We start from the raw sequence: 144,179 nt of genomic DNA on the forward strand, positions 1-144,179 counted from the left end.
GTGTGTGTATGTGTGTGTGTACGTGTGTGTGTGTGTGTGCGCGCGCGTGTGTGTGTGTGTGTGTGTATGTGCGCGTGTGTGTGTGTGTATGTGTGTGTGTGTGTGTGTGCGTGTGTGTGTGTGTGCACGCAAGGAGGAGAGGGAGGGGTTTCTACTTTTCGCCCGCTTACCGCTATCAACAGAAAGAGAAACTCCATCAGTGTGAGTTAGGGCGAAGGGTTCAATAGACCGGGGAATCAATAAACAATTCATTAACTTACACGGACGGCAACACGCTCCACCGAGATGCCGGGAAGAGGTGCTTATTCTGGGGCGTCTCATTTTGACTGATGTCTTTATGGATCCTGGGAAAATGATGTTTCATGACTATTTTTATCCAGCAAGCAGTACTGACAGTAACGCAACTGAATGCTTTCATCTAATACATCTTTCACTTCTGAAGTAATTCAGTTAGGCTGAAGCTTCACTGATATTTCTATACTCGGATTCGATAATTTCCACCCCTCAAGTATTGGAGATTAAAGAGATTAAAGGCCAGGGAATCTTTTAGTGTAGAACTCATCCCGGGGCTTTCTGACACCCTACAAGTAGACCTAGTCGCTGGGCCTCGCCATCACTCTCCACTTGAGAATTTAACAGAAATCGATACACTTTTGACACAACAGGATTTTTGTTTTCCCGTTACATGTACTCAACGTGCGATCTCCCCCGTACCCCGGCCAACAATCATCCTTTCTTCATGACCAAAATAAAGATGAACTAACTAGTTATTCGTTCGTTTACGGCCTGTCTGGGCCCTCGTGTTAATTGACTGCATTCTTCGCCCGGTAACCGTGACGGCAGTTCCAGGGAAACCATGGAAGGACTGTGGGACGTTCTTGCGATTATATTGGGTTTTCTCTCTCTTTTAAACTATTTCTTTAGAATCAAGTAGAATGTCGGGCAGATACCCGGCCAAATCAAATGAGCACCAAGCAAGCAAGGCTGCATGAAATCTAAGATTGTGCGGGAGCAGAGGCGTGTAATTGACTGCAAGACCAGAACCCTCGATCATACCTTAGCAATAGCACTTTTGATTCGACTTTGCCTGGGGCTCAGCACCACGCATAGTAATCGCCCCTGTGCGATTTGCAGCTGCCTGGTAACACGTCAATGGCATATTTGTGAATTTGTATTCCATGAGCTTCAGCGAGCTGGACGGAACGCAGTTCCGTGCCATAACAAACAGAAAATAGCCGACAGTGTTCGATGTGACGCCACCATCGCACAAACTTTAGTAACGACTGCCCTTTCGCCATACTTTCGTGACAAAAATAAAATAGAATCGGGAAACATGAGTTACTGAAGTTATCCACGGCTCTCCGACCATCATGTACCCTGCTGAGAATTTTATCAGTCGTAAACCTGGTGACCACGTTGACCTCCGCAATTGTCAATAACCCCATAGATTCTGGGCCATTTCACCTTGTTCAGAAGAGCCGCGGGTACGAATATATTAGACGTGACTCAACGTATTTAGGTGTGAACTGAGCGCATTTGACGTATTTCAAAAATTCTAACGTCTTTGCACCGGAAGCTGCTTACCATCAATCTGTAGAAGAAAATTAAATGTTAGGGACATGCAGATGTTGGGCATGGGTCGCAGCCAAACTTTCCCCAAGTCTTAATCCGTAGATTCTAAGGAGATTCTGGAATTAATTATATGGGGGTGATTTGGGCTTTGATGGTGGTGGAAAAAAAGCGACTGAATGGGGGTGATTGAACTAAAAAGGACAAAGATATATCCGCGTTTTAATAGTAGATTAAGCATCTCTATCTCTGCCCACAATTGTACGCATATGGAAACGCACATACTGTATATTTCGGGCTTTTGCAACAGGAGGGACGGAGATTCATCTCGCTTTCTATCAGCTCCACAGTGTGATGTAACGAATTATAAAACTGGCCAAAACAGCGCCAATGATTAATGTACAGATCCTTCAGATCCAGGACACCAACGCGATCATATTACCAGATTTTTGTTCGGATTATTACATCAGCGCCAAGCTCTCTAATCACTACAATAATCAATTCCACGTTTTTTAAAAGATATTTGGTTGCGTTCTGATGGTATCATGTTTTGATAGTACTGTCGAATATGCCCGTTTCTCCGATTTCTTTTTATGTGAGAAGGCACAGATCCTGAAAGATGTAACAGTACTATAATTTCTAAATTGTCTTTAATAGTTCGTGTGACGGAGGTAGAAAATGCGAGAGAGGGTGAAGCAGTTGAAGTATTTATTCCTCCGATTTTGGTAATTATTTTGAAAATTATACCCAAGTGACAGGCGCAAACCAGAATAAAACCCGAACTCCTGTCATCAAAATCAAAGCTCTTCAACTTTCAGAAGTAGTATGGGGCATGTTTTAACTTAAACTTCAATAGTAAAGTGCAAGGCAAACAAAAATTAAAATGGATATCCTCGTTATCATTGAAGACAACTTTGTAAAAATAAACTAGGTGAGCAGAAAGCCACTCTCTTAATTAAAATATTGATGGGAGACTATTTCCCTTCGGTTCAAACTTTCCTAAACTTTTATTTAATCTTCAGTTCTTTCAGTATTTTCTGTGTGTTTCTGACTGGGGTAATTTCTTTTTTAGCGGGTTGCAGCAGGACTAGGAGGATCTCCTTGGAACGGGAAGAGTAAAATTGTTGTTGCTCTGGTCCAATCTACTGGGGAGCAGAGGAAAAATATTTTAAAAATTGTGTTGGTTTACAGTGATTTCAAGAATTCCAGATATTATCCTTTAACTGCGAAAGACCCACGGAAAGCTGATGGTACTAACTAGAGTAATGTTACATCATAGGCGCAGTCTTTTCTATATCGTATATCCAATTTCCCACCAACTCTACAGTTACCTGTATGCTTAGTCACTACTAACAATTATGTGTTATTTCCTTTGTCTTTGGTTTCCAATGATTATTTAAAGGGCGAGTTTAAATAATTACGGTAATTTGTGAAAGGGATCTGAGTTATTATCCAATAACGATTTTAAGGAAGCAAGATGGAATACAAAAACAACTAATATCATTTAACTTAACTGATGAAAATATTTAAAGTGTCATAAGCTAATAAAGGGTCAACAGGGTCACTGCGTTTTTTAATTCAATAACAGGAACATGTAAAATCGATCGCAAAATGCACGGCCTGTGTTTGTGTGTGGGCAGGTGGGGGTGGGGGGAATGTTGGGAGGAGAGGGCGCTGGTGGAGAGAGCGGGTGCAGCCTCTACAAGTCCATGCCCGGACTAATAACCTGCCCCAGTATAGAATCTGATAGAGCAATTTTGTATTTCCAGCGTTTTCTATTTTATTTCGTTCTTCCTCTGCGTCAGCGCGCTACCAGCTTGAGCATTCTGCGACAGATTCTGATCAAGGTTTGGCTTAAGAATTTATTTTTCAAATTACTTGCTTGAAATCGGATGTGCATCTTTATTCCTGTTAGTACCTGTACCCCGCAGACTAAAGTGTATTATTCCCACAAAGTAACGCCGTGATCCAAAACCAAAGTGGATTTCATTAATGGATGCAAAGTTTAAAACACAGACTGGTACATCAAATGTGGCCAACGAATGCAATTTTCCAGGAAGTCAATCTAACATAATTTTTTTGGCAGTACGGAACTCTAAAATGAGGCACGAAACAGCGGTACAGATCGATTTATTTGCTGGTGTAATTTTATAGTTTTGCATTTTTGTTTATTTTCTGTGACAATTATCTAACTCGCCTGGATTCGAACAAAACTCCCGCTGGGGAAGTCCAGCACATTCCCAGTGCTTTTTGATTTGCATAATGCAGGGCCACAGAGGATAGCGTGAAGTTATTCCTGAAACATTAAATTGTTTCTGCTTTATTTCTCAAACGCTGCAAGTTCGTTTTTCTGCTCCACCTCAATGTAGCAAGGGGACATAGAAGCAAATATGGAAACTGACCACGGAGGAGCAGGAGAACATAATGTGCAGAAAATTGATGTTTCTTCACAAGTGGTGCGAGCGAGAAAATAGTTGCTAAACTATTTGTTGTCAACCATCATCAATGTCAGATATGGGCGAGGAAATTTAACAAAATGTTTATTTAATGTGTTTCGAATTCAATTTCAGGCCGATGTGGCAGTAGGTGCCAAACGGTTAATCCGAAACACTTTAGCTCCATGTTAAACAGAGCGCGGAATAGACGGGTGACCGAAGAAAAGCGCTTCTAATTTAGTTGCCCAGAAACGTTTCGAACCTGTAATTCTCCGGTAGATAAATCGGGGCAATGTTTAGTCGCCGTCCATCAAGGTGTTTAGTGGAGACAAAATGTCCAAAATGTACGTTTTTTCCTCTCTCTCTCTTGGAATTCTGCTGGCATTGGATCCCGGTTTGTCATGGGATTTTTGTCTGTCATTGGATCCCGGTTGCTAGCTGCGATTCTATTGGACGGCGAGGTTTGACAGACACCCAGACCTCACCCCTGCAGTAAAATGCTGCAGAAGTTTGCATCAATCAGCCTGGGGGGGGAGATGACAGAGTGGAGGCTGAAAGTGGACTAAATTCAATAACTGCTCTCCTTTCGCCAGCAACATGCTGACTGGGACTGCGAGAGATGTAACGAGCTCTGGACCTCTGTAACCCTTGTGTCTTTCAGGCGCTCAATTTGCAACCATTATTTTAATTATTTTTTTCAGTTGGAAACTGCTGCAGTGGTCACTGCCGCCTCTCAACCGCTCATATTGGTGTCTTTGAAGGGAACTTTAGGGTTTGCTTGTTTCTGGACGATCCCCGTTCGGGCGATGAGTGAAAGGAGGCGATCGGCAGCTGCCCTCAGTACGAGGGCGCACGCCTTCTCGGTGGAAGCGCTGATCGGGACAAATAAAAAGCGGAAAATCCAAGAATGGGGCGAGAAGACCATGGAGCTGAGTGTGGACAGTATAAACCCGGATTCGGAGCTTGGCGACAGCGTGGATTCAAGCCAGTGTATGGAGATCAACTCCGGTTAGTGTACAAATAAAAACAGGCATCTTCAACGGCACTTTCCAAGCGCCAGAACTCACCAGCACAAGCGTGGCTGTAGATCATTTCTCTGAATCAGAGAACGATCAATCGGAAGTATTCCTTTCTAAAAAAAAATCAGCTCCCCTTCCCAGCCTTTTATTTTCCCTGTAATCGTTTCGCAAAAAAATACTTCTCCCGTTTTTCAGGGGCACAGGTTCTTAATTGGATGGGGAAGAACAATTGGTTCTCTATTTGAAAAAGGAAATATACTGTTCTGTTTTAAAAAAAATCAAACTCTGCCACCAGCCTCTGCTTTAAGACTTTAGGATCAGAGGCCGTGCACGTGTTGCCCGTTTTCACTCATTTTAATCTGCTGTTTCAAAATTGCATTGGAAAACTGTTTCAAGGCGGGTAGAACCGGGCCACATTGGGGCCGGGAGCTGCCAATTTAGATTGCCATTAGGTTGGCCCTTCCGTAGAGTCGGAGTTAAAAATATTGCTCACACAAGAGTTCAAAACGATCCCGCATTCCCTAGTATTGTTACTAGTTTCACTACACTCTGGCCAGAGTCTCGCTACTTAGCGGATTGTTTACCGAGCCGCGAATCCAACTCTGTGCCTGTTCCTGAATGTTGAAGAGACCAACTACTTTTTCTTCCGCGCCCAGTCTGAATGACATAAACCCGGGAAAAGCCCGAGTAATGCCGAGCCTGAGCGAGCCGCAGTCTCTCACCCAGTCTTCACACACTCGTTTTAACTGTCCTCCCTAGGTTTTGTGATGGTCCCAATGTAATAATCGAACTCTGCCCAAAAAAAGGTTTATGGGAACTAAATCACCGAATCTACGAAAGATATTTGAACACTAGTCCCAAGAAGATTGAATCACCGTGTTGCTTTCATAGAATGACAAAAATAGTTTGCAATTAGATTTGGTTCTATTTTAGAGTTGCAGTCCTGCAACATGTTTTCATTCTATTTTATATTTTGTTGCTAAAAAGAATTATCAATGCTTTCTGTGTTACATTCGGGATCGTCCAGGAACAAAAAAAGCAGCCACCGCTCTATTTAAACGTAAGGCTCTCTGGCCAGGAGTTCACACTACCCACGGGGGATGAAGTACCATGTCCGTTTTAGCGCGCTGGTCCCACCGCTAGCAATTCACACAATCCACTAGAAATAACAAAACTCTGTTCCTTCCCTATAACACGAGAGTCACAGCACGGATGGGTATTAAAACATTTAGGATTTAGATGAAAATAATGATTTGAAAGAATGCGGCATGCAATCCCAATCGAAATAGTGTAGGTCAGAAAGCCAGCACGGCTGACCTGCACATGATTAAAGTGATGATACCGCGCCTCCATCGGCTACTTCCTATAGATCGTTACATTGAATTGTAAATGTGAAATCAATAGCTCCAACTCGGCTTATCTTGGTGCTTCACAAAACAGTGACGTCTCCATTGGTCCTTGTAATGCTTGCAAGGGATATGAAGACGAGCGGAGATAGCTGATAGTGTGCGGGATACAGGTAACCGCAATGAAGCGACAGGTGCTTTTGGGCGGCCGACTGTACCAGCCGTTGCTAGTTCGCGATGGCGATGGATTAATGCTGGACCCCACTTTAAAACGAAAACGGCGTTGTAACTTTTATAATTAAATCCGAGTATAACTATACAAAGCGCTGACGGGGAAGTTTTGGGAGTGCGTTGGAATCATCCCTGCTCCTGGAAGATTGGGATTTTCGTGGCGCTGCTCCTCCTATCTTTTCTCTTCAAACTTGGTGGGAACGGGTGTCGCTCCTTACAAATGTTGTAGTGCTATTATACCCTGTTCAATTAATTAGAAGAATACACCTCGCTGTTTCATCAGTCGATTAATTCAGATCCGAAATTTTAAAAATACCAAATATATTTCAAAGTATTGGGAGAGCTTTATCATTGCCCGAAATTGGGAAGACATTGCTTTTCAGCAAAAGGCTCTTCTGACTGTTTTTCGCCGGGGATATTTCGTAAAGAAACACCGAACATTTCTATTTCAGTTTGCTGTTAGGATTAGATTGATCTTGTTTTTTTAAAAAAAATACTGCTATTAACATTCCATTTCGAGTTTCTCTTTATATTGGCAAATCGGTCCCCTATTCCCACCACCCACACAAACACACATTCGTACAATGAATAAACTGGGGTTTGATATCCGAAAAGTCACCTTTTGACGTTATTTTCGAGTTGTGAAAACGGGCAGCACGAAACAAACACTAAATTAAGCGAACTGTTAGGTCGAGCGTCTGCTGTTCAATACAAAAATCTTTTAATTTTGAAATCCCTTGTTCATCCCTCGGTGGACTATTTTTTTCGGCCGTTTAATCCAGGTATGCTTCTGTGTGCATTTTCTTTATAAATATAAGCCTTTAAGAGTTATTCATATATTGATACTGGAGCCTCGGTCACCTGTGAATCGAGAATGATCCACGAATCGCAGTTGCAGAATCGTTTTGTCCTTTCAGTATTCAAGTCCTACCGTTGGCATCAGCAATAATTTTGAACATACCTGAGATTTATCCTAATCTGATATATCCATTTTTTTTTGGTAATGCGAGGTTATGAAATTCAAGCATTAGAATCCACTAATAATTCAAAAAAGGTGGGAAAGTATTCAAAGATTCAAAATGTACGTGGGAAGGTATTTGTAAAATATACTTCATAGAGCACGTTGTTTGTATTCTTCCTCCTTCACTGGAACGGACAGCGTTTAAAGCTTTCATTAGAAAATGCACTTTACATTTTCGATCTAGTTAGTATCCGAAGAAGGGCAAGTTTGGGACGGCGTTTTGTACTTTACATATTGGAGGTTGCGATCAATGCTTTATTTGGAATGTTTCTGAACCTAGTGAATGTTTTATTGAGCATCTCCAATTATAGCGAATATCGTTTCACTCTCAAGCCCAAGCAGGAGTTTAAACTTGATGATTCAAAGACAATTTATTTTAAATATTTTAGCAGGCACCGCATTTCAATTTCATTTTTATACTTAGAGGGAACAATGTCGATGATGCTATTTAGTTCTTTTTAAATCTGCTAATATCTGGATTAGGTTTGTGCTTAATCGCTCAAAGGAGACTTGCGTGTGGTCAATCTGATAAATTTGCAAAGTTGCTTTAAGTACTTGGAACCGGACAGTTTTATACTGCAGTTCTTAAAATGATTTAAATGGACTAAAATAATATAATTTATACTTTCAATATAATCTTTGTAGAACATTTCCCACTTCCAAGTAGAGATGCGTTTGTGTAAAGTCTCCTTTCCATGGATATATTCATTTATGTTATGTTAGAACCGCCAGTGTTAGAACTATTTTTGATAAGCATTAGAAACCATTAGACGTCGTGAACCAATGCGATATTTTAGAAGCTGCTGCATGAAGTTTCAGTATAATTCGGTCATGTTGACTTGTTTCCAAAGTGTATTAACTTAAGAGGTATCCCGTTAGATAGAGCTTTGCGATTTGAATTATTTTGAATGTAGTGTTTAGACGAGAAAAGCGTTGCAGTTTGTAAATAGATTGTTAGAATTTATCAGAATTACTTCCAAGGGTTGCTGATAAAAATTCTCACAGATTGCTATCATTGTGTTTCTTGTAGTGGCGAGCTAGGGGTAGTATTTCAGAAAATGTTGTAATATGAGTTTAAAATACGACATCTTTGTACTTAATTCAAATAATTTTAGATGAGGATGTAACTTGGGCGAAACTCTTTCGCAATGCAGGAGGATCATCTCTGCATAATTTGGTAGAGAGAGCAGAGCACTAACAGCTATTTAACACATTGACACAATATTGTAATTTAGATTCTGAAGTTTTATAGTTCCTCTGAAACTTATCTTTAATGTTTTACAAGCGCTGTTCTGTAAGAGGCAAAATAGTGAAGTGAATGTAACGCAGCAGAAGAATTTCAATGTAATACTTCAGAACAAGCTGAAATTTAATTTCTTTGCTTTTGAAAACAATATTATATTGTTACAATAATGTAGAAAAGGTAATCTTTTACTTCCACTTGTTAACGTCGACATGGATATATTTTATTCTAGAAACATGTTTCAACAGAGACAGACTTCAATAATTTAATTAAAGATGCAGTTCATACTTTCAGTGCAAAGCATTAAAACAGCGAATATTTTAATTGGAGTGAGGTATTGAAGAATTTTTGCTCCCAGTCACTGTGACATTTAGCTATTGCAGAAAAATCTGTGTGGGACAGGGCGAATCCAGAAAATATGGGAATAACGGAGGGTGCAATTGTTGGATTTGAAACCCTTAGAGCTTTGATACTATTGACTATATCGCTTTCTCTTTGAACGCTAACTTCTGTACCTTCTGACATTTGCAAAAGTCTCCCAACAAAACTCCATCAGGTGCACAAGGCAAGACCGCCCACTGTCTTTTCACACACACATCAACACAAATTCTGTTTGAACAAAATGCTTAATTGAAAATTTACCCCAACAATATTTTAACAACTTTTGATTGTTGTCGATTTTCAAATGATTTGAAGAGAAATAATGAGCGGATGTGCAGCTGATGTTTCTTGAAGAGTTAGAACCATATGCTTACACTACAGAATCAACATTTAGCTCATAGCATTTTGGCTTTTGGAAAGGCAATTCAAGTACAAATCATGGGAAAAGTGTTTTAATCAAGGACATTTATCACATAGGCATTAAAAGGTACAGACAATAATTTCTGGGCAATATATTATATTTAGTTCTAAGCTGTTTTCATTTTCAGTTAATCCAGAGATTGGACATCAGATATTTCAGGATAAAAGTATAAAATATAAAAACAATAACTTGTAGTAATTTGTATTTCTGTAAGGCTGCAAGTAAATTTATATATATATATTTAGACATTTTGTTACATTTTATTCTTTAGTCATTGGGAAAATCCTGTCTGTCTGATTGCAATAGATATTACAGGACAGTTAATCATCCCTTAAGCAGAATTTTATCTATAATAGCCCTGAAATATTGCCATTGTACTTATTTATTCTAAAAAAGGAAACATCTTTGTTATAAATGTTTATCATTAAAAAGGCAACAGTAAATTATGAAAATAATCAATATAATATTTTTAAAACATTTTAAAGAATTATATATTTGAGGAGGCAGTAGCTTACTTTGATGTCTTATATTAGTTGGTGTTTTATTCAGTTTGATGTTCTAGTGAGAAAATGATTATAATTTTACCACAATAATTTGGTGAGAGCAGCATTGTTTGGCAAACCACAGAGATTAAAGTAGTTTTAATCAAATACTTTACAAGATGTTCACTGCCCTCTCTATGGTTATAGCTATATTGTACACCAAACCACCTATAATTTACCTACAACCTTAATTATTTCTGAATACCTGCAAAAAGCTTCCTTCAGACTTTAGCATCAGAAGATCCCACAAACCATCACAAGATGATAAGACATTTTTGATTGTTGGTTGAAAGATGAAGAGGAAAAGCAGGCATCAGTATTATGAGCAACATATGCAAAATTCTGGAGGAACTCAGCAGGCCAGGCAGCATCTTTGGAAAAGAGCAGGCAGTCAGCGTTTCAGCCGAGACCCTTCATCATGACTGCACCCAAATGTGGACTGTTTAATCTTCTTCATAGATGCATCCTGACCTGCTGAGTTCCTCCAGCATTTTGTGTGGTGCGTGCCAGCATCTGCAGATTTTCTCATATCAGTATTATGAATCATTTGGAAGATGGTACCTCCAAAGCATACAGTTTGTACTTGATTGCTAGCTTTGCTTATGATCTTTATTTCATAGTTTTAGATTCAGCTAATGATTAAATGAGCCACACAGAGTTTAATTTTGTAATTGTATTGTCACATTCTGGAATTTATGTTATTCTGATTCCTTTCTATACATATAAATATAAGATCCAATTAATCTTCCCTACATCAGTCATAACTCTACTCTCCACTTCCACCAATATTTTGAAATTATCTTGTGTTGTTTCTTGTGTCCTTCAATGGCATCATTACCATATGTATATCCTTGAAAAATGGTATATTCTAGTCATCATCCCATCTTTCCAACTTATTTAGAAATGTTTCTGTTTGGTCTGATTGTTTCAGGTTATTTAAATCCCACCAGAGCCACTGCTTTTTATTTAATTATGACCTGAAAAGGTCGAATAGATTTATTTCTGACCCCAACATTTTTAAAAAGCAGCTTTTGCACCTCCCTGTGGCTTTCTGGTTGCAATCCATGTTAGCACTATTCTTTTTAGACCATGCCAATTATGACTCAGTTGAATTATACTTATCTCTGACTCAGAACATTGTGGGTTAAAGTTCCATTTCAAACTTTAACCTAATGCTTCAATCCATTACTAAAAGTACTGGAACATATTCTGTTCGGGTGCTTTCCTTGAAATCAGATATCATGTATCTACCCTCTGGTGAACAAGCAGATATCAGCTCCTCAGTCAACATCACTGAGGACAGATTAATCATTGTCTCATTTATAGTTGTGGAACTAAAAATTGGTTGCATGAATTGCTTGCCTGCATTTTAACAATAATAACACTTTAAAAAAATCATTCTTCAATTGGCTGCATCGCAGTTTGGTATCCCTAAGGCCATGGAATATTCTTTATCAGTACATCTCTCTTCATGTGCTTCATTATCCTCCTTTCCAGGGTATCCTCTGACATCACTGTTAGTCTATTTCCTGTATCATTCTTTCAACAAAAATATGCAAGTTTGTCTGTCCTTCTGCCAAGTCAGAGTATGATGATATTTCTGTTCACTTTTAATAAAATTCTGCAGCATTTAATGAGCAGGAGGTAGGCCAGGTCACTCAATTCAACAGATGTACTTTGTTCAAATTCGATTTTGAATGCAGTAATTGATTAAGTTCTGTTAGCTTTCAGTCTGAAGTAACTTAATGACCTGTCTTTTTGAAATAGATTAGTTTGCCTGGAGTCTCATTAGTGAATTTGTCTGAAACTTCCAGAGGCTTAATGAGGTTAATGAAAGTTAATGAGCTAAATGCAGTAAAAATGCTACATAAATATGGAGGGAATATTAATTTAGCATGGTACTAGTAAACTATAAACTATTTTGCACTGCTAAAGGAATGTTAAGCTTACCAACTATTGTAAAAATAAATATATTAGTATTACTGCATGTGCCATTGCTGTTTCATATGCATATTTGTCAATTAAAGTTTAAAAAGCAGGTAGACTGCCCCTTTCTATATCATAGGGGTCCCTAGAATATAGCCAGCAGCTGAAATATATATTTTCTGAGCTTTGCTTTGATGGTATCCCGACTTCATTCAAACTTTTAGCTCAAGTAAATGAAAATAATCACTGGAATATAGCAGACAACAGCTCATGAACAAGAGTAATCTAGAGTACGAATCTAAAAATATCTTGAGTAAAAAAAGGATGAAAGAAACCCTAAATGTGGTTGTCCCAATGCACCTTCTTAAAAATGTGTTTCACATTTGTTACTTTCGAAACTTCAGGCTTTAATCCTGTTTCTAATAATCTTTTGAAGCAATGACATGACCAATTTCCCTAACCATTTTTTAAGTATACTTGTATTGGTCAATCCAGCTTTTGTACTTTGATTTCCTTTTGCTCTCTTGGCCTATCAAAGACTGCCCTATCTGTAATTTTCTTTATGGTTTCCTCTTTCTTCCTCCAATGCTAATGCTTTAACTCAGCAAGTCTCAAAGTGCTTTAGTCGGTGAAATAATCTTGAAGGGTAGTAATGGAAAAACAAAACAAAGCAGACAATCTAAGCACATCAAGGTTATTCTGAAAATTAGATAAATAGTCAGATACTGCGGTTGGTGTCAACATGATGCCATTTGCAGGATGAATACTCAGTGAGCCATTAGTAAATCAGCTGGGTTTTCACAAATGCTTAACATTTCTCTTACTAGTCCTTATCATTGAACCTTATTCTGCAGTCTCATCTTTACTTTGATGTAATATAATTAGAAACATACAATTTTAGAAGGAAAATTAATTTATGTGAGAATTCTTTTACCCTTCCATAATAATTTTAGTGAAAGACCCGCGAACTCGGGAAAACTTTATAAAAGATTGTTCCATTTCACTAGCAGTTTTGCTGTTCTTTTGCCACACTATATTGAAGACTACAATAGCTATTAACCACCACAATAATAAAGCACTTCTTCTGAACCATATTCACTGTTTTGTTTAGGTTGCATCCAGCTTAAAGTTTTTTCTTGTGTTATGCATGTATTATTCATTTGTAACCTTTCCTTTAGTTCCAACTGTTTCCTTAATTTACCTTACAAAATTCTGGAGGAACTCAGCAGGCCGGGTAGCACCTATGGAAAAAAGGACAGTTGAAGTTTTGGGCCGAAACCCTTCTGCAGGACTGCCTGGTCTGCTGAGTTCTTTCAGCATTTTATGTGCTTTGCTCAATTTCCAGCATCTGCAGATTTTCTCTTGTTTGCCTTTAACTTACCTTTCCATTTTCCAAATCTGCCTGTTTGCATCAACGTGTGCTTCTCAAATACAGTAGAAATGATCTTCCATTGTGTTCATTTCCTTTGCCGTGTATTGAGCTTCAGTTTTCAACTTTGAGATTTAGCACAAATTATCTGATAAATGCATCGGTGAATTTCTTAAACACTGAACCCATGTAACAGTTCAATACCACATCTAGCATTAAGCTTTATTTCTTCTTTCCCTGGCAGACTGAAGTCACTGCAAACAGTTTGTTCATATTCCTTATTTGTCCAGAATCTCTAGGCCCTTTCCTTCTCCTACCTTCCTATGAAAGAAGCCCATTGTTTATTTTCTTCCTATAATGGCTTTTATGTTTTTAAAAGGTGAACATACAAACTCTATAGCCCCATCACCATGGTAATCAAGTTATTTTTCTCCAGAAGTAAACCAACATGCTAATTAACAGTGTCCATGTTAGACTAGTCATTCTTTTACTTCTCAGTCTGTCTGCCACGGGTTTATATGAAACTGGTAACAGTCCTAGAAAATTGCAGGGTGCTTTAGCAAAGTTCCTGATCTTTTGTTTTTGAAGGCCACATAATGTCCCTCCACTTGCTCTCTCTCCCTCTCTCTCTCTCTCTCTCTCTCTCTCTCTCGCATCAGATGGATTCACTTGGTTCAGTTCCTATCTATCTAGTAATAGCCAGAGAATGAATTGTGATGGAATCTGTTCCCCTGCCCGCACCTTTATCTTGCCGGGTCTCCCTATGACTTGTAACTGTCAAGTTGTATTTCCCATGCAGCATCATTCAAAAGCAGAATGTTAGCTTTTATAAAAATTATTGGACATTTGTCTGAGCTTCCCTACCACATTGCTTACCCCTGCTTCCTCTGATTTGCTGCACAGCTTGTTGAATATTGTGTACTGTATAAGCATAAATGCCTCTGGTTAAACGGACCACTGGTATTGTCTTGGATGTGCCACAAGCTCTATGCCATAATAGTTGGCTCCCTCTCATCTCACTGTCTGAGGTTGAACCAGGTTGCTCACACCTTTTGAATTTAGTTTGACTTTGATCCAAGCTTCGAGCACATATCCTTTCCAGCACCAATCCTGCCTTCTTTCACACATGTGGAAATGCTCATCTCCATACTTACTTCTGATTACAGCTGCTGAGTCATCCATGGCTATTCTAGTCTCCTTCTGGCTTGTTTGCCCAGGAATATTTTAGTCTAAGCTCATTTAAAAGTCTAGGATTTCTGCTATACTATCCTGTCCGGCTATTGTGCTTAAGCTTACTGGCTACATTGGACCTCAGGCCAGCAACATCTCAAGCTGAAAACTGCCATCATTGTGTTCAAATCTTTTCATGCTCTTGCCTTTCCCTATCTTGACTAACCCATGGAAGCCTCCAAGATTTCTGTGCTCTTTCAATTCTGACTTTTGAAGATTCACAGCTTTATTTCTTTGAGCTGTTTATTTTTCAGAATGTGGACATCATCAGTAAAGGTTGTCCATCCTTAGTTATCCTTGAGAATATGGCAGAGTGATTGTAGCCAAATTTATTAACAGCAGAAAATGGAAAAATAAATTTTGAGGAGGACATTAAATACCTGCAAACCAAGATTGATGAATTGCATCAGTGGGCACAAATTTCCCAAATGGAGTATAATATGAAGAGATCTGGTCAGGATGAAGACCAGGAACATCACCAGCTCTTCAGAATGTGGGGAGGTTTGGGGTTAATCCACCTTGATACAAGAACCAGAAAAGGGAAATTGAAAAAGACCACAAAGTCCAATTGAAGAGACGATCCGGGTGTCCTTATACATAAAATACAGTAAGTTAGTAACAAGGGACAGCTAGTAATCAGGAAGACAAATGGGATGCTGTTTTATATTGCAATGGGATGGTGTATAGAAGTAGTAAACTCTTGTTACAACTTTACAAGGTCTAGGGCATCCACCTTTGGAATTTTGCAAACAATGTTTTTGTCCTTATTTAAGGAAGGACATACTTGCTTTTGAGGTGGTGCACAGAATATTCACTCAGATCCATGGGATGAACTTATTGCCTTAAGAGGAGTTGGAGCCTAATCTCATTGGAGTTTATAAGAATGAGAGATGATCTTATAGGAAGCTAGAATTCTGGCTTGCAGGGTAAATGCTACACTTTAGAATAGTGCTGCTGTTACATTCTACTCTCTCTGTTAATAAAACATACACCCGCTATTACTAGCTTCGAGCCATTCTTTATTCTTTGTAAATCCTTTGCATCTTTCTCATTATTATCTTTCCCAGTCATCCTGTTTTGTCAGCAAACTGCTGTTCACATTACAGTCTATCCTTAAATCAATATTAATTCCTACAGATACCAATTAGAAAAGGGCCCATTACTGATCCTATTGTCCATGAACCCAGATAATAACTTTCTTTCTATGGTCCTATGAAGTCTCATTGCCTCTCCATAGTTTTTCTAGATTTTTATAGTTTTGTTCAGGATTTCCAGCATCTTTGCTTTAATGCATTCCTTTGCTTATTTCCTGTTGTTCTGATGAAGTACCAGTCTAGAGATGGGACTAGGTAGTGACACATAGAAACATAGAAAACCTACAGTGCAATATAGGCCCTTTGGCCCAAAATGCTGTGCCAAACACGTACTTACTTTAGAAATTACCTAGGGTTACCATAGCTCTCTATCTTTCTAAGCTCCCCATACCTATCCAAGGGTCTCTCCAAACACTCTATCATATCCGCCTCCACCACAATCGCCAGCAGCCCATTCCACACACTCACCACCCTCTGCGTAAAACACTTACTCCTGACATCTCCTCTGTACCTACTTCCAAGCACCTTAAAACTGTGCCCTCTCATGCCAGCCATTTCAGCCCTGACTATCCACACAATCAATGCCTCTCATCACCTTGTACACATCAATCAGGTCACCTCTCAGCCTCCATCACTCCAAGGAGAAAAGGCCGAGTTCACTCAACCTATTCTCCTAAGGCATTCTCCCCAATCCAGGCAACATCCTCATGGATCTCCTCTGCACCCTTTCCATAGTTTTCACATCCTTCCTGTAGCGAGGTGACCAGTACTGGGCACTGGGCTCTGACCAGGGTCCTTTGCAGTTGTTACATTACCTCTAGGCTCTTAAACCCAATCCCTAAGTCGATGAAGGTTCTTAACCTGCACAACAGCTTTCAGTGTCCTGTGGAATTGGACCCCAAGAAATCTAAGCAAAGTTTTGTGGATTCCTCTCAACTATTTCTACATATTGACGGATAACCAGATAACTAGCTGTTTGGAAAGGAGCAGATCACGATGTTTTTCAATCATGGTGAAATATGAGGCAGAATTAAAGTGCTAAAGTCACATTCAATCGAAAGTTCGGAGTAGATAGGGCCATTTAGTTTACAAAAACCCATACCTACCTTGTCCTGCTCGCTGGAGATCATGGGTGGCCAACCACAGCGCAATCAAGTGACTGCCTTTCTTCAAACGCGTTGCCCCGGGGAATTAAAGAATTACAGTCAGCGCAGGGGAGTTAAAATGGAGAAACGCAACGACTTGAGACGTATTTGGACCAGATGCCCGAGGAACATTGCGTCTGCACGGGTATTTGAAAATGTATATGTCTCTGTTGAACACTGCTGACACTTTATTTCTGATTCTCATCTCGGGCATTTTAAAGATCTGGCCGTTCCTTTTTTTAACAGCTAAAACATCTTTGTTTTGCTATCCTTCAATATAATCTTACAAGATCAAAAGAAACTGCACAAAGGAGTGGAAACTTCGTCAGCTGATATCAAACAAAGAAATATAACATTTGTGTTTCTCTGTTGGCTCTGGGGAGCCGGTTGTATTTCCTCCGGGCGCTGAAGACTATTCTAGTGTGTTGCAGACCTAATGAAACCCGGGAAAGGACAGATGAAATGGACTTGGGAACTGTTTGATACCTCGAGACAAACACTTTGTAGAGCCTTCTAGAATACTAGGTGAAAATAATAAAATCATTTTGCGCTGATTTTAATCATCGCGTTAAACTTTGCTTGGTAAATTTTGGAAGTGAAGAGATTCCTGAAATCTTTCAAATAGATTCAATTCAGTAAGAAAGTGAATTTCCACAGAACTGTGTGGGTGCTGTCAGGAACTGTAACCCTCGCGGGAGCCTAACATTAGATTCTATTCATAGGAGTGTTTAATTAGAAGGGTGACTATAAACCGGAAAGGATATCATCTCTGAAGAAGAAGGCAGAGTTTGTAATCGAAATGTCGGTTTTAATCGACACCTGTACCCGGCAGGAAGTCCGAGATGAATTTATTCGTCATTTACCCAGGGAAAGCACTAGATCCTTTTTCAGAAAAGGTAATATTTCACGTATGGGTGGTTTTATTAAACTGAAAGCCAGTTTTCTTGTTATTTTGCTTGTGTATTTCAGGAAGTTTATATATTTCGGGAAGTTTATTAGTTAAACAGGATAGACTATTTAAGTATCGATGCAGACTACAAAGATCTCGAACAAAATATAGCAGTATTGGCCTCTGTGACGTAAACCAGTGGTACATCGATTCCGGAACGCTTTGGGTCACTTTTAACCGCCTGTCAATTTCACCATTGGACAAACTAGGAAAACAGGGCACCGCAGTACGCGTTAAATAAAAATCGTGCCTGAAGTTTTGGGTGCATTAAATGCTGGGAAACCACATTAAACAATGTGAAATAGAAAACGACTGGAACAACGAATCTATCCATTCATCGTACGGTTACTTTGAAAACTCAAACAGCAATAGAGTAGATTTTAGTGGCTCGTCCTGCACCATTTCTGTACTGCTTACTAATTCCCATGTCATAAAACAGAAGGCGGAACTCCGACAAGATGTTTATGAAAATGCAACGAATAATTCATAGTTCATCATCAGGACGAAGATGTGAAACCTCTCGTAAGGCTTTCTTTGTACACAATGTACTAAAGACGAGTATGCAAATTGAAGGCCACACCTGTGCATTAGTAAATGTCGATGACTGATTCCATGTAATAGAGGTTGCAAGTGGTATTCGAAATTGAATTAAATATATTTGTTAATATATGGCCATATCGCGACCGAATTAGTCAATTCCAATGCATACTGGACACATCTCCTCCACAATCTCTATTAGCGCAGGTGCTAACACGGCTGTGTTCTTGGCCCCCTGGTCTACTCGTCTTACACCCATGACTGTGTGGCTAAGCGCAGCTCCAATGTCTATTTCAGTTTCCTGTTGACAGCATTATAAAAAGTGGTGTCCGATCAGCATCTTGAAAATCTGGCTGAGTGGTGCCATAACAACCTCTTACTTGATGTCAGCAAGACCAAGGAGATGATCAGGAGGGGGAAACCAGTGGTCCATGAGCCTGTGCTCAGCAGAGTATCAGCGGTGGAGAGGGTCAGCAATTTTAAATTCCTCGTTGTTATTATTTCAGAGGATCTGTCCCGGGCCCCGCGCGTAAGTGCAATTACCAAGAAAGCACGGATTCCTTACGAGTCTACGTAGATTCGGCATGATACTTAAAACTTTGTCTAACTTCTATAGATGTGTGGTGGAGAGTATATTGACAGGTTGCCTTACCGCCTAGCATGGACACATCAATGCCCTTGAACGGGAAATCCTACAAGAAGTAATGGCATTCCTTCACGGGTAGAGCCGTCCTGCCATTGAGCACGTCTACACTAAGCGTTCTCGTAGGATCCATCATCAGGGTCCCCACCACCCGGGACAGCTTTCTTCTTGCTAACTTTTTGGAGCCAATGTGGGAACATGGGCCTCAGGACTCACTCCACCAGGTTCAGGAGCAGTTACTATCCCTCGACCATATGGTTCTTAGACCAAAGGGGATAACTTCACTCAACTTCACTTACCCCATCATTGAGATGTTCCCACAACTATATGGACTCACTTTCAGGGGCTTTTCATCGAATGTTCTTCATACTTATTACTTAGTTATTCATTACAATTATTTCTTTCTTTCTGTATTTGCAAAGATTGTTGACTTTTGCACACTGGTTGAACGCCCAAGTTTGTGCGATCTTTCAATGATTCTATGATCGTTATTATTCTATTATGGATTTACTGAATCTGCCCGCAAGAAAATTAATCTCAGAGTTGCATATGGTAACACATATCTACTTTGATAATAAATTTACTTTCAGCTTTGAATTAATTTTTAAAGACTTCAAGGTGAGAATACTCTTCCTTGTATTTTTACTGCTGTTCCTGTGTGGTAGTCAGTTGAGACTCGTGTGTACCTGTATGCATGAGCGGCCAACCTGCCGAGCTCAAATCCAGTTTAGCTGGCAGAGTCAGCTTTTGAGAAGGCTCGAATGAGGAAGTGGTTGGGTGTGAATGGACTGTGTCAATGTGAGATTACGGCTACAATGTAACAACACTACCAGAGTAAAATAGGACTGATACAGGAAGGTGTTGGATATGGTAGAGCCCTGTGGGTGTTGTAAAACAACACAGCTTTTTTTTCTCTCTCTGGCAATGAATTCTGAGAACATAGACTGCATTACGTAATATTGTAGTGAATAAAAGCGAAAATCAAAATTCACACTTAATTTTTTTAAACTGCTGGCTAAAAGCTGTGAAATTCCAGATTTTAAATCATTCTCTGCTGTCACGAATTTATTACAGTACATATGTGTATAAACTCTTGCGGCATGGATTTTTAATATCCTTGTTGGAGTGTTACAAATTTCCTTCTGTTCTCAAAGGTGTTTTAGATTCTCAGCATTGTGTGGATGGGCGTTCATTTAAAATGAATCCCCCCCTTGGTTTGGCTGAATTCCTGTTGGTAAAATGGAGACATCAGCATTTAGGGGCTAGTCCAGTCTGCCCCTGGAAGTCCATATGTCAAGTACTTCCTCTGGGGAAGCGGTCTAAATGGTCCCTAAGGTCAATTTGAGGTTAATTATTGTTGTTGTTGGAAGTTTTCAGAAAATAGCAGCTGCTTGGCCCAGCTACTAGTTCTCAACCGCCATCACAGGGTGGGGTGGGGGGACAACAGAGAATAATTAGATTTCTATTGTAGAAATGCTCACCTGACCTGTTCACGTATGATACAAAATATAATTCCACAGGCGTGATTCCCATGCAAAATACGATTCTGGACAAAGCTCACAGGCAGTTCAAAAATGTTCATTTGCACAATGAACATTGAGTTTTAACGTTTATCGGTATACTTGGTTCCTCACCGCGCCATGTGGCGCATCGGGCGGCAAGTGCCGTTTCTTCAGCATTTGTCTGTATTTTACGAGGCCGAGTCGCTAGCTTGGCGCTCACCCGGCAAGGATGGAAAGCGCACAAGCCGGCTCTGGTTCGAAGTCCAGTGAGAATGCCATTACAGCACCGACCGGCACTGCACTTGGATTGAACAAGTTGAATGAGGTGAAAATGAATTTATGGAATACATGGTTTCAGGCAGGATGCTTGCCTTTGGAGTCTAGAACAGAGATCACACGCACAAGTAGGCAATTCTTCACAAAGAGGGTAGTAAATCTTCGGTTATTCAAAACAGAGGTCAAACAACTTATGGATATTGAAGGAATTAAGGAAAGCATAAGAAAATGGCATCAAAAAATGAAGTCAACCCATGATGAAGGGGGAGCAGACTGGAGGACCAACTCTTGTAACTATTTCTAATAGTTTTCTCTTAGTTACTAGGATGTCAGTAAATAGAAAGCATTTGTGTGTATTTCCTTCACATTATATAACCTATGTGTCAGCATTGGTGTAATCCATCTTTCACGTGAAGTGATCGTTTTCATATATTTATTTATACCTTTCCTTGCGACATATAACAAAGTAATTTAGCACGTCAAATCATTGCATTCCCCAATTATTTTCCCGTGACTATTCCTTATCACATGACCTTTGACACGGCATTGTTCTACCCCCCCCCCCCCCCCCCCACTGATACTAGGAGCAATTGTGGTAGCCAATTAACTCGAGGACTAATACTTCCTCAGGATGCGAGGGAAGACTTCTGAGGGGAAGGGGAGAGCATCCAAACTCCACACAGGCAACGTGACACCCAGGTGTCTAGAAATGTAACTGTCCACGCTACTTGCAATACCACTGTGCCATTTTTTTTGTGTGTAGTACAAACGTAACCATATAGGCATCGTTAGTCTCGTGAGATCATGGGTTTGCGCCTTGGAAGGTTTCCAGGGCGCAGACCTGGGCAGGGTTGTATGGGAGACCGGCAGTTGCCCAGGCTGCAAGCCTTCCCCTCTCCACGCCACTGATGTTATACGAACGGTGGGCACTAGGACCCATGCAGCTTGGCGCCGGTGTCGTCGCAGAGCAATGTGTGGTTAGGTGTCTTGCGCAAGGACAGTTGTTACTGCCCGTTCTCACCGAGAACACATGCAGTGTCTGGAAACATATTGAAATAATCGATCCCGCAATAAAACGCAAGTAGGAGGCCAGGCGGATTCAGCTCATGAGGGCAGCAGTTTCTTCATCAATTCACTTTCAGACTGTGTCTCAGCCTGTTCCATAACTCTAAACTTGGAGAAGGCATTTTCTAAACTTTCTTTATGATTTTTCTTTCTTAAATCTTGCATGGACATTGAATTTCTCTTCATCCGTTAACCAATTTTATTAGTATGATTGTGCCTGCATAGATTAAATAGATTTTAATTCAGTGCACATTTAGCTTTTCAAGTCTGATAACATGACACTCAAGCTTGAGTTGCTTGCCAGCTCAGCGAGTCACTCAACAACAACAGCCTTGGGTAACCACTTAATACCAAGTTGGCTTGTTATTTAAGATGATTTACTAATGTCTCTCAGATAACTAAATTTACTGGCCTTCTCAGTTTGACTGATACAGTACCATGATGTATATACCAAACTGAAGCTTCTTTATCACATGAACATCAAACCCTACAGTGTAATGTGTCATTTGTGTTAACAACCAACACACCGGAGGGTGTGCTTGGCGGCAGTCCCCAACCTTTGCCGGATATTCCAGCACCATCACAGCATGCCCGCAATGCACCGCAGAACAACAGAACAACACAATAACAGGAGAACGAGCCCCATCCTCCCTCCCATCCATGTAGATACTGTCCCTACTAGCATACTAGTGTCCACCACTAGGGGTCCTCACCATTTGGGAGATGCACTCTTCTCATTATTCCATTGGGGAGGAGGTACAGGAGCCTGAGGGCCTCCATTCAACATTTTGGGAAGAGCTTCTTCCCCTCCACTATCAGATTTCTGAACAGTTCATGAACACGACCTCACTATTCCTCTTTTGCACGGTTTGTTGATTTGTTTATTTACTGCAGCTTATAGCATGGTACTACTATGTCAAAACAGCAATATTCTTGACATATAGTATGTCAGTGATAATAAACCTGACTCTGAAATAAAATCCTGGTTTTGATTGACATGTAGGGATGAATATGAGAGCCATATTGATAATATTCTGTGCATTCTCTGAAGTAAAATCTAAATATTTTCTCCTAGCCTTATAATTTACTTGGTTCTCAGTTGCAACTAAATTGATTTTGTGAAATAAATGATGAAATAATGATTCCATCTATATGTTCCATGTGTACAATTAAAAATTGCCATACATGTCAGCAAAAGAACGAAACTGGGATGCTTACTTTAGAAAAACAAATTGCTCGGGGATTAATATCAAATGGAGGTTCTGGGATGGCAAGAGGAAAATCAGTAAAATTTTCTGCTACTAATCATTATCCATAAATGTGCACATATGTGTGGATTTCAAAAACATGGGCTTGACTGCAACATTAAAGCTTGATTCAGTTATGAGATTCACTTGTTAAATATGTCCATGGAAGATAGGAACAGTGGAACTATTCCAAAATTAACATGATATATTTAGGGAGGAACAAGAGGAAAGTATAAAAAAAGGAGGGAAACCCCCATGATAGAATGACATAGTTTGACTTCAAAGGTTTTCTGCTCAAACAAATTTGAACATATAAAATTTGATTCAGATGTTTAGAACTACTTTGTTTTCATCATAGTTCCCTTCTGTGCAGTACACCATGGATTCTAAGAGAGAATGTTATAACACAAATATAAAATTGAGGCCAGAGCAACAAACTAACTTGGACTTGGTTAATTTAGTCGACTTTTGCTCCATGTCCTAGGGCAGAGTATTGTTCACATTGGAAATTGCTTCCATGACATCCTGAGGTCACATTGTTGTTCAACCCAAGGATGATTTTTAAATAAATGTAATGTGAACAGGACTTCCAGCAGCTTTTTTTTTGGCCCTAAGGCTGTGTCCCACCTGGCAGCTGGAAAGAAAACTGATGAAATTGTGAAAGTATTTTTCAGTGTCAGAGACATTTGGGCAAGGATGCCATATGTCGTAGGAATCTGTGACTCAAACCAGTTGCTCCATTCAACTTTACATATTCTAACAACTAACTTAAATTTTACTTGGCTTATGAAACTGGTGGTTTTGTATAGTTTCGGACTTTTCATATTTGTTGTATTTTGTCGGATTGCCGAACATCCAGGAATCACTGAGAAATCTGACAACATTAAATGTCGGCACAGTTATTTTTAATACTTTTTTTTGAAGGGAGCAGCTTTCTTTGATTATTTTCCTCATATTCAATTGAACATTCCTACCCGATGAGCAATTCACAACCAAGAAAGCAAGTTTCCACCAAAACTACAATATGCCTAGAGGCACATAATAGTGTCAGGCTTGGAAATGTCTTCCAGCTTAATTTTCCCTGCCTTTTCCATATGGGAAAAGTACAGTCTCTTATTTTATACCTTGCAGAATGATAAACATTTCAACTCTATGTTGCAAAAAGTCTTTGGAATTAATCCAGACCCCTCCATTCTGTGATGTCCCAAAAAACTCTTCACATACCAATACACTACACCTTCTTTCAGAATCAGAATTAGAATCATGCTTAGTATTATTGGTATATGTCATGTAATTTGTCATTCTGCAGCAGCAGTACAGTGCAATACATAAAAAACTATAAATTACTATGCAAAAGACTGGGCACCCTGGATTTTTATATAAATTTTCTTTTAGATGTTTATTTTTTGTTTTATTTATTTTTAATTTTTTATTAATATACAGCGTGGACTAGACTCTTCCGGCTTTACAAACCGCGACGCCCAGCAACACTTTGAGTTAATCCTAGCCTAATGCCAGGACAATTTATAATGACCAATTAACCCACCAACGAGTACATCTTTGGATTGTGGGAGGAAGCTGGAGCACCCGGAGGAAACTCATGCAGTCACGGGAAGAACGTACAAAGAGCTAGCGGCGGGAACTGAACCTACCTGTACTGTAAAGGCTTATGCTAACTACTATGCCACTGTGTCAGTAGAAAAGAGCAAATTTTAGATTTCCAAACACTCATTTTCAAAAAAATTTAAATGTTACAAATAACTTTTTGTGTTTTGTTGAAGTAACATATTAAGTAATAGACCACTTTTCAAATAAAAACTTGATTACTTTGTAGGTATATAGCCCTGTGCATGATTAAATACAGAAAACAAACAGCTGCTAATGATCAATGATATAATGAGTTGAATGAATTAACTGCTTAACTGAAACAGAAACGGGTGTAGAAGGAATGAACCAGGGCAAAGGACAACCAAACTAGAAGGTGAGGGTGTGGAAGATGTGAAAGTTTAACCTTCAAATCATCTATTCTTACACCAAGGGAAGAGTGAGCATAGCAATATGACACAAGGTGGTCATCCTGCATCAGCAAGGTCTCTCCCAACAGGCAAGGTTGAGGACCAGAAACACAGTGTCATTCACAGACACTGCATGCAGCAGACAAGAGATACAACAAACTGATGTCTCCTCTAAACTGGAAGAAGTCTAGTATTGCTATCAGCTCTGAGTTCATAGAAACCACTGGAACCCAAGTACACCCTTCTACATTTCAGAGAAGACTTGTCAGAGTAGTCTTCATGGGAGAGTTGCTGCCAAAAAGCCATTTCCCCAAAGTGGAAACAATGCCAAGAGGCTTAACTATGCACAAAAGTCCAAGGACTGGGGCGATGAACAATGACAGAAAATGCTTTAGACTGATGAGATAAATTTTGAAATTTTTGTCTCAGACAAGGGGCAGTTTGTAGAAGGGCCGGAGAGCACTTAACGGATGAGTGCCTGCAGCCAACAGTGAAGCACATCAGAGGCTCTGTGTGAGTTTGGGGCTGTGTTTTTGCAAATGGAGTTGGTGATCTGGATGAATGAATGGAATCCTCAATGCTGAGAAATACAAGCAGATACTAATCATCATGCAATACCATCAGAGAAGTCTTTGATTGGTCCCAACTTCACTTTGCAGCAGGACAACAACTCCAACACATGGCCAAGGTTATAAAGAACCATCCTTGGTGGCAAAAAAGAACAAGGGATTCTGCAACAGATGGTGTGGTCTCCAGAGAGCCCTGGTCTCAACGTCATCAAGGTTTACCTAGAGAGACAGAAGCAAGCATGGCAGCCAATCTCTGCAGAAGGACTATGGCAACTTCTCCAAAATGGTTGGACAACCTACCAGCGATTTTCTTAGATGAATGGTGATTGATAAGTTTGTGGCCTAAGGTAGAAGGAATCAACTTTAGAAAACCTAGCACATTTATTTTTCAACATAGTCCCCTCCTACATGTACACTCTTAGTCCAGTGGTCTTGGAGCCTGGAATTCTCTGATTGTGATATCACTGCTTCCCTACAGGCTCAGTAGTTCTACAGCCTTCTTCTCCAAAATCAAGGGAAACCTGTGAATTGGCAGTAATATTTCTGCACCTTTCCTGCTTAAAAGTACATTGTAACTGTTACACTCACTTTCATGATAGGCCTGAAGCCATAATTCCTGCGTAGAAAACTTCAAATTTTCCTAGACTTGTGCCTGTGTTCACTATTTTCACTAATAAATAAAAAAATTCACTAATAACCAGACACTTGTTCTGTTCTTGGTTTGTGTTTAGCTGTCATTTTGCCATTGAACACAAAAATCAAGACCAATATTTTTCAAATTTGTACATTTCAAGTGGATGTTAGATGCAGTGACAGCTTAAGTAGAGGGATGTAATGTATGTCGAGCAATATGTAAATGTAAGTGAATCACTGGATTGTAATTCAGTTGAATGCCTCTGAAAATATCATTAGCAATGAAAGAGCCTCAGGTGCAATGTAAATCTCAAAAGGATTTTATAGTTCATTTACTACATTCCAGTGTGCCAGATGTTTGATACTTTATATATTATTTAGTCTAGGAATATAATGCACCCATTAAATGGTTGCTACATAGCTGATTGATAAAGTTTTCCTTCTCATTTGCCCACTGGCCCTGGCTGACACAACCATAATCTCAGTGACAGTTTCCATATGCACACAGGCAACACTCAGCACTCCGTCACTGCCACTTCCTTCAAAGCCTTTGATGTTCCTACTTTGTCACAATGTTTGACACCCAGAGTGGGATGAACAGAATTCCCTTCCAACGGAGTCTCGGGGAGGTTAAACTCATTGTTTTCTGACTCAGATACAAACATTTCTCCCTTGCAACCTAAGCTATTTTAATCTGGCAACTGCCCAAAGTGAATAAAGTATTCATAAACTTCTTGACTTAAAGGAGGAGCTACAGACCATACATTATGTCAAACTAAAGACTGGTTATTTCCATCTCACCAACATCCCCATGACCTAGGCCTTGCCTGAGCCTGCCCCTTGTACTTTGAGTGGTATAAAAGATGTTATCCTAGGATAAGTTCTCATTCACCCTCTTCCCAACACTTACTGCTCCCCAATTTTAAAATTCCCCCATGTTTTCAAATCTCTTTCAAGGTGTCAACACACCTTATCTTTGCAATCACTTCAAACTCTAGAAGTGGCTCCCACCTCTATCCTCACTATCAAAAATAACTGTTCTTGAATTCTCTTGATTATCCTAGAACTTAATTGCCCTATTTCCATTCCATAATTCTAAGTTTTAAAAACCCCTGTTCCTCACTTTCCTTTATTAAAGCCAACCACTCGGACCTATAATCTCTGGTATGGCCTATTATAAAGATTGATAATGTATCTATGAATTACCCAGGAATTTTTCACTATATAAAAAGTAAATGCATAATTGCAGGATGCTGCATTTATAATTGCATAGTAATATATTAACATAAAAACATAATAATACTGCAAAATCTGATTGCATGTTAAGTGTTATGAACTCACAGGAAAGAGGATAGAAGACTACATAATATAGTGTGATCTAATATACCGAGATGTGATACATACCTTAAAGTTACATTTTTTTATCAATACATCACAACAGCTTAACTTCCATTTCTAAAATTTGCTTTGCTAAGTCAAATTAAGGTAATTTTCTTTAACTTTGGTTGCTATGTAGCTCCTCTTTCTCATCTATCTCAGCTCTTTACTAATGTCATTGCCTGCACTTTCTATTTCTAATGGTATGCAAGCAGCAGCTCTCCCTCGCTACCATTTCCCTCACTCCCTCACTATCATCTCCTCACTACCATTTCCCTCACTCCCTCACTATCATCTCCTCGCTACCATTTCCCTCACTCCCTCACTATCATCTCCCTCACTACCATTTCCCTCACTCCCTCACTATCATCTCCCTCACTACCATTTCCCTCACTCCCTCACTATCATCTCCCTCACTACCATTTCCCTCACTCCCTCACTATCATCTCCTCACTACCATTTCCCTCACTCCCTCACTATCATCTCCCTCACTACCATTTCCTTTGAGATCTTTACAATCTCTGTATTGTTACACTGTCCAACATGCAGTACTAATCTGACTGGTAAATATATCCAAGTTTGATGAGCTGCTGGTTAGGCTATTAATTGTGGTTGGAACAGTAAACTGCACATAAGTCAAATTAACTTCCACAAACGTTGAACCCATGTTCTGTGGTACTAATTTTCTATTGCTTTACAAGCAAGTTCTGTCATTTTTGTCTCAGGCTAGGTTGTCTGATGACCTATAATGCATAACATTTTGTTTGGATTTGTGACACTAACCCTGTTTATTACTTTTTTTCATTCTTTTGGCAACAAGTAGTCCGTATAATTCTTTCCATCTCCTAACCTCTGTACTTTAATAAAACTCTGGATAATTAAATGCAACTTTATCTATAATTTGAATGCAGCAGAGGGTCTGTTTATGGATTCCTAAACCTTGGTTAGTTCAATTCTATGGTACTCCAATAAACCATTTCCCATTCACCTTGTCAAACTGCTGTTCTACAAATTCATTACCCAGTAGTGGAATTTTTTTTTTTGAATTTTCTATTTTGCTTGAAAATATGTGAATACTTTGCTCAAGTCCTCTATTTCTTCAGTTATAATCTGCTAAATTGATTTCTGACATCTGTATTATCCATTCCTCTAAGCATTTTGAAATGTTGAATCATGTTCTATTTCATTTTGTTTTGCATTGAAAACAAATCAACTTCGTAATGCTCTTGTCATAACTTGGAGCCATAACTCTTTGAATTATTCCTTCTCAATCCTCTCATCAATTTAGTAATGTTTCTTTGGTGATACAAACATGGCATTTCCCCACGGCTTTTCCCTCGATCTGTTGCCAGAATTTTGCTTAGCAGTGCCACTTGTTATGGCAGCAGATATAGGAAAACCAGGCATTGTAAGCAGATTAAGAAAATCTCATAGGATAATCTAGATTATTTTTGCCATGAATTAAATCTTTTATATTTTTTCTTCTCAAGATCCAAATTAATCCAATATTCAAATTATAGATTTACGTATTGTAATCAGTTTAATTTGTGTTCAAATATTTTAACAATGTGTCTCAGTTCCTGACAATCTCATTGGTATACAGTACTTTGATTTCATGTGAATGTCACATCAGTTCAAAATGAATTCATGCTGCTGTTCTCTGTTCCATAACAAATCCCTCCTGTTCTATGGTATAGCCACACTATTCTATAATATACCCTTTCTGTTCTGACATACCCATTCTGTTCAATATCCATTCTACAGATGTTGTGCACATCTGCACACAAAACACTGCTGCCATATCAATGTTTTATAGAAAGCAAAATTACTTTTGCTCAATGTGTATAAAAAGCAGTGTTCATTCCTAATGACCATGGGTCAAAAATACTTTGCAGGAAATTATTACTTAGTATTTAAAGCTCAGGTATTTGATATTCATTTCCTACAAAATGTTGTCTACTCGGTATATCAGGGTTACTATTTCATTCAAATAAAACACTAGATTGAATAATTCCATATCATTCCCATGATATAATAGAACTTACTGAAGCCAGTTTTCTCTCCCTTTGGGGTGACTGTGGTCTCAAGTACTTGGGCAATATAAACTAGGGTGAAAAATAACTAATGACTGCTATATTATTGGAAGTGCAACTTTTCAGATGATGGAATAATGAGATAAAATCTCCTATTTCAAAGGGATATAAAAATAATTGAGAAATATTTTAGAGAAGAGATTAGCTTTAGTTGTCACATGTATGCCACAAAAGGTGTTGTTTGCATCACACCTAATCAGATAGGATTGTGCTGGGTAACCCACAAGTCACCATAATTTCAGCACCAACATAACATGCCCACAGCTCACTAACCCTAGCCCATACATTTTTGGAATGTGGAGAGAACGCAGAGCACCTGGAGGAAACCCACAATTCATGGGCAGAACGTATAAACTCCTTACAGACAGCAACGGGAATTGAACTCTGATCTTATGTTGTAACATGCTGCGTTGCCCTGTCTGTTATCTATGGTGCCCTGGATTTGCATAATAAAATTCACTGATTACAGCAATAGGAAAGACAAACCACAACACAGCATCAACATACTTCAGAAATGTTTTTATCCCAATAGTGAAACTGATGTTTTCGTTAAGTACATTCTCCTTGTGCTGTTTATTCAAACTGAGTTATTTGTAAAGCGGTGGTGCAACTATCTGGCTGTCAACGTACAATTTATAAGAATTCAGACTACACATAGTTTTTAGCAGAAGCATAAATATTTGTAGCTGTATTTCAGTTATATCAGAATTTTAATTTTTTTTACTCTGTCTGCATCTGAAGATATTTCAATTCACAAATAACCAAAAAGCTAAATAAATTTTGTAAATATTGATCTCTTGTTAACTAAAACAAAATTATAGATGCCACTTAACTAGCTGACTCTGATCAATTCTGCTCTTCAACAATCCTGATGTGATTGGCTCGCACAGTGATTCATAGGGATTTAGAGCAGATAATTTTTTTTCACAGAGGCCTTTGCTTTCAATCAGAATAAACAGAAATAAGAATACGTCACACTTTAGGATTCAGACAAATTTTTCTGTTTTTTTTTGTGCAAAAATAGTTACTGTTCAAATACTTTATTTCGAAGCATGATATATTTGCATAAGGAAACAGGGCACCAAGAAGTAGACAGCTCTTTCTCTCTCTCTAAAGAGTGTGAACAATAATCCCAGAAAATACTGGGAACATTCAGCAGCTGATGCAGCACATTGCAAAGAGAAATAAAGTTAGCATTTCAGGTCATTGACTAGGCATCAGAATTAGATGTTAAAAATCAAACATACAGTATTTTAAATTGCAGAGACTTTGGAGATATAGAAGAATTGCCGGTGTAGGCCAGAGTCCAGATGAGAAGGGATTACAAAAGAGGCAGTGATGCCAGCTGGAGGAGAGCATCATAGGTAATTTGTCTGGAGAAAATGTGCAAAGAAACAGATGAATGAGAATGAAGGCGAGAGACAAAATAAAATTATCCAACTGTAATATACTCAGCACTATGAAATCTGAAGCACAAGAAAATGCTGGAGTCAGGAAGCATCTGGTCGAGAAACAAAAACAGAGTTAACTTGTTAGTTCGGTTATAACTGGAAAAAGTGGTTTTCTGCAATGATTGTCAAGTTCTAAGAGCTGTAATGTATCCGGGCTCAAGAGGAGATGCTGTTATTTGAGGCCACATCAGGCTTTAGTTGAGCAGTGTAAGGCAATAGTGACAGAGAAGTCAGTGTGAAAATGAGGTGGAGAATTATAATGAAAGTTAAGTGGAGGCTCAGAGTCACCCTCATAGAATAAACAGAGGTGTTCTCCAAAGTGGAATGCATGGAACATAGAAGAGTACCAGACAGGATCAGGCACTTTGGCCCATGATGTCTAAGCTAACCTTTATGCCAATTAAACTGACTCCATTTGCTGCATATTGGTCTATGTCCATGCATTTCCTGCATCATATGCCTGTCTGAATGTCTCTTAAAATTTGCTATCGTATCTGGCCCCACCACCTCCCCCAGTAGCTTGTTCCTTGACAGTCTGTATTAAAGAAAAGCATGTCTCAAATCTCCTTTTAAACACCTCTCCCCATACACACACACATTTACCTTAAAGGTATGACCTCTAATGTTTGAATCCAGAATTTGATTGTTTTTAAATTTCAGATTTTCAAGATCTGTAATTTTTGTTTAAAATTAATAATTAACCATTTTAGTAATTGCTGAACATCTCAGAATTGATTATGCTATCATCCTGGTTCCTGAAGTATTCCTCCATTAAATGATGAAGAAACATTGAATGTGAGATTTTCCTAAATGGTGGTAACTTAGTATTGTTGACAACCATAATTGTATTGCTCATTCAATCCTATGCTTAATCACTTAAACAAAACTTCATATATTTCTACTTAACTTGCTCTAGCAATTAAGTTCCTGTCAAATTTTCTATCCAGAAAAAAAACCCAGCCAAATGAAATATGCTGTTAGATTCTGGAAGAAAAGAAATTTCACAACATGAATAAGAGCAAATTGGTAGAGATGTTTGTACTTGACTATTGTTCAGAAAAATTAAACAGTGCACATCCTGGATCCAAATAAATGAGTTAATATTAAAGCCATTTCTATTGGTAATGAACCTAGGAGTACAGTTAAATAATTCTAAGGCCACTGTCATAAAGCTTATTTGAAGCTCTTTTTTCTACAGCTTGGTACATAATTTGGCAATATTAGTAGTTTAAAAGGAAAATCTCTCTTGATATCTTCATATTGATAAGATAAATACAGATTACATTTGGAAACACAAATTCACGCTTTTGCTCAGCTGTGGGGGAGAAAAGCAAATGCAGAAAATATAATTGTAATAAGATACTACTGGCTTAAATTTCAGAACTATCTATAACATGTAGCAGTATTCAAAATGTTGCCGTATTCAAAGTAGCAGTATTCAAAGTTTTGTTTGTTGTGAAGTTATATAATAAAGTGGCTGCTGTTAAATAATCTCTAGTAGAAAAAAGGCTTCGTGACTTTAAGGAATGTTATGTGATAACGAACATCAGTTACACCATTAACTTAACTGGACATACAAAAGTTAAGAAATGGGCAAGGGTAGTAAGCAAAGTATAGATTCTTTAAAAATACCTTTCACAGTGATAAGCAAGCCCCAAAGTTTGGGATAGGAAGTTTGTCTCAACAAACTATACTGAAGAAATTGACAGAGGAATACTTTGGGACTCTTTCAAGGCTTTTATCCGTGGACAAATTATTTCGTATTCCGCTGGTAAAAGGAAACAAAGATATTTAGATATTGCTTTATTAGTGGATAAAATTAAGGAAATTGATAAGATTTATTCCGTGACTCCTACCATAGAACTTTATAAGAAGAGAGTTGAGCTTCAAATGGAACATAGCTTATTATTATCTTCTTCAATTGAAAATCAATTAATTAGGACCAGAGCTCAATTCTATATTCACAGTGATCAAACTGGTAAACTGTTAGCTAATCAAATAAAAGCTATTTCGACCAAGCGACAAATTATTAAAATTCGTAAACAAGACGGTAATTTAACTACTGATCATAAAGAAATCAATAATACTTTTCAAGATTTTTATAAATCTTTATATCAATCAGAATTTGATGGTGACCTGTTCATGATGGATAATTTTTTTAACAATTTGAATATTCCTAAACTGATTGGTGAAGATCGTAGCCTGTTAGATGCTCCTATCTCTATGGCCGAAATAGGTGAGGCTGTCTCATCAATGAATTCAGGGAAAGCTCCTGGCCCTGATGGTTATATTGTAGAATTTTTCAAAACTTTTTCTTCTTTGCTTTCCCCTTGGTTATGTGAAATCTTTAACGATGCATTTGCTAAGAAGAGATTACCTCAATCTTTTTATGAAGCTACTATCTCTCTAATTCTTAAAAAAGATAAAGATCCTACTTTATGTACATCTTATCGCCCTATATCATTATTAAATGTAGATTCTAAGATTCTTACAAAAATTTTAGCCACTAGATTAGAAAAGGTACTACCACAGATTATTTCAGAAGATCAAACTGGTTTCATTAAGAATCGGTATTCTTTTTTTAATGTTAGGAAATTGATTAATATAATTCATACTTCATCACCCAGTCCCAGAATGTGTTATTTCATTAGATGCTGAAAAAGCCTTTGATAGAGTTGAATGGACATATTTATTTAATGCATTGAGAAATTTTAATTTTAGTCCTAATTTTATATCATGGATTAAACTAATATACTATAAACCTGTTGCTTCTGTTCTTACAAATAATTATAGATCCTCCTTTTTTCAATTATCTCGTGGTACGAGACAAGGTTGTCCTTTAAGTCCTTTATTATTTAATATTGCATTAGAACCTTTAGCCATTGCTATTCGTGAATCTCTTAATATTTTTGGTATTACCCGTAATGAGAAATCATATAAATTATCACTTTATGCTGATGATTTGCTGTTATATATTTCTGATCTTGATAGATCTATTCCCACTATTTTATCCTTGTTGGCTCAATTTGGTAGTTTTTCTGGTTATAAATTAAACTTAGATAAGAGTGAATTATTCCCTTTAAATGCGCAAACTTTATTGAATGACAGGATTCCATTTAAAGTTGTTACTGATAATTTTATCTATTTAGGTATAAAAATTACCAAGAAATATAAAGATTTATTTAGATTGAATTTTTTACCTATGCTTCTTCAAATACAACATCTTACTACAAGATGGTCTCCCTTATTCCTATCATTAGTTGGTCGGATTAATGCTATTAAAATGATGATTTTACCGAAATTTTTATATTTATTTCAAGCCTTACCAATTTTTATTCCTAAATCCTTTTTTGACAACATTGATTCAAAAATTTCCTCATTTGTGTGGCAAAATAAAAACCCCAGGTTAAGTAAAAGGCAATTACAAAAATCTAAAAAAGATGGTGGTTTAGCTTTGCCTAACTTTAGATTTTATTATTGGGCGAATAATATTCATAATCTAACGTATTGGAAATTAGATTTGGACTCATTATTGTGTCCGCAGTGGGTAAATTTGGAATGCAATGAGGTAAAGGGATATTCTTTATTCTCTGTTCTTGGTTCTTCTCTTCCTGCTGATTTAGTTAAATTCAATAAACAGATATCTAATCCTGTTATTAAACACACATTACGAATTTGGTTTCAATTTCGGAAATTTTTTACTCTGAAAAACTTTGTGCTTGATAGCCCTATTTTATTTAATTTTTTCTTTAAACCTTCCTTGACAGATCAAGCCTTTAGCATATGGAAAAGGAAAGGTATAAAATGTTTTCATGACCTTTTTTTTGAAGGTACTTTGATGTCTTTTGACCAACTTTCCAATAAATTTAAATTACCTAAATCTAATTTCTTCAGATATTTACAAATCAGAAATTTTTTACATAAAGTTTTACCATCTTTTCCCAACTCAACTTCAACGGATTTCTCAGATTTGATTTTTACCTTAAATCCTTGTCAGAAGGGATTAGTTGCTTTTATTTACAACATGATTATGAAGATACAACCAGAGATGTCTGATAGAATTAAACAACAATGGGAAAAAGAACTTCGATACAATATACCAACAGATAAATGGGAAAAAATTTTACAAATGGTTAATTCTTCTTCTATATGTGCTAAACATGCTTTAATACAATTTAAAATTGCACATAGAGCTTATATGTCTAAAGATAAACTTGCTCGATTTTATTCTCATATTAACCCTCAATGTGACAGATGTCATTCAGAAGTGGCTTCACTGACCCACATGTTTTGGTCATGTCCCACTTTACATAACTATTGGAAGGACATATTCGTTACCATTTCCTCAATTTGGAACATCGATTTACAACCTAACTTTATTACTGCAATCTTTGGTATACCAAATGAGAATGGTAATCAGTTTTCTCCTTCAATCAGACGAATGATTGCTTTTGTAACATTAATGGCCAGAAGGTCTATATTACAAAATTGGAAAGAAGTAAACCCTCCTACCACGTCTCAGTGGCTTTTTCAAACTATTTCTTATCTGAGTTTGGAAAAAATTAGAAGCACTATTTTTGACTCATCAATTAAATTTGAAGAAACTTGGGGACCGTTCATTCGACATTTTCATATGAATTAATTTGGCCTTTTCCAGACCTTCTCTCTGTTTATTCTTGTTCAGGTATGGAGTTCCGGAGTTCTTTGACACTATCATATACTTATAAACTGTTATTATTGCCCATGTTAGTTTTAGTTTAGTGTTTGTTTCATATATATATTTTCTTTCACACATCTCTAATTTTTTTTTCTTTTTCTTTTGATGATTATTTTTGTTTTTTTCATATATAATTATATAGACTCGATTGATTAATGTACTTTTTTGTTGTTGATGTTTAATAGGATATTATTATCCTATTATCAATGTAATCCTAAGTCTATTGTATTCATAACCTATTCATTATTATGTTATTTTTTTATATTTATATGAAACTCAATAAAAAGATTGAAAAAGAAAGAAAAGAAAAAGGAAGTTTGAGGGGTTTTCCACTGGCATAATGATAGAAGAACTTGGCCATCAGAAAGAGATAATAATTAACATAATAGTTAAGAAAATTAAGGATTATTGACTTGGTCTTCCGCCTTTTTCTGCAAGAGAAGTCCAGAGCCCTTCACAGACAATTCCTAGCTGCTTTTACGTGAGATACTGAGGGGTTCTACATGAAGTGCTAATCTATGTTTTTTTTCTAGTGCTGGTGGAAGTACTCCAATTTTCAAAGTTCTGTAATTATTCTCTATTTCTCAGGTTCTTATTGCTTTTATCCTACATAGCTTATAATGTGATTTCCTCTGTGTCTTTCAGAGTCTCAGCTGAGCTCAGATCAGGAGCAGAGCCCGGCAGCAGAGGGGGAGAGCCCAGCCCAACATACAGCCTGTTCCTATAGCTCTCCCACAGAACTCACTGCCGACACTTCCTCATCTCTCCCAACCTCCTCCATGGATGAGATTCAGATGGAACTTCAATGTGCCGACCTTTGGAAGCGATTTCATGACATCGGCACTGAAATGATTATCACCAAAGCTGGAAGGTACCAGTCGTGAATTTTAAAGAGCATTTAAATCTGTGCTATTTTATATAGGAATGTGTGAAAGCTCACTCACAGCTTTCTGTATAACGTCAAGTCTCCAACCTAAAGAACTATGATTTTGAAATTTGTTTTTGAGTTGGTCTGTGGCCTCTGTCTGAACATCTTCATCAATCTGCAACAGCACTATGTTTGAACATGGAACGTTTGCCTGACGCTTCTTTAGATATTCATTCCTTAGCTCCATTATCGTTAGCAGAATCTTTAGTCACCATATCCTTCAGCTCTGAAATTCACACCCTAAACACCAATTCTCTCTTTTCTTGCAAAGTCATTTTTATATGCTGCTTGCTCTCTCCAGTTTTCTGTAAAGCAGAATGAAATGTCCATGAAGCTGTTCTATAAACGTGTATGTTGTTGAGATAATTTGCCAAGCAGTTGCTTTTAATAACTAGTCAATAGTCCCAGTTGTCAGAGCACATTCTGGAGACAGGGAACAAGAGCAAAATTAGGCTCCAGTCACCTGCAAGCACTGGACAGGATGGTAGAAAAGTCCCCAGTACTTGCTGGGCAACGCCTCAGCAAATAATACATGGTGTCATGACAAATAAACAATTAAAAGAAAATGAATATGAACCAGTTTAAATAAAATATGTAAATGGTCACCATTTGTTTCAATAAAGACAATCTTAAATCTACTGTAAATTATATATGTCAAGAAACACTATTGGTTCCTCCCACCTTTGCTGCATGGAAGACTTCCTGCGAGTTTAGCAACTTCGCCAAGAATTAACAAAACTTGGATTCATGAGTCTTGAAGCTGCCAACATCTGGCTAGTTATACAGACATTGAAAAGGAAACTATTTAAATCATGGTTCCTATGCATTAAAAAGTTAAAATAATATACTTAACCTTTTCCCCCAATATTTACATTTTTAGATTAGATTTATTAATAGGAATGTTGACCTGAACTTTATGGATTAATTTTTGGCTGAAACATTTGAGGTCATTCTTCTGAAGACTTCCACCTGCAACCCTGCCAGTTACTCTTGGGCAGTGCCTGCCTGCACTGATAGCAAGGTCTTTGTAGTCTTCAGGATGATGTGCCATTTAAATGGGGTCAACGGATGCCCAGGTATCTATAGACATAGTTGTCCCCTGAAATTCTGGTCAGTCATATTGGCCAGAGCCAGCACTATTGGAACCCCTGGGCTCCAGGATGGGCCCACTCTCACCATAATTCATCTCAATGAGTGCTCATGTCCAGGACCATAATGAGCTCTGGAGAAACAGCAACTCTTATGTCTCTCTTATCTATTCCCTGTCCCAAGGCTGCCTCCCAACACTCATACCTTACAAAGGCCCCTGTTCCATTCCTTTTAAAACTGACCAAAAAACTTTATAGATTTACGAAATACCAATGCACAATTGCACGCTTTATACATTTTGGGTTATAACTCGTTCCCAAGTTATACTCAACTGTTTGTTACCTACCAAAGTTTAAATCTACTGCGTCAGGAAGTTTACTCTGTGGCACACGAACTCTCATATAAATCTGTCATCAGTTTTAACATTACATCCCAGTTCCAATATTAAGTTATATTGATGTCCTTTTAATTTTGAGATTTGTTTTTCTTATAAATTGAGCTCTCTTTCAATGTTCATTTATTTTATCCTCTTCTGTGGAATTCATTGCCCACCAATGTGATGAGTCACTTCCAGGACAGAATGGTTTGATGGATGGATCTGCTGCCAGACCTCTGTTTGTGGAGCTTCTAAGCAGGTGGAACAATTATTAGGGAACTTTGAGCTGGCTTGGCTGCTAACTTTACTGCCCTGCCCAGAGTGCTCAGCTGAAATGAAGAATAAATAAGAAATACTGACAGCAGACAAATTTACCGTTCTGTGTTACCGTGTTGATGCTTCAGCATGTACTGCCAGACATCACTCACTTCCCATCCAAAACCAACCTCCAAGGAACTTTCACCTTGCAAGCAAACAAGGCATTAGTCTGAAAATGGTTTCAAACAAGTCAGTGAAACTTTAACTGGGAACGGATTGCGAAATAATCACACAGATGTTGCTCACCATTTCAAGGAATAATTTTCAGAATCTTGCCCTGCTCTGATTTCATTCTGAACTAAATATAAGTGTATAACACTGAAAAGTTTAAAAGGAAAGGAAATCCCTGGGGCAGTCAGTGTTAATAAAAATAGGCCTTTAATTCCTCTCCCTAAACTGTTTCTGCCATATAATTTCACTTTTACTTATTCCCTTGTTGATTTTTTTTGTCTGAGGCCAAAGGTGAAAATGCAAACTGGCATTGAATTTCAGTGCAATGAATTCTGAGCACACAACTCTCTTGCATTATGCATCCATGTCACCACTTATTCTGTGCTGGATAGACCATATGTAAAATGACTGGAACTCAAAATCCCTTTGAAAGCAAATTTGAAGCTGGACAAGAATAGACAGCTTGCAAATCAGGTTCAAACAGAATTAACCCTCCTTGGATTGATCAACCTTCAATTACATAGAAACAAGTTTCTCTTTGTATTTAGCTCCAGCATACAGAAGCAAATTATCAGCTATCACTAAACACAAGGAATTTAGCTGCAGCTTCCTGCTTATATACTTCGAAACAAATGTGAACCATTTCTCTTTGTTTTTCCTATTGAAACCTATACATGTTCCAATTCTTTCCCGGGATTTGCTTGTTACAAAACACTTCTATCACTGGGTATATGCTGAATGTTGTCATTTCTAAAGACTAAATGATAGGCAGAGATTCATGCCAGATAGTAGACCCATTTACACTTGCCCAATCATTCAGAATGTAGGAGCTCATGATGATTGAAGGAAAAATCCTGCAGATCCTGGAAATCTAAAATGAAGTGAAAAGCACTAGAATTACTCTGCAGGGCAAATGTCACCAGGACCCAGCTTAAACTCTGGATTAGCAAACCATGGCTCAAGCCTCTTTCTGGAGTCTTGTTACTTCAGAAGTAAATCATGCCTTGGGTTTTGAATAATGCAAGAACAAAAAAGCATCTTGTATTAAAGGCACTTAATTACAATTTATGTTGAATTTTGTATATTAGGCTTTACTTAATAACCAAATTCTGTAACTGATTTGAGGAGATTATGAATGAATCTAGGTGTTGCCCTCCTTCTGCAGGGAAACCCTGATGCAGGGTCGGTTAGAATGGGTGGTGTGTACGTGTATAAATGACGGAATTTATTCTTTAAAAGGTTGGTGGTGAGCGGTTGGCTGTCTTTTCCTTACAGCATGGTTCACATGCCTGAGGAAAAAGAAACACATAGAGGAGGAACACTCAGCCCTGCTCTGACAATTAGTAACCTGTTTGTAATCCCAGTCAGGGAATGGTAATAGTATTCGAGAGATTTCAAGGGAAAAGAGGAAATGTATAACCTTTGAACTAATTGATTATAATTTTATTCTTAGGCGAATGTTCCCTGCAATGAGAGTGAAGATCACAGGGCTTGATCCACATCAGCAATATTACATAGCAATGGACATCATCCCTGTTGACAACAAACGATATCGGTAGGTTTCCAGAGCTTTTCGGCTGACGGTATGGATATTCTAATTTTTAGCAATGAGAGCTTTATTTTTGAAGAAATTCTACACAGGAAATTTGGCTCATAGGATGGGTTTTCATTGTTGCTCTTCAAGGATCGACTATCAAGCAATCATGCCCAGTATCTGAAAAGTCACTGAGGAATATGCTGTAATAGTCAAAATCAAGTATTTTATCAAACTTGAAAGAATTGAAATGATATTTAAACTGGTTTACTAACACAATACCATGTTTTGTTTCACTTATTTTAATTTGTTTCCCAGTGAGATACTTGATATTCCCTAAAACACGATGCCGTAATTTACTATGTCACTCCACATCTCTATTTTGCATTTGGCAGAAGAAAACAAGAGTGAAGCTTCTCCTTTTGTAATTTGAACTAAAATGTTCAAGGGCTGGGCATCAGCATCAGCATTTTGTCGACAATTAACTTGCGGATTCTCAGCTTAATTTTGTATATATTAAAAAATGCAAACAGGCGTTTTCCACTGAGGTTGGGTGAGACTACAGGTCATAGGTTAAGGGTGAAAGGAGAAATATTTAAGGGAACATGAAGGGGAAGCTTCTTCATTCAGAGGGTGATGCAAGGGTGAAACGATCTGCCTGCAGAGGTGTTGGATGTGGGTTCGATTGCAACATTCAAGAGAAGTTTGGGTAAGTACATGGATGGGAGGGGCATGGAGGGCTATGGTCCAGGTGCAGGTTGATGGGACTAGGCAGAATAAGAATTTGGTACACACTAGATGGGCCAAAGAGCCTGTTCTGTGCTCCATTTTGCTATATGGTTCTATGTTAGTTTACAAATGTCTGCTTAAAGCACAGAAGTTTGTTAATGCCATGCACATTTCACAGCAACAAAGCTGATGCATAGTCAATTTTGCATCTTGGTAAGTTTGGGGACAGAATTCAGTTTGCACTACCAGCAATACTAGGTTACATTACCTCCCACGCTGAATTTTACAACAGTGGGGAAACTGGTCGAGCAATCCTATAAAAGGAGCTCTTCTGTTTGACTTATTTTGACCTCCGTCTGAGTACAAGACTTCCGTTGTTTCACTTGGTGTTGTGGCACTCTTAGTCGTAAATGTTTGGCAGACACTCATGTGCATGTTGTAATATTGGAAATACCATTTACAGACTTCTTATGTATTTTGGATCTTTTTGTTAAAAGCTTAATGTGGTTGAGCAAAGGTCTGCTAAATATTGACAATTGTAGTACCAATTCTAACGAGCAACTCTGCAAGAAGTAATTTTGGAAGACAGCAAAGTCATGAGAAAAAAAGTCTTTAGGACAAATACTTCCAACTGCCATAAATATGCAATGGCATATCCTTATGTAACACATCACTACTGTCTGGATTTTTCTGAGCAGCAATTAAGACAAAACTTGCAGAAGTGACAAACATAGAAGACAGAACAGTATAACACATTACTATGCCCATGATGTTGAGATGACCAATACATACCTACTCCCAAGAACTATCTAGCCTTCCCTCATACCTAGCCCCAAACGCTCCATTTTTCTTTCATACATGCACCTATCTAAGAGTCTCTTATTGCATCTACCTCTACCACCACTCCCGGAAGTGCCCATATGGGCGACCCAGTAGTGTGGTGGTTAATCTAACACTATTACAGCACCAGCAGCCTTGGTTCAATTCTGCTGCTGTCTATAAGGAGTTTGTACATTCTCCCCGTGATCACGTGGGTTTCCTCCCACATTCCACAGATGCTTGCGTTTGGGTTACTAAGTCATGGGCGTGCTAAGTTGGCACCGGAAGCAGGGTGTCGCTCATGAGCGACCCCAGCACATCCTCAGACTGTGCTGGTTGTAGACACAAATGATGCATTTCACTCTGTTTCAATGTATCTGTACACGTGACAAATGAAACTAATCTTTTATCTTTACCATTCTCTGTGTGGAGAAAACTGCCTTTGACATCTTCCTAAACTTCCCTCCGTTCAACTTCAATGGATGTCCATTGCTATTGGCCCTTGCTACACTGGGAAAAAGGTGGTGGCTGTCAGCTCGATCTATGCCGCTCATGATCTTATACTTCTCTAACAAGTTGCCTCTCATCCTCCACGGTTCTACAGAGCAATGCCCCAGCTTGCTCAACCTATCCCCATAAGACACATTCTTTAGATACCTCTGTTCCACCATGCTGCTAAGAATCAGGCTAATAACCTTCCACTGGGCCTTGAAGTTCGAAACAAATCTGAAACAATAAAGGATGGGGATACTCTGCAGGTCATGCTGGTATAATCTGACCTTCTAAGTGTTTCTGACATTTGACTTTTTATTTTATCTAAATATGAAGGTTTTCAACAAATCTGTCACTTTGAGAGGTTGCACCATATACAATGTTCTCGTAAAAAATTTTGTGGGAGATATTTGGAGAGACAGCTCAACTGTTAATGTCCATGGTTCATGCGTTAATTTGATACTCCCCCAGCACAGGTATGCAAAGATTCAAGGCATCACCAGGTTACTGACAACTACAACATGGGGATTTCTAGTATTAATCACTAAATCTGAAAGTTTTGTCTTCCCCAGCCTTTCATCTCTCAACCTCTGAAACCATCCAGACCATTTACAAATGAGAACTTGGCACTTTCCAATCTCACTGCTTTTGATGTGTCAGTCCCGTCAATCACCATTGTAATACCCCTTCAGTTTGGAAGCCCATTTTCTTTACAAACATCTTCATCATTCTCTACCCCTTTTTAACATCCTCCTTGAAATCATCTCTTTGAACAAGCTGTTATTCCCCTCTCCTAATACAAGACCACAAGATCAGAAGAAATAGAGCAGAATTAGGCCATTCAGCCCACTCAGTCTGCTCTGCCATCCCATCATGGTTGATCCTGGAATGTACTCACCCTATATACCTGTTTTCTCATCATATTCTTTGATGCTTCGACTGATCAGGAAACTATTAGCTTCTGCCTTAACTTAGACTCCACTGCGGTCAGTGGCAGAGCATTCCACAGATTCACTACTCTCTGGCTAAAAAAATTCCCCCATACCTCTCTTCTGAAAGGTCACCCTTCAATTTTGAGGCTATGCCATCTAGTTTGGGATACCCCCACCATAGGAAACATCCTCTCCACATTCACCCTATCTAATCTTTCAACATGAGAATCAGAATCGGAATCAGGTTTATTAACACGGGCATGTGACACGAAATTTGTTAACTTAGCAGCAGCAATTCAATGCAATACATAATCTAGCAGAGAGCGAGAAAAAAACCCCATAATAAATAAACAAGTAAATCAATTACATATATTGAATAGATTTAAATAAAAATGTGCAAAAAAAGAAATACTGTATATTAAAACAAGTGAGGTAGTGTCCAAAGCTTCTATGTCCATTTAGGAATTAGGTAGCAGAGGGGAAGAAGTTGTTGAGGAATTGCTGAGTGTGTGCCCTCAGGTTTATGTACCTCCTACCTGATGGTAACAGTGAGAAAAGGGCATGCCCTGGGTGCTGGACGTACTTAATAATGAATGCTGCCTTTCTGAGACACTGCTCCCCAAAGATGTCCTGGGTAGTGCCCAAGATGGAGCTGACTAGATTTTCAACCTTCTGCAGCTTCTTTTGGTCCTGTGCAGTAGCCCTTCCATACCAGACAGTGATGCAGCCTGTCAGAATGCTCTCCATAGTACAGCTATAGAAGTTCTTGAGTGTATTTGTTGACGTGCCAAATCTCTTCAAACTCTCTATCAAATATAGCCACTGTCTTGCCTTCTTTATGACTACATCAGTATGTTGGGATCAGGTTAGGTAGTTTTCAATGAAATCCTCTCGCAGTCTTCTAAATTCCAGTGAGTTCAGGCCCAAAGCTGCCAAACGCTCCTCATATGTTAACCCCCTCATTCCCAGAATCATCCTTGTGAAACTCCTCTGGACTCTCTCCAATGACAACACTTCCTTTCTGAGATATAGGGCCCTAAACTGTTGATAATACACCAACTGCAGCCTGACTGGTGTCTTATTAAGCCTTAGCATTATCTCCTTGTTTTTATATCCTATTCCCCTTGAAATAAATTCCAACATTGCATTTGCCTTCTTTACCACAGACCCAACCTGTAAATTAACCTTCTGGGAGTCTTGCATGAAGGCTCCTAAGTCCCTCTGCACTTCTGATGTTTGAACCTTCTCCCCATTTAGATAATAGTCCACACTATTGTTCCTTTTACCAAAGTGCATTATCGTACATTTCCCAACACTGTATTCCATCTGCCACTGTTTTGCCTATTTTTCCAATTTGTCTAAGTCCTGTTGTAATCACATTGCTTCCTTGGCACTACCTACCCCTCCACCTATCTTCATATCATCCACAAACTTTGCCACAAAACCATCAATTCCATTATCCAACTCATTGACTAACAACATGAGAAGTAATAGTCCCAATACTGACACCAACAGCCAACCAGAGGTCTCCCTTTATTCCACCTCACTGCCTCCTGCCTGTCAACCATTCCATTATCCATGCCAGTATCTTTCCTGTAACTCTGTAGGATTTTACCTTGCTAAGCAGCCTCATGTGTGGCACTTTTTCATATGCCTTCTGAAAATCCAAGTAAATGACATCCACTGGCTCTCCTTTGTCCACCCTGCTTGTTACTTCCTCAAAGAACTCTAACAGATTTGCCAGGCAAGATATCCCTTTATTAGAAACCATGCTCGCTTTGACTTATTTTATCATTAGTCTCCAAGTACCTTGAAACCTCATCCTTAATAAAGGACTCCAGCACTTTTCCAAGTTCTAAGGTTAAGCTAATTGTCCTATCATTTCTTTTGCCTTCCTCCCTTCTTAAAGAGTGGAGAGACATTTGCAATCTTCCAGTCCTCCAGGACCATGCCAGAGTCAAATGATTCTTAAAAGTCCATGACCGATGCATCTGTTATCTCTTCAGCAACCTCTCTCATGACTCTGGGATGTAGTCCATCTGGTCCAGATGACTTATCCTCCTTAAGACCTTCAGTTTGCCTGGCACTTTTTCATTTGAAATACCAATGGCACTCACTCCTGCTCCCTGACACTCACGGACCTCTGGCCCACTGCTAGTGTCCTCCACAGTGAAGACTGATGCAAAATACCATTAAGTTCATCTGCCATTTCTTTGTTCCCCATTACTACCTCACCAGCATCATTTTCCAATATCTCCTTCTTTGTTTGGTTCTACTTTTGTTAAATAATTTTGGACACCATAAACGAGCACATCAATATAGCTGTACACAAGAATAGATGCTTGTGTCTGCTCCATCAGTCAATAAGTTTATGGCTAATATTTTACCTCAGTACCATTTTCTTCAACTAACCCAAATTTCCATAATATCTAAGGGTCTTTGTCTTTGAGTCAGTGACTGAATCTTTACAGCCTTCATTAACATGATGAGCATAATTCCTAAACATTATGACCCTCTGGCTGAAGAAATTTCTTTTCATCTCTATCATGAATGCCCTACTCTGTGTTTTGAGATTGTAACCCTTGGTTTCAGTCACCTCAGCCTGGAGAAACATCATCTCTACATCGATCCTTTAAAGCCTTTAAAAGAATTTTTACCTATCAATGAGATTGCTGTTCAATCTTCAAAATTCCAGAGTTAAAGTTCCATCTGCTTAAGAATTAGAAGCAAGTTTAGGTCATCTGACCATTCAATAAGATCATGGCTGATCTGGCCGTGGACTTAGCTCCACCTCCCTGCCTTTTCCCATAACCCTTAATTCCCCTGCTATATAAAAATCTAACAGTGACTTAAATTTATTTAATTAAGTAGCTGCTACTGCTTCCCTGGACACAGAATTCCACGATTCACTACTCTCCGTGAAGAGCAGTTTCTCCTCATCTACATCCTAAATTGATTCCTCTGAATCTTGATGCTACGTCTTCTAGTTCTAGACTCATTTATAGACAATAGACAATAGGTGCAGAAGTAGACCATTCGGCCCCTCGAGTCTGCACCGCCATTCTGAGATCATGGCTGATCATTCACTATCAATACCCAGTCCCTGCCTTGTCCCCATATCCCTTGATTCCCCTATCCATCAGATATCTATCCAGCTCCTTCTTGAAAGCATCCAGAGAATTGGCCTCCACCGTCTTCCAAGGCAGTGCATTCCACACCTCCACAACTCTCTGGGAGAAGAAGCTCTTCCTCAACTCTGTTTTAAATAACTGACCTCTTATTCTCAATCCATGCCCTCTGGTACTGGACTCTCCCAACATCTGGAACATATTTCCTGCTTCAATCCTATCAAATCCTTTAATTATCTTAAACGTTTCAATCAGATCCCCTCTCAATCTCCTCAATTCCAGCGTGTACAAGCCCAATCTCTCCAATCTCTCTGCGTAAGACAGCCCTGCCATCCCAGGAATCAACCTAGTGAATCTACGCTGCACTTCCTCAATTGCCAGAATGTCCTTCCTTAAACCTGGAGACCAAAACTGTACACAATATTCCAGGTGTGGTCTCACCAGGGCCCTGTACAAATGCAAAAGGACATCCTTGCTCTTGTACTCAATTCCCCTTGTAACAAAGGCCAACATTCCATTTGCCCTCTTCACTGCCTGTTGCACTTGCTCATTCACCTTCATTGGCTGGTGAACTAGGACTCCTAGGTCTCTTTGCATTTCTCCCTTACCTAACTCAACACCCTTCAGACAATACTCTGCCCTCTTGTTCCTGCTTCCAAAGTGGATAACTTCACATTTATTCACATTGAATGACATCTGCCAAGTATCTGCCCACTCACTCAGTCTATCCAAGTCTCCCTGTATTCTCCTAACATCCTCTTCGCATGTCACACTGCCACCCATTTTAGTATCATCAGCAAACTTGCTGATATAGTTTTCAATGCCCTCATCTAAATCATTGACATAAATCGTAAAGAGCTGTGGTCCCAATACAGAGCCCTGTGGTACCCCACTAGTCACCTCCAGCCAGTCTGAGAAACACCCATTCACTGCTACCCTTTGCTTTCTATCTGCCAACCAGTTTTCTATCCATGTTGAAACCCTGCCCCCAATGCCATGAGCTCTGATTTTACTCACCAATCTCCTATGTGGCACCTTATCGAATGCCTTCTGAAAATCTAGGTACACAACATCTACTGGCTTACCCTCATCTAACATCCTTGTTACACCCTCAAAAAACTCCAACAGATTAGTCAAGCATGATTTGCCCTTGGTAAATCCATGCTGGCTCGGCCTAATCCTATTTCTGCCATCTAGATGTGCCACTATTTCGTCCTTAATAATGGACTCAAGCATCTTCCCCACGACTGACGTTAGGCTAACAGGGCGATAGTTCTCCGTTTTCTCCTTCCCTCCCTTCTTGAAAAGTGGGACAACATTAGCCACTCTCCAATCTTCATGAACTGATCCTGAATCTAAGGAACATTGGAAAATGATTACCAATGCATCCGCAATTTCCTGAGCCACCTCTTTTAGAACCCTCGGATGCAGACCATCTGGACCCGGGGATTTATTAGCCTTCAGTCCTACCAGTCTACTCATCACAGTTTCTTTCCTAATGTCAATCTGTCTCAATTCCTCTGATATCTTATGACCCTGGCCCATCCATACATCTGGGAGATTGCTTGTGTCCTCCCTGGTGAAGACAGATCTAAAGTATGCATTAAATTCTGTTGCCATTTCCCTGATTCCCATAACAATTTCTCCCAATTCATTCTTCAAGGGGCCAACATTGTTCTTAACTATCTTCTTTCTCTTCACATAGCTAAAAAAGCTTTTGCTATCCCCTTTTATATTCCTGGCTAGACTGAGCTCATACCTGATTTTTTCTCTCCGTATTGCTTTTTTAGTTAAGATCTGCTGCTCCTTAAAACTTTCCCAATCATCTGTATCCCCACTCATCTTAGCCCTGTCATACTTCTTTTTCTTTAATGCTATACAATCTCTGACTTCCTTTGTCAACCACTGTGGCCCCTTCCCCCTCTTTGAATCCTTCCTTCTCATTAGAATTTACCAGTGGAAACAACTTCCCTGTTTCTCTCTTCACAATCCCTTTTATAATTTTATATGTTTCTATAAGATCCCCTCTCATTCTTTCGAATTCCGGTCAGTATAGTCCCAGGTGACTCAATTTTTCCTCATAGGTTAACCTTCCCACTTCCAGAATCAACTTCATGAACCTCTTCCACACCTCATCCAATTTCAGTATGATTTTCCTCAAGTAAGGAGATCAGAACTGTAGTATTCCAGGTGCGGCCTCACCAATACCCTGTACAATATCATTACATTGTAATCAAAATATATGCTGTGAGAGATACTGCTACTTTAAATACTGTGTTAATTTTGTTCATTATCCATTATACCATCTGGATTAAGAAATGGAGAATGAGATGTAAAATACTGACTAGTGAGAGATGTATAATCCAAGCTGAACTAAAATTTTCTAGTTGGAATTCTGGTCCTAGAGAACAATGGAGATATGAAATTGAATTAGTGCAAGAAAATTAATCAATGCTGGATATTTGCAAGTTATTATGCCTCCAAACTCATCCTAGCTAATCCTCTCAGAGCACCCAAGGGTGAAATGGGCCTTCACCATTTTTAAAGGTGAGTAGCTTCAGCCTAATCACTTCATGGTCTAGCCTGTGTCTCCTTCAGCAGCCGAGTACTGCTTTGATCAGTCAGAGCACATTTCAAATGACTTCAGAAACTGCATGATTGCTTTAAACAACACTACCTGCTTACCAGCGTCGGGCCATTACAAGTTAAACTTGATGTGTCTGCTAGCATTGATTATGTGCAGTATGTGACTATGATGTTGTGTGAGGAAATGCTGCAGTAAGGAATAAGTATTCTCTGCATGAATTCTGCATAGGTTTGCTGGGCCTGAACATTCATATTGGATTCAGTTTCTTATCAAATGAAGCCGCCTGCCTTGACATTCTGTTGCCATTGGCATTCTCAATGCCTCAAAAATTGTATTTCTCATGTCCCAAATTTATCAGCTGGCTGGCCTTTGGTGTCAATAAATGTCCCATAATTCTTTCTTTGTTTACAGCAGCATCTCGAATGACAGGGACTCTAATCTCATTATTTATATCTCTCTGAATTTCTGTGCTTTACCATCAACTTTTCTATGAATGTAAAATAAATAAAGTTCTCTTAAAAGTGGACATGGGATAATTCCTTTGAAATACATTAAATTGATTTTGATTTCATACAAATATATGAATTAGGAGAATGCCGGCCTGTCGAATCTGCTTTATAATTTAACAATGTGGCTGATCTAATCATAACTTTAGCAACAAACAATCTGTTGGAAGAACTCAATGGGCCAAGCAGCCTCTGTTAGAGGTATTGTTGATGTTTCTGCATCAGATCGCTATCCTTTCACCCCTCAGATGCTAAGCCTCAGATTATCTGTTGCTCCAGATCTCAGCATCTGCTGTCTCTTGAGTCTCCTGACCATAACCTCAACTCCACACTTCTATATTAACTGTGGTAACTTTACACTCCCTTTCTCATTGATGATTTAACTCCACTTAAAGGTATTCAAAGTCTCTGCTTCCATCAGCCTCATGAGAGGAGAATTCCAAAGATGTGACACTAAGAGAAAAGTTGTTGCCTCATCTCTGATTAAAATGGCAAACAGTTATATTTAAAGAGACAGCTGGTAGTAGCTTCCTCCACAAGAAATAATATCCTATCCATATCCCTTCTGTAAAGACTCTTATGGACCTTCCAAGTTTCAATCAAATCCTCTTTCTTTCTCCTAAACTCCAGGTCATATAATACTGTCTAGTCTTTCCTCATAAGGAGGCCAACGTACTCCAACCATCTATCAAGCAAACTTTCTCTAATCATACTTCCTCACACAAGGAGCATGATACAGTACTGTGAGCTTTCCTTATAACTTGTTGTACCAGCTCACTAATCTTTCGTGCATTAGGAAACCTGGATCATCCTGCACCCTCTCACCATTTAGTAATGCACTGTTTTAAAATTTACTGACCAGAAAGCACAATTCCACAACACAGTTGCCACTCACTAATCCACAGCTCTTTGTCCTCCTCACAACTTATTTCCAACCTGCCTTTCGTGTTATTGGCAAGTTTAACCTGCAGTGCCTCCATTCAAGCCTTTCACATGTTGAAGTTCTTGCACTGGTCCCTGTGGTACATCACTACTAAACAGCAAAAGATTATTTATCCCTGCCCCTTGTTACCTGTTCCACCCGTGCCAAAATGTTACCTCCCACACCATTTCTTAGTCATTCAATCTGTCTGAAGGCAAGTGCTTGATGGTTGGGGAATCTGAGGTAGAAGGGGGTGGTAAGTGTCAATGAGAGGGCAATATTACAATAAACCTACTGTATATCTGTAAAGGTCACAGAGAACTCTGATGACATGGTCTTAGTAGTAAAATCTCAGTATGACCGTCCTCTGAGACCTCATAGAACATGCATAAATAAGTTTAACCATTGTTTTCAATAATCAACATAAACGGTTTGTCCACATTCCTAACTAAGCAATTTACGTGTTCTCATGATCAAGCCATCACTGCTCATCTGAGAGACAGTTTGAAGCCTCGATTACCAAGCAGGGGAAGTGAAATGGAATGGGAGTGCATTATTTTAGGCTCTGCTGAGGTTTTCTGATCTCTTGTTTCCTCTCCATCTGCAGGTACGTCTATCACAGTTCAAAATGGATGGTTGCAGGGAATGCAGATTCACCAGTCCCTCCTCGAGTCTACATCCATCCAGACTCTCTAGCATCTGGGGACACGTGGATGCGACAAGTCATCAGCTTTGATAAGCTCAAACTTACAAACAATGAACTGGATGATCAAGGACATGTATGTAGATAGCAATTTATACTCTAAAAGACTACTGTTTATTTCACAGTGATGTTTATGTTGCAACACTGGGCAAATGTTAATCAACAGTCAAGTCAGGATACTCAAGGTAATGGCTTACAGCATTAGTTAATTAGACATGAATATAGCACCTGCAGGACAGCAGCACATCCCAGAGCACCTTACAGGACAAGAACAGAGGATTAGCAAAAAACAGAGTTGGGGTAAATGTAAACACTGTGTATGCTGGAAATCTGAAATACAATGAATTGCTGGAAATACTCAGCACGTCAGGCATAGATGGAGAATGTTTCATGTTAATGATCAATTGGGATCACGTTGACACACTCAGCTGAGTGGGACGACAGTGGGATCAGTAGGGGAGCTTCTTCTTACTAGAACGAGAAATCGGTATTCATGCCATCAGGTTGGAGGCTACCCAGACGCGATATATGCTCCTCCATCCTGAAGGTGGCCTCATCTTGGCAGCAAAGGAGGCCATGGACTGACATACCAGAATGGGAATGGGAATCGGAATCGGTATTAAATTGTTTGGCCACCAGAAAGTTCCTCTTGCGACAGATGGAGCAGAGTGCTCAACGAAGTGGTCCCCCTATTTAAGATGGGTCTCTCCAATGGCTACATTGGGAGCACAGGAGATGATAGACGGCCCCAGCAGATTCGCAGGTGAAGTGTTGCCTCACCTGTTTGGAGGCACGAATGGGAGGAGGTGTGTGGGCATTTGCAATCCACACTAGTCACTCAGATGAAGGGACTGACTGAGAAGGAAATTTCCTGACCCTAAGGGGAAAGAGGAGGACAGAAACAGTTGCAATGTAAGTAGGTTAACGGAGTGGGAGAAAAGGCATCACATAAATGTCAGCAAATGTGAGATTATACATTTTGGTAGCAAGGAAAGACTATCAGAATATTGTTTAAATGAGAAGAAGGCTGTCAGTACCTTGGAAGCTGGGTTCTTGAAGAGTGTTAGTATGCCCTCACAGCTAACAATTAGGAAGGCAAATTGAAAGTTGGTCTTTATTGGAAAGGGTATGGAGCACAAATGCTTCCGATTCGGTCTTATTATTTAGTAAAGGGATGATTGCATTGGAAGCTCTTCAGAGGAGGCCCACTAGGATAACTCTTGGGGTGACGAGGTTGTCGTATGAGAAATAATTGAATATATTCAATTTGAATGAGCTGAGGTATAAATGAAATACGTAAAATTCTGGGAGAGTTTGGCAGGATAGGCTCTGGAGGTATATTTCCCCTAGTGAGCAAATCTAGACCTCAGGGGCAAGGCTTTTAAATAAGGAGTCAGCCATTTAAGATGGATTCCTTCTCTAAGAAGGGTGTGAATCTTTGGAATTCTCTACCCATGCTTGTGAGAGCTAAATCAGTAAATATTATCAAGAAGTGTGGACAATAGGGAAATGAATGGTTATGGGTTTGGACAGGAAAGTGGAGTAATGATTAAGTCAATCATAATCCTACTGATTTTCAGTGTGGATTTAATGGGACTTCAGCATCTGGTTGATAAAATCTCACTGGGTCATGTAACAACATATAAGGGCAGGTGAACATTAGTCTGATGAAAGAAATAGTTTGTAAAGAACATCTTCAATAAGAGCAGTGTGAAAGCAAATTAGGTAGATTTAAACAGGGAATTCCAGTAGAAGTGGTAGAGGCAGGTTCGGTATTGTCATTTAAAGTGAAATTGGATAGGTATATGGACAGGAAAGGAATGGAGGGTTATGGGCTGAGGGCAGACCAGTGGGACTAGGTGAGTGTAAGAGTCAGCACGGACTAGAAGGGCTGAGATGGCTCGTTTCCGTGCTGTAATTGTTATATGGTTAATTCCAGAGCTTATGGAGTTAGCAGCTGATGGCACACTCATTGATGGTGGTAATTAAATCAGGAGATGATATAAACTTGAACAACACTGGTATCAGGAGAGTTGGAGAGTTTTATTTACTTAGAGATTTATTTATGGAGAAGGAGAAGCTCTGCTGCCTTGTGGCCATTCCCACCCATGGGAAAGGCTTTGGGAGTAAACCCTGAAGAAGGATCCCGAAGTTCCTGAAGGCAGATTGATGTTGTTTACAACTTCACTCTGGCAACCTCTGCGCTGACACTGGTGCCAAGCTGTATTGGCGCTTGTCCTTCTCTTGGACTACATCAGAAACGTCGAGAGGGGGATCCCGCTGCATGGGCAACAGCCAGTTCTTCAAATCTTCCCACCCAGGTTTACGCCACCCGAGGCGCAAACCCATGATCACCTGGGATCGATGGCTGCCTACTACTATTTAGGGATACTGCACAGAGAAGGCCCTTTTGGCCCTTCTGGCCATGCTGCCCAGCAACCTCCAACAACCTTGATTTGACTTTAACCTAATCATGGGACGATTTACAATGACTGATTAACCTACCCTGGTACGTATTTGGACTGTGGATGGAAACCGGAACACCCGAAGGAGACTCACACATTCCACAGGGAGGACCTACTGACTCCTTACAGAGGATGCTGGGATTGAACTCTGATGCCCTGTGCTGTAACAGTGCTGGGCTAACTACTATGCTACCGTGGTGCCCAAGTTGGAGAGCATTACAGTGATGTGAAAGGAATTTTAAAATCGAAGCATTGTTTAATTGGGAGCCAACATAGTTCAGTGAGTACTGGTGAGTTGGGTGAATGGAACTTGTGCAAGCTGGGAGACAGACAGCAGATTTTTTGAATGAGTTCAGGTTTAGGGAGGGTAGAATGAGGAGACGAAATGCAAAGAAAAGCTGAATATCGATGTCCACCGTGAGTTCTAGCAAAGAGGAGCGCCAGTAGAGGAACAGTCCACAAATAAACACAATAGCAAACTCTTCATTGGATTATTTCTCCAACTTTCACCATAGAATTGAAAGTTTCATTGATATTTCATTTCCAGACTTCTCATCGAGTAATCCTGTAGAGAATATTATTTTACTGATTTATTCTGCAGACATAGTTCTCTCTTGCCTGTTTCCAGGTCAAAATGTTCAAATACAGTTTGTGAAAGACTCAGACACAGACTCAATTTAAACATGAATTCATACAAATATGATAAACATTTTAAAATATAACATTCATTTGCATATTATCATTATTTGATACATTTCTCATTTCAATATATTTTTCCAATTCGATTACATGCAAATTAAAATATAAGCAACTCCCAGTCATTTCTACCTACCTAATCAATATTTATGGTACAATTTGTGGGATAGTCTTGGTAAGCCTGTGATAAATAGTGAAGTATTTATACATTTCTGAAATAGATTGCTGCTATTCTTTTCAAAAAGCTATTTTTAAAATGGAACCGACAGCCAGTGAATGATTGCAAACTTAAACTGCTTTGTGATTGGTGATGGCAAAAATAGCATGGACCAGATATGATTCAGATCTTCCACTCCCAAAATGTGCCTGGGTTATAACTTCTGAGGAACACTCTGTACCAGTCCTTGATGCTTTCCATTCTCCGCACCTTCTCTGCATCTGTTTTCATTACTGCCAATTTATGCCAACTCTGGGATTTACCACTTGTGAACTTATTTCCGCTGGGGATTGCAGTGAAATCCAATCCTATTTACCATAACAGGAATTAGAAATGAGATACATAAAGTCAGACAATTTCAACCTAGGTAAAATGTAAAATACTTGACTTACTCAACATGAAAAGTACAGGAAAAGTACAACTCAGAAACAAGCCCACAACCCATTCTCTCCACACTGTCAGAGAGCACTGTAGAGAGAAAAACTAAGTTAACATTTCTGATCAATGATCTTTTGACAGAATTTCTGATGCACAGCCATCGGCTTGAAACATTAACTCTGTTTCTCTCTCAGTAGAGAGAAACCCAGCCTGCTGTGTCTTCCCAGCATTTTCCATTTTATATTGGGTTTTTGCTGGAATTGGGCTTTGACATCATGAACAACATCTTGATGATGGCTACAGATAACCTTGACAGAAGAGTTCTGTGTTTGAGTTCCCATATTCTGTGTAGAACACAGAAAAGTACAGCACAGGATCAGGGCCATCTGTGCCGACTATGATGTTATTGCAAGCTAAGCTCATCTGCTTGTATATAGTCCAAATCTCCCCATCCCCTGCCCATTCATGTGTCTGTCCAAATGCCTATTTAATGTTGTTAACATATCTGTTTCCACCATTTTCCCTGGCAACACATTCCAGGCATCTACCACTCTCTGTATAATAAACCTGCTTAGTAAATCTCCTTTAATCTTTGCCCCTGTCACCTTAAAGCTATGCTCTCTAGTATTCGATGTTTCTTTCCACCCTGGGGAAAACAGACTCAAGACTATCCGCCCTCTCTTTGCCTCTCATTATATTATATGCTTATTTCTGGTCACTCTGAACCTGTGACGTTGCAGTGAAAAGAATCCAAATCTGTCAGACCTCTGCTTATAGCTAATGCTCACTAAACCAGAGTATGTCCTGATGAACCTCTTCTGAACTCTCTCCATGGCCTCCACACTCTTCCTATAAATTAGCGACCAGAACTGTGCACAATACTCCAAATGCGGCCAAAGTAAAATTTCTTACAACTGAAGTTTGAATGTACACAGATACATCCTACTCCCCAGCCTAACGTAATGGTTGAGATCTTCCTGAGAAATGTTGCCACCTCCTTGTGGAGCTTCTGGCATTTCCTATTACACTTGTCAGGAAAGCCGGGAATCCGTAAAATGCAGGAATGCAGGAACTCCAAAATTCACCAAGACGCATTTGTTGGTAATTTTGCCGCTATACTTTGAAGTTATATTGTATTTAGATCTAGTAATAGAGTCGAGTCACAGTTTGAAAATAGTGATTAATTTTGGACTTTTTGGATGGTCCTAAATATCAGAAACTTTCAGAGATACTTATGTTGTTTGACAGACGGTTAAGCCTGGGGGCTCAACTTGGGATGTCAGAGCAATTTGCGTGGGACTTGCACTAGCCTTTCATGTGATGGTATTTACTGCTAGAACCCACTGTGGTGCACAGGTCTTTGCCAGTCAGGTTGGAGTTGGCTTTGTTCAGTAAGTTGCCATTTGTTGATGTGCTCAGAGTAAACACTGACCGAACAGATAAGCAAATGTGGGTGGTGCTAAAGTGAATAAGGTAGAGTTTATAAAGGTACTAGGAGATGCTTACAATTTGAAAACTGTTTTATGCCAGAATAGAGTTGTATCAAATCCAAGAATGCTTGGAGCAAATTCATTTTATTTTATTAGAATTCATTAAAATATTTTTTCATTAATGGCTATTTTAACTCCAATGTGAAACTAAAATGAAATAATGTGAATAGCAACATTCAATTTTTACCACAATTGTGCTTCACATTTCAGTTACTCAAAACCAAAGCTTCAATATAAAAAATGTAACAATATATTCAGAAAATTATTTAAAAAGTATAAAATGCAAATTATCTTTCAATTTTCCCAATTTTATTCTTTCTAAATGATTGCTCTGGACATAATCCAAGCTGGAATTGGATTAAGAACTACTGACCTTGTTTCACAGGAGTTTGATTAAACCCATCAGGGAAAGTATTTTGTTTTTCTTCCAGAGAAAGGAAACTTTCATTCTCTGTTTGGACTGGATTGCATCCCAGTTTCTGAAAATGAGGAGGCAGTGTTAAAAAACATGGTGCCATCACACCTTTCATCATGGAAACAGAACATTTTTTCATCTGCCATGGTTAGATGTGAAACCAAGCTTAGATTATACTGTACTATCATGCATCTTACACAGACAGGTGCTTATCTGCCTTTGAACTGCACGACACCTGGGTTCCTGAAGTAAAAGTAATGATTCTGAGATACATCCTGTGGATGCACTGGGACACATCATCAGTGATGTAACCTGGGGTTGTTGGGTGTTTCGGGTCTTTCAACATCATATACTCTCGCCGAGGTGACCCAGCTTGGGTTGATCAGACCCCAGCTAGGGGCCCATGGATCACCCCTCCTGGAGCCTCTCTCAGTGGCCTCTGTGATGATCCTGATTGCTTTCCTCTTGCCAGCCCCACTGATGCCAAGTAGAGTGTAGACTCTGCAGAGTGAGTGGCCGGTAAAACCCCTGCACCCTACTTCGATGGGCTCGCAGTGAGGCTTCCAGCCTTGCCTCTGACACTGCTCCACCAGCTCCTGGTACTTGGCCCGCTTCCGCTCATTTGCCTCCTCAGTGTGGTCCTCCCAGGGAACTGTCAACTCGATGAGGACAACCTGCTTCGAGGACACTGAAGAAAGGACCACATCCGGCCTCAGTGAAGTTGTTGCTATTTGGGCGGGAAACTTCAGCTGCCTCCCCAGGTCAGCTTGAAGCAGCCGATCTGCTGCGGCGCTAAGCAGGTCCGATGACGATGCTGGTCTGGGCTGACGTGGGGGCTGTGCTCCAGCTCTGACAAAGGAGATGATCTTCCTCTGACCACTCTGTGGTCATGGCCATCGCGATGCTCTCCGCCACTGCCTTCAGCACCTGGTCACGATGCCACCGGTAGCAACCTTCCCCAAGGCCTTAGGGCAGCTGCTAAGGATGCGCTCCAGTGATCCTCTTCCTGGACAGAGAGGACATGCCGGTGTATCACTCTTGCTGCAGACATGGCGGTTTGCAGGGCTTGGCAAGACATCATAGACAGCCTGGATCATAAATATAACGCGGTGGGGTTCTGCCTGCCAGATGTCAGACCAGGAGATTATCTGCACCAGCGCACCTTCCCACCTTGTCCATGCTCCCTGCTGCCGCATGCCCACCATCCTGCTATTCCTCTCCTCTACAACGCCAGCCCTCTCTTCCTCCAGGACTAGTTGGCATCTGTCCTCACCTTTGGCCTTGTCATAGCCAGGTTGTGAGATGAAGCCCAGCCCCACTCGCCCAGTTGACACTGTCCCCACCAGAGCCCTGTGTCTCAGCCGGGACTCTGCTACCACCGGCCCTTCCTGTGCCTTCCATTTCCCGCCCGTCCGTACCTGGTTGCCAGCTGCTGCCACTTGGAATCCCTGTACTGCAGCACCTCTCCCTGAACTCCTCGTCCAGGCTGCTGCAGCTTACTGCACCTTCCGTACAGTGCTGCGCCGCTCAGGCTACGAGGTGGGCCCAGCCTCCTTCGAAGGTAGTTACTGATCGTTCTCTCCAGCAACTCTACAGTCGTCACAGGCACCTCGTATACCAGAAGCGGCCATAGGATTCGGGGTAGGATGCCATGCTGGGAAATCCAGGCTATGAACCTTCCAGGTAAGCCTGACTTGTCCACCATGGTGAGCCAGCTCTCAAGCTCCTTGGAAGTTGATCGGACAGCAGCTGCATCTCTGAGGCTACAGTTGAAGGCCTACCCCAAGCTCTTGACTGGCTTCCCAGTGATATATGGAACTGTAGTGCCATCCAAGGTAAAACAAAACTTGTCCACCACTCTGCCCTTTTTCAACACCATCATGGAGTTGGATTTAGCTGGCTTGAAGCTCATCCCTGTCCATGTGATGAGTTTTTCCAGGCCCTGCTGCCAGGAACTGAGGTTGTCGTGACAATGAGGTCATCCATAGAGGCTCTGATCGGGGGCTGCTGAACACCAGACTTGGTCAGCAGGCCTCTACACTCTGCCTTAGCTGCCTTGACTATCGTATTCATGGCAAGGGCAAAGAGAATAACGGAAATTGTGCACCCAGTTATAATCCCCTTCTCCAGCCTATGCCAGCCTGATGTCATAGATCCAGCAGTGACTCTCAGTCTGAAATTCCCATTGTAGTTCATGACGAGGTCCTTGATCTGTCTGGGAACGTGGTGATGGTCCAGTGTAAACTCCACCAGTTCATGGGCTATTGACCCATAGGTGTTAGTGAGTTCTAGCCAAAGCATGACCAGGTCTCCCTTCCCCATGTGCACCTCCCTGATCAGCTGGGTGACTACTCCAGTGTATTCCAGGCACTCAGACACTCCGGGAATTCCACCCTTCTGCACTGAAGTGTCAATGAAAGCGTTCTTGAGGAGAAACTCTGTCATCTGGCGGGACAAGACACTGAAGAAGATTTTCCCTTCCACACTAAGCAGCGAAATGGATCTGAACTGCTCCAGATTCGATGAATCTTCCCCCTTGGGGATCCAGACCCCCTCTGTGTATCTCCACCAGTGGAGTCTGCCACTGTCCCCCTGCACCAGATCACTCGCAGGATCTTCCAAAGAATCTTGAGAAGCTCCGGGCAGTGCTTGTACACCTTGTAGGGTACTCCGCTGGGTCCTGGTGCAGAGCTGGCTCTGGCTGAAGACACAACCTCCTGGACTTCCTTCCAGGTTGGCTCCCTCACATCGAACTCCACTATGGTTGGCTTTTAAGGGCTCTGTGGAGGCCCAGCTCTTGCTCCCTTGCAGGGTTGCTCAGGATGGTATGGAGGAAATGGTCCACCTCTTCTTTAGAGCACACAAGCTGGCCACTGCGTTTCTGCCCGAGGAGCTATTTTGTAAAACCAAATGGATTTGCTATGAAGGCAGTTTGCTTGCTGGCTCTTTCTCTCCCTTGCCTCCTGTGTCATTCTGCTCTGCGCTGGGTCATTAGCTTCTTCCTGCAGATGTTCTGGAGCTCAGCCAGGGGAGGTTTCTACTCCGTTACAACCCTGAACGGCCGTGCCAGGGACCAGAGCTCTAGGCGCAGTCGGTGGATCTGGGCTGCCCTGCGGCTCATGATGTATTGGAATCTGGTGATCTTTCGCTCCTCTATTCCAAACCTCTCTGTGGCAAAGCTGACAATGATGGTGGTCACTGACTGGAGCCATCTGTCAACATCCCCCTTGGCTGTCAGCTCTGTGATTCTTGCTCCATTCCCCAGCAGACTGGAGCCACTCTTTCTTGTCGCTGGCTGGGGGCCATTTGATCTGGCCTGTTGCACTATGTTGCTTGGGACAGAACCTTCTGGCGCTTTGAGGTTCTGGGCTCTGTGGGGTGACTCCTCCTGCTCTCACCAGGCGTAAACCCTGTGCGCAGCATTCTCCTGCTCCAAGCACTTCTTTCAGGCCTGATGGAGCTTTAGGACCCGCTTGTTCTTACAAGCCTTGCTGCAAGTGCATCTATCTCCGTCCCGTCATCGATAATCCATTTGCCTTGGTCGTTGTTATTGGGTCCGTCCTACTGGGATGCTCATTCTCCCCCCCCCCCACCCTCTCGGGCTCCCCTGGGGGTGTCTTTCATTGGGTTTATCTGTAGCTTTCTTGGGTCCTTCTTCACAGAAGATGCAGGTTGGGCTGCTACCCCTCCCTGCCCCGCTTGCCGTCTTTCCAAGCTGCCCGCTGTCTCTCCCGTCGCCACCAATCTGTTCTTGGCGGACACCCAGCCTGTTCCCGGGAGTCACAGTACTCCGTCCATCGACTGCCTCAAACAAGGAGTTTCCCCCTCCAGTGCGGTTCAGTAATAAGCACCCACTAAACCCGTCAAGATAGCGAGTTATATCTTCTCACAATTACAACTCGGGGCGTCGGCGCTCATTTCCGGTGTCCTCCGTAAGAAAGCTTCTTCCCTGATGCGTGTGGCTTTCCTCCCAAAGACCTACCGGTTCGTAGGTTAACTGGTCATTGTAAATTGTCCTGTGATTAGGCTGAGGTAAAATCGGTGGGTTGCTGGGCGGCGCGGTTCGGTGGGCCCAAGGGCCTTTCTGCGCTGCATCTCTAAATAAAATATAAAATAATTAATCAATGCATTATTAAAGTTGACGATCGAAGACACAAGTAGATTACACGCCCGGATTTCTTCTCTAATTTTTTCCGGATTCTAACCAGAAATATGAGAATTCTGTCAAAAAACATTTATAATAAACGATTACATGCACATTTATTTTATTGGATCACTTTATTAATTTGAAAGAAACTGAAGCTTTATACGACATTCACTTCGTTTTCTGTTATCCAAATCTGGAAATCATTTAGTTTGAACGAAATGCAGCGCACGTCATTCAGCGAAGTTTTGATCGGCGTGGCCTTTGTTCGAATTTTGATCTGGCTGATTTTTTTTTTAACGTAGCTAACGCAAAAATAATTATCTTTACTCCTCGTTTTTCTAACAGATAATTCTTCATTCCATGCACAAATATCAGCCCCGGGTGCATGTGATCCGAAAGGATTTCAGCAGCGAGCTGTGCCCAACCAAACCAGTGCCTGCGGGCGAAGGGGTGAAAACTTTTACTTTCCCGGAGACTGTCTTCACCACTGTAACAGCGTATCAAAACCAGCAGGTAGGTCTTCCGCCATTCTCCGTTCTCTGTAGAAAAGCAACTGCGAATTCTCTCCAGCTCTTAGATGCTAGCCGGGGGGTGGGAGATTCTCAACGCCGCTCTGCTGTAGTGCAGTGTCTTGATGTTTGAGACATCACAATACAAGACGAAAACTCGCCCCCAAACACGCACAAAATATACTTAAATAATCCATAAAGGCGAGTCGAAGCCAACAAGTGGATTCCACAATTCTTCACAAGAATCGCCGTGAAGCACAATCTTATTTTGAGATTATATTTCCTCATGTAGGAAATAATTCTACATAGTACGTGGAGTACAGCTTGGATGGGTGGGGGAGATATGTTGTGAAGAATATGTTGCTGAAGTAGACTCAAAATTCTAAAGCTGTCTCTTCCCGCCACCGCCGCTGTATATTTTCATTACCTTTGATTTATCTCTACTTCTTTTAGGAACAACTTAAGCATTTCTCTGGAAATTGAATACAATTACAGTAATGAACAGTTCGGTGGATTCATTTTTATGCATTGGATGTCATGTTTAGTTTACTTACACGCTATTTGCGCGTTTAATTTTAATTAGATCGTGTTTCACGCCCTTTCAATAACTTGGACCGTACAAGAATTGCTTTACGGAACTAGCAGCTAGTTAATGATTCTAAGTTTAACACTAGTGCAGTGTGCCCCATAAACACAAATAAATGTACGTAATTGGTACAGATCTATCAGAGAGGACCTTGTCTGTGCGATTTGACCAACGGGAATGTCATTAACATTGCTGTGGAAAATTCGTCTAAAATCTGTAAAATAGTCACAGTCTTTACTAAAACTACGGCGCTATAGATTAAAAAAGAGCGAATGAACGACTGAACCACGATTAGGTGTCTTGTTTTTAAAGTTCACGAACACGTCAACAACCTGAGCCAATGCTTAAGGACACCCGGCTCTGGACTATTTTAAAACAAAAGATTCCCACACCAGGGAAGTACTGTGCTCGACAACTGGGCTTCTGCTCCAATCCTTGTTCCATGCTATCTGTCGATTTTACAGCCTTGTTTACCTGCATAAAGCAGTAGCACAGATGCCTACGCTTTTAGATCTACTGCGTGTCGTATCACAGCATTAAAACTAGCGTGAGCCTCCTTTTTTTGTAACGTAAGCTAACGTGAAGCATGCAATTAAAAAGAAGCCTGCTATTAAAATCCCACCAGTTTCTCGGCCATATATTTCATATTGGCTGCTAATTAATTACTTCAAATCACTTTCGATTAATCAGATTCAAATAGCTAACGAAAATTCCTAATGACCAAAAGAAGTAACAGCTCCAGCAAGTCGACTGGTCGTTCGTTGTACACGAGAACGTCGGAGTGTTCTGTCTGAGATCGTTACCGCTGCTGTTTGTGTTTTCACAATGCTCACGCGAGTTTAGTGAATTCAGCCGTAAATTCGTACAGTATCTTTCTGGGGAAAATCCTCGGTGAAATATTTTAAACGAAAATTTCCATCCAATTCAAAAGCCTACGTTGACGTGTTGTATAATCTTACTTTAAAAATCTCCTGAATTATTTTATCCAAATAAACTCCACATACTTTATTTATTTCTACCTAAACTCGTGTCTCTGATTGCACCATACATCCTCCAAAAGGGACCATTTCCCCCCTTCAAACAATAGTTCGGAATAAACAACATCGGAGGGCCTTGGTGTAAAAAGCGCGGGCCGGAGTCTTCCGGATCGATCGGCGGGCTGATTAAGATAATGTTAATACACTGCGCGTTATTAAACTTCAGTCCAGTTATTCGAACCTGGTAACGGCCAGTGTCCAAAATCCATCCCTTCAGCCGGGGAGAGAATTCTGTACGTCTTTACCAGTGCCCGGAGCCTCAATCCTTGATAATGGTTTAGAAGTTTTCGGAGCAACCAATGCAACGTTTAAGTTCTCAAAAGATTTAAACATTTACATATGTTGATTCAGTGTCCGGGAGATCAAAGAGGGAGCTGAGCAGTATTGAAACCAAATTCGACACCCCACTTCAATTAAACCCAACAGCAGGCGTGAGTTCCTCCCTCTAGGCTGTTTCAGCATCGCTGGACTGTCGACCAGATTTGGGAGTTGCTCTATCATTCTGCGAACACATCCCTCACTTGTAACGCATTTCAGGATGGCACCGTACATCTTCTTTAACCGGCGTGTTCCCAGTCGTCCCCCGATACGAAGGTTTAATTTCTCAGAAGAGTCGGGTGTCTCGTACCTGATGGTGGTGGTGTGGTGAGCTGGAAGTGGACACAAATTGTTTCCGGTAGACGGAAGGTTATTCGAAACGATTGGGAGGCTTATTTGCAGCATTCTCTTTTTTAAAAAAAAGATGCCTCCTGATCACTCTCCAACGACCATTTTCAAAAGTGAACCTTTCCCGTGGTGAATATTCTTAATACCCGTTTCCTTTAAAAAAATACAATTAACCGACGCAAACCTGACCCTTCCAAAGCTGAACAAATTCGAATTTTAGTTAAAGGTATCAATGTAATTCAAAATAATTTGGTGTGTAGGAATAAGATAATTTTTTTACTGCAATCACTTTATCGAAGACAGTTTCATTTTAATGAGAATTTAATGTTTTCTGGATTATAACGCACAGCAATACTCCGTTTTCAAGAAGTAATAAAGACTTCTATTTTCGTTACTTTATTACTGAACTGATGTTTGATTTTGGAAGAATTAGGTTTCCCGGTCGGATCTCCCTAAGGCCCCTTTTCTCTTCGCCCTTACGTGTTCACTTTTCCACAAACCATTATCATCTCGCCGCTCTTTGAATTTCTCTTTTCATTCTCCAGATTACAAGGCTGAAGATCGACAGAAATCCTTTCGCGAAAGGGTTCCGGGACTCGGGAAGAAACAGGTGAGGAGTCAAAGCTCAACAAATGAGTTCAAATGAAGAATTCCGACTTGACAATAGAGGAATGCGCGTTTTCTTCGCGTTCATTCCGAACTGCCTGGGTAGGCGGCCAGAACAGACAACGCTGTGCTGTTTAACAGCAAAAGTTTGCTGTCTAACAGTTTAGAAAAATACTGGGAGTGCTGAGGACGCCTGCTTACCTTTTTTTTTAAAACAAAATAAACGAGTTTATATTTATATTCGGGTTCAGGACTCGGTTCTGCCCACGGAGAAGCGGCGGTGATGTGACTGCCGATTGATTCTTCGCACTTCCTGCCGTGATGTTTGAGACAACTCGCCTGTTGTCATTTACTTTGAGTTTGGAGAAGGTGCCGCGTGTAAGCTATTATTAATAATTTTTGAATTTAAGCTCTACGATCTTTCACATTTTGCCGATAAATAAGTAGCTATTTTAACCCGCCCTGATAATAAACTGCCTTTACAGGGCATTTGTGTAAAATGGTTAAAGGCCCATATTAAAGTGGAAATGGCAGAATATAATTGGAAACAAAACCCAGTCTTAGACATAGCCTGTTGCACTCAGTTACCTCTAAGTGCAGTGGATGGTTAGATACGAGATATAACGCAGCGCTCCGAATGTTGAGGCTCCTGACAGCACCTGGAGAGAGTTTAACAAATGTTAATGTTAGGATAAAGTTGGCCCATCGCGGCTGCAAATACTTATCGTTAGGCGGAAATAACACCGCTTCCACTAAAGTATAAACAGAGATTCGGCAATGCCGACATCGGTGCAATCAGCAGCTAACGCCTGTCAACACTCAACCATTCACACTTGACTGAGGGGCTTCAATCTCATTCACCAGTCAGGATTACACCCTAACTGCTGAATGCCGTGATTCCGGTTATAGTGCATTGGCGCACGCCCAAAGCACCCTCCTGAGGCTGGACAATTGGCTTTCTCCGAAAACCAATTGTAAAAGGTGGCAGCGGTTAACTCAGGGTTCAGGAATGCACCATTTTATATCAAAACGTGGTAGAGAGGATTAAGTTGCATTTTGCAACTCGGTACCCGATCCCTCACTTTTCTTAATTATGTCCCTCATCATTTGAAAATGCATCAAATCACACGCATACAGCTCTATCTACCGCCCCACCACCTCTCCCATCTCCCACTCCGAGTCTAAGTGCTCAATCTGCGTGTCGGACTTCCAGTGAACAGTAAATTCGTCCAAATCAACTCCAGTTTCTAACCACTCCTCGTCCTAACAACTATCTGATCCTCAAACTCTGCCACTTTTGTTAAATTTGTCTTTCCACTTCTTTTCCATCTTGAAACCACCCATATCTCCTCCTTTCTGTCCCCATTTGTCTAAAACTTGGCTGTTTCCCACCCTAGCCAGTCTCTATTTCCTCTCACGACCTCAACCCTACTCACTGTCATATGGCCTATTACCCTCATTTCTGCTCATCCTCATTTGCTCTCATATAAACAAATTTTCACCTTTGAAAATTGCATTTTTGTTTTTAAAGTCCCTCAATTGTTAATCTCTCAATCCATCCTTGTCCTAAAACATTTGATAAGGTCAACCAGCTTCTCTACATTGGCTTCTGGCTCATCTGTGACTTTAATGGTGTCACTGTTGGTGGACACGTTCTTCAGCTGCTTGAGGCAGAAAGACCTGGATTTTTTCCCTAAATCTCTTTTCCTCCTGACCTTAATCTTTTTTCAAATGCACCCGAATGAGTGTATCTTTAACCAAGTTTTGGGTGACCCATCCCCGTATCTCCTCAGTGGCATATTTTGTTTAATCATATTTCTGGGATATTTCAGTACAGTAAAGATGATATATAATGCAACTTCATAAACACAAGAGATTCTGAAGATGCTGAAAACTCTGCACAAAACAAAAAAAAACATTTGAAGGGACCCAATCCAAAATATCGACTGCTTAGGTTATAATACATAGGAGTAGAATTAGGCCATTCAGCCCATTTATTACTCTCCATTTAAATACTTTCTGTCTTGTTGACTTCCTTCAGCATATAATGCAGCTTGTTATTTATCATATGATGCTCCTTTGCAAGATGCTCACATAGTATTACATTGCATTGAAATGATAATGCATTTTTTTCCCCAAAAAATCCTCAGCTTAAAAATCTGATTTGGTTGCATTTTCAAACTTGATATTGCAATTTTTGCGGGGGGGGGGAGTGGTACCTCACCTATTTTCTATATTAAAATATCTCTCCATACCTCCACATTGCCATAAAGTGCTGAAGAAATTTGGCTTGCATTGGCCATGAGGTTTTAACTCATATTAAATTGCTAGTTATATTGAATTCAGTGTCTGCTATAAAACAGTAAATCTCCCTAACTTATAATGTTATAGAATAATCCTAAATGGAAACAAAATCAGTGAACGCAAAGCAGGAAATATTTGAGTAGTAGCCAGAAAGTGAAATGGAGACCACAAAATGTATAGGTGTTAATTAGCACAAGGAAAGAGATGCTGTTTAAAAAAAAATAATTATTTTCACTTGAAACAAATTCTAAGCAAACCTTACACCATATGTATAAAATTAATCTTAGAGCAGATGATGTTCAGAACTGACTCTCATTTAAAAAAAAATTCATTCACTGCTGAACGCCCTAACTTTAAGACATCCTTAATGCGGAACGAGTGAGCAAGTTCAAGTAGATGGCGTTGCATTCATTTCAAAGCTTTATCTGTTGGTGGGCACTGCAATAGCATAACCAGGGAAGCACCAGGATAATTTTGGCAGTACCCTCGGATTTCCATACTTCTGTATGCATTGGCAGAAACCAGAAGTTGCTGAGTAATTCACCTTGTAATAACAGGAAGTGTTGATAGTCTCATTGCCTTTATTGCAATGTTAATGATAGCTTGATTACAGGAACAAACTTAGCAGATGATGGAATAATTGTTTTTTTTTCTCTCTGTGTATTTAAATGAGTGCTAATTTGGTTTCTCCCCAAAAAACATTTCTCATAAACTGGTCAATTGAAAAGACTGAATCTGCAGTTCAGTTATAAAATAGTTATTGCATACTTCAGTGCATCAATTATAATTTGCATAGTCTGGTATACCCTCCAATCAGCAATGTAAAACAATTGTATTTTTACAGCACCACGCACTTATATGAAGGCTGGTGTAAACTTTTAAACTGAAGGGATAATGTAAATAGCCTGGCATTAAAAAACCCAGTAAATCCAAAGAAAAAGGATGAACAATGTATAAAGAGCTTTTAGAGCAAAAGGAAGGCACAGCTTCAAATGTTAATAATACACATAAGCAAGGTGACATTGTTGGTCAGGATGTGAGTGAGTCGAGAGGATATCGAGAACAAGTAGCAGAACTCAGTAACCAATTGTTCAGAAAATCAGAATACAGGAAGGGTGGGGACTCAGCTGACCGACTGGCAGGAGGGATTCTTGTGAACTGGGAGATTAGCGCAGCAGTAACAGTCTGAGTTTCAAGAATATTTGTTCTGGGGATGTGGGTAATAAGATCGAGAGAATATTACACATTGTGAATTACACTTGTGTGATAGAACAGGAAGAAGTGGCAGATTAACTCATTCAAAGAATATTAGTCAGTCTTAATTATAATCTAGCAATCTTTTTGACTGTTCCCAGGTAAGTAAATTACCAAATTCTATTTCACAGCTTATTAGTTAATCTCTCAGTTTCTGGGTTACTAGCCTAGCATTATAACTCTTACAATACTACATCTAATCGCAGCTGATCCCTGAGCACAGTAAGCACCTTGAAGCAACAATTCGTCTGCTTGGTAACATGTGGAGGTGCATTCCATTGCAACCCTAAAGATTCGACAATGTGTAATTGCTTGTGTCATTTTCTACAACCCGGCGCTAATGTGGTTGCCAAAGTCTGAGTGACAGGAAAGGGGAAAGGAGGACGAGCAGGAAGGCTGAAAATCAGGTCAGAGACGCCTCTGCCATCAATTAGGAATCAAATGATTCTCTTGAATATTCTAGTCTAGAAAAGCGCAGTCATTGCAGCTCCCACTTGATTCTCCTTCTGTCTCTTCTCATTAGTGTACCTTAATCAAAAACACTGAAGCACACCACACAACCCACTTTCCACGGCATTTTTCTTCTTGTACCATTAAATAAACCAAACAATGAGCAACAGATGTACTTACTATTCACCTCTTTTTCTGCCAGCTGCCTTCCTCGTGTCTCTATCTATTCCTGCGCCCTACACCAAGGGCTGCGCAGTCTCTGATCTGGACTGGAGGAGGCAGAAAATGGCCTCAAAGCATAACTTCCATTATGTTTGGGCCTGGAGCAATGCCCTCTGGACTCAAGAGCCTGGCTGACAAACACGGGTAGTACCTGTGGTAGAATTTTAGTGAAGCCATACTGAGAGCAGCAAATCTGCACTCCATGGAACAGATGCTGCTCACTTCCGTTGGTACGTAAGAACCTCCTGAGATGTTGCAGGAGAGGTTCTTGGCTGTTGGTTGTGGGCAGAGCCCTGTTCATCACTGGTGCCTGAGGCCATGATAGCAGTGTGAGTAGCGACTGCAGTGCTAGCTTTGGTTGGCCTCTACTCTTGGTGTAACAGAAGCTGAAACAATGGCCATTAAGCTATACCTGACTTTTGGTCCATAAAACAAGTTTACCTCCTTCCTGCAGGAAAGTATAGCCTCCAAGCTTCCTTCAAAGCCAGCTGCCAGGTTGGAATTGGGTTGCCCGAACTTCATTTAGAGGTTTGGACAACTCTGCCAACAGATCGACTATTTCTTTGGCCTACACATCAGAATCAAAATCAGGTTTATTATTGCGAACAAATGTCATGAAATTTGTTGTTTTGTGACAGCAATATAGTGCAATACATAAAAATGACGAAGTTACAATAAGAAATATATTTAAAAAGTAACTAAATTGCAAAAAATGAGCAAAATAGTGAGGTAGAGTTCATGGGTTAATGGACCATTCAGAAATCAGACAGTGGAGAGGAAGAAGCTGCTCCTAGAATATTGAATGAGTGTCCTCAGGCTCCTGTACATTCTCCCTGATGGAAGCAATGAGAAGAGGACGTTTCCTGGATGGTGAGGGCCCTCCAAGATGGATGCTGTTGATTTGAGGCATCGCCGTTGGAAGATCAAGTCAACGTTATAGGCAGCTTTGTTTCAGTCTTCAGCTGGGACTTCTGCAGCAGAACTAATGTGTCATCTCACCCTCAGTGTTGCAGTGTTTTCCCAGCTGTGTAGAAATTCATCCTCGTTTGCAGATGTAGCCTATTTTTCCTTTAAAAGGTCTGGGACAGCTCTACTTGATGCTGATCACTGGAGATTTTCAGGAGCCTGAATTAGTGCTGCCAGTATTAGAGCATTTAGTACCAGCTGTTTACTCCAGCCTTAGGACAGAGATTCAGACATACACTTCCAGGTGAGCTCTACTCGATAGTCTAATCACACAGCATACTGGGAATACTGAGTCCATCTTACAGCATGGCCTACGTACTCTCTAGTTATCTCAGCTGTCATCTCCTTGTGTTATAACTATTGAATTTGGTTCAGAGCAACACTTGGTTGTAGAGCATTTTCGGATAGAGTGTGTTTATTAAACAAAATTCTTCCTGATTTCAAGTCCTTTCTTTGTGGACAGTCTGGTAACATGCTTCAGAAAATGTCTTTGGCTTATTCATAAGGTGACAATTGATTTGAGACTAAAACGTATGCAGAATAATTAGAAGCCCAAAGGCTGAGTTTCTATTGCCAGTCCTCAGCATCTTTAGTGGAGGTGAAGGATGTGGGCAGGGTCCTGAATGAATACTAATGCTTGTGTTCAACAAGGCAAGGGAAGCAAGGATAAGCTTGTAACTATAGGCTGGTGAGCCTTACATCAGTAGTAAGAGAATTGCTAGAGAAAATTATAAGGCAGGGGATCTCATGTTCATTTGGAAAAGCAGAGGCTGATTAGGGAGAGTTAGCGTGGATAATTTGAGCTTTGAGGAGGTAACAAACTGGTATAAGGTGTTGTCCTGCACTGTGGTCAGGCAGGGCAGCAGTTGTTTGCATGGACTTTAGTAAGGCATTTGATGAGGTCCCACATGGTAGACTGATCCTGAAGTTCAGGGTACATGTGATCCAATGCAAGGATCTGAAACTAACTTGCCGACAGGAGGCAGCGAAGTGAATGGATGTTTTTCTGATTGGAAGTCTGTGACTAGTAGTGTACACCAGGGAACAGTGTTGGGGCCTCGGGTATTTCTGGTATATGTGAACACATTGGTTGTAAGTGTAGGAGGCATGATTAGTAATTTTGCAGATGACACACAAATTGGTGGTATAGATAGAGAGTAAGATAGTCCAAGCATACAGCTGAATACAGGTCAGTTAACAGATGGAATTTAATCCCAACAAGTGCAAGGTGATCCATTTTGAGAAGCCAAATAGGGGTAGGACATGGTAGGGAACAGAGAGACCCTGGGGTCCAAATTCATATTTCTCTGAAAGAGGCAATATGGGTGAATCGATGAAGTTGTAGAGCATGGTTATGGGGTACAGAGTATAAGAGTTAGGATGTTATGTTGCAAATTTACAAAATGTTGGGTGGCCCACACTTAAAAAGAACCATCTGTATTTCTGGTAGATACGCTGTAGGAAGGACCTGCTTGTGCTGGGGAGCGAAGGAGGCTGAGTGATAACATGTTAGAGATTATGAAAGAGATTGATAGGGTAGATGGTCAAATCTTCTTTCTCCCCATGGCTTTGGTATCAAAATCATACATTTAAGATGAGAGGTAAGCTTGGAAGCGTAGTGCAGTTGCTTTAGAGCACCGATGATCACTGATCAGGATTTAATTCACTCTGCTGTCTGAAACGAGTTTGTATGTTCTTCCCGTGACCGTGTAGGCTTCCTCTGGGTGCTCCGGTTTCCTCCCACATTCCAAAGATATAGTTAGGGTTAGTCAGTTGTGGGCATGCTAGGCTGGCTTTGGAAGCACAGCAGTACCTGCAGTCTGCCCCAGTACAATCCTCAGACCGTTGGTTGTTAATGCAAATCAATGTTTTGATGTACATGTGACAAATAATCTTTAATATCTTTAGGATCTTTGCAGAGGAACTGAGGAGTAAGATTTTTAAACAATGATGTCTGGAATGCACTACAAGAGGAGGTGGTTAAATCAGATATAATTACTATGTTTAGGAGGCTTTTAGACAAATACTTCAATAGGTGAGGCATAGAAGGGATTAATGTAGAGTCAGCATGGAGGTGTTTGCTAAAAAGCCTGTTTCTGTGCAGTATAGATCTTTGACCACATTGCAATTACTGGCAGTGACTGTTCAGATTCTGGTACCTGGGTTGCTAACAGGCTGAGCTCCAGTTACCTTGCCAGGCTGGAATGCTGGTGGTCTTGTCTATAGAAAGTGGTACGCAGGAATACAGAGAAGTACTCCCTCCCAGTGGCTTAAGTTATTAAAGCTAATTTTAGGTACTTTTGCAAATTACCTGGAAGGATCATATGAACGTTTTGTAAATCAAGTCTGGTTCCTCATTGGATTAACATTTCAAGTGGGGTTAAAACCAAAAGTGGTGTCAGACTTACTCCTTCAACTTCCTATGCCATTTAGTTTGTTGTTATTAAGGACCTGGATTTGGTTTGAAAATATTACATTGGTAGATTTTCAGAGTAAGGGCAGCAGATCACCTGAGATCCCAAGTTTCTCAATAAAGTTATGAAATAAATGCCTATATCGCAGGGTGGCTTCATACTGCAGCCAGTGTAAAGCCGAGCAGTATGAGATTAGTTCCTTGGAAAGGTGGTGCAAGTTTACATAATTAGATGCGATGCCAGGTTAATGGCAATTTTAGGACCATGTGTGTTTATGTATTAAATCTATTTCACTGCACTTTTGGATACATCAACTCTACCTCATGTCCTTGTTGATATCATTACATGTTTGAATAAATATGCTGATCATAATAGCAAAAAACAGACACAGTTCCACTGTTGAGCTTAGTTTTAAAGTTCATTGTGAAAATGAAAGAAGTTAATCTTGTGAAATTATGATCCTTGTTTTTATAAACAAGGGACACAATGATTAAACTCTATGAGGAATGTACTGCAGAAGATGGCTGCCCGAAACAAAAACAGAAAATGCTGGGAATACTTATGAGATCAGGTAGGGGAAAGTTAACATTCCAGGTTTATGACCTTTCATCAGAGTTCAGCATCATTTTCAAGTTCATATCTCAAACCCAGTGTGATGGAAAAGTCTTCCACTGACTTCACTTTCATGTCTATTTATTTGCTCAAACTGGATTCTGCCTGAAAGCATGCACCTCCAGTCTCAAGGTCAGCTTCAATACTGCTGTTATAAGATTATTGAAGGATTCCCTAGTGTGACAAGATGAACTCTTGACCTCACAATCTACTTCGATGTGACTTCGCGGTTTACCGTCTGCCTGCACCTTCTCTGTTCAGTAATACATTGTTCCACACTCTGCTATTGTTTTACCTTATGCTACCTTAATGAACCATTGTGATGAATGCATCATGGTTTACTAGACAAGCTTTTGTACTGTGCCTCAGTCCATGTGACAATAACCAACCAATTTAAAATTTACCAGTTTATAATCCACCTGTCTACCTCTTCCTTGCCTCTTAACCACCCTCTTTATTCATTATTAAATCTCATTCCTTCTCATCTAACGTCCTCTAAGTATTCTGCCCACTGCTCATTAAGGACCAGTACCACCAGCGTCATCAAACCTGTTGACAAGGGTGGATGCCTTTGGTGTTGTCTACTTTTCAGGGAACATGTCAACATTCTGATACCTCATATCTCTGTCCCATCACATCAGATTATTATTGCTCAGAAAGTCATGTCCTCCAGATATTTCTCCCTGCGCTATCCAGCCTCTGTCCCCCAAACGCACACAGCCTATTTCTATCTACTTCTTCAGATTTATATGCAGTATTGCCACATATGCTCTCACTTCTACTTAGTCCAGGATGTTAATTTTATCCTACCTTGACTATATCTTCTCCTCTCAGTCCACATCCAACCACAGTTATGGAGTAACTGCACAAATGGAGATATGTACAGTTTCCTTCACCACATCCTCTTTCATCTCCTGCCTGATCTCATTCTTGCACTGAATAATTTCTCTCCTAACTCAGACTCCTATGAGTGGAAGCTGTGCTCTCAGCTTGTGAGCCATGTGGAACATACGATGCTTTGCATTGGACTCCTCTCTCATCTCTTTTTCCTGCCAGGAGGCGGATCTCTGATGAAAGATCACCAACCTGAAATGTGAATGAATTGTTTCTTTTTGGTGGATGCTGCCTGACCTGTTGAGCGCTTCCAATATTTGAGTTTGATTTCACGATGATTGAACTTTGAAATTGAATTTCCAGCTCCATGTTGTAATTTTGAATTTTCTGATGGGCTAAATAAAATTCCCATCTTTTTAAAATTACTAGTATATTGAAAATACTATGAAGTTCATGTTGGACTGAAACTAGTTTCTAATATAGTTACAAAATATAGAGCCAGATGTCCCAGGGGATTACAAGTGTATGAGAAGATTGTACAAACTGTCCTAAAAGAAAATTGAGCAGCAGTTTTTAATGATTCCTATGAATTTGAAAATGTCCTGCCCATAGTGCAGTCATGACAGATTGTGATAAAAGTTGTTTCTAATCTGTTGTTCCGAAATGGATTTTAATGTGCTGAAAGCTATTTGAAATAATCAGTACCGACTGTACCGGAATGTTTTTCTAGCCATAGACAGACATCTGAAGGAATGACTTAACTGCTTCATAACTTTAAATGTTGAGTAATTGATATGTACAGTATGTTTCTGCTGTACAAGCTAGTATTAATCTGGTAGCAATCAGGTGTTCCTTACACCTGATGGTATCCCACGTTTCAAGTGACCACATTCACATTTGTTTAAAATAATATTTTCTTTGACACTACAGGAATTAAAATGAAAACTTGAATTTCTTTCTCTGTCATCATTAAAATCTATGCTCTATTGGCTGATCACCTGGTTGGAACATAAGAGATCAATATTAGTCCCTGGTTTGGGTGAGAGAGCAGGATGTCACTACATTTCTGTTCTTACAAAGTCGTAGGCCCACACTCAGACATTTACGAGTTATTCAGGGGACTATATGGACATAACTACGCCATCCAGGAAAAAGAGGATGTAGCAAGTTGATATTCAATAAACTTTGGAGAAATAGTACCAGTGTAAAATATGTCATGCCTAAAGCAGATAAATAAAGATTTTCAGGTTTTGGATAATTTGCAATATCTACCATATTAATTTGAAACATTTTGAAAATATTTCAGTTTTTAATTTCCTTTTTAGAAGAGAAAATTTTTGACAATACATAAATCAAAGTTTAATACTTTTAACTTGTTTTCCATTCAGAATCCAACTTTTTTTTAGGATTCTGGTCCCAGTTGTTACTGTGTATATTTTCAATAAGCACTGACGCCAGAACTGTTGTCAGTACTAATTTATTTGCATTTTTTCCATCATTGGATAAACGTTTGTTGTTTACAGTTTTCACTATGATATCAAATAGTACTGGGTACTTGACTAAACTAGGAAACATGATGCATGAAAAGAGGAAATCCTTAATGTAATATTATGAATAAGCTAACATTTCCAAAGTAAAATGCAATTACTGTTGAATAAGTTACCAGGCCCGCTTTGACATTTAAACCCATTCTGTAACACCGATTAAACTGATCAGATTTTTTAGCCTTCTCTCCGTGGTCTGCGAGGTTTTCCTCCTTTCAAGTTAATAATTGTAGTCTCTTAAGGATGCTTAAACCCGTTGTTAAGAATGACTTGACCAAATTTTCCAGTGGTTGTTCTTTTGTGACTATCTTTCCATTTGAATAGTTGTGCTGTGTCCATCTCTTAAACGTAGAATTTATTTTCCATTCAGATCTTGAAAGATAGATTCTGAGAACTAGTTCTCATTGTCATTAATGAATTCTGTCAGCTTTTGAGGGTTTATTCGATGGACAGCTACCATCCATTTAGATGGAAGAAGTTAACTGGGTCTCTAGAAATGTACTTGCACCAAATGGAATTAATTTATATTGTTGCAATTCACTGACAACCTGATAAGCAGCCCATGATGGAAAGCCCACAATAAATACTTAATTGAATTATAATTCATCAATTATGTTTTGATGTTAATGCCTTTGGCAATATGAGTTGATTGTGAGGTAGGATATATTGTTAGTTCGTTCTTCATCCTGCCATTCTCCAACAAGAAAGGAATAAGGTATTCTCAGTCCCTTCTCCTTTGGAGTGACTGTAACTTTATTTTACTTGAAATGGCTTGGCAGATTTGTGATGAACCAGAAATTACTGCCCAGTCAGTCTCCTCTCATCAGCTGCAAGCTATAGAAGGAACGTTTGACAGTAAAATCATGCCACACGTATTCACTGATGTGCAGTTAGTATGTGGATAAGTACAGCATAGGAGCAGGCCCTTCAGCCCACAATGTCTGTGCCAAACATGCTAATTTTAACTAAAGCAGTCTGCCTGCACATGGTCTAAATCCCTCCATTCTCTGCCTCTTCATGCTGTTGTTGTTATATCTACTTCCACACTGTTCTGGGCAAATGAGGAGAGCATTCATAGCATTCAAGAGGACATGGGCAGCTGAAATGTGTGTATGGAAATACAGAGTGCTGCGTTTTGAGAGGAAGAATGATGAAGGATAAAATAAAATACTTGAAGGAAAGAAGATTGCCGGGCAATGTGGGAGGGGAGTAGAGGCTTGGGAGGCAAGGTGTGATTTCCTGACAAGAAATCAAATTCAAAGTTAGTAAACCAAATTTGACAGCAGAAATGCATTACTTTTCTAACTGACATTAAATTAGTTAGAAAAGCAAAGTGTTTCTGCTTTAAAATTTGAAGACATCAAATATATTAAAACATGAAGTGTTCATTAGCCTAGGTCAGGATCAAATCGACCATGCTTATCTCAAAGAAGGATTTAGTGGTTTCCTTAGTGCAGGCTTCACATTTTCTGATGTTAATCAGTATCAGACAGAAACTTAATGGATCGCTGGACTCTGGTGGTCATGATGTTGTCAAGCTATCAATCATATTGAAAGCTTTCTATGACAGCAAATCAGGATGGAGATAGTCAAACCTGAGCTGATGTTTTAAGTTCTTGACAAAGGCTAAAACAAAATGGTTGAAACAGGGTTAAACATGATATTTATATTTAATGATTATTTTAAATACTGTATTCCAATAATGAAATTACAATTCAGGTACAAAAATATTTTAGGTAGATTTTTGCTAAGTATTAATATAGGATTCAATAACATATTAACCCAACTCTCAACTTGGGGAACAAAGCTAATATTTGCGGTTTGTTTTAAAACACAGCAGGACCAGTTTTCAAAGAGGTGAAATATTTGTCAGTTCACTGGGTTCATTTCATTATGACATGGAAAACAATCAAAGAATAAAATCTTTGGAGGATCATTTCCCGATGACACCTTCACGATTTCTGAGATTAAACAATGTATGCATGGAGATCTGATTGTTGTTGTCAGTTCTACTACAATATAAGCAAAACCTTAAATAATGCATTTAAAAATTATAACAAATTATTTGGTTGACTCAGAGAACTAAACACTAAAAAAGTTATGCAAGAGTTCCCCAGATATGTAGTAGTTGATTTGACATTAAACAGGAAATGACATTGCAGTCGAGTAAAGATCCAGCTCATTGTTTTAGTTACAGCTTCTTCCCCTCTGCCATCAGATTTCTGAGTGGACAATGAACCCATGTATACTACCTCACTATTTTTCCCTTTTCTCCCCTCTGCCGCATCACAACAAATTTCACGACATTTGCCAGTGATATTAAACCTGATTCTGATGATCAATAGTTTAAGGAGTTTGGGAATTGAAACCTTGCTATGTGACTGACTTTCCTGAATATGTGTTTCACTGACTTAATTACATCAACATACCTGGGGGAGAAAAAACAGGCTTGTGTCGTAGAATTGAACTGAATCTTCCAACCCACATTGTTTCAGGCTTGTACTGGGTTCCTCCCTAGAGCCCTGCTCATTTGTACCAATCCCAGCACGACAGTTGATGCACAGACAGAAATAACATACCACATGCAGAAAGCAAACACAAATTGAGAATGCCTGGGTTGGAATGAATGACATTAAAACACATTTAATAAAAAAAACTCTAGCTCTTCTCAAATCCAAAATATTTGAGGATGGAAGCGGAAAGAGAATTCCCTAATATACAGGATGCATGTGGAAGCGATTAAACTGCCAAAATTGCCAAAATCTTTTGTTGTTCTTCTACAACATATGAAACGATTTACACCAAGTAGGGAAAAAAAAGTAGACTTCATGCAGAAAGAGGTAAAAAAAACTAACGAAAAGAAGCAAAGTTGTGACAAAAGTGAGGATGGGATTTTGAGGCACTGCTTGTCTGAGTTGATTATGCTGCTTCAGTTTCGAGCTGGAATTTCTACACACTGCACTTCTGGATTGCAAATTGAAGTTGGGTTTAAGTTTTAGAGTTGGAAGATGAACACACTACTCAAACATGCAGCAGATTAGCAGGTTAGTGGTTCTGCATGTTCATTTGTGCCCATCCAGAGTCTCAACTGCATTGAACTAACAAACCACAGATACCAAATAAGTCTTCTCAGGAATCCCATCAGTTTGGAGGTTGTCAATTTGTGCTGATTGTGATGCCAGTTGATCCTTGATGGTAAGGCTGGGGTATAAATGCATTCAAAATTATATTTAGTTGTAGTGCTAAAGCAAGGAGGAAGAACTCCCATTTTCCGTTCCTCCACACCTTTGTTTCTGATTAGGAGTCTGATTATTTCATGGGAGATACACAGAAAAGGCATTACACCGATAGTGTTGCTAAACATGGGTTTAACACTGACTTGAAGAGTCATTAATGTGGAGCCTTTGCAATTCTGACAAAAGGAATAAGCAAATAGAAACAGTATGGCTCATTAAATTAATGACTTCGGTTCTGAGCTCACTGGCAGCTTAACTAGTACTGGAGAACTGTCATCTAAAATCAATGCTGTCTATCAGTTTAATTTTATGGTTATTCCTTTCAATAGGGACTAGTTAATATCCTGCCATTCTTTAACTGGAAAATGACATTGAAGAGGTAGTAATGTGGGACAAAGAAATGGCAGAAAACCTTAAGTATTTTGTGTCAGTCTTCACCATGGAAGACACTAGCAGTATGCCAGAACTTCGGGAGTGTCAGGGGGCAGAAGTAAGTACAGTTGCTATTACTGAGGAGAAAAGGCTTGGGAAGCTGAAAAGTTTGAAGGTCAGTATGTCACTTGGACCAAATGGACTAAACGCCAGGGTTCTGAAAAAGTTGGCTGAAGATATTGTGGAGGCATTAGTAATGATATTTAATAAATCAGTAGATTCTGCAATAGTTCTGAAGGGCTGGAAATTTGTAAATGTCACTTCACACTTTGAGAAGGGAGGGAGGCAGAAGAAAGGAAATTATAGGCTAGTTAGCCTGACTTAATTGGTTGGGAAGGTGTTGGAGTCCATTATCAAGGATGAGAATTCGAGGTGGAGGCGTTTGATAAAGCAGACCAAGGTCTGCATGGTTTCCTTAAGGGGAAATCTTGTTTGACAAATCTGCTGGAATTCTTTGATGAAATTACAGGCAGTATACACAAAGGAGAGTTAGTGGATGTTGCCTTCTAGGATTTTTAGAAGGCCTTTGACAAGGTGCTGCACATGAGGCTGTTTAAAAAGTTAAGAGCTGATGGTATTATAGGAAAGTTACTAGCATGGATAGGAGATTGACTGACTTTCAGAAGGCAAAGACTGGGAATAAAGGGGCCTTTAGTGGTTAGCTGCCAGTTACTAGTGGTATTCCGCAATGATTGGCATTGGGATTGCTTCTTTTCATGTTATACGTATGATGTGGATGATGAAATCGATTGCTTGGTGGCCAAGGTTGTGGATGATACGAGGATAGGTGGAGGGGCAGGTAGTGTTGAGAAATCCGGGAGTCTGCAGAAGGATTTAGACATGTTGGGAGAATGTACAAAAAGGTGGGAGATGGAATATAGTATAGGGAAGTGTATGGTCATGCACATTGGTAGAAGGAATAAAGGCATGGACTACTTTCTAAATAGTTGTGAAGATTCAAAAATCAGAAATGCAAAGGGACTTGAGAGCCCTTGTGCAGGATTCCCTAAAGGTTAACTCGCAGGTTGAGTCAGTGGTAAGGAAGGCAAATGCATTGGTGGCATTTATTTCAAAAGAACTAGAATATAAAAGCAAAGATGTAATGCCAAGGCTTAATAAGGCATTGGTCAGACCACATTTGAGGTATTGTGAGCAGTTTTAGTTTTAGTGCTTGTTTTATTATGTTTAAAAAAATTAAAATGTTATTATTTCTACTGTATTGTTCAGCACCTGATTATTTTTTCATCTAACTAATTAGTCACTTGTTGTATGTCTTTATGTATGAAAACGTGCTAGTATTAGAGAAGGTCCAGAGGATGTTTACCAGAATTATCCCAGAAATGAAAGGGTTAACATATGAGGAACATTTGTTGACTCTGTGCACAGTGGAGTTTAGAAGAATGAGTGGGGTCTCGTTGAAACTTATTGAATATTGAAAGTCCCGGATAGAGAGTGGATGTTTCCTGTAGTGGGAGAGTCTAGGACCAGAGGGCACAGCCTCAGAATCAAGGGATGTCCATTTAGAACAGAGATGAGGAGGAATTTATTTAGCCAGAGTGGAACTCATTATAATAAATCGGCAGTGACGGAACGACACAGGCCTAATTCTGCTCCCGTGTCTTATGATAAATCACAAAATATGATTTTTAAAAATCAAAAATTTTACTAATATTTGTGGATTATGCTAGTTTCATCAATTTAGTAATATTTTTAAAATCTTATAAAGGGCTTAATGCTCGTTTGTGTCAATTCACAGCAGTTCAGTTTTTGGGATCCTAAAACCCTGACGGGGAAAAAAACCAGGAACTTGCCATTTTCTTTATTTCTGGAGGAAGATCAATTTCTAGCACAATGTTTTTGAAGCTACAATTACAGATTACAGAAACTTAATTTATTATCAGCATATTTTATGCTTAAATTCCTTGACATTATATGTTGATTTCCCCTATTTTCATTGAAAGCAACATAAGCCAATGGAAATTCTAAGTCAATGTATTTCTGAATATTAATGAAATTGCTGTTTATTGAAATATTTGATCTGTGCATAATTTAATAAAGAATTGCTTGATTTATTATGTTTAAAATAATTAAATTATTCTTATTTCTATTATATTGTTCAGCACCTGATTATTTTTTCCATCTAACTAATTAGTCACTTGTTATATGTCTTTGTATGGTATTTCATTTCTTTCTACTTTACCCTCACGTTGAAGAATGATGCTTAACAATCATGAATACTTTTCAAAAAAACTTAAGAATTTTATGTAAATTTGTTGTACAGTATGTAAATTTGTTTTTCTCTCTTGTGCAATGTGATATACATTTTCCATTATGATTATGAGTATTTATTTAACTCTGTCAAATGACATTTCTTCAAAATACCTGTAGCACATGGAAATCAATTATGCTGATCTAAATTGCTGTCTATATTATACCTTCCAGTAGTTAAAACAAAGTCAGCAGAAATATTGAATTCAAAGTACACGAGCAGCCAGCACAGCCATCTAATCAAACCCAACTACAATTCCATATGGTTCGTAGTGTTTGCCTTAACAACATACACACACTGGATAACGGTACTGATAGATGGCTTCTCTAATTGGATAGAGCTTCCGTAGAATAGATTAAATGGAAGTGAAACTACCTGCTGAATGAAAGCTAGCAAATGTGCAGGCTGCACAGAGAAGACAGAAACCCTTTGAAACTTATCTGGCAAAATGCAAAAATTAGGCTGAGTTTGATTACACACAGATTTGCTTTAAGATTCTGAGTATGGGTATTATGAATGTGATGTGTTATCTTTGAAACAACTTTGTGGAAGTTCAGTTCTTCGGTTAGCAGTTGATGTTTTTGGGAGGAAAAAAAATTGTGAATGATGGTTAAGTCCTCCACTATCACCTATAATTTTGCTTCTGTAATCACCTGGCATTTCAGTTAGAATTCACATTAAATATTTGTTACTCTTGCTATTAATCTTGGCTGCTTGGAATTTGCTCTGCCTCTCTGTCTCCATGGTGAAAATTATGATCAAAATATGATGTACTATTCCAGGAAGGATTACAGATGTAACCTACACTGCCTAGCTTCAATTGTTTTGTAGGGTACACACGAAACAGATGTAACTGAGTAATTGGATTACTGTTGGCAAGTTATTTCCTTGCCAGTACTAGGAATCCCCATGATGTGAAACACTTACCCCTGCACTGATGGATAGATATATTGATATAGGTTCACATGGAAATCCTGCTCTTCCCCAATGTAAAATGAATCAAATTAAGCACTACAGAATAAATATCGTCCTGGATTTTGTGGACTGACATCATCACTGGCCACAATAAAAAAAAATACTGACCGTAAATATGTAACGAGGTTGTGCTGTATTCTGATCTGACCTGTATGAGGCTGCTACAGGTATTGTCACTTTTAAACAAACAGTCTGGCTGTTGCCACAACCATGTGCTGCTTTTCAGCTATCTTTCATACTTCTCTGCATTCCCCTTTCAACCTTATTTGCATTGCCGCAGTGAATTGTATATGCCTTGAACCTGACTCCCACATTAGAATATTCTTTGTGTTCTCCCATTGGCTTTTGCGTCCTGCTGCTTCTTCCTCTGCCTTTCCTCTTGTCTCTCCAATAGTTTGCCCTCGTATCACCTCTTACACCTTCTAGTTTTAAAGAATATCCACTATGCATTCTTATTCTTTTCTTGTTTTAATATTGTCCTGAAACCAATCGTTTCTCATTTAGCATTTAGACTATGCAGTGAAACAGTACAACGCAGAAACAGGCACTTCAGCCCATTGTATTGTGCCATTTTTCATTACAGTGTACTTACCCAAACCTTCAGGAAAACAAAAAGACAAATTCAATGTCATCCCTACCCTCCTACTACCTCCTCAACCTAGTTGGGCAGGTCAGATATACTATACATTTAGGTAAATTGAAAGTTAAATAGCTGTAGTTTCAGACACGCCAAGATCTTCGGACTACTTAACCTATCGCTCTTGGACAATTTATAACATCCTAGATAGTTGCTATTGAAGTTTATTAGGTTTTCTTCTGCTATTGCCTGCACCTTGTTTCACAAGCACAGTTTGCACTTATTAAAAAAAAATCTTTCCTTCATTTAATGGCCCAGATGTTCTGGCTGTAATAAAAGTGACACTGTCAGTTTTTGCTGTTGTAACTTATGGAATATTCACACGACTAGTATGTCAGTATATCAGATCATTGACGCATATTGCATGAGGCCTACCTAGGTGATTTTCTTATGTATGTCAAGATATGATTTATGGATTAGCAAACTCTGTTATCTTAGGAACTGTAAAAATGTTAAACGTGTCCTTTTAATAGTTCCTAGTTTATTGTCTGTGAGAATTGTTGAGTGCTCAGCCTGAATGATGGGATCATTTGCAACTGACTGCTGGAAGTGAGGAAAAAGTAAGAAGCATGATAGATTTTTATTAGATGTCTCTGACTGTGGCAGTTCGTCGCATTCCTCCAGAGCCAGGCATTGTTTTCACTGACTTGAGACCCAATGTACATCAATATCATTATTGAGAATTAATACATAGTAAATAAAAGCATTAATTTTTGAATACTTAATATGCTGATTGGCAGCATATTGTATCCATTGTATCTGCTGATGACAGAAAACCTGCGTGACCATTAAACAGCATCCTCTCCATAGTTCCACCTCTGAATTGCACACCACGAGAAACGTCTTCATAAAACTTAGTGATTGTGATTTAAGTGGAGAGAAAAATATGTAAGAATTATGGAATACCAATTGTACATTATTTTAATTTTGAATCTATTATAAAGGAAAACTTGTAACATTAAGTAACCTCCCTTCACAATTTAAGAATTTAGAAGAATAAACACCAGAATAAGGGATTTCATCCTAGAAAATAGACTGGTTAAGAGGTTAAGAATGGATTTTGTGGGAAATGTTGAAACATAAATCTAACAGGAACAGTGTGAGAAAAAAATGCACCAGCTGGAAACAGGACAGTGTGGAGATTGATGTGTGTGTTAAAGCTATACACAGTTATATTTCCTCTTTGCTTTCTTTTGATCAGAACTGGCTTAGAAGCCATCATGGAGACATATGCCTTCTGGAGACCTCCTGTCCGGACTCTCACATTTGAAGATTTTACCAACATGCAAAAACAGCAAGGTAAATGAGCCAGACAATTTAATCCATTTAGTTTTCCTTCCTGTTAGACTACAGAATTTGTAATAGCCATTTTCATTACTGCTGTAACTGGTCCTTAACATGCTTCTTGTTAGATTGTGTATCCAATTGCTTCTCTAGAGAAATCATATTGCATATGAAATTCTTTACTGGTCTGCTGACAGAAAAAGGATATCATAACAGAGACTGAAGTTTCAAGTATTTTGTACAGTAAATTCAGAATTGCTGAGGTTGACACTTGTCAAATGAACATTATAACTGTTGTGCAATGAAACATAATTGACCTTCTGAGTAAATAGTTTGCTCTAGATTGCAAGATACCAAATTCTTCTCGAAGTACAGAGTGGTAATAAACATTCTGTTTCATTAACTTGCATCATTTAACAAATTATTTCAATCTGTCCATGCACTGAGTTGATAGCACCCTTTCATGTTGGGGCTATGTTCTGCTACTCTCTAAACACTCTCAAATTCTGTCCAATTGGAAGCTAATTAAAGCTGAGCAAACATCTTTGAAGAGATGAATGAGGATACGTCTTCCCTAATTTTTTGTTGTTTTGTCAGAAATGTAGAAGTGTTGTCAGCTAATCTGAGACTTGAGAAAATTTTGGCCATTGAGTTTGAGAGGCAGATTGAATAACCAAACCTCAGGCTCATCTGACTCTGGTATCAAAATCTCAATGGCAAGGTTACAGGCAATAATAATATGGAGTGCATAATTACATTCCATCTTGGTGGTATACATCAGCAGGTGTCACCTCAAATTAAAAAAATAGTTTCAGGTTTTTGATATAATGACATAGATATCAGAAATCTCCAAGTAGATACCAAATATGTTCCAAATTATATATTCAGCACAGGCCTATTAGAAAAAACATTTCTAAATTTATTTCATTTTAAATGGAGACATTTTCCCCTTTCTTCTTTTAAACTATTTGTCACACTGGCCTTTGCAATTCTCAAGTTGAGAGGAAATATGTAAATCAGTTTCAAGAACAAGACTGCATTCAGTTCCTGTTTTCCTTATCTCCAGAAAAGTGCATCGTCCAAACAACAGCACACGAGGAATAATGGTGGAAGAATTTCTATCTTTCTCTTAAATGATGTAATAAATTGATAACATTTTCTATATGATATTTGCAAACATGGAAGTATGCTTGATTGTTTTGTATGGAGCCTAAGATTCACAATTGATTATAGTATATTAAAAAGCAATTTAATCTCCAAATTATCAAAATTGATTCAAATATTGTATTGGTATTCATAAGTAAGTTGCATTTTATTAATGTTCTACTTTGTCCTTTGGCCTATTTGGCACAAAATCTGGCTTTTGCTTTTGTCCTGTTTAAAGCCAATTGAGTGACTTATGTGTGCCAATTTCATACTGCCCAGAGCAATGCATGGTTTTACTTCTCTCACACTTCCCCATTGTTTTCAATTGCAGACACATTCTATTCATGTAATAAATCCTTGTTGCTTAAGACAGTCTTTTATGATGTCATAGAAAAAAAACTGAAAAATATCATTGGGAAAATATTGTACAAATGCCAAAAGTTGAATAAAATGCTGTGATCTCAACCATGGATTGGAATTAATCCAAGGTTGGCAGATTGATTTATTTTCATATTTAGATTCATCTTACATAGTTACTTTATTCTGTTAGATGCTGTATTTTATTAACAATCCATAATATTTGGTCTGGCTAATAGTATTCTGTCTTTTCCCAGTCTGGTCTCCTAGGACAAACCTTGGGTTCATTGCACAAAGCTGCATTGAAAATCATCCCTATTAGTATGTTATTTCATGAGATTTCTGAGAGATGATACAAGGAAGGAAATGTCATTTCTCCCAGCTTGTGAATTGAACCCAGTTTTTATTTAGAGTATAGGGTAAAGGATTTGATTTTGCATCGACCCTCTGAATATGTGATAATACTGTCTATTAGTTCTCCTTTGCTCACCTAGATAATTATCACCTTTCCATCCCAGCCTCTTAGTGGATTGTTCAAACTAATTGTTTAGTTTTTAATCATTAAATCTTAAAATAATCTAACACAACTTTATTGCACTATTTGCCATAAAAATACCTTTGAGCATGATAGTCATTTTGCAAGTCTCTTTGTAATTTGTAGATTGAAAACAGGAATTGGAAAATGCAGTTGCGTATAGCTTGAGGAAATGTTTGCCATTTATCTCAGAAGTATGTAGTATTTGTACAGAAGGGGGCTAAGGATTGTGAAGATTAGGAGGAAGTGCTTGCAGATGTTATAGAAATCAACAAATCTGGAAGCATGCACCAGGTCAGGCAGCATCTGCGGAAAGGGTAAGAGTTAACTTTTCAGGCTAAAGTGTCTGTTTGTCTTTCTACTGATGCTGCCTTCAGAATGTCTCCTGCATTTTCAGATTTCTAGCATTTAAAAATGTTTCTACATTTAGACATGGTTTGTCTGTAAAGCCACGAGATGACTAAGCGATTTTGATTATATATGTTTATACGGAAGACTGGAGAACATTGACATCAGAGGTGGCATTGAAAACAAAAGAGTGAGTTGTGCCAAAGAGGGCTGGGGTGCAGAAACCAGGAGCCAGCATTTAAAAAGAGATTGACTTCCTTGCTGGGTGGATTGCAGGGGTCTTCCACAATGTGACAGATTATACGGGAAAAAGGTCTACTGACCTCATGTAACTCAAATCTCATACAGGAGATCGCCTGCAGGAAACTATCTACATTCATTTTCAGATAGCCTCCATTTCTGGAGAACTAGTGAAGCCTCATGGATAGCACACACTTGGCTCCTCACATTTTTATTGCAGGTGGGTTTTAGTGAGGGGCCATAGACATTAGCCCTTCAGATATGAGTGGAACAGACCCAGTGACTGTTTTACATGGCTGCATTACAAATTCAGCGGAGCCTGGTTGATTTTGTTACATGCCAGTAAAATAGGCACACAAAGCAGACCAAGTTCCATCCCACAATTTTCTGCTGTTTCTTCCAGGATGGAAATAAGACTTCACAGAACCAAATGACTCATTCTTTGGGGATGGCGCAGTAGTGGTTAGTTTAATGCCATTTCAGCACCAACTGCCTGGGTTCAATTCTGCTGCTGTCTGTAAAGAGTTGTGTGTTCCCCCTGTGACTGTGTGGGTTCCCTCTGGATGTTCCCAGTTTTCTCCTACGTTGACCGATTAGTAGGTTAATTGGCCACACGGGTCTAACTGGATGGTGCAAGCCCAGTCCAATTTATCTCTAAATAGAAAACAAATAAGTCAGCTTTGATGTTATAAATATAAAGCTGCTGTGGATTGGTCAGAGGAGAATGGTTTTAAAATATGAAGTTCAAATGAGGTAAGAGAAACAAAAGTGTTTTCTCTGCAGTGTGAATCTCTGGGGCAATCTAAGGAAAAGCATTTAATAGTTCATTGATTAAATGCAGCATTAAAAAAATGTAAGAGGGTTCAATTGAAAAGGAGAGTGGATATTTATAGGTGTGAGATGGAATGATAAATTGCCTTTGGAGAAAATGGTCCTTCTGAGAGGATTTTGGGGGAAGGGATCAAAATAGGAAGAGGTGTAAATTATGTGGTTTCTCAAAAGTACCATTTTCATATTTGGATAGAGAAAAATGCTGGAATTTTATCTGATTGCCTTTGAAAATTCAGGAACCACTTACTGAGAACTGTCTCTTGGGAGATTAGATAGCTTAAGCAAATGTCTATGAGTCTATTCAGCCAAGAGCACTGATATATCAAATAACAAGATCATTCCATGCTGTCTTATGTTTTTACGTTTTTACTTTATCTTAACATAAAGTAAGTTCCTTTTATTGATGAACAAAGTTTTAGTTTAAAACGGTAACCTTTCCCCATAGAGTTAAGACATCATAACATGTAGAACTGGAAATTATTTTGACACCTTCTCAATTTTTCTACACTTCTGTTTTGGTTTCAGGAGGTAGTACAGGAACATCTCCAACAACTTCTAGCCCAGGAACTCCATCCCCTTCAGCATCTTCCCATCTGCTGTCTCCATCTTGCTCCCCACCAGCATTCCACCTCACCCCCAATACCTTCAATGTTGGCTGCAGGGAGAGTCAGCTCTGCAACCTCAATCTCTCTGAATATCCAGCTTGTGCTCGAGGCAACATGGCCACCTTGCAGAGTTACCCAGCTCTAGCTGAGGGTGGATACAACCGGTTACAAGGTCCCAGTGCATCTTCTCAACCACCAGCAGAAACATTCGTTCCGCAGAGGACTTCTTCATTGATTTCTGCAGTACCCACACCTTCTTCATTACAAGGCAACAACAAGATGGATGCTTACAGCAGTCAGCTGCCATCATTTACTGCTTCCCAGTTTCAGTACGTCATGCAGACAGGAAGTCCTGCCTCTAACACCTCTTCATCTCACATGTTTAGTGGTAGTCATGTCCAACAGAGCTCCTACAATGCCTTCTCATTACACAACCCGTATAATATTTATGGCTACAACTTCTCTGCCTCACCCAGACTGGCGGGCAGCCCTGAGAAACTTAATGCATCCCAAAGCACTTTACTCTGTTCCTCTTCACCCAACGGGGCCTTCAGCGAGAGACAGTTCTTGTCCACAGGAATAGATGGGATGCATGTGATTGCCTCCACTCCTACCCAGCAGCCACAGAACGCTTGTGACGCCAGACAGTATGGGACTGTCCCAGGGAGTTCTTCACAAATGTCGGTTCATATGGTATAAAGGCAATATTTAAAAATAAAATCTTTACCTGCGCTGTCCATACACCTGCAGCACTATGCACTAGGGCCTCCATAGTGGATTGATGTCAGTATCAGTTAAGTAGAAGTATTGACTACAGAGCACATTAAATGTAATCTTCCCACTTTAAGTGCCCTACAACACCCATGACACAATGATCTTTGAAGCTGTAGTGTATTGGGATAATAATCCTTAGCTAACCTATCTATACACTACACAGAAATAAATGTAATTGGGTCTCTATCATTGTCTAGAACTTGTGGATATTTGCCCTTTTACATATGTTACATAGCATATAAATGAATCTGTTGCTGGAACAGCATAACCTCCAGAAAATGAATAATGCCTATCCCTTGCAGAGGCAAATGTGATTTGCATTGATAATGAACGGTGTATCTTGTCTTGTTTTCAGTAAAAGAAGCTTGAATTTCTTTAAAGTATTATATCCTATTTTTGAACTTTTATTGTGCCAAGCTCATAATTGTGTTCAGAATTATCTCCATTTGGCCTCTACAGCAACTGTAGTGTTTCACAAACAACCCATTCCAAAGTAACCTTGTTAGGCCCTGAAGAGAAGAATATTGTTTTTGGTTTCTAAGAAACAAACTATTTTTCCCTTTTTGCAATTTTACAAACATGTATTATTCGTTAAGTAAAATGCCTAACTTGATCATAGAGAATTCAGATAATGGATGGATTTGGGCACTCCTGGAAAGAAAATGGAAACATTCTAATCAGTGCTGGAAAAGCCTATTGACGTTGAAACTTTGTTTTTTCTTCCTTTCTACTTCTAACCAACTGTTTGAACTAAATGAACATTTTGCAAATATTGCACTGATCCAGATGGGCACAGTATTGCGCGAATAACAAAGCACAAATGCCTTGGATTAAAGCTTTGAGTGATAAAGTGTACTCGGCTGCCCTATTGAATCCCTTAGTTTGGACGTGACTTACACAATAGCTGGAAGGCACACGGAATCTTCTCATCTCTGGATGGCATGACAACATATGTTCATCCAAAGAAGAATCAGCACTTACTAAAGTAGTCTCGGAACTTGGTGAATTACATGTAAGGAGAGCCGTGACTCTTTTGTGCTAAGTGTTTGGATCTGCTAATCTAACAATGGAACCTTTCCCTAACTTGTATAATTTTGCCTGTATTGAAGCAACTCCCTGTAAACTGCTCCTGTAAATCAAATTAAAATGTGTGGGGAATAAAACTGTGCTTGTGAAAATGTTCCTTTAAAACAAAGGCTCTCATTATTGAATAAGCAAACTAATTGGAAATAGGGACCACTGACGAGTTATTTATCCAAGGCGCACATTACTTGGGGCTTGGCTGCAGTAGAAAGGAAGAAGTAATTTATTTTAGCAAAGAGACATAGTGACAAATATTAAAGATGAAGGAGCGTTAAGGAAAATTAAATCTCCAGGATCTTGGCGTCTGATGAGGAAGTGGAGTCAGATAAGATTACTGAATGCACACTTGAAATGTCATAAGCTAAAAGGTTACAAGACAGAAGCCAAAGGAGAGATCAGGTTGGACTGTTGCCCTTTTAGCTTGGAGAGACACAATATATCCTGAAAGAGTACTTTCTGTGCGATGCAGTTCTTTGGTCCTATGGATTCTGTTACACTGAAAACCAAAAGGGTTAATTTGAGTTGGAAATAGTGAAATATCCAGGATAGTTCCATTAACTGCTAGGCAACTGGCATGGTGGTCTGTGTTCAGACTGTATTTAGCATGCTTGTTAATTGGAACGAGGGAGATTTATCACAGTGTAATACACAGCTCCCTGTATGCAGACTGATGACAGGATAATGCTCTGACCCATGCAGCACCAAGCTGATGCTGCACAACCTTTCCCTATTTGGATCAAAACCAAAATGATTAGATCTATAGAGCATTTCCAAATGATTATTTTGTAAATCTGGATATTTTTAAAATCTTGTTTTAGGCCTCTGAATTTTTTTCAAGGAATTAATGACTTCCTAGAACATTTCCAGTCATAGCTGGATTGAACAGATTTGCTGAACTTACCAGGACACTGCCTGGTTTAGAGGGCATGTGCTATCACACGAGGCTGGTTAAACTTGGGTTATTTTCTCTGGAGCGAGAGACACTGAGGAAAGATCTGATAGAGGTTTATAGGATTATAAGAGACATAGATGGAGTGGACAGGGAGTATCAGTTTCCCAGGGTTGAAATGTCTAATACCAGATGGCATGCATTGAGGCTAGGTTCAAGAGGGATGTGAGGGTTAAGTTTTTTACTCAGAGAGTGGTAGCTGTCTGGAATGCGCTGCCTGGTATGATGGTAGAGCCAAATATATTAGAGATGTTTGGCTTTTAAGAGATGTTTGGTTAAACACATGATGTAAGGAGGATGGAGGGATATGAACATTGTGTAGGTAGGAATGATTTGCTTTTCAGCTGGTTCAGCAAAACATTGTGGGCCAGATGGCCTGTTACTGTGCTGTATGTTCTTTCTCCATTATGTTATACTGTATAATATGAGCCATTGCATTCACCGCCTCTTTATCACTCTACAAAATGCCTATACCAGCATTAACATTGCTGCACTTAACTCTTACTTAAATAATGACCTTTCTCTAGCATCAGAACATTTTGGAAGTTCTCCTTACACAAGAACAATACTTTTGTGAAGGTTCTGGGAGAAGACAAACTTCTGAAGAGCCAACTGTATCCTGTATCCATCGAAATGAGCTCAGCAATGCTTTGGATTAATGCTTACAAGTACTTGGAAAGACAATGTTTTCATTTTGCCAAATAACTAACATTATAGTTCTTAAAAAACCACAAAGCCTCAATTTCAAAGAAAAAACACCACCTTAAATAGTCTCAGGGGCTGGTTCCTGAGTTCCCAAGGCAAGGGAACTTCAAGAAGCACAGCCGATTTATAGATGAATCCTCATCAAAAAGCTTTTGAATTAGTTGAGGGCAATCACTATTTGCTGATAATTTACACTCAATATATAATGTTTCTTAGTATTTTCCTATAAATTATTTGAAAAGAGAAACACTTATTTTACAAATTTGGTTTTTCAGAATAAGCATGTAGATATAAGCAAGGTCAGGATTGACTTTTCATGTGCTTATGTGTTTTAGCATCAGGTGTTTGTAATTCAACACCTGAAAAGACCATAATCTTCCTGCAGCTTTACATGATGGGGATGAACCGGTGGCTAACGTTAATTGGAATCCAAGAATTCTACGTGAAATTGGGGAATGTAATAAGGGTACTATACTGTAGGATGAGATAAAATAGAGATCTCCATAGGTTAAGTAGCATTTTACATGTGATCTCTTTAAATTAATAGTGTGTTATGCTGGGAAGATCTATGGATATGCAGGTAAGAGGATTATAAAAAGCTAATTTTTATCTGGAAATCAGGAGCTGAACTGTTAAATTCTAGATTCTAACTACCATCTGAGGGCAAAAATAATTAGTAAAAGTGGAATAGTGTCAGCCTAGTGTATTCTCAGAATTGCAAAGCAAATAATAACGTGTAAAATATCAATAAATTATTAATGACTTCTCATAGATGTTATATGAATTTATTATTATTCAAGTTCCCAACTATAATTGTTTATTTCTTGCCTATTGTAGGCTTACTAGTTACAGCTATTTTAATACGGCAATAACTAATTGTTCAAACATCTTTCAGTCCACACTGAGCAAGATTAAACATTTGTGTTTAGTAGGCCAGTGATATAGGACAAGGTTTAATGCAAGTCCTTGCAGAGCTTTCTACAAAAAGCTAATGATTGCAGCAATGGACTGCTCAAATCAATGGCCCGATTCAGGGTAAGTTACACAGTTATATGCACAGATTTAGGGTCGACTTGCACAAAGCCAGTTCTGGTAAGAACTTAGTACAGACTGAGGTTTTACTGATATTTTTCTTTAAAGAAAAATTCTAATTTCTGTAGCTATGTTAGCTAATAAACTTTTATTAGTTACATTACATTCTGCTTAGAGATATTTGATTAACTGTGGTCAACATTTTAAACTATGCTTGCTTAAACTGAAATGCTACTGGTTAAGAATTTACTGAAAAAACATTGTTGGAAACTTATTAAATAATGAATAATTTAAAGATCTATCTTAAATATTGGACACAAGCTGAGAGATATTAATACTCTATTACTATCTAGTGTTGTTTCTGGAGTTAGCTATAAATGTAAATACATATCAATTATTTATTATATTTCCTACATTGGTCAATTTTGTAAGTTTAATATGGCACCTTTTTCTATTTTTTGACGATATTGTCTTTATTATCAGCTAGCAGTAACTTTAGAACTGAACAGCAGAGGAAAGTAAGATGCTTGAAAATGTCATTGTTATTTTTTTAGAGGTGACACTCAGTTCCCACAATCTTCAGGGATACTCTAGGTGAAGACTTGTAATAACCACTGATAACCATTCAATGCAGTGAGTTTTTATTCAATGAGAGCTGTGTCTTACTGCATCAATTGGTCCTTCAAATTTAACCATGTAATACACCTGCTGGGATTCATGAATTGAGTGACTCTTTACGTGAAAAGTAAACCACACTGATTATTAATCACTACTTAGGGCATGATAGTCATAATTTAAAATCTCATTGCTGGAATTGACTCGAGTGTAGGACACACCCATCTTGGATATAAGACCATAAGACTTAGGAGCAGAATTAGGCCATTCAGCCCTTCAAGTCTGCTCCACCATTCCATTATGGCTGATCCCAGATCCCATTCAACCCCATACACCTGCCTTCTCACCATATCCTTTGATGCTCTGACTGATCAGAAAACGATCAACTTCCGCCTTAAATATATACATGGACTCGGCCTCCACCGCAGTCTGTGGCAGAGCATTCCATAGATTTACTACTCTCTGGCTATACCTTTTACCTCTGTTCTAAAGGGTTGCCCCTCAATATTGAGGCTGTGCCCTTTAGTTCTGGATAATTCCACCATGGGAAACATCTTCTCCATATTCACCCTATCTAGTCCTTTCAATGTGAATGAAACGGCAATGGTGTTGCACCCAGATTATTATGCACTGCTTCATTGAAAGAAAGAATGTTTCCCTCCCTAAACAATCGTTTAATTTCGGTATAATTTATTAAAACAATCTAGAACATAAAATCCAATGTTGGTTGGCTATACTTGAAACAAACTGGGATGTAGAACAACATGGCTGAATGTGAAAGAAATTGGTAATGGAATTTTCTTGAGTGCAAACTGTTAATTAAGCTTCTTCAATGAGTCAACTCCAGTAGTTTGTAATGAAGCATAACAGTAAGATTCCTCGTACCTGAGTCCTATCAGGTGTATTCAAGCACCTTTGGAAGTCATATAAATGGTACAATTCATCCAAACATAAGTAACAAAATCACATTTGGTAGATGGAAGAATTAATAAATATACTTTAGTGATATGTTGTATACAATGGCATATTTATATGCTTATGGTAAATCATAAATATAGATGATGAAACAGACAGGTCAGATAAAGTCAAATGTAAAAGTTAAAATGCCTATACACAAAACTGTGTACATAATGAATATGAGTATAAATAAAGAAATGTTTCAATAAATTGCTTAACTTGTTTGTGAATATTCATTTATTTTTTGAGGTACAACATGGAGTCGGTCCTCTTGCCCCTTTGAGCTGCACTGCCCAGCAACCTTGGATTTAATCCCAGCCTAATCATGGGAGAATTTGCAATAACCAACCAGTACATCTTTGGACTGTGGGAGGAAACCCACACGGTCATGGGGAGAACATACAAACCCTTCAAAGGCCACAGCGAAAGTTGAACCCATGTCACTGGTACTGTAAAGCGTTGTGCTCACCACTGCGCTACTGTGCTGCCCAATATTGAGGGAATACAATTAATTCATATTTTTAACACACGTGTACATCATTCTCTGTGAATAAACCATGGAATATTGTTCCTTCTCACTGACTTAATGTTTCCAATTTCCTTGTAGGGTGCAGTAAATCACAAACAAAAATTCATTTCAGCATTTGGAATCTCCTAAAGTTGTGCACATTTTATATGCTGTAATAAATCAAATACAAAAAGAGTTTAAATCTGTTGCAGATGCAATACCAAAACTGTCACATTTCCATGATAGGTGTCCCAGATGTGGCAAGGATGAGCACACTGTCCGAGGATGCTTTGCATGATTTGGTTTGATCTTTATGTGAGCCAAATCTGTCCTGTTGACTTGAAAGTTATTTCTGAATCAGTGCTCAGAAATCGCAAGGGAGGGATTGGCCCATGCTATTCTGGCTTCCATTTGTGAGCTTGAATCTGGTTCAAATCAATAATATTCCCTATTTTGCATTTTATTGAATCTTTGACCGAGATAAAGGATTACCTACAATTATAGCATAGATAATAGGCATATTAAAACTTCCAACAGGGTTCAGATTAGATGAATATACGTATTTCTAACGGGCTTTAATAGCTACTTGTTCATTCCAGGTGTGTTACTTTATATCACCATCGCATTAATAAATTCTGTTAGAATTTCTCCTTAATTAATGAAGTAAATATAGGTTACAATGATACAGTAAACCTCGTAAAAACCTGAACAAATTCTGTATATTGTGCTTTTAAAAAACATTTAATTAAAGTTTGATATTTGGTCATATATCATACAAATGTCAGTTAACTTGAATGATTTTGCAAACACCATAAGTATTATCTTTCCAGTACCTTCAGATGCCTGTTATGGTTTGAGGTCTTGATCATAAAATTGCCTTTTCTTCAATCAAAAAAGCTTTCTAGTGAATTGAAATTGGTAGTGAATTTCATTATTGACATCAGCCTTCACTGAAAGGAGGCTTCTGAGTTATGCAAAGTCAGTCATGTTCTTCAAGTTCTTGCCATGGTACTGAAACAAGACCTTTCATTTGAAAGACCCTGCTGGAGTATTGTGGGTTCAAGGTGAAGGATATTTTCTGCGTCCAAGACTTCACCAGCAATGGCTTCTTTGACACTACCTTCAAGCAAAAGCTGCTGTGGATTTTCAGGAGAAGAGGCACCACAGTCACTGCTGAAGGCACAGCCACTCTTCATAGGCCCCCAACCAGAAGGAGCAAGTGATCACAGTGCACATGTTCACTGTTGTGGACATTCTCACCTTGCTGGCTCATTTCATCTAGGGAGCAGGAAATGGTGTGGACATCAAGGACATTTTTTCGACTTAGACAGGTGAGGGCCAGGTGAAGCTCAAGCTGAGGACTGATGCAAATAACGCTATCAACCATCCTCCCCTCCCCCAGTCTCAGGTGCAACGACGGTGGACAGGTGGCAGTCCAATGCAGTGTTATCATTGACAAGAACTGCGTGCAGAAAGGCCACCAGTTCAAGGACTGTAGAAAAAGCAAATGGTGCAACGTGTGGGGAGGTAGGCCACTTCTACAAGTCCTGCCCAAACTGTGCTGGTACCTATGCCCAGCGGTAAGAGGGGGAGCTGGCACTGATAATGTCCAGATGAATGCTGACACTCTGATTAGAGGCCAAGACCGGGGCTGAGGAAAGGCTGACAGTCTGGAAATCGCACACACCGGGTGAAAAACCGCAGCCCCCCCCCCACCCATGAGGAGGACCAGTTAATGAAGGAAGGGAGGGCAGAGGGACAAGAATGGTGGATAGCAGAAAGGAAAACGTCCTGGAAAACGTCATTCAAGGGAAAATGGATAAAATTAATGGGATGTAAAGGGCAGAGCAGCAAACAGACCCAGCAACCCTTCTTCGTCGGGGATGAAGCATACGCGAGACACCAACCGCGCATGCAGAGGAAGCGCTTGACCGGAGTGAACAGTGGAAGGAAGCTAACAGCCGGCCACCCCCTAGCCCCGGGAGACCGGGAGCAGCACAGAAGCCATCATTCACCCCCAGCTCCGGGAGTCTGGGGGCAGAACAACATCCTGCTCACCCCAGCTCGGAGAGATGCTGGGCGTGGGTTGAGGAGACTAACCTTCCCCAGACACGCCATCATCATTGTCACCGTCAGAACCTGAGCCCACAGTGTGGCAGTTCATCACCGCCGTGGGCATGAGGCTCTGAGTGAGCCCAGAACTCAAACGTGTGCCGTGTGATGTATCCGTGCCTTGCAATACTTGGCCAAAGTGAAGGCGGATGGGCCTCCGCAACTATCGGAGGTGAGCACGATGGTGGTCCCGCCGTTTGTCTGTGGAGTCGGGGTGCAATGTCTGCCCCGCTTCCGACTCGGGGATTCTGCTGCGGGGGAAACAACTTCTCAGTCACCCAATGTACCGAAACACTCTGCTCCGGCTCATTGATGTGATCGGCTGGCCGTCCTCCGGGCAGCACCTCCAGGTTCCTGATGGAAACAATTATTGCGCGACGTCTTCAGCACCCTGTATCCGTGAGCCAGGACCCCAAATTTGGGCCACCGGTACCATCTGGGGGAATAATTCTTACAGTGATTTTTGGCAAGACATACACCCCTAGTGCTAGAAAATATGTGATAGCATTGCCGCAGTGGTAGCTTTCTGTGTGATCCTGGGTTTGGCTCTGAGGGAAAGCACTCAGTAGCAGAGTAGATGTTCTGTTCGACACATACAAGGAGAACTCTGTCAAGAATAGTGAAAGGCCTGTACGGGCTGAAGAGACTGGTCATGAGTTGCAAGGTATCACAGACACACAGGTGGTGGGGCAGTGGAGGGGCTTCCTGACCAAAGTCAGTAACAACAATGATCTCATTAGCTTCATAGGCCATGAATGGAGGAAAGTGGAGTATAGGGCAAAGCTACAGGAGAAGATTCTGTATGCAACTGTGAATGACAAATATTACAGAATCACATCTCAAGACGGTGAAGAGGTGTCAGCTCTTCAGTGACAACAAGAAGAAGCTGATGGCTGCCTACTTCTCCATGCTGCCCACTCCACAAGAGAGGGATATCAATCTGTAGTGATCTTCTCAGAAGACACAAATGTCTTTATCATGTCTTCAGCATTTTGTGACAAGATTGCAGCTCCATTGTTCCAGAAGTGTGGCACTAGAACCCGTACAAGGCTTGTAGACATCAGGAAGGTTGCTGCCACTGCTGGCATAGAGGTTTGTAGGGCTTCATTGGGTTGCACGCATATACAGGATGTGACACTGTAAGCGTTTTTGCAGGCAAAGGGAAGACAAGTGCCCTAAAACTACTGACCAGCAGCAGGGAAACTCAGGACACATTTTTAGAGTTGGGTCAGAAATGGGACTTCTCCCTAGAACTGATGGACAAACTGGAGGCATTTACATGTCTCCTGTATGCCCCAAAAGCATTGACCACCAAGGTCAATGAGCTCAGGTACAAAAAAGGTGAAATCAAAAATCATCAACTCCCACCATGCAAGAACTGCTTAACAAAACATGCAGAGCGAGCCAACTACCAGGCTGGTATATGGAGATGCTGTTTGGAGAAGGACCCACAAGTGCCAAGCCCAGTTGGCAGAGGATGGAAGATGGAGAGAGAAGAGGAACCTGAACAGTCGGTGGTCCACTGGATGGAAGGTCAGTCAGCACCGGATGCCATCCTGGATCTACTGGCCTGTAACTGTCCAAAAACAAATGTTACCTCCCGAGATGTATGTCTGTTGCAAATGGCCTCAGGTGTACTGACATGTGTAGACTGGCAAACTGTGAGAACCAGGCATCCACCTCAGAGAGTGAGGAAAGTTCAGATGAAGATGTGGAAGAATTGGAAAATTATTATGATTATTAATAGGTTATGAAAGTATAGAATACAGTGTATGGAAAGCAGTCTTTGATTAAATATATTCATTTTACAACCAAATGGGGCCTAACCCCACATTTGAACTATTGTACTGTAATGCTATATGCTATGACAAAAGCTTAAGATTGTTTTGATTTGAGGCAACAATTTGAAAAATATCATGACATTGATAAAACTCCAGAAATCTCTCCAAATTAGGATTTTTACCTTTTTGGGGTGGGGGGGGGGTGGTAACATTTTCTGCTGTACTAATGTTAATATGGAATATACAAAAAGTGATTACTTATTTGATTTCCTGAATTAATTCTCTACAAATCCATGTGATTATATGTGTCCTAGGGTTTTAATTGAGTTTTCCAAAATAAACAACAGACAAATATTTTTCTAAAAATGAAATGATTCACTCTACTGAAATTGGGCACTGTACTGCGAGTGCCACCAATGACATAGTTTTCAACGTAGAAGTTTATAACAACATTTGATGAAAGATGCTTGAACTCAGCTATCGTAACAAATTTCAATGCTGAGGGATCACTGATGACAAAATATCACTAGATTGAATATATATGTTGTACTTTATATTAGCCACTTTTCAGAAATGCTTATTTTAGGGTAGTGTTATAAAATGCATGATAACACACATAAAGCTGCCACTGGTGCAATGCTATCACATATTTTCTAACTCTAGAGATATATACCTTGCCAAAAATCACTATGAGCATTATTCCTTTTAGATGGTACCGACCAACCCTCCTGGCTCACGGACTATTGGCAGAACACAGCCGCAACGCATCTGGTCGAGATTGTACTGCTCATTCTGCTCCCGGATTGACTCCCTCTTTCTGTTGTCATGATCAGGGTCACCGACGGTGTTTTCTGATTTCTGCCTCCCCTGGGTCTCCTGTCACCTGCAGAAGGCAGGTAAGGGGACGTGAACTCTGAACGTCAAGCTGCTGATTCCAGAGAAGTAAAGAGCGAGTACACATGTGGGGGAACCTTGAAGCCCCTGTCTAGAGAGCATTGAGAAAATAAAGAGGGAGTACACATGTGGGAGACCTTGAAACCTGTTTGATACCCCTGTGCACTGGTGGGAGGAGACCAAGGAGAACGTCAAGAGGTTCTCCATTCACAAGTCGGAACAGAAAATAAGGCAGGGTCAGAGGGAACTGTGCAAACTCCTGACAGAGTTGCAGCAGCTTTCACTTTTGCAGTCAAGGGGGAGGGGTGGATGTGAGGGAGGAGTTGCGAGAGGAGAAGAGTGAACTCTTTTCCTCTGAATCCTCAAGGTATCTTGTGATTGAGAGTTCGCACTGTAGGGCAGGATGAGACATGCTTATGCTCCTTCTTCCAAAAGATTCACAGGGGGGACTGTGATCCCCAGTCTTCATGAAGCAGACAGCTTGGTAACATACTCGCAGACAGACATACTGATGATCTGCAGATCCTTGCACGCTCGTCTGTATGACAGAAAGTGCGGCGGATGCCTGTCTGATCAGTTTGTACCAGAAGAAGGCCTTCGGCAGGATATCACACATGCACATGATGCATGTGCTCTCCAAATGGGCTTTGGGAAGGGAATCAGGAACTGGGTCCAACTGCTCTACATGGATAACTGAAGTGCAGTCCAAATCAACAGGTGGAAATAATCAATTCTACAATCAACTCTGGAGTCAGGCAGGGTTATCCACTCTCCCCTGTCCTGTTTGTGTGCTGTATAGAATCCTTTGCCGAATCTATCAGGAAAGACGAGAGCATAAAAGGAGTGATAAAACCAGGTAGTGGAGGGATGTAGGTGAAAACCTCCCTAGACAAGGACAATGCCACTATCTTCTGCTTGGATTGAAGGTCAGTTCACAGATTTTTCAGCATCTGTGACCAGTTTGTATTGGCATCAGAGTTAACCATGCAAAGAGTGAGGCCAAGCTTGTTGGCAACTGGCCCAACTGATCCAGTGCCTCTTCATGTGAGGCCTGGTTACCTGAAGGTGTATGGGCTTTGGTTAGGAGGGACCAAGATGTGTAACAGGAATTGTCTGCAGTGGATTGGGAAGGTAAAACAGGAATTGTGGCTGTGGGGAAAAAGTTCCCTCTCAATAACTGGCTATCAGATGTGAGGTGCTCTCAGGGGTGCTGTACTTGGTACAACTAGGAAATCACCTGGTTCATCTGGGGATCCATGATGGAGTGAGTCAGATGGGTCACAATGCATAAATCCCCAGACAATGGGAGCAAAAGTGTTCCCTATACTGCCCTCATTCTGATCACCACTTTCATGTGTAGCTGCATCCGGCTGTGTCTGGAATCTAGGTATGTGGACACCAAGAACCACTTCTATCTGTCCCAGGTGTCAAGAGGAATGGGTCCCAGTCGTGGAAACATTCTTCCAGTCCAACACCTTTGACCACAAGTCTGTCAGGCAGTGTTCAGCGCAGTACATCATGCAGCCACTGCAAGAGAAGGACTCAACAGATAAAGTGGGTTGGTTCCTTGAGCAAACTATCCAGACCATGTGGCAGATTGCCACTTTTCTAAATCTCACCAGCAGGCACCAAGACCTTGCCTGGCTGGCAATGAAAGGAGCCTCCCAGTCAGATCCTTTCTGTGTGCTTGGAACATTGCTCCCACAACATGATGCCCCTGAGAGGACTGTAGAGGAGACAAGATAATTGCTTACCTCATTTCAGGCAGTGATTTTGCAAAGAAGGTGTGGAGAAAGATGCAAGCACTTGTGTCACGTTTCATCCCATGCAGCTGCATGACAGAGGATTCTCCTGTTTTATGATGGTTTTTCACATCCTGCACCAACAGGCCTCTTCTTTTATTGCCAAGCATGATTTTCTAATCACAATAGCTGACACTTCTGAGATTAAAGGGTTGTTTTTGCATAAGATAAACTTCTAACCAAATATTCATTGCTCAGATTCTGGTCATAGATGGGAACCAGTCTTTAGTTCTTAATGTATATGGAAAGCAATAATCAGCTTGAAGTTTGAACGCACAGCTTTGTGAACAAGCACTTAATACAGACTTTCAGGTTCATAGCATGAGGATAATTGCTAAAGAGGTACATTAAAAGACAAGGGTTATTTAATTAAACTTGTTTCAAGGCAGATAGTGCTGGCTTAGTTGTTTAGTTCAGACCAGATGGAGACAGTTACTTAGCACGTCACTAACTGATCTATTAATAAGTTGGAAGGTTTATGTACTCAGGGAAGTTAGTGCGGCAGCACGATTTGTGGGTACCTAGGATCTATGTCTCAAAGACGTTTTTAGACCATTTGTATTAAAAAGTATCTGAAAGAATATCTCGTGTGTGAACTCAGCTAAATGGCAAAGAAACTGTGTAAATGAAGAGAGCAGTTCAGTTATACTAGGAATGGGGTAAGGAACATCAAGAAGAATGGGATGGACTAGAGTCCATTCCTCTGCCTATGTTTTCTGCAACAGATAACTGGTTCATCTGCAATTTATAGACTTGCATCTGTGTTTTGGAAATTCTTTGTATTGTAGCCATACGAGTGGAGTTGGTGCTATTGGTTGAAAATGTAATTTAACACTAAATCCATTGTTTATGAATGTAAGAATGAAGGGCATTGCATGATTTATTTGAATATACGAATAAAGGTTATTTTGATTAAAGAAAAACAACAGGTTTTTAGAGGGATTTTGTCTAGTGAGTGTTGACTATATAACCCATTCCCTCATTGGCTTCAGTGAAAGCATTGATGGCTGGTGCGTGATCTCTAAACATGCACGTCATAAGCATCATCAGCAAATTGCTGTTCAAGGTTATCTAGGTTAACCTTGCATATAGAATGATAAGCTGACCAAACAGCTTCAAGTTTGCTTTAAGGATTAGCTCTACTCCTGCTTGAAGTCTGTTGGTGGTCAGATGCAACATTGTGGCAAGAAAGCCTGTTTGGTGGACCTGACAACTGTTCTGTTGTAATACCATGGCTTTCATCCTGTTATGGAGTAGGCCAAAGATGGATACTGCTTTTAGTGCTAAATCTGAAGAGAGTACATCCCATTAATGAAGTTAAAGGCCTTGAGGAGATCAAAAGAGCTGCGTATTAGAACTTCTGCAGCTCTTTGTTGGTGAAGGTTATGTCCCTTGTGCTGCTAGATGGAGGGAGGCCACACATATAGTCACCACGTGCATTGATAGATAAATGGCTTCTGATTGTGTTTTTTCACTTGCTCCTGTGTCATTTTGACCATGCTTAAATCAGGTTTATTATCACTGATTTATATGACATGAAGTGCATTGTGTTGCAGCAGCAGTAGAGAGCAAAGATATAAAATTATTATAAATTATAAAAAATATATAAATAATGCAAAATAAAGGAGAACATTGAGCTTATGTTCTTGGACCTTTCAGAAATCTGATGATGGAGGGAATGAAGCTGTTCCTGAATTGTTGAGTGTAAGCCTCCTTATACTCAACAACTCCTGCGCCACCTCTCTGATGGTAGTAATGAGAAGAGGGCATGTTCTCGCTGGTGGGGTTCCTTAGTGATGGATACCACCTTCTTGAGGCACTGCCTCTTGAAGATGCCCTCAATGATGAGATTACATACTTGGTACATGATTTAATGTAGGACTTGTGAGTGTATATTTAATCAATCTCAATATCACTGTCAACAGGTCTCCACCTTTGACCTACTATAAACTTGATGTACATATAAGGCAAATGGCCGAGAAAATTTGTTATTGAAAAAAGTCATTGTCACATTAGGATGTTCCACACAAACCTGATGTATTTTCGATAGTTTGGCTATTCTGTTCATGAGATTTCAAAGTTTTCCCAATGAATGGGTTATTATAGATCAATGTTTCAACTCACACCTGCTTTTAGAAACTAGGCCGAGTCACATATAAAAGATATAATTTGTTAGTGTGGTTAACGTTCTATTTTAACAATTCAGTTTCTGCTCTGCCTATGTAACTTTAGTGTTTCTGCTTAATATTTAGCTTAGTTTTTCATACCAGAACTATAACTTCTGTGCCTCTCAGTGACTTACACATACGGCTAGCGGCATTGCATTCAAATCAATAAATTGCTGAACTTCATCAGGTCACCACAGGAACATGGAGATACAAGAGACTACAGATGCTGCAGATCTCAAAAGGCCAAGCAGCATCTGTGGGTTGGTAGTCCTGATGCAGGGTTCAACCAGAAACCATCCCCACAGGAGCTGCTTCACCTACTGAATTCCTCCAGCATATTGCTTGTTGTAACTCAAAAATATGTCCAACTGGCTAAATAATGAACACCAATTTCAAAACAAGTTGCAGCACTGACTCTTGAAAATTTTACTGCTTGAAAAGATTCCTTGATAGATGATCTGAATATTTATGGTCTGTCTGTGATTCTCTTAATGAAGAATTAATTTAAATCCATATCAGTCAGAGTGAACAGCTATTATATGTCAGTACTACAAAATATTTGAATAGCTTGTTGAAATTGAGTAAACATTTTAAAAAAAATACTATTCCTACCTAGTTCTCTTAATCAAAACTAGAAGACATTTAACCTCGATTAGTCAGAATCAGAATTGTTTTTTTTTATCATCAGCATATGTCATGAAATTTGTTGTTTTCTGGCAGCAGTCACAAAAATAATAAATGGTACAAAAAAGGAATATTGAGGTTATAAGACAGAAGTTCCCACCGAGGTTCACCGATCCCTCAGTTATTAGTTGGGGTCCATGGCATAAAAATGATTGGGAACCCTTGTAAGAGGATGCGGTGGCTTTTATATATATTGTTCATTCACCAGTTCCTGCATTTTAAAATTGATAATGTATGCCTCTCGTAACCCCAGTCTTGCTACGTTAAAATTACATATTTTTACTTTAAAGGGATTCAGTCTGCTTATGGACGCTTTGGTCCAATGAGGAAATGTGGATAATATTTGGAAAAGCATGAAAGGTGAAAAAAAGAGAAAGCAAAGCTGAGACACCTTTGGCAGAATCAACTGAAAATCCATACGTTTTTGGGTAACATTTGTGTAACTGTTCAACTCTCTGGATGAGGTGCATTAATTGTCCACACCTTGCTTTTGTACTTGTAAATTTTTGATGTTCTCAATTATGGCACATCTGGATGTAGATGAAATTATTTCACTCAGCCATTAAACCTATGCTGTAACATAGAGTAGGAACACTTTGCTAAATACACAAACAGTTTTCTACATGTACTTTGACGTGATAATATCATAACACACGGAAAAGTTAGAGAAATGCACAAAGTTGTCAAATTGTTATTTGGGAATTGACTCTTGAAGAATGGTCAACAGTTTCAGATTTTGGTAATATCTAATCGGAAGTGATAGTCCATTTATTATTTCTAATTATTTTTTCGGTAAAGGCAAATAGTATTTTTTCCCTGACACACATTCCTTTTATCTTTCACTTGTTGATATCTCTTAAGAGAAGAGCTTAAAGAATTACACACTTTAACCTGGTCTGTAACCATAGGCCACTTCAGTCTGGACGGTGGATTTGACAAATGCTTTCCACCTGTTAATGAAAGGAATGTTGAGTTAAATTTATGACAGCACTGTCTCAACTAACAAAGCTATACAAAGTATTTAATATATGTTTCTTTGACTTAAAACAAATCAAAGCTTTATTAGAGAAAAGTTACAAACTTTTGAACTACTGCTGATAAAGTCAAAGATCAAACTGTTAAATAAAGTTTAACATCTGAGTTTTTAGGGCTCTCGGTATCTTTTATAAATATAGAAAAATTAATAGGTGTGCTGTGAGGTATAGTTTTATGACTTCATTGAGTCTGACTCCCCCAATATCATTCTTTCCAACCCCATTTGATCTTTGTCATGCCATATTGAATTAATACTAACAGTATGGTTTTTCTGACATATAGTACTTAATTAAAATTCTCTTTTAACTTTGCTACCAGATTTCATAACTGAACCATACGAATGTGATCAACTCTTGTCGCTGTAAGGGTGCTTTGAGGCTGGACGATCTCAATCCACTGCTATTAGTCAGTTTCACAAAAGTGTGAGCATGGCATAATGTTGCATGGTGTTGAAATCTGAATGAAATGACTGCTGAAATCAAGATTCAGATGACTTTAATTAATGACTTCTACTTATTAAATGGATATTAGTTGACAAAACTCAAATAAGAATTCCTGAAACATGAGGAGAGAAGTCAAAAAAAGAAACTTTCAAGTGCTTGAAACTTAAAGAAGAGACAAAATGCTGGAAGAACTCAATGTCTCAGGCAAGGATCTTGGCCAACAAAATGGGGCAGAGGCAAGTCAGTAGAGAACAATTCAACATCCTATCAGGCTCAGAATTCATTAATGATACAAAGTTAGAGCCTCTGCTGCGGACTGATTGCTCAGAGTCAGAGAAGAGGAGATTAAAGGCAATGATGAAAACTAGGTGATATGCATCAGCTGCCCATTTGCTTCTTCCCTTTCTAAACAGCCATTCCATGTGAAGCAAAGATTCACTTACCCTTCTTCCAATCTTGGGCACTGCATTTGGTGTTCATAATGTGGACTCTCCTCAGCACTGGAGAAACTAAATGCACATTGGGTGATCACGTTTTGTGCACCAGTGCTCAGTTCCACCCCCATCCTGACCTACCTATCTCTGGTTTCATCTTCTGTTATAAGATCTGACATAAACTAAAAGAGCACCAGCCTCTCCCACTTAGGTACTTTGCATCTTTCTGGAATGAGCATTAAATTCCCAACTTTAGGTAAACTGCTCTCATCTTTTCCCATGATCATACTTACGTCCCTCACTCAGCGTTGACCTAAAATGCTCTGCTAACTGCCCTTACACATCTTCCTGATCAGTATTAATCAATGCCAATTTTTTTTGCCTTATCCGTTCCCCTCCCACCACACTCCACCCTCTTCCCTCCCTCCCCCACCAATCCGATGTAAAGTTATTGACCTGAAATGCTTCTCTTCCACAGATGCTGTTTGACTAGCTGACTTCTGTTCTGACTCCAACATTTATTTAATTGAGGCATCCTTGGAGAGATCTCTGCATGTCAATTGAAATGACCATGCTTCAGGTTTCCTTATCCCATCGCAGAAAACATACTTTAAAATTCTCACTGAAGCAAGGCAGTCCCGTTGCTACACTCTACTAACTATTTACAATTCAAGTGTTGAAAGGTAGATTGATGCTGCTTCTTAAAGCAATGAATTAAAGGGCATTATCTACAAGTTGTCACAATGCTTGCTTAACTTTTGTTAAGAAGTCAGGTGTCATTTCAATTTTCACTCTGCCATAGCATTAAGCATCCATGGGACATGTATCAGGACTTAAGCCTCCACTTACCCAAGAAATTACTTCAAAGTTACTCTGTGAATCTTCTGTCTTAAATGCGATTCTAGCCTTGATAGTCATAATTCTATGTTTATATCCTGCTCACTTATTATTTCATATCCAACATTCTTCCAGCTATGACTTCAAATTCAACTTCTTCTAGCTATTATTCCAAACACAATCCTTTCCCTTCATGACTCCATCCGCAATTCTTTTCTTGGTGTACCATATACATTTTGTAGTTTTCCATTATTCTGTGTGAAATTACCAAATCAGTCTCATAATAAATTTAAGAATTTTAAGTTATTTTCTCACAGTTTGCATAATTCTTGTATGGCTGTGAAATTCTGAGGAGGTAAATTATGAAGCAGGTGGAAGAAAGGACACAGTCAGGAATGAAGGATATGCATAACGATATCATTTCATGTGTAAGCTGTAAAATCTAATATGGCTACCATATGCGCACAGGTGCAGCATACAATTTTAATGTGGGAAAACAAAATAAAATATAGAAAAGGGCCTAAGCTTTAACGTCAACACGGCTTAATGTTGGTGAAATGGGCTTTAACCTTTTTGACCTCCTAAATCTTGAGACTTAACTTTTTAAAAACTGCAGCAAGAAATTGTGACTTCAGTAATCGTCCTGCAGCTGGTATAAAGCACCCTAACAGTGCTCAGCTTTTCTTACGCATGGGCTCAATAAAGGACACCGGCTGAAGGGACAATATTGGAGGCCTCTGCTAACACTCTGCAGCTCCCTCCAATAACACCAAGGTCACAGTCCCACCAGAAACAAAACTACACCCCCTCAGCACAAGCCCAGATTGGTTGTCTTTGAAAATATTAAAGTAGACCAGCAGTTATATATACCTTATTCAATGGATGCCTTGAGTATTTATAGTGCAACAGAGGATTAATATCTGGTGCATGAGTCTTTAGGTACTGTGTTCTGGCATTGACCCATAATAGAGACAAAGACATTTGACAGCCAGCATCAAGCATGATATTTATTCAGTGCCACAATTGGTATTTTAAAATATGCCAGGCATGGCTTCATTTTGAACAAAGGTAAATGAATTTGGATTTATTCAAAGACCTTTCTTGCATCACAAGATCAGAAATTACGATGAGGCATCATCAGCGAGCAATGCTTAGAACAGTTCGATTTGCAACTCATTTAAATGGTGGAGTTCACATTTGAATACAAAACGACTGAGATAATATTTAGGCCTAGGCTGAGGAACTGCAATAACATTCATGCCACACAGTGCCAGGAAATGACCAATAAGAGAAAGTCTAACCACCTATAGTTGGTTGGCCATTGCATCCAACAATGAGCTGTGTGGAGGGTTGTTAAAGTGGAAAACCCATTGCACTGGGACAGTTCCAGTGGTACAAGTAGTTGTCACAAACTGGGGTCTTCCTTGGTTGCAATGGATGACCACGACTTCTTCTGTGCCTTATCACGGCTTTCGCTCTCCACGAAGCCTTCCTGGCCATTGGATTTTATTGTTGATCTCATCTGCCCAGTCCACCGGAGCTGAGCTCACTTGCTAGGACAGGCATGTCCCTATGTCACTAGGGTACGAGGCCCGCCTGCTACCCTCACCCGGTTTAGCCCGCTTGTCAAAGCGGTGTACCAGGATGTGGCCACTGTCAAATTCAAACGGCTACTTCAAGTGACAGGCAAGAGCTGAGTGTCCAATGGGGCCCCAAAGGTGAGTGAGCTGCCCTGGCTCCTCACCAGAGAGAGAACCTCATACACCCGTAACTACCTACTCTGAATATTTAAAAGTATCACTATTGCTGAGCCCACCACCATCAATATGCACACAATCACGATTGATCAAAATATGTAAGAGCTGCTCGGTAATATAGCAGTTAAAGTAACTCTACTACAGCGCCATCAATCCGAGTTCAATTTTGTCACTGTCTGTACAGAGTTTACCATGTGGGTTTCCTCCAGGTGTCCTGGTTTCCTCCCACATTCCAAAGATGTATATGTTCGTTGGTTCATTATTAATTAGGTGGCATGGGCTTACTGGGCCTGTTACAGTGCAGTATCTCTAAAAAAAAGTGAACATATTCATTCTGTGTATATAAGAATAGATTGAAGACTGAATTTCCTGCGGCAAGATACTGCAAAGTTTCTGCACCATCTAAGATGTGAAAGACAAGAGTGTGATAGAATAATCTGCACTTGGTTCAATGAACGTTGTTCCAATAACTGTTCACAACAAAACAGCCACTTGACTGGCACTAGATTCTTCATACTTCCGCCATCAATCGAAAGTGTGTATTGAGTAAACAAACAAAAGATTTACACTATTATTGGGAAGAAGGCCAGCTACATTGCCACGGGAAGAGAGCCACTATAGAGAGGTTTAGGATCTAAAGATAAGGATGCTGATCTTTACAGGATGTGTGTATAATTTGGAGTTGGGAGAGAAACAAAATTGTCAGTACTTGGTGAGAATTAGGAAGAGAGTTTCAAATAGCTGAAGGACGTAATGCATCAAAAAAGAGATCAGGTATGCGGGGACTCAACAAGCCATCCACCTTTTGTCTGCCTTTAGGCTGCAATGCATTGCTCTGAGCTACATTGGCATTCCCCATTTTAGTGACCATCGTGTATCCAAAGTGTATTTACGGAGTTCTCTCCACATCTGTATGTGTTAAGATTTTGATCCTATTAATGTTCTTGCCAACAGGTTGGGGTACTGCTTCGTCGAGCCCTTCTGCTTCATCCATCAAAAGCGAAACTTCCCAGTGGCCCAACATTTTAACTCCCATTCCCATCCTGTTCTGACATGTTGTTCTATGGCCTCCTTTTCTGCAAAAATGAGGCCACCCTCAGGGTGAAGGAGCAACACCTTATATTCCAGCTGAGGCTTCCAACCCAATGGCATGAATATTGATTTCCCCCTCTGTTTAAAAAAAATCCCTCTTCCTCTCCTCTTCTTCTTTTCCTCACTCTGGCCTCTTACCTCCTCTCAACTGCCTATCACCTCACCCTCATTTCCCCCTCCACCCAGTCCTTGCCTTTCTCCTATGGTCCACTCTCCTTTCCAATTAGATTCCTTCCTCTCCAGCCCTTTACCTTTCCCACCCACCTAGCTCCATCTATCACTTTCTAGATATCCTTCTTTCCCTTCTCCACACTTTTTTATTCTGGCATCTTCCCCCTTCCTTTCCAGTTCTGAAGAAGGTTCTCAGCTCAAAACATCGACTGCTTGCTCACCTCCACCGATGCTGCCTGACTTGCTGAGTTCCTCCAGCATTTTGTGTTTGTTGTTTTAAATGTGTCATCTTACAAATAAACATTTCTTTTTGATCTTATATTTGCCATGTCTCAATGCATCCTGATGATATGACAATTACCTCCTTTCAATGCCCTTAGGCAATGTTACACAAGAGGTAGTTTAACTTTGGGATAAGCAGAACTTCCTTCCTCTGTCTTGCTCCATCCAGCACATATTGCAACTCCATCCAAGAACTTAGAACTTCTCCACTCTTAAGAATACTTAACTGATGCTGTGCTTCCAAGCAGAGTGATAGTCCTTTAGGTTATTTCAGGACTTTAAATCTTGAGTTGAATTCTACTTTTCTCTCCCCTTCTTATCTGGTAAGTTTCCAGCTGGTGGCATCCCTAATTAAATTCAACACAACAAGGGAGTGGGAAGAACAGGTTCAAATAACACAGTAACCTAATTCTGCATGGGATTTCCTCAAATGAGGACCAGCAACCCCCTCACTGTAATTGTAGGTTGCAGTTATGATAAATATTCATATTTCATCAAGACTAATAAATCATCTTCGTGATTTTTATAAATAACCTGGATGAGGAAGTGGAGGGATGAGTTAGTAATTTTGCTGATGGCACAAAGGTTGGGAGTGTTGTGGATAGCATAGAGGGCGGTCAGAGGTTACAGAGGGAAATTGATAAGATGCAAAACTGGGCTGAGAAGTGGCAGATGGAGTTCAACCCAGATAAGTGTGAAGTGGTTCATTTTGGTAGGTCAAATATGATGACAGAACATAGTATTAATGGTAAGACTCTTGGCAGTGTGGAGGATCAGAAGGATCTTGGGGTCCGAGTCCATAGGACGCTCAAAGCAGCTGTGCAGATTGACTCTGTGGTTAAGAAGGCATATGGTGCATTGGCCTTCATCAATTGTGGACTTGAATTTAGGAGTTGAGAGGTAATGTTACAGCTGTATAAGACCCTGGTCAGACCCCACTTGGAGTACTGTGCTCAGTTCTGGTTGCCTCACTACAGGAAGGATGTGGAAACCATAGAAAGGATGCAGAGGAGATTTACAAGGATGTTACCTGGATTGGGGAGCATGCCTAATGAGAATAGGTTGAGTGAACTCGGCCTTTCCTCCTTGGAGTGACGGAGGATGAGAGGTGACCTGATAGAGGTGTACAAGATAATGAGAGGCATTGATCATGTGGATCATGTAGTCAGAGGCTTTTTCCCAGGGCTGAAATGGTTGCCACAAGAGGACACAGGTGTAAGGTGCTGGGGAGTAGGTACAGAGGAGATGTCAGGGGTAAGTTTTTTACGCAGAGAGTGGTGAGTGCATGGAATGGGCTGCCGGCAATGGTTATGGAGATGGATATGATAGGGTCTTTTAAAAGGCTTTTGGATAGGTACATGGAGCTTAGTAAAATAGAGGGCTATAGGTAAGCCTAGTAATTCTAAGGTAGAGACATGTTCGGCACAACTTTGTGGGCCGAAGGGCCTGTATTGTGCTGTAGGTTTTCTATGCTTTTATGTTTCTTTATCTTACAGAGTTTATTTAGTATCTCTGGGTCGTCTCGTGCACTCATCATAATGATAGGAATTATTGAAGTGTAGGTCTATTTTTTGTGCAGTTGTGCTTTTTGTCAGTCTACTAGTAGAAATATTGTATACGTATATTTATTTCACTGTTTTCCTTTAGATTTCTTTTCCAAGCTTAAGAAACAGGATGAACAGAACAGTGCCATTGATGCCACACTGCATTTTACCGTTGCAAGAGTTTAGCATAAAATGGTTGTTTTGATGTAAGCTATGGTCACATTGCTTCAACTTCATAATAAAGGTGAAAGCTATCTTCCTGACAAGTGTATTTTGTCAAGATTCTTGTCTAACATGATGATTTACAATAGTTGAATAGCTTCCTTGATCGCTGGGTTTATATAAAAGCTTACATTGTACTCCGACTACCTTCTGACCTCAATGAAAAAATATTAATCACATTATTTTTGTGCAGCAGTTACTGCTGTAACATTCCCAAGCATTTAAAAGGTAATATATAAGATTGTGCTTACAAATTACCTCATACAGTTTAATATTCCCTTGTACTTTAGTCTTGTAAAGTTCCCTTTTAGCACGTTCACTCCTGGAAATGAATTAACAATCATTGTTGTAGTAAACAGTGCACATTTTAAAGCTGCAAAGGGCATGGGGTATTGCTAGGTTTGAACTTGAATTTCATTCCTGGAATGTCACATACTTCAAGGAGTAACCCCAGCAGCTGCATCGGTAGGCCTATTGGACTCCCAACTCTGAAGATCATGCATTTGAATTCCAGTCAAGGTTGACATTTGAACTCAGTCAAGACAATGTCATTGAGTTTTTTTTAACTGGTTATTGAGAGCTTGCCATGATGAAATAAACAAAGATGATCAGGAAATTCTCCTACCCTCAGAAATGGATAGTAGGAACCAGTTACCATATCTAATTCACATACATGCAAAATTCAGTAGATGGACCATTCATGTTCAAACTCAACAAATAAATTGTGATGGTGTGAATAAAGAGTGCATCTAATAAACTGATTGATAAACCGTACATCCATCATAACAGTTTGGGGCTCCTCAGCTAAGAAAAGATGTGCTGGCTTTAGAGGGAGGTCAGAGGAGGTTCACAAGGCTGATCCCTGGAATGAAAGGGTTTTCATACGAAGAATGTTTGATGGCTCTGGGTCTGTACTCGCTGAAATTTTGAAGGACGAGGGGGGATCTCATTGAAATCTTTCAAACGTTGAAAGGCCTAGACAGAGTAGATGTGCAAAGGATGTTTCCTATGGTGGGGCAGTCGAGGACAAGAGGGCACAGCCTCAGGATAGAGGAGTGTCCATTTCAAACAGAGATGTGGAGAAATTTCTTTAGCCAGAATATCTTACCACATGCGTTATGGAGGCCAAGTCATTAGGTGTATTTAAGGCAGAGCTTGACAGCTTCTTGACTGGACATGGCATCAAAGGCTATGGGGAGAAGGCCGGGAAATAGGTTTGAGGAGGGGAAAAAGGGATCAGCCATGATTGAATGGTGGAGCAGACTTGATGGGCCAAATGGCCTAATTCTACTCCTACATCTTATGGTCTTTATAAACTAGAATAAATGAGGTACAGACCGTTGTGTATGTTACTAACTGCCTCCTGTTGAAGAATTTAAACAGTCTCTGACCAGTGGTGGGGGGGGGGGATGGGGGAAGCTCTGAAATTAATAGAAAATACTTCTTGAAAAAATGATGCAAATTTATTGTGAACAAATGATATTGCAATGTGTCTGAATGTCAAGGATTTTATCGTATCTTGTCCAAACAACCAAACAAATAATAGTTTCGTCTATATTTCTTATTCATTTCAATATGAGCCTTCTGCTTAGAATTGAGCAACTGTCCCCATGCTTTTCCCACGAGGACAAAGAGGCGGTCAAAGTTAAAAATCTGATGTGAAACAAAATCTGTAGATGATTTTTTTCCCCTTAGGCCCTATAACCAATTCCAGCAGGAACTGATAGTCAAAACTCTGCAAGATTTGAGAAATTTATCCTTTTCTCAAGTGTATTCGCATTCACTTACATACTGTATCAATAATTCTAAATTCTATATTGAATTAAGGCAAATACCCATGCCTGGAAATCCAGCTCTATTCAATTACGTTAACTATATTTAACAATTGCATTGGCACCTTGCAAACCTCCCCCCCCCCCCAACTCCAAAATTCACTAAATTGAAGTAAATGATGTGAATTTGGGTGGTAGAGCTAAGCTAGTGTGACTATGTTTTTCACTACCAGCTGGATGCATATCAGAGAGCGCTGTTCAAGAAGCTGTTAATTAGTTCAGCACAACATTGTGGGCCAAATGGCATCTTCCTGTCTGTACCGTTCTATGTTCTAACAACGCCTGCCATATTTAAGAGCAACAACTTGTTACAATTTAAGGAATACAGTTGAAGTTATGATGAGCTACCTGATTTTAATATTATTTTAAATTCATTAAAATAAATGTTAAGGAAAATAATACAAAATAAAGAGTTGGGTATTTAGTTGGTTTGCTTAGTAACAGAGTCCTAAGATGATGCAGCAAGGAAGAGAGTCCTTTCGTCTTCAGTGTTCACACCATCAAACATCCTTTTTTAAATAAATTCTACCAAAGCCCATTTTCTTTTCTCACTTTCCCATCCCCACACCTGATGTTAATCTTTCAAAAACATCAAAAATATTCCTGTTGATGTTCTGGAGCCCAAGGGAATAAATATAATTTTCAGAGGCTCTTTGATGGCCTACAAATTGTGCAATTACTAAAGTTTAAAGATCAAAGTAAATTTATTATCAAAGTACAGATATGTCACCATGTACAACCATGAGATTCATTTTCTTTAGGCATACTCAATAAAGCTATAATAGAATAATAACCATAATAGAATCAATGAAAGACTGGACCAACTTGGTGTTCAGTGTGCAAAAGACAACAAATTATGTAAATACAAAAAGAAAATAAATAAATAAATAAACAATAAATATTGAGAACATGAGGTGAAGACTACTCGAAACTGAGTTCATAGGTTGTGGGAACATTTCAATGGTGAAGTGAAGTTGAGTGAAATTATCCCCTTTGGTTCAAGAGTCAGATGGTTTGAGGAGTAATAACTATTTCTGAACCTGGAGGGGTGAGTACTGAGGTCCCTGTACCTTCTTCCTGGTGGCAGCAGTGCATAGAGAGCATGTCCCTGATGATAGATGCTGCTTTCCTGCAATAGCAATTCATGTAGACGTGCTCAATGTAGGGGAGGGGTTTACCGATGATAGACTGGGCCACTGCTTTTTGTAGGATTTTTGTTCAAGGACATTGGTGTTTCTATACCAGGCTGTGTTGCAGCCAGTCAATGTACTCTCCACTACTCATCTATAGAAGTCAGTCAAAATTATAGATGAACTGCCAGACCTTCGCAAACTCCTAATGAAGCAGAGGTGCTGCCCTGTTCTCTTCATAATTACACTTACATGCTGGACCCAGGACAGGCCCTTAGAAATAATAATACAAAGGAATTTAAAGTTGCTGACCCACTCCACCTCTGATATTCCAATGAGGACTGGCTAATGGACCTCTGGTTTCCTCCTTCTGAAGTCTACAGTCAGCTCCTTGATCTTGCTGACATTGAGTAAAAGGTTGTTGTTTTGACACCACTCAGCCAGATTTTTAATCACTTTCCTGAATGCTGATTTATTACCACCTTTGATTCTGCTTATAACATAGACATAGAAATATAAAAACCTACAGCACAATACAGGCTCTTCGGCTCACAAAGCTGTGCCCAACATTTCCTTACCTTAGAGATACCTAGGCTTACCCATAGCCCTCTATTTTTCTAAGCTCCATGTATATATCCAGGAGTCTCTTAAAAGACCGTATTGTTTCCACCTCCACCACCACCGCCAGCAGCCCATTCCATGCACTCACCACTCTCTGTGTAAAAAACTTACCCCTAACATCTCCTCTGTACCTACTCCCCAGCACCTTAAACCTATGTCCTCTTGTGGCAACCATTTCAGCCCTGGAAAAAAGCCTCTGACTATCCCCACGATCAATGCCTCTCATTATCTTGTACACCTCTATCAGGTCACCTCTCATCCTCCGTCGCTCCAAGGAGAAAAGGCCAAGTTCACTCAGCCTATTCTCATAAGGCATGCTCCCCAATCCCGGCAACATCGTTGTAAATCTCCTCTGCACCCTTTCTATGGTTTCCACGTCCTTCCTGTACTGAGGCGACCAGAACTGAGCATTGTACCCCAAGTGGGGTCTGACCAGGGTCCTACATAGCTGCAACATTACCTTTCAGCTCTTAAACTCAATCCCACAATTGATGAAGGCCTTAACCACAGAGTCAACCTGTGTAGCAACTTTGAGTGTCTTATGGACTCGGACTCCATGATCCTTCTGATCCTCCACACTGCCAAGAGTCTTACCATTAATACTATACTCTGCCATCATATTTGACCTACCAAAATTAACCACCTCACACTTTTCTGGGTTGAACTCCATCTGTCACTTCTCAGCCCAGTTTTGCATCCTATCAATTTCTCTCTGTAACCTCTGACAGCCCTCCACAGTAACCACAATACCCCCAACCTTTGTGTCATCAGCAGATTTACTAACCCATCCCTCCACTTCCTCATCCAGGTCATTTATAAAAATCACAAAGAGTAAGGGTCCCAGAACAGATCTCCGAGGCACACTGCTGGTCACCAGTCTCCATGCAGAATCCGACCCATCTACAACCACTCTTTGTCTTCTGTGGGCAAGCCAGTCCTGGATCCACAAAGCAATATCCCCTTGGATCCCATGCCACCTTACTTTCTCAATAAGTCTTGCATGGGGTACCTTATCAAATGCCTTGCTGAAATCCATATACACTACATCTACAGCTCTACCTTCATCAATGTGTTTAGTCACATCCTCAAAATATTCAATCAGGCTCATAAGGTACAACCTGCACTAGACAAAGCCATGCTGACTTTGGTGTCATGGTGCCATGGTGTCATCAGCAAACTTGAATATGACATTGGAGTTGTACTTGTCACATAGTCGTAAGTGTTAAGCAAGTAGAGCAGGGGGCTAAGCACACAGCCTTGTTGTGCACAGGTGCTGTTGCTAATCCCAACTGACTGGGCTCTGCAAGTGAGATAATCACAGATACAATTGCACAAGGAGGCACTGAGGCCAAGTTCTTGAAGCTTAGTGATTAGTTTTGAGGAGGTGATTGAATATTGAGTGGTATTTGATGAAGAACATCTTGAAGTATGCATCTTTGCTGTCTAGATGTTCCAGGTTGAATGAAGTACCAGTGAGATGGCATCTGCTGTAGATCTGTTTCTCCTGTAGGCAAATTGGAGTGGCTCCAAGTTGCTTCCCATGCAGGAGTTTATATTTTTCATCACTGATCTCTCAAAACACTAATCACTGTGAATGTAATAATTGCTATTAGATGATAGTCATTGAGGCAGGTTACCACATTTTTCTTAGGCACCAGTAGAATTGAAGTCTGCTTAAAACAGGTGGGTACTTCAGACAGCTGAAGCGAGAGATTAAAGATCTCAGTGAACACATCAGCCAGTTGATCAGCACAGGATTTTGGTACTTGGTCAGGATTGGGTAGGATGCTTTTCACTCCAGAAGGTTGCTCTCGCATCGGCCTCAGAGACTGAAATCACATGATTATCAGGGTTTGTGGGAGTTTGCAATGTTTTGACAGTCAAAGTGAGCATAAAAGGCATTGAGCTCACCTGGAAGCAAAACCTCGTCGTCCCCTATGTCACTTGCTTTCACTTTATAGCATTCAAGCCCTGCCACAGCAGTTGAGCATACTTCATAGATTCAAGTTTAGTCCAGAATTGCCACTTCACCTGTGAGGTGGCTTTCTGGAGACCATACCTGGGCCTCTTGTAACGTTCTTGGTCGCCAGACTTGAATGCCTCTGATTTGGCCCTCGAGCGATTGGCGATCTCATGGTTCATCCAGGGCCTTTGGTTAGGGAAGATTCTGAATGATTTTGTGGGGACAAACTCATCTGCAATTGTTTTAATAAAGTCCATGACAACTATGGTGTATTCATTCAGATCTACAGAGGGGCCCTTGAACACGGCCCAATCCACCAACTTGAAGTAACCCCACAGCTACTCCTCTACCTCCTGCAAACCACCTCTCGGTTGTTCTAATCTCTTGAGCATTGCTCTTTACCCTCTGCCTGTATAGGGGTAGGAGAAGGACAACCAAGTGATCAATTTACCAAAATGTGGTCTGGGCATGGAATGGTAGGCATTTCCTATCTCAGTATAACAGTGTTTGGACCTCTGGTGCTACAGGTGATGGTAATTAGACAGGGTTTTCTTAAAACTAGCTTTGTTGAAGTCCCCGAATAAGATTTAAAATATGATGGAATGAACTGTTTCATGTTTGGAGATGCATCATGCAGTATCTCAAGTGCTTGGTTATAGTCGGCTGGTGGTGGTATGTAAACTGTTGTCAGGTTTGTGGAGAAATGCCTTGGTAAATTGAATGGACAACGTTTGACTGTTGGGTGTCCAAGGTTGGGGGAACACAAGTTCGAAAAGAAATATCACATCAGAGCTCCATTGAGGATTTGTCATGAAACACTCACCTCCGCATTTTGCCTTTTCTGAATCAGCAGTTCAATCCATTTTATAAACTGGGAAGCCTTCTGGTCTGATCACAGTACCTGGCGTGCTGGAAGAAAGACATAGAACACACCATTCTCTCATTTCCCTCCAATATAGCAATCTTGCCCTCAGGTGCTCACTTTTGGTCTGTAGCGACTGCAATTTACTAACACTGTGCTGGATGGGGGTGCGGAACCTCATCCCTCTAAACTTCAGCTTGCAATGACTAGTTCAACTTGAGAGCCTTGTGAGGTTGGGTCTGCTTTAAGCACATTAGTTTTTGAAGCCAGCAGAAAGACTGATGGAATACTGAATTCAGCCCACAGTGGTTATATCAACTTCGAATGAAATACTCTGAAAATGTAATACAACTGACTCTAAGCTCAAGCCTTGAATTTTTCAAACTCACATTAATATTATGCTTAGGATATATTATGCTAAGGATATCAGAAAACAATTTTTTAAAAGGCTAATGTGTTTTTGGACTCTGAGAATATGAATTTCAACTGTCAATAATAAAGGATCTATAAGATGCAAGAATATGCGTAGGAGTAATAACTCAGCAGATTTTTATTTTTTTATTTTTTTAATAAACTTTTTTAATTGTTTTCAAATAATTACAGAAACAAAAGAAAATATATGAAAAAAATATACATACCCTACCCCCCTCCCCTTAACCCCTCCCCCCTAACATCTCTATATAAAAAAGAAAGAAAGAAAGGAAAAAAAAAGAAAGAAAGAAAGAGTGCCTGGATATTGGAAGATCCCCACACATGCTCCATGGAGTTTGTAATAACTTTAGTATATATATTTATTTCTTTCCCCAAATAACCAATTATTTCATCTTTGGAGCACTCAGCAGATTAATGGAAAATCTGTACAAACAAATGTATACATTGTTGGTACTAACCCTCACTTCTTTGATATTTCTCATTAAAATTTACTAGAGATGCACTGCTTCTTGTGGGAGGTGGAACATAGTTTCAAATAAAAACATAGTAAGGTTAGTACTTGAGACTGTTTTCTGGAATTTCTAGCTTCTATAGCTATGACCCTGCCAAACAGCTGAGACAGAGCAGCAAATTACATCTGGTTCTCAATATCCACTGTGGAGTTTCAGAAAATGACTTCTTTTCTTTCAAAATCTCGGAAAGAACACAAGGAATACAAACCACCCCATATGCATTGCAAACTGTAGCTAATGCAAATGATTTGAGCTACTTTATTTAATAGAAATACAGAAATGTAGAAAATCCACATTACAGGTCCTTCAGCCCACAATTTTGTGCTGACCATGTAACCTACTCTAGAAGCTGCATAGAATTTCATTACTGCATAACCCTCTATTTTTCTAAGCTCCTTGTACGTATCTAAGAGTCTCCTAAAAGACCCTATTGTGTCTGCCTCCACCACCTTCGCTGGCAGCGCATTCATTTAAGAATTTCTCAATGGGATCTAATTTCCTGCCTTTGACGCAAATGGCATCTACATGAAGTCACAATGCCAGAATGAATTGAATTGAATTGACTTTATTACTTACATCCTTCAAACACATGAGGAGTAAAAATCTTTATATTACGTCTCAATTCAAATGTGCAATGTGCAATTATAGTAATGTATAATAAATAGTATGTACAACAGGATAGTCAATATAACATAGAAATACAATAGCGTCAGTATAAATTAATCAGTCTGATGGCCTGGTGGAAGAAGCTGTCCCGGAGCCTATTGGTCCTGGCTTTTATGCTGCAGTACCACTTCTCGGATGGTAGCAGCTGGAATAGATTGTGGTTGGGGTGACTCGGGTCTCCAATGATCCTATGAGCCCTTTTTACGCACCTGTCCTTGTAAGTGTCCTGAATCAAGGGAAGTTCACAACTACAGATGCACTGGAACGTCCGCACCATTCTCTGCAGAATCCTGCAATTGAGGGAAGTACAGTCCCCGTACCAGGCAGTGATGCAGCCAGTCAGGATGCTCTCAATTGTCTCCCTGTAGAAAGTTCTTAGGATTTGGGGGCCCATACCAAACTTCCTCAACCGTCTGAGGTGAAAGAGGTACTGTTGTGCTTTTTTCATCACACAGCCGGTATGTTTGTTTGAAGGGACAGAGCTTGATTATACAAGCTGATGGAACCAAGCTAGAGAATGGCAAAACAGAATCAGATTTTGTCAGTTGTACTCTGAAACTCTGGAAGTACCAGGGATGATGCTTACATTAGAGTTGGATACAGAGAAAATCAGTGATAGATCCCCTGGACTGTAAGATACATTCATGCTGGTTTGCTTTCTAATTCATTTAGTCCGGTAGAAAACCTTCAGCTAAGGTTTAGTCTGTAAATTGCACTCGGGCACTGAATGTATCATTAGAATAATGGTCAAGTTGCTCCCCTCTACCCCAACCTCTTTCACCCCCACTTCCACTGATTTCTTAGCAAGATTCTTCATTACTTGCTTAGCTGTGGATGCTAAAATTGGGGACTGTCAGCTCAATGTCGTTAGAGTGAGGGACTAACCTGAGTTATTATCCTTCATCTTCTTGCTGCAGAAGTAGGATGGAAGTCATCCTTTTGTGGGGTGTGGCTGCACAGTGCACGGCTAACAGAGCCTTGTTCCAGGTTTCTGGTTTCCTCTCACAGCCCAAAGACACTCAAATTGGCAGGTTGATTAATCACTGTACATCGCTGAGCGGTAGTACCTGTAGATGGCAAGGTGAAGGGAATGTATAATTAATGGAAATGGGTGCTTGATGGTCAATGCAGACTCATTTGCCAAAGGGTTTGTTTCTCTGCTGTGTAATTCCAGGACTGACCAGAGCTCAGTTTATGGTGCTGTACTTTAACCAAGAACTGATGGCTCACATTTCTATCCTGGGAGTCAGTGCTGGCAGGTAGTTTATCCACTGGGGACATTACATGTGACCATGATCCTGTTATTAACCTGAACCTTCGTGCACACACTCTATCTGTAGATCACCAGTAGAACTCAAGGGCCAGAACCCAGTTCAATCTTTCCAAACCAAAGTTTAAGTGACAGAGACCACTTTGCTTGTAGGGTTCTTAATTTACACACACAAAATATCCTGAATAAATTTACTTCTATTTTATCAACAGTGAATGAGAGTTCAATCTATGAAATGAGATGTAATTTTAAGCGCAAGAGATTCTGCAGATGTTGGAAATCCAGAGCAACTTCCACAAATCGTTGGAGGAACTCAGCAGGTCAGGCAACATCTATGGAAATGAATATACAGTCGATGTTTTGGGCTAAGATCCTTTGCCAGGACTGGGGAGGAAGGGGGAAAATGCCAGAATAAGAAGGTGGGGAGAGGGGAAGGAGTGTAAGCTAGAAGGTGATGGGTGGAAAAGGAAAAGGGCTGGAGGAGAAAGAATCTGATAGAAGAGGAAAGTGGACCATGGGAGAAAGGGAAGGAGGAGAATAGACACCAGGGGCAGGTGAGAAAAAGAGGTAAGAGGGCAGAATGGGAAATTGAAGAAGAAGGAAATGGGAGGGGGTAGAAATGACTGAAAGTCAGAAAAATCGATGTTTGTGTCATTAGGTTGGAGGCTACCTAGATGGAATACGAAGTGTTGCTCCTCCACCCTGAGAGTGACCTCATCACGGCAGAAGAGGGAGCCATGGACTGACATGCTGGACTGGGAATGGGAGAAGGAATTAAAGTGATTGGCCACTGGAAATACAGCTTCTTGCAGATGGAGCGGAGGAGCTTGACAAAGAGATCCCCCAATCTACATTGGGTCTCAACAATGTAGAGAAGCCTGCACTGGGAGCACCAGATACAGTAGACAATCCCATCAGATTTGCAGGAGAAGTGCTAGCTCAACTGGAAGGACTATATTTTGCCCTGAATGGAGGTGAGGGACGAGGCAAATAGACAGGTGTAGGACTTTGGCTGTTTGCAGTGATGAATGCTAGGAGGGAGGTTAGTGAGGAGGAACAAATGCATAAGGGAGTCATGGAGAGAGTGGTCCTGTAGAAAGCAGAGAGTGGGGTGAGGTAAAGATGTGTTTGGTGATAGGGTCCTGTTGAAGATGGCAGAAGTTGTGGAGAATGATGTGTTGGTCATGGGGTGGTAGGTGAGGACAAGAAGAACTATCACTGTTAAGGTGACAGGAAGATAGTGTGTGTGGATGTCCAGGTAATAGAGGAGATGCAGGTGAGAGCAGCATCGATGATGGAGGAAGGAATACCCGTTCTTCGAATTTGGAGGACATCTCAGATATCCTGAAAAGGAAAGCCTCTTCCTGGAAACAGATTTGGCAGAGATAAAGGATATGAGAAAAGGGAATAGCATTTTTACAGGAGACTGTGTAGGAAGAGAAATAGTCAAGATAGACATGGTAGTCAGTAGGTTTATGAAAGATGGAGGTTTGTGTCCAGAGATGGAGACAGAGAGATCGAGAAAGGGGAGGGAGGTATCAGAAATGGACCAAGTGAATTTAAAGGCAGGGTGGGAGTTGAAGGCAAAGGTGATGAAATTGACGAGCTCAGCATGGGTGCAGGAAACAGCACCAATGCAGCCACCAATGTAGTGCAGAAAGAGTTGGGGAGCAGTACCAGGAAAGGCTTGGAACATGGATTGTTTCACACTGCCGATGAAAAGGCAGGCAGAGCTGGGACCCATGGCTACACCCTGAGCCTCAATTTTAAGCAGCCATTCCTTTTAAGTCTAGCAGTGGTCCTGGTACATCAGATGAGACTTCCAACAGTGAACCGTAGTTTGAAAAAGTACATGAATTGTATTGTAGTGCAAGATGCATTTTAACAAATGACTGCAGAATGGGAATCATAGAGCACTGAGAGTAAGGAAATTTGACAGCAGAGTAAACTGTATTCATTCCTTGGTCATATCCAGAGAACTCTGGTGTTCCTCTGGAGAATTTAGATCTGTACTTCCAGATTTCCACAACAATTGCTCAATCTGATTGCAATTACAGAATTATATTGGGAGTGGAAAAGTTTTCCTTGTGAAATCTTGGCATGATAGTTAATTAAGACTGATGGATTTGAATCAGATACAGTAAGAATCTTTGCCTTTTCGTCATTTGTAATTGTAAAAGTATTACATGTAGACTGTAATTAGAATATTATAAAGCCGCATAGTTTTAGGGAGTTGTTCAATAGCATTCATGTATGAGTAATTTTCAAAAGCTGTTAATTGAGATCTTAAGCTTAACATGTTATAATCGTGCCCTCTGCTGATCAGATTTATATGGGCCAGCAGAAACTGCCAGATTAACTGGCATAAAGAAAGAACAGATTATGCCAAGTCCCCAATGAACAATACTTATAGCCTCAGTTGGCTAGAACTGAGCCTCTGCACCGGGCTTTCCCTTCACAAGCATAAATTCAGATGAAGTAACCTGTATAATATTATTTACTTATTAGTTACATCACAGTAATTAATTATTTAACAAGTGCAAAACTATAACCATGAAACTTATTACAAACATGAGAAAAACCGCAGATGCTGGAAATTCCAAACCAAGGCACACAAAATGCTGAAGGAACTCAGCAGGTCCAGCAGCATCTATAGAAATAGATAAACAGTTGACATTTCAGGCCAAGACCCTTCATCAGGACTGGAAAAAAATTGAGAAGTCAGAGCAAGAAGGTGGGGGGAGGGGAGGAAGAAGTACAAGGGGCAGGTGATAGGTGAAACCGGGAGAGGGGAGGGGGTGAAGTAAAGAACTGGGACTTTGATTGAGCTAGAGGAGGGGGATCTGATAGGAGAGGACAGAAAAGCATGGAAGGAAAGGAAAGGGGAGGAAGACCAGAGGGAGGTAATAGGTATGTCAGGAGATAGGAGAGAGAGAGAGAAGCAGGAATGGAGAATGCTGAAGGGTGTGGGGTGGGGGAGCAAATTAATGGAAGTTTGAGAACTCGATGTTCATGCCATCGGGTTGGAGGTTACCCAGACAGAATAGTGGAGGCCATGGACTGACATGTCAGAATGGAATGGGAGGTGGAATTGAAATGTGTGCCTACCAGAAGTTCAAGCTTTTTTGGCGAGCAGAGCATAGGTGCTCAGTGAAGTGGTCCCCAGTCTATGTCGGGTCTAGTATACAGGAGGCCACACAGGGAGCACCGGATACTGTAGCTGACCCCAACAGACTCACAGGTGAAGTGTCGCCTCACCTGGAAGGACTGTTTGGGGCCCTGAACGGTGGTGAGGGAGGAGGTGTAGAGGCTGGTGTGGCACTTGTCCTGCTTGCAAGTATGTGCCAGGTGGAAGATCATTGGGGAGGGACAAATGGACAAGGGAGTCATGAAGAGAATGATCCCCGTGGAAAGAGGAAAGTGGGAAAGGGCTAGATGTGCTTGGTGATACTATCCCATTGGAGATGGTGCAAGTTATGGAATATTATTTGGTGGATGCAGAGGAGGGTAGGGAGTAGGCGAGGACAAGAGGAACCCTCTCCCTGGTGGGGTGGTGGGAGGATGGGGTGAGGACAGGCATGTACGAAATGAAAGAGATGTGGGTGAGTGCAGCATTGATGGTGGAGGAAGGAAGGAGGACATCTCCTTCGTTCTGGAATAAACAGCCTCATCCTGAGAGCAAGTGTGGGGGAAACGGAGAAACTGAGAGAAGGGGATGGCATTTTTACAAGTGGCAGGGTTGGAAGAAGTTTGGTCCAGCTAGCTGTGAGAATCAGTTGGTTTATCGGTAGTTATTAGTAGATTGGTTGTATAGATATAGAGACAGAGAGATTGAGAAAGGGGAGGGAAGAGTTTGGAAATGGACGAAGCAAATTTGAGGGCAAAGTGAAAGTCGAAGGTAAAGCTCAATGACTTCATCAATTTGCCTCCAACTTCCATCCCACCCTCAAATTTACTTCCGACACCTCCCTCCCATTTCTCGATCTCTCTGTCTCTATCTCTGGACCTTTTATAAACCCACTGCCTTATGGCATTATTGTATGTAACATAAAAAAGAGTAAGCAATCCAGAGTCATTCCAATGGCAAGTGTGAGTTAAACAACCATCGGCAATATTTGAACCACTCAGGTTAGGTGGAAATCTTTGGAAGAAGACCAACAATCGCAAAGTGAACAATGCGATTGAGGGTGACACCTGCTGATGGGTCACGAATCTACGTTTTTCACTTCATTTGCTTCATCTTTTTCTTTCAAATGTGGTTATTCTGTGTTTTTCAAATTTTTTTGTCATTCGTGTGATTTGTTCTTTTTTATTGTGCATGGGAGCTTTGATATTTATTTCTTTGAATGGGTTCCATGATTTTCTTTGTTTCATGGCTATCTGTGTCGGGGTTGTATACTGCATACACACTTTGATAATAAATGTACTTTGAATCTTTGAAATAAAATGGATGAACAGTATTGGAATCAGAATAAAATGTATTATCACTGACATATGTCAAATTCCCATTCGGATATCTCCATACATGGCCTCCTCTACTGCTATGATGAGGCCAACTCTGGTTGGAGGAGCAACACCTCATATACCGTCTGGGTAGTCTCCAACCCCTTGGCATGAACATCGAATTCTCCAACTTTCCCCCTCCCTCTCCCTTCACCCATCCCAGTTTCACTTTGCCTCCTCCTTCAGCTGCCTATCACCTCTCTCATGATTCTGCCTTTCATCTACTACCCATAGTGCTTTCCCCCTACATTCCTCCTTCACCTTTCCTGACTATCTGCTCCCTGCTTCCTCTTCCCCACCCCTTGATCTTTCCTCTGATTGGTTTTTAACCTGACATCCACCAGCCTTCTCCTTCCCACCCTCCCCCCACATTCTTTATAGGACCCCTGCCCCCTCCCTCTTCAATCCTGATGAAGGGTCTCGGCCCGAAACATTGACTGCTCTTTTCCACTGTTGCTGCCCGACCTGCTGAGTTCCTCCAGCTTGTTGTACGTGTTGTCATGAAATTTATTGTTTTGTGTCCTCACTACAGTGCAAGTCATAACCAAAAATTCCATTAAGTTACAATAAAAATGAAATAAACAAATAGTGCAAAAAAGGAATAGTGAGGTAGTGTCATGAATTCATGGACTATTCAGAAATGTGAGGGCAGAGAGAAAGAAGCTGTTCCTAAAACACTGAGTATTCGCCTTCAGGCTCCTGTACCTCCATCCTGATGATAGCAACAAGAAGAAAGATAGTCAAATTTGAGTCAATTTATAACCCCCCCCCCTTTTACTTCATATACAATTTCAACCAACAGGATTGACAAGATGAAGCACCTGATAAAACAGGTCTTGGAGGGGCTTGGAAGAGAAGTTGTCTAATGATTAATATCCACAGAGTCAGAGTAAACTGAGATGAGTGTGATGTAGAGAGTTGTGGCTCACGGGAAATAATGAAAAGAAGTTACAGTCAAAGATGAAGAAGGCTGATTATGAGTGTGCTTAAATAAACCTTTCAGAGCAGAGGGTGTATATTTCACATAGCATGATTTGTATTCTAGCATGAAACATGGAGGCACTGATGCTCAGGAATGCTATAATGAGCTAAAGTTGAGTTGTTTTCTGGACATTTTTATGTCATAGAGCTGGAGATCTATTCTTTCTTCTCATTTTTCAAGATTGCTTTGACTTCAAGTTCCACTGCTTTGGCTGAGAGGCCAATAACAGGCATGCAGCCATCTTTTTGAAGACAACAGTAATGAATTCTGGAAGCTGTTTAAATAAGGTGGGTTATAAAAAGGCTGCATTATTGCACCAATTCATCGCCATACAACTTTACTCAGTAACGGGGATACTCTTTGGAATTTTAAGGTCAATTCCGTTCAGCGGTGATGAAGCCATTCAAACATCACCACTTCTTGGGATGTAACTATATACAGAGAAACAACCTGTAAAACAGCAACCCAATCCTCATTCACAGAGACCTTCAGGATCTTGTAACTCAACACATGATCTCTCAAAAGACATGAACCACTGCCTCTCACTTCACAACCCTTAAAAATCTGGGAGGAAAGCTTTGTGAAAGATAACTTTACTATAAGCACCATGCAATGGATGGAACAACTCAGAAAACAATCAGCACATGGACAATCTTATCTATTAGGATTTATTATGGCTAATATTGTAATCCAATGTACAAGTAGCATTTACATCATTGTCCTGCTGCAATTGTTGAACCTCTGATTAGACCAAGGAACATATAATGACAACATGCTACAGATACTTGCTTCAGGGTGACATCACACATGATGTAAAATAATGTGTCAGTTTTTTGTTTCAAAAAAAATTGAGAAGCAATTTGGATGGGAGAGGTATGGAGGGATGTGGTCTGTGTGTTGGTTGACAGGATTAGGCAGAATAATAGTTCATTATAGATTAGATGGGCTGAACAGCCTGTTTCTGCGCAGTAGTGTTCTATGACTCTATGATTCTGAGGTTCCTCAAGATCCCCTGTTCAAAACTGTACAGTTGTCAGTCTTGCTGAGAATACTGATCTCAGACCCAACGCTTCGTATTTTCATATCTCTTGATCCAGTTGCAGGTAGTCCAATGATAAGCAATGGTTTAACTTTCCCACATGGCAAAATAATTAATACAATCTCTCATGGTACAATGGCTGTTTTCACATTGAGAAGTGAACTTCAATGGTCAAAAGCAGCCTTAAGTTAGATCAATACACACAATGCTGGAGGAACTCAGCAGGTCAGGCAAGCAGTCAAGGTTTCTGTCTGAGTTCCTTCATCCAGACTTATCCAGGGTCCTGGCTCAAAATGTTGACTGGTTATTCACCTCCATAGATGCTGCTGAACCAAATGAATTCCATCAGCGCTCTGTGTATGTTGCTCTGGATTTCCTGCATCTGCAGAATCTCTTGTGTTTATGACTCAGTCGAACAACAGTCCATATTTCACTAACAGTCATTACTACAATTTAGCAACGCTATGATAACTCTGATCACTTCGAACTATGAATTTCTTTGTTTTTTATTTGTTTTAATTGTGCTTTTTTCTTATAAAACTTGTGTAAGTTATGTTTAATTTATGATTATACATAATGCTACTTATATGATGCTATGTGCCTGTGATGCTGCCCCAGTGTTTTTATTGCACCTCTGCATACACGTACTTATTCATATGACAATACACTCAACTAGACATGACAAAGTATTCCTGTAAAGATCACAGTGCACTAGTGTGGTGAACTACATATACCTGTCTGGACATGCCCCCTGCTGACTGCTCCTGTGGCTCCTCCCACAGACCCCTGTATAAAGGCGATCAAGGCCTGAGCCCGGCCTCTCAGTCTCCAGGATGTAGTATGGTGGTCAACCACTGCTTGTTCCTTCTTCCAGTCAATAAAAGCCGATATCTCGCCTTTACGTCTCAGAGTGAGTTATTGATGGTGCATCAATTTTATTGACTGGAAGAAGGAACAAGCAGTGGTTGACCACCGTACTACATCCTGGAGACTGAGAGGCCAGGCTCAGGCCTTGATTGCCTTTATACAGGGGTCTGTGGGAGGAGCCACAGGAGCAGTCAGTAGGGGGTGTGTCCAGACAGGTATATGTAGTTCACCACATTCACCCCCCCCCTTTGTTTTAAAAGAGAGTCCCCATGGGGCGAAGTTTCTGACGAGTATATTTACAGGTTAAGTCTATCAGGTGGTTGAATCTGTCGCTGTGATCTACATAGCTCCGGCTGTGATTGCACAGGTGCCGGTGGTGGTGATTGCACAGGTGCCGGTGGTGGTGATTGCACAGGTGCCAGTGGTGGTGATTGCACAGTTGCCGGTGGTGGTGATTGCACAGGTGCCGGTGGTGGTGATTGCACAGGTGCCGGTGGTGGTGATTGCACAGGTGCCGGTGGTGGTGATTGCACAGGAGCCGGTGGTGGTGATTGCACAGGAGCCGGTGGTGGTGATTACACAGGTGCTGGTGGTGGTGATTGCACAGGTGCCGGTGGTGGTGATTACACAGGTGCCGGTGGTGGTGATTGCACAGGTGCCGGTGGTGGTGATTGCACAGGAGCCGGTGGTGGTGATTGCACAGGTGCCGGTGGTGGTGATTGCACAGGAGCCGGTGGTGGTGATTGCACAGGTGCCGGTGGTGGTGATTGCACAGGTGCCGGTGGTGATTGCACCGGAGATGGAGGTTGTGCTGGTTCCGGCCTAACTGGAGGTGTCAGCCCACTAGGCGTCAGTGATCCCTCATGCGTGTGCGAAGCGCTTGGTATATATGCGTATGAAGCGCCCGGTATAGGAGTGTCGTGAGGAGTCTGTGTAGGGCTTGGTGTACGTGGTGTCACCTCGGGTACAGGGTTCATAGTTACCGTGGAGTGTTCGGGGTAGTGGTCTGCTGCTCCTGCTGGCGCCAGATTGCGGACAGAGACTGTGTCCTCCCGCCCATCAGGTAAGACCACGTAGGCATACTGGGGGTTCGCATGTAGAAGGTGAACCCTCTCGACCAGCGTGGAGTATTTATTGCTCCTCACATGTTTCCGGAGCAGCACTGGCCCTGGGGACGTCAGCCAAACTGGTAGGGTGGTCCCAGTGACAGACTTCCTGGGAAAAGAGAATAGGTACTCATGAGGGGTGGCATTGGTGGACGTACATAACAGGGAGCGGATAGAGTGGAGTGCCTCAGAGAGGACCTCCTGCCAGCGAGAGACCGGCAACCCTTTTGACTTAAGGGCTAAAAGTGTGGCCTTCCACACTGTGGCATTCTCCCTCTCCACCTGTCCATTTCCCCGGGGATTATAACTCGTGGTCCGACTAGTAGCAATGCCCCTAGCTAGCAGGTACCGGCGCAGCTCGTCACTCATAAAGGAGGACCCTCTATCACTGTGGATATAGCAGGGGTATCCGAACAGAGTGAAGAGCTGGCGCAGGGCTTTTATGACGGACGTGGTAGTGGTGTCGGGGCAGGGAATGGCAAAGGGGAACTGCGAGTATTCGTCGATAATATTGAGAAAATAGACATTGCGGTCGGTGGAGGGAAGGGGGCCCTTAAAGTGACAATACACTCAACTAGACGACTAAGTATTCCTGTAAAGATCACAGTGCACTGGTATTTAGTTCTGTGATTTCTTATCAAAAAAGAATCAGGAATGAAATAGTTAATCAGAGAAAAAAGAGCTAATCCTGACAGTAAGGGAATCACACCTCTGGTTGCAGTTTGTCGTCCAATTGCCGATTCCACCAAAATCCATCATCCTGCTCGTAATCCTTCATGCCCTTCAACAAGTGTCTTGAGGTGGCTTGTAACAAAATGCACAGTGGAATTTACTAGCTTCTGGATTTGTCTTGCTTGGGTGAAAGGAAACCTACGATCACATGTCTTAGTAGAATCCAGAAATTCCTCCCTGGCAACTGTGATATTACAGGAGGATTCGATGACAGTTATGAGGGTATCACTCGACTCTCATCGCACACGATTTGGATTTGTCATCAGATTCAGAAACCTTACTGATTTATGGCCTTTCCATTGCTCTTTTCCATTGATTATTTTACCTCTACATCTCAATTTCTGCCCTGACGACCTTTAAAATTCCATAGACTTTATTTTTTCCAGCTGTTTCTTTTTCCCTTTCAGTTCAAATTGGTTGACATATACCATGGAATCCAATAAACACCTGCTCCAACCATAGTACTGCAATATGCTCTCCTGTCTACTGCAATTACACAAAGGTTATTGTCCAACAATAAATATTTCTATGCCATTTAACCATGAATTATAAGCTACATAGTGGATGCCTTCCAAATTAATGATTCTGAAACATCAGAAGATGTTGAGACTGATTCCCACTGGGAAATGGGGCAAGGGACATTGTGAACAGAGTATTGCCAGGATTCCATCCCGTTTGTCATAAAGCATTTGAAGGAAATGGACTCCCCATCAGACAGCATCTGTGGAATGGGGAAGGTCAAATAAAACTTAAGGCTAATGAGACCTGGTGAAAATGGAGGAATGTGATATGGAGCAATAAAGATAATGATAACAAAGCCAGGGGGACAAAAAGAAATTGATTTAGAGAAGAGCTATAAATGATTAAGCAATTGAAGTGATAACAGAATAACAGAAGTCTGACACAAGCAAATAAAAAAAGAAAATATTTACCTATCATTAAAGGGATTTATAAGGGGCTATATCAAATATTAGAGTATATGTAAAATCATCAGAACCTGCATTAAGGTCATAGCATCACACTGTAGGGAAAATTTCCGTTTTAAGACCATAAGATATAGGAGAAGAATTAGGTCCATCAAGTTTGCTCTCCAATTCATCGTGACTGATCCAATTTTCCTCTCAGTCCCAATCTCCTGCCTTCTCCCCACAGCCTTTTATGTTCTGACCAATCAAAAATCTATCAATTTCTGCCTTAAATATACATAAAGACTTGACCTTCACAGTTGCCTGTGGCAAAGAATTCCACATTTACCACTTACTGGCAAAAGAAATTTCTCCTCATTGCTATTTCAGAAGGTTGCCCCTCTATTCTGAGGCTGTGTCCTCCGGTCTTAGATATTCCCACCATTTGAACTACCCTCTCCACATCCACTCTATCAAGGCCTTTCACCATTTGATAGATTTCAATGAGGTCATCACTCATTCTTCTGAATTCTAGTTCAGATTCCATCTGGTTCAGGTTCAGAGGTATCAAATGGTCTTCATATGACAAGCCACTTAATCCTGGAATTATTTTCATGAATCTCTTTTGAACTCTCTCCAGTTTCAGCACATCCTTTCTAAAATGAGGGGCCCAAATCCACTCACAATACTCCAAGTGAGGCTTCGCCAGTACTTGATAAAGTCTCAGCATTACATCCTTGCTTTTATATTCTCGATCTCTTGAAATGAATGCTAATATTGCATTTACCTTCCTCACCACAGACTCAACCTGCGAAGTAACCTTTAAGGAATCCTGCTCGAGTACTCCCACGTCCCTTTGCACCTCCGTTTTTTGTATTTTCTCTCCATTTAGAAAACAGTCAACCCTTTAATTTCTTCTATTAAGGTGCCTGACCACACACTTCCCAACACCGTATTTAATCTGCCATTTTGTTGCCCATTCTCCTAGTCTGTCTAAGTCCTTCTGCAGCCTCTCTACTTCCTCAAAACAACCTGCCCCTCCACCTTCATATCATCTGCTAACTTTTCAACAAAGCCACCAATTCCATCATCTAAATCATTGGCAGCCTGTGGGTCTGTGTCATCATATATTTTGTTATCATATATTAATCAATGCTAATCCCATTTCTCAGCACATGTTCTATGCCATGTTATTTCAAGTGCTCACCCAACTACTAAGAAGATTTACTTCATAAATGTTTAATGAGTACCTACACTCACCACCTATTTTCCCAATGTGTTTCAGAGTCTTGGCTGACAAGTACTTCTTCAAATCCCCTTTAACTTCTTACCCTTTACCTCAAACCCATTCCTTTTGATTATATATACAGTATCCCTCCTAAGGGAAAATGTTTTTCATTATCCACCTTATTTATGTCTTAAAAAGTTTCTGCACCTTAGCCAGATTACTCCTTTTTCTACACCAAAGGAAACCAATGTGTTCTATCCGTTTATAAATTACAATGCTCCATCCTCTACCTCAAGGCCGAAACATCCTATGGTGAGTTGCCCAGATTGACGAACAGTACTCCAGCTGTGGCCTAACTATTTATTTGTATACTTGTGCCATACCTTCCCTGCCATGGCTCATGAAGGCGTATCCTTCATGACTACTTTGCTGCTACTCCAGGGATCACCAAAGCTCCTCTGTTCCTCACTACTTTCTGCTGTGCTATCATTCATTGTTTATACTCCAGCCTTACACATCCTTCCGCATTTCATTACATTTGCCCTTTCTGTGCCAATTTTACCAACTGATCAATATAGTTCTCTAGACAAAGATGATCCTGCTCACTGAAACACCACCACCAACTTTACAGTCAACCGTGATCTTACTGAATATACTCCCTACAGTCAAGTAGATTGTAAATGATATAACAAAATGCAGGTGTTGCAGCACCAATTCCTTTTAAGGTCGAGAATAGGTCATCTTAGGATCATTTGAAAATGCTTCAGTTTTGGGACCTAGGTGACCCAACTCAGTCCCATCAAGGGCCATTAAAATCAGGCAGCCAATATAAATCATGGCTAGTTTGCTTCTGTCTATTTTGCCCCAGTGCCAAAGTTAATTTTCCCTCCCAATGACTCCACTGGGAATTAAAGCATTTTCTGTCCAATTTATTTTTTCAGTCCAGAACAATCATGGGAACACAAAAAAATGGAGCGAATGTGAGCTGCTTTGCCGTTAAGCCACAGGGTACAGCTGAAATGCTTTTGCAGGCAAAATCCTGGGTCAATAAAGTTACTTTGGGATGGAACAGAGATCAGGTCTTGCCTTCAGGAGAGAGCGCCTGCAAGTTTTGCCCTATTGCTTTTGTACTGAGGTGTGTGTCCGTGAACAATGTCTTCATTGTAGATTGAAACTTTCATTTTCTTTGTGTTCTTTTTTAGTATCATGGGAACATTGGCACACCAGTGACTAATTCTGTTGAGTTGTGATTAAACTAGAGTCCTGCTAAATAATCTAATAGCTCTTGTTTCAATGTTCTTTCTTGCAGTTTTGTCTCCTGTCACTGCTGATTTAAAACTTTGACATTATTCTTACCACTGAAAAGTGAGAGCAGGATTCGGCCCCTAGATACTTCTCGCATTTACTGTTAATACTTCTGGCTGATACACAGAGAAACTATAAAATGCAGAAAGGCCATATGAAATTATACTATTATCTTAACATTACTTTTGCATCTCCATGGAGCAGAAACTCACTACATTGCTAAAGCGTTCCAGAATTTAGGTGAGAGCTAAATTAATTTGTGTAGCCTTAGGCAATAATTTTGTCTGGTAGAAAATCTCAACCTTCTATCTGAAAATAGCATGTTCAACTTTTATGTTATTCAATCAACAAATCCACCTACCAGAATTTAAGCCCCTCAATTCTTTATTTTTAGATTTTTGATTCTCCTGTGGTTTTAGTAATGCACCAATAAACTATTAAAAAAATATATTTAGTTACCAGGATTTGGTATCGCTATCCAAGCTTTTATTGGCTATCCCTGGTAAGAAAGTCAGATGCCCTTAGTCCAAATCAATATTAATGGTGTCATCAATAATGTATAAGAAAGGGATAAACACGAGAAGTCCTGTAGATGCGGGGAATGCAAAGCAACACACACAAAATGCTGGAGGAGCTCAGCAGATCAAGCAGCATCCATGGAAGTGAACAAACATTCAATGTTTTGGACTAAGACTCTTCTTCAGAACTAGAAAAGAAAGGGGGAGATGCCAGAATAAAAGGTGGGGGGGGGGGAGATGTCAGTAAATGGTTCCCCTTGCCTTTGATTAACTGTAACCTCATTAGTATCTCCTTCAGACTGATACAAAAAAGATCAGGATTTTGAATTGGACTTGAAATATGTTAGCATCTATACTCTATGGCAATACTTCAACCCAGTCTATTCAGGCTGCATCCCCTCTGTAAACAAGTATCTCCACAGAGCAATGTTTTCACTTGATAAAATCAAATTTCTCAGTACTTCACTGTACTCACACATTTAATATTTAAAAAACAATTCAGCCTTTTCCTATTAACAAAATTTTGTTTAAATATGCATTGCTGAAAAAGTTTTACTCACATTCCCAATGCCCTCAGGGACTCACTTTAGCTGTTTCCACATTTTCTAGCAATCCAAGCTTCACCTACAGCACCAGAACTAATAAGAAGGCCCAGGGAGCTCTTGAGGTTGTGATCTTCACCTGTGGCCTTCAGCAGATGTTGCTGCTCTTAAAGGAATTTTTTTTTATCTCTATCTAAAGTTTTGCATCCTGCATCATTCAATATATTTATCTACTAAATGATTAAAATGGACAAAGTTTTACAGAATGAACCACAGATAGGTATCAAAACCTGAGTCAAAAACATTGCATTAATAGATTGGATGATGACGAACAACGTGACAAATCTGTAACCTGACGAAAGTCAAACACAGTAGAGGACTCATGTTGCCCAATTTTAACTTGGGTTAACCCCTTTACAAGACATATAGAAAATCAAAATATTCATCTGAACACATTATGAGATTAGTTTCCAACTGCAATAATATGGTGTGAATGTGACTGCAATCAATTACTGCAATCTAATTTGCCTTCCTGCCTGTCTGCCCACCTATCTATCTCATGTGATTGACCTTAATGTCATGTCATGAGGAGCCAGCTTATGTAATACAAGATGTCCCTGTGCAACCTCTCTACTATCTAAAGAATTTACTGCAGTTTTCATCATGCTGGAACACATTATTTTGGTTAGTCAAACAAAACTTGGGATTTTGGACTGTTTTCAAACAAAAAAAAAGGGACTTTCACACACAAAAAAGCTGGAAAATGGAATTGAAGTACTATGTTGTCCTCTATAGACTGCATTGACATGACAATGGGCCTTAAATTCTTCCCTTGTCCTATCTGCTGGGTTAGATGCTGGTAGTTAATTCACTTACAAGTCTAAGCCTGTGACCGTTTCTTAGAAAAAGAGCAAACTTTGTCTTAAAAATGGTGGCAGTAATGTTAAGTTGAACAGAAGGACAGGATGCACTGGGATTTGCTAACACTCCAAAGAGAGGTGACAATGCAACTCTACACTGTTTATGTAAGTAGATCCCAATTTTCTGCAGCTTGCTCATCCAACTACTGCTCCACACCACGTTAGACTGAAATAGAGCAGCTATATTTTTGGTGTTTGTGCGTGCTAATTCTAACACTTGATATATGTCCCTGATTTGACTAACTGTGCAGACGCAGCACTGACAGCACAAGCACCAGCCCTGTCAAGTTGTTTTGAAACAATTTACATAAATCATCAATCATATTTTTAGTGGAGACAGGAAAGTTGATAAACGTGTGAACATAATGTCAGATTTCCAGCTGATGCTTCTCTGTGAAATTTAAAGATATATTATCAAATAAGACAGATATATTGCATTAACCAAATAACAAATAAATTAAAATGCCACCTTACATTTCATCTGATTTCATACAGATATTCATGAGTTCAGTGTTGATTGCTGGGTAAATTGTGAGGTCAGGATGGCTTTCATGTTAGTTATTCAGAAAAGTAACTGTCACAAAGTGTATACAATTATAATGTATGGACGATGTAAACATCACTCATAATGTTGATTATAAACTAATCTGCATAATAATATCAACAGAATGATAATAAAAGTTATAAAAAAACGCAATCGATGTGGCAGAGTTCGGGTGGTGTTCCACAAAGAAAAGCTGACTTTATGACAAATAGAGACCCAGCCTTTTTAACCAGACTCTGAAACAAAATAGTTATGCACACAATTTTCAGTAATATCAGAACAAGTCTTGTCTCAAAGGTAAAAGTGCAAATTAGTAACAAACACCTGCAATCTACCATGAACAAAGGAGAAATAATAAGACAGAACCACAGTATCAACTTATACCAACAGGGGAATACAAAACTTATTTTGTTTTGTTTTTTAATTGCTGATAGATTTTCTCTTAATGATTAACTCTTAATTGTTTACATGTTTGAAGAGTATACAGTACATTGATCAGTGGCCTCATTGAAATTACTCAGCTTTTCTTTGTCCTGTTCTGGCTAAGTTCGATGAGAACTTCAGGTTTCAGATTAACGAACATGGATGAAAAGAAGGGTGTTGTAAAAATGTGAATCTGGGTTTGGGATAAAATTCAGGACAAGAAACTTGATCTTCCAGATTTCCTGACTTCCCTATTCGGCATGTCAGAATCAGAACCAGAATCAAGTTTATTATCACTGTCTTATATGACATAAAAATTATTGTGATATAATGAAGTAGTGTTTGTGGGTTCATGGACCATTCAGAAATCAGACAGTGGAGGGGAAGAAGCTGTTTCTGAATCATTGTGTGTGGCTTCATCCTCCTGTACCTCCTTCCCTAATGGAATTTCCGGGAAGAGGGGGATGGCCCAGATGGTGAGGGTCCTTAATGATGGATGCCTCTTTCTTGAGGCACTGCCTTTTGAAGATCTTCTTGATGATGGGAAGGGTGGTGGCCATGACGGAAGTGGCTGAGTCTTGCAATCCTTCACTTTGGAGCCTCCATAACAGGCTGTGTTGCAACCAGTTAGGATGCTCTCCACTGCACATCTATAGAAATTTGCAGGAGTCTTTGGTATCATGCCAAATCTCCTCAAATTCCTAACAAAGCAGAGCTGCTGGCATGCAAGGTTCATCCAAGTATTGGGCTCAGGATAGATTCTCAGAGATGTTGACAATCAGGAACTTAAAGCTGCTCACCCTATTCAATGCTAACCCCTCAACGAAAACCGGTGTGTGTTCCCTCGACTCTCACTTCCTGAAGTCCACAATCAATCCCTTGGTCTTGCTGATGTTGATTGGGAAGTTGTTGTAAGGTGGCAGAATTTCAAATTATCCAAATTCCTCGAAATATTACTTTCATTTCCATTAATTTAGTATGCAGTAATATGAGGAAACTATTCCATGCAGTGATATGTGGAAACATGGCATCAGGAAATTAATGTGAGTACATATAAGGAAGAATGGTGGAAGATTTGTAACGTCCTTAGTGAATATACAGCCTTCTATTAAGTACAAGTAGTCAATCATTACATAGAATTAGATGAGACCTGTTAAAGTTAAAACAATCCTTTTCCTTTAAAAAGAAATTAATAAGACCAGGGAGCACAACTTACCAACAAGTGACAGAAGTCCTACCCATGAGCCAGAGAAGTAAAGATGATCAAATTAACAACCAAGCACCCAATAAATCATCATCAGCTCTCTTATCGCCAGAGGTGGTGATCTGCTGTCTCCTGTTAAAAACTAAATAAATAATGAAATTGGACTCTGGCTTCATTTTCACATTTGGAAATATCACTCATACGTATATAATTGTCAGTAACCATGCTGCTCATGTGACCATGGTTTCTTAGTAAATAATAATTAAGTCATAGTTTGGAAATGGGAGTTGTATATTTTATTAGACAGCTTACTTGCTCCTTCTTCCTTTATTAACTTTTTAAAATCTGTTTTGTATTGAGTTAAATTGGAGCCACAGACATAAAGAACAACATCCACACGAAATCTGATGGAGCAGATCTCTGGTGCACACTGAAGCAATGGACCTTGGAAATGGGTTCGTCTGAAGGTGTCCTGCATTACTTCACTGAGGTGATCTCAAGATTCTTATCAGTCTATGTCATGCTGCAGGGTATAGTCACAGTGATATCACGAGGTTCCACTCTTTGTTCCCAGTTACACAAAGTGGAAGTAGAAGTAGTAAATTGTAACTTTAACAGAAGCTAAACACTTATGATACTGACTCCCTGCTGAAGAAAGCAGGCACTTCAAGAATGGAAAGCACTAGCTGTAAAGAACAATCATGCTAATTTATAGGTGTACTTGCCTGCAAAGTTAGTGTAAAGCCTACATCAAAGCCACATGTAAGTGTTAATCGTGCGCTGCTTTGTGATCCTGATTTTGGTCCCTGTAATTCTGTATTGCATTGAATGCATTTGATGCTTCTTAATGCCTTGTAATAAAGGAAGGATCATCGAAGTAGCACCCATGATTAAATATGAAGAAACACTCAACTGGGAGCACAATGGGGCCAGGCAAGACACATTGAACATGGAGTGCCCAGTGGATCAATGCATTTTATTGGTATGAGGGCTCACCATTGTCATATCCTGCTGGGCATAAGGTCCACATTATTGTATATAATAGAGCAGATCTCTGCCATTCTCAAGAGAGTGGATGATCAGTCCAAGTTGTGTAGTGGTAGTTAATAGTGTAATTCCTATGCCATTCAGTTAGTCACTCACACATGGGAGGAGCTCACATATTGTAGAAGCAGGGCTATCAATAAAGTTCACTGGAATATCCTGCATGCTGGTGTCTTGGTGTGCTCTGTGCTATCCCTCAATAATGAACACAGCATGGTGTCACAAGTGGTTGATCATTGAAGAATTGATGCCACATACCAAGTGAGACCCCCTACAAGAAATAATTTACAGTAAGGCTGTTCTTGTCCATATCTATCTATGAAAAATATCCAGGCATTTATCAATCTGAACTGCCTATGCTAGTTTGCTAACTGAATGCACCATGAGCCATGAGCTGAGAAGGGGCCAAGGTTGCTAGGCAACATCCTCAAGTTACACCCAAAAGTGGATACATTGTAATAATCTGTGGGCCACTAGCCTGGGAAAGTGGACAGAGACACAGGCACAGCAACAGAGTCAGAGAAGTCAGTCAAACTCTCAGGGAGAGAAAAGAAGATATTTGTAGTCCAAATAAATAAAATATTAAATAAACAAACAAACAGGAAATGGAGCAAATACCTGCAGTACCTACATCTACTTACCTGGTAAAGCCTCCCAATACATTTGACTTCTCTAAACCAGGGGACTTTGCGAGATGGCTCAGAAGCTTTGAGAGATTTAGGGTTGCAAGCAATCTCACTCAGGTTTCAGAGGAACATCAAGTAAACACGCTGATATATGGCATGGGTGAAAAAGCAGATTACATCATGGTTGAAAAATGAGTACAAAACAGTGCAGAGAAAATTCAAAGAATATTTCACAGAAAGTGAAATGAGAAATATGAGAGGGCAAAGTTCAACTCCAGGAAACAGGAGCCAGATGAAAGTGTAAGTGACTTCATCATAGCATTGTATTTCCTGTCAGATGACTGTGCATATGGAAGTCAGAGAGTTGAGCTCATTAGAGACAGGATTGTTGTCAGGCTATTAGACACCAAATTGTCAGAGAGACTTCAGTTGTAGACAGATCTCACACTAGAGAAAGCTATTATGGTCAGGCAGAGTGAGAATGTTCGCCAGCAACAGGCAGAACTCAGGCACGAAAACGATGCTGAGGTAAAGCTAGAAGCTGTGAAAAAGAAGAATACAAACAAAATCCAGTCAGAAAGAGGTGATAGTAGAGCTCAGCTCAAACACTACAGACAAGCAGAACAAAGAGCAGGTAAACTGTCCAACTGCAGGAAATGTGGCACATCTCCATTTCGCATCAGAGAGCTCTGTCCAACAAAAGAACCAATGCAACCAATGCAATAGAGTTAACCATTAAAAAAGCCAGCGTCACTCAAAAATAGTTCTTCAAGAAGTCAAAGAAGACCATGAGTCACATGAAGAGAGAGCTTTCCTTTGGTCTGTAGATTCAAATAGAAAAGGCTGTTGCAGAATGAGGCAGTGACGTTCAAAATGGACACTGGAACTGTTATGCTAAACCTAATGGAGAAACATAATCCAACGGGGCCAGAGAAACATAAACTCACTGTGAAAGAATGTTTACTACTTCCATGAATAAAAGACAAGAAACAGTTAAAAGAGGGTATCTATAATGTTCAGAATCTCTTCTCACCACTAGTGGGATGACACACCTTTGAGAATCTCATTGCAAGGTTGGATTCACTAAACAATGTTCAGTGATAGGAGATGCTCCCAGAGTGATGGGAGGAGTCACAGGAGCAGTCAGTGGGGGGGCGTGTCCAGACAGGTATATGTAGTTCACCACACAGAGGTGCTTCAATAAATTCAAGGCATCAATAAATATCACCTAAGAGCAGGGCAATCCATGTGGTGGCCTGGTCTGAGCACACCGCTGGGAGATTATGTAAAGCAATGTGAAGTGTGTAGAAAACTGCACAAAAATCATGCTGAACCCCTCTGTCCCACAACTTTCCGTGACTTTCTCCTACTGAAGTCAAGAGGCACCTACAAAGCACTGCTACTTATCGCTCCACACCTCCTGTGAATGGCTACAGTCCATCAGAGCTGGCAGTGGGTCGAATGAGAACAATCCTGCCCGATCTTCCTTCCCTTCTCCAACCTCATTTACCAGACTTTGACAAAGTGAGAAGCTTTGAGACAACGCAGCGTGAGGAAATGAAGAGCATGCATGATCCCAGACACAGAGCAAGATATTTGTTGCTGCTCAGGAGTGGTGAAGCTGTTTGGCTTTCAGACCGGTTCACCAAAGGAACAATAGTCTGGCAGCTTGCACCACGGCCGTTTGTGATCAGAACATCACAAGGAGAAATCAGGCGGAACAGGTGTGTACTTGTGTGCTTTCAAAGTCCACAAAAAGTAGAGAAAGAAATAGAGTGGTCTGATCCTTATGACGAGGACCACTTACCTGAGGAGAACGCATCTGTTCAAGAATCTTCATCCACTCCAACACTTCCAGGAACCTAAACCAGATTGGGTCATTTATCTGTCCCACCACAGGCATATACTCCATAGCCTAATAGCTTAGGGCAAATGACTAAAGAGGCAGAATAATCTTCTCACTTGTCAGAGTGGGATGTTCAGGTACTCTACCCTGACCTCCATTAGATTTGTTTATTTTTATTAAGAGCTCTGACGTTGAAAACATTTCATAAAATGAGACTGATCTTAAAAAAAGAATTGCTAGAAAAAAAGGAATAAAACAAAGAGAGAGAGAGAGATTGTTAAAGCAAACAGAACTACTGTTGTAATGTTGGCAATTCTTATTTATGTTTATATAAGGAGCATAAGTTATGTGCTGTGGGTAAAGTGAACTGGATCACGTAACTTAATTGACTGTAATTTCAATGCAGTTCTGTGGAAATGAAATACATACCTAGCTTTTCTTTTTTTCAAGAAGGGGAGATGCAGGGGTTGTTAATAGTATTATTCCTATGACTCTCAGTTAACTGCTCCCACATACAGTACAAATGGGGTTATCAATAAAGTTCAGTGGAGTATTCTGCATGTTGGTGTCCTAGTGTGCTCTGCACTATCCCCAGTAATGAACACAGCAGGTTCAAGTTCACATTGGAGGAAACACAGAAACATACAGCATAATACGAGGTTGTACCGAACATGTCCCTACCTTAGAAATTACCTAGGGTTCCGCATCGCCCTCTATTTTTCTAAGCTCCATGTACCTATCCAAAAGACTCTTAAAAGACACTATCGTTTCCGCCTCCACCACTGTTGCTGGCAGCCCATTCCACGCACTCACCACTCTCTGCATAAAAACTTACCCCTGTCATCTCCTCTGTACCTACTCACCAGCACCTTAAACCTCTAACCTCTTGTGGCCACCATTTCAGCTCTGGGAGAAAGCCTCTGACTATCTACACGATCAATGCCTCTCATCATCTTATACACCTCTATCAAGTCACCTCTCATCCTTCATTGTTCCAAGGAGAAAAGGCCAAGTTCACTCAACCTGTTTTCATCAGGCATGCTCCCCAATTCAGGCAACATCCTTTCTATGGTTTCCACATCCTTCCTGTAGTGAGGCGACCCAAACTAAGCACAGTACTCCAAGTGGGGTCTGACCAGGGTCCTATATAGCTGCAACATTATCTCTTGGCTCCTAAATTCAATTCCACAATTAATGAAGGCCAATACACCATATGCCTTCTTAACCACAGAGTCAACCTACACAGCTGCTTTGAGCGTCCCATGGACTCAGACCCCAAGATCCCTCTGATCCTCCACATTGTCAAGAGTCTTACCATTAATACTATATTCTGCCATCATATTTGACCTACCAAAATGAACCACCTCACACTACTTCTACCACTTCTCAGCCCAGTTTTGCATCCTATTATTGTCCTGCTGTAATCTCTCCACATTATCCACAACACTTCCAACCTTTGTGTCATCAGCAAACTTACTAACCCATCACTCCACTTCCTCATCCAGGTCATTTATAAAAATCATGTAGAGTTAGGGTCCCAGAACAGATCTCCGAGGCACACCACTGGTCACCAGCCTCCATGCAGAATCTGACCCATCTACAACCACTGTTTGTCTTCTGTGGGCAGGCCAGTTCTAATCCACAAAGCAATGTCCCCTTGGATCCCATGCCTCCTTACTTTCTCAATAAGCCTTGCATGGGATACTTCATTAAATACCTTGCTGAAAACCATATACTCTACATCTACTGCTCTTCCTTCATCAATGTGTTTAGTCACATCTTCAAAAAATTCAGTCAGGCTCATAAGGCATGACCTGCCCTTGACAAAGTATTATACCTCTCCAAATATTCATAAATCCTGCCTCTCAGGATCTTCTCCATCAACTTACCAACCACTGAAGTAAGACTCACTGGTCTATAATTTCCTGGGCTATCTCTACTCCCTTTCTTGAATAAAGGAACAACATTTGCAATCCTCCAATCCTACAAAACCTCTCCCGTCCCCATTGATGATGCAAAGATCATTGCCAAAGGCTCAGCAATCTCCTCTATCACCTCCCACAGTTGCCTGGGCTACATCTCATCCAGTCCTGGAGACTTATCCAACAACGCTTTCCAAAAGCTCCAGCACATCCTCTTTTTTAATATCTACATGCTCAAGCTTTTCAGTCTGCTGCAAGTCATCACTACAATCACCAAGATCCTTTTCCATAGTGAATACTGATTGTTGATGTTCCAGTCATGTGGTACATGTGATCTCTGACCAGTCATAATACCAGCAAAGGGAGGAAGTGATCAGGGTGAGAATTTGGGTTTTACAAGATTGAGGTGAGCTGATGGAGTTGGTGGCAGATGAGAAGGCTGTGTCCCTTTAAATTTTTCAGCATCAGAATTAAAATCAATGCAGACGTTTGAATACACTTGCTTGTATTTAATGGAGTTAAAAATATTCTTGTCTTGTACTTGATTTGTACAGAAATTATTTTTAGTTACTTTATATTAGCAATGACAATGTGCCATTTTAGTGAATCAGGACTTCCACTGCTACCAATGTAAACTGCCTGAAATGATTAAAATGTCTGCTTCATTGTGGCCTCATGTCATTTTGTGGGAATGTGGACAATTTTGCCAAAGGGGAAATATCCTCATTCAGTCTCACTCCAGAGAACTGTGTACAAAATGTATGCTG

General features: G+C 40.2%; 1 protein-coding gene across 2 annotated transcripts; it reads left to right on the top strand.

The window, feature by feature from the left end:
* Window positions 1–4,810: 4,810 nt before the first annotated feature.
* On the top strand, window positions 4,811–88,686 carry tbx15 (T-box transcription factor 15). Of its 2 annotated transcripts, none has more exons than XM_059966192.1 (8): window positions 4,811–5,012; window positions 36,692–36,917; window positions 40,382–40,483; window positions 51,185–51,356; window positions 61,434–61,601; window positions 64,432–64,496; window positions 83,843–83,940; window positions 87,908–88,686. In XM_059966192.1, exons 1-8 carry the CDS (start codon window positions 4,811–4,813, stop codon window positions 88,684–88,686), a joined length of 1,812 nt encoding a protein of 603 aa, XP_059822175.1. The 2 variants fall into 2 exon arrangements, with proteins under 2 accessions (XP_059822175.1, XP_059822177.1); XM_059966194.1 differs by having other exon boundaries at window positions 36,710–36,917.
* The last annotated feature ends 55,493 nt before the right edge of the window (window positions 88,687–144,179 follow it).

This window comes from Hypanus sabinus, chromosome 4 (assembly GCF_030144855.1).
Source record: "Hypanus sabinus isolate sHypSab1 chromosome 4, sHypSab1.hap1, whole genome shotgun sequence".
In the NCBI taxonomy this organism is placed as follows: Eukaryota; Metazoa; Chordata; class Chondrichthyes; order Myliobatiformes; family Dasyatidae; genus Hypanus; species Hypanus sabinus.

Bases quoted from the DNA above. Each gene is read 5' to 3' on its own strand.
- tbx15 (XM_059966192.1), top strand. From the start codon at position 4,811: ATGAGTGAAAGGAGGCGATCGGCAGCTGCCCTCAGTACGAGGGCGCAC. The intron at 5,013-36,691 runs GTTAGTGTACAA...TGTGTCTTTCAG, and splicing joins GTGTATGGAGATCAACTCCG to AGTCTCAGCTGAGCTCAGAT. The intron at 83,941-87,907 runs GTAAATGAGCCA...TTTTGGTTTCAG, and splicing joins CAACATGCAAAAACAGCAAG to GAGGTAGTACAGGAACATCT.